At 40.2% G+C, this 121,162-nt stretch overlaps 3 protein-coding genes across 3 annotated transcripts; 1 reads left to right on the top strand and 2 right to left on the bottom strand.

Moving 5' to 3' along the window:
• Positions 1-18,750: 18,750 nt before the first annotated feature.
• On the bottom strand, positions 18,751-23,998 carry LOC129047170 (VID27-like protein). The gene is made up of 4 exons (XM_054518641.1): positions 23,448-23,998; positions 23,191-23,230; positions 21,860-21,942; positions 18,751-20,901 (listed from the first exon to the last, which is right to left on the bottom strand). The coding sequence occupies exons 1-4, from the start codon at positions 23,766-23,768 to the stop codon at positions 20,680-20,682; spliced, it is 666 nt and encodes a 221-aa protein (XP_054374616.1). The 5' UTR covers positions 23,769-23,998; the 3' UTR covers positions 18,751-20,679.
• A 9,030-nt stretch (positions 23,999-33,028) lies between these two features.
• On the bottom strand, positions 33,029-72,868 carry RPGR (retinitis pigmentosa GTPase regulator). Its single transcript, XM_054518642.1, has 16 exons — positions 72,818-72,868; positions 70,402-70,527; positions 63,455-63,547; positions 60,810-60,872; positions 59,155-59,313; positions 57,537-57,686; positions 52,047-52,205; positions 44,630-44,785; positions 43,993-44,117; positions 42,688-42,867; positions 41,631-41,796; positions 40,165-40,271; positions 38,365-38,430; positions 37,720-37,767; positions 35,579-37,373; positions 33,029-35,536 (listed from the first exon to the last, which is right to left on the bottom strand). The coding sequence occupies exons 1-16, from the start codon at positions 72,855-72,857 to the stop codon at positions 34,770-34,772; spliced, it is 4,200 nt and encodes a 1,399-aa protein (XP_054374617.1). The 5' UTR covers positions 72,858-72,868; the 3' UTR covers positions 33,029-34,769.
• A 3,250-nt stretch (positions 72,869-76,118) lies between these two features.
• OTC (ornithine transcarbamylase) lies at positions 76,119-107,180 on the top strand. The gene is given in 12 exon segments (XM_036385733.1): positions 76,119-76,203; positions 76,342-76,351; positions 77,110-77,165; positions 80,065-80,207; positions 80,793-80,874; positions 89,024-89,111; positions 94,793-94,946; positions 102,301-102,423; positions 103,100-103,153; positions 103,258-103,407; positions 104,224-104,361; positions 106,938-107,180. Coding segments are annotated over 12 exon segments (1,143 nt in total). The 3' UTR covers positions 106,998-107,180.
• The last annotated feature ends 13,982 nt before the right edge of the window (positions 107,181-121,162 follow it).

Below are 121,162 nucleotides of genomic sequence, written 5' to 3'. Positions count from 1 at the left end.
AGCCTTGGAGGAGCCCTGAGCTGAGAGAGAATGGCATGCAGCAGAAGGAGTCAGTGAAGAGCTGCAGCCATGAGAATATGCCAAAGAGGTATGGACTTTAGAAATCTAATAACAACAATATGGGACTCTAGAAATAATAGAAGAACAACAGGAGCATCCAAAGGAGGCTACAAAGATGGAGAAGGGCCTTGAGGGGAAGCTGTGTGAGGAGCAGCTGAGGTCCCTTGGTCTGGTCAGCCTGGAGGAGACTGAGGAGAGACCTCACTGCAGTCACAGCTCCCTTGTGAGGGGAGCAGGAGGGGCAGGCACTGATCTCTGCTCTGTGGGGACAGTGAAGTTGTGTCAGGGGAGGTTTAGGTTGGATGTTAGGAAAAGGTTCTTCCCCAGAGGGTGGCTGGGCATGGAACAGGCTCCCTATGGCAGTGGTCACAGCACCAGCCTGGCAGAGCTCAAGAAGTGTTTGGACAATGCTGTCAGGTGTGATTCTTTGGGCTGCCCTATGCAGAGCCAGAAGTTGAACTCTGATGATCCTAGTGGTCCTTTCCAATTCAGGATATTCTATGATTCTTTATCTATATATATATCTATATATATCTGTGTATACACACACAGAGATGTACCCATAGCGCCAAAGACAGTGCTCAGGAACTGCAAATGCCCCAAACTAGAAAGTAAATAAATAAAAGGAAGTCAAAATAATATTCAATTTCCTCTGCCATTTAAGGCAAAAGGAGACCAGGCAACACCAATATAATAACTTAAACTTAATGACTCAAAACACTGAGGCCATGTTTCCAGAATTACACCCTGCTTCTTCAGGAGAGGGAAAAGGGCCATGGAAAATCCACTGCCACTACCAGAAACAGGAGAGGGGACTGAAGCACCTAAAAAGGAACCCTAAAAGAAACTTGTTTGGAAAGAAAAGGAACATGGACATGGCCAACTTGGTTTTATGTACAAAAGGTTTTAAATACAAAAAATACAAAAGATATGGCCAGCACCGTGGTCCTCAGCAAGAAGGATGATGATGCCCTGTTTCCTTCAGCTCCTCAAACTGCAGTGGCAGGTGCAGCCCCGGCCTCCTGACATCAGGACAAAGTGTGCTTGGAAGCTGCAGGGCTCAGCAGGGAAATGTGAAGTTGTGCTGTGTTTGGTGCAGCTCTGATACCCAAGGATGGCCACGCTCTGGGGCCCTTTCATTAAGGGCAGGCTGATATGTAGGGATTGATGAACAACATCTGGCAGGAATGACCAGCTGCAGCAAGCAAAGCTGGCAGACAGCTTCAAATTACCAAGGTCAGGGTTCACTTAACATAATTAGTGTATTATCCCTTAATAGTCAGTTCTATGAATTTTAGTTTCCACAAAATCAGTTTAGTAGTGAAAAAATTCTCAAGTTTCATAAACATCTTTAAGATGACAACTAAAGATTGTCAGAAAAAAAAACCCAAGAACAAAACAAGAGAAACTTGGAGCAGAACAGATATTTTTAAACAACAGATGTACAGACTTGCTGGTATTCTTGTTACACCAGTTTCTTCTGAGTGTCAAAATATTACATTAGTCAAAGACACTGAAAACATACACCAAAGATCAGGTGTTTGCCTCAGAATGGCAGGACTGAGACGCTGTATTTCTCACTGTTTCCTCTCACAGAAGCATCAAAGTCAGAGAAACTGACTTGTGATGTTTCAGGGCTTGCCATCAAAAGCAGACTGACAATCTGCAAATCTGCCATGTAGACCAGAGATGGATGTAAAAAGGGAGCATGTGAAACACACTGGGGGAAAAATAATCCACAAAAAAGGTACAAAGCGAGAAATAGTTCTCACGGAAAAATGAAACCACTGCCTAAATTGTTACTGAGAGTTAATACACTGTAAATAATGTGGAATTTTACCCAAACATGTGAGATGTATCACTGCCCATAATGCTCACAGCAGCTCCAGCCCTGACAGGGGCTTGGCCTTGGGATGCCCCTGTCCCTGTACCCAGAGCTGATCCCTGACCCAGCTCTGCTCATGCCTCTGAGCTGCTGGGGGAGATCCCTGTCCCACTACCAGCCCTTCCAGAACCAGGACAGACCTTACCCTGAAGTCTTCCATGTAGAAAAGAGAAATTTGAATCCTCCCCTTTTTTAAAAAAAGTAATTGAAAAATATCAGTTTTGCAGTTTCCTATGTATCTCAACAAGGTACAATTTCATAGAAAAATAACCTCTTCAGCTGAGGAACATAGGTTTTGTAAAAAGCCATAATGATTTGGACCACCCAGACACAAACATGAAATCAAGTGCTCACGTTCCTGGATAGGATGCTTTCACCTTCCCTTTGCAAATCTGAACCTATGTCATTAAAAATGCTCAAAGATTTGACATGGATTTCCACTGCTGACAGACTGAATAACCAAAGGATACACAGAGTTACCTATGTAAAAATGTGCTTCTGAATTGATTCCTTTCCATGATTTAAAGTTTCACCTCTTACAAAATTTTACTGTAACACACAAAAAAATGTGCACAGTCAGTCCTGCACAGTCAGTTTCACAGTGTGGTGTCTTGGGTACAAAAGACAATCAGCATCACTCCCTGGCTGCTATTATCACAGACCTGTACTGGCCTCATTACATTGAGGAAAATGGGATGTTGTGTTTGGCAGGGGGTCCTGGCAGAAGGCAAAGGGTCAGACAAGCTGCACACAGCAGCTCCCCAAGCACTTGCCTCTGGCCACTCTGCCCCTGTGCAGTCACAGGCTCTCATTTGTAAGGATTTAACAGCAACCTGAGACAAATTCAACATTTGACACTAAGAAAACAGACAAAGGGCAACCTCTAGCAACACCTGACAGTAACCCAGCTCACTGTGGGAACAGGAAACATTTTCTGGGAAAAAGCAGATATAGTACAGCTTGTTTCAACCATGCCTCAACAGCCCTGTGCCTTGGCAAGGAGCTGTCAGCAGGAGCAGTCCATCAGCCAGCTGCTGATGGGAGCTTGCTCCAGATGTCAGAGTTTTTCAGGAGCCTGTTACAGGGCTGGAATGCTCTCATTGCAGGTGGCTGACAAGTAAAAGCCCAGAAGCTGCAGCGCCGTCTGAACTTGTGAGTTGCTGTGCACTGTGGTGCCTGCCAAGCCCTCCCCTCCCCTGCTCTAACACACACAAAGTGCCTCACTGCAATGGCAGGGATTCCTCACAGCTCTCTGCACACTGGAAATGAGAGGTGACTAGGAATTGAATAGCATGGTTTTAAAAGTAATGTTTATAACCCAAAGATGAGTTCTGCATCAGCTCTGAAAAGGGCTTGGGAGGAGGGTGAGGAGTTTGTTGAATGGAACAGGTGCCCAGGGCTTGCAGGTTGAACTTTATTTAAATCACTCATCTTTGCAGCCATCAGGTCTTACTTCTGTCTTCCCTTTGTGCAGGTCTGTTGCCATTTGTCAGCCCCACTTACCATGGTGCCTTCATACAAGAAAGGCTGAGAACATTTTGGAGAGCATGGCTTCCTGGGACCTGGAACCCTGAACACCATCTACACCACAAAATCCATTAATAATACTTCATTTTATTCTCATATGTCACATACTACAAGTTTGATCTTTTTCCATGCCCTGTCCTGCCTTCTCCTGGTCTTTGTGCAGTAAGAGAAGCTTTGTTAATGGCAGAAGAGTAAACAGAGACCAGGATTGTACTTTAGAGACAACATTCACCCATTGCAAATAAATGTAAGCCATACTCCTTGTGATGGGCTTACAAATAGGGAAATGTTTTCTAACTCAGATGGAGGACTTACTTTCAATTCCTTGTGGAACGGGACTGACCCGTTTTGGCAAACGAATTTACTCTTCCAATAGGGAAATGAGCTATAAATCAATATTATCTTTCTGCAGAGTTAAAAGTTGCTTTTTATTACACACAAAATATTTATGGCTTTTAATGCATATTATTGCTACAATGTCTGAGTGATTTTATAAGTATGGCACATATTAATGATTTGCCTACAATATGGCAGACAAAAATATTGCAAAAGAATGGGTTTGGATAAGAATAAACCAAAAGTACTTAAAGGGCTGCAGTGCATGTCTCATGCTGTTCCTGCTATCTAAGAGGTCTGAAATGCCTTGGAGACATCTAAAGGTACAGTTTAATATTCTTGGTTTTGACATGCAGTTGGAGAGAGGTACAGAATCCCCAATCAGAAACACTTATACTAAAAACAGAGCCAAAACACAATTCAGGTGTTCCAATTTCCAAAAAGATGACAGGCTGTCAGACAGTCAAACACTGCAAGCTTCCAGAGTGCTGGTGAAGCAGAGGCATCAATAACACTGCTGGCATTCCTACAAATGCTGCCTTCCCTTATTAAAGAAACACTCAGGATTTGATGTATTTGACTGGAAATTTCCCTAAACTCTAAGTCAAAGTAAGTTTCCAGTTATGGTTATCTCCTGTTCCTCCCAGACATGTATTTCCTACCTCATTATAATAAATGTCAAGTACCAACAAGAAACCCAAAATATTGTTCCAGACACCCACCAAAATGGATGCACACCCAGAAGCTTTAACTGAAGCAGTAAGGAGAGCAATGGAAAGACAGCCAGAAGAGCACACAGGAATGCCCAGAGCCACAACCAGGTCCAGGTCACCCCATTTCAGCTCCAAAGAGACACAAAAGCCACCTGTAGCATTTCCATAACTAAATACACACACATGGTATTACTTGACATGGTGCAATGGCAATAACTGCAGCTGAATGAATGTTTTCAGTCAAAGCTCTCTGCTCAAACCGTATTACAAAGAGGATGCAGACACAGGCCAACCAACTGTTTTAATGTGACTAAAAAGAAATGAGTGCTGCAAAGCTGAAGCAAACTACCAGTCAGATGCCTTCACAGGAAACAAGTCACCTGTTCAGGTGACTTCAGCAAGTCATCTGGTTTTTTTCTTACTACAGTAATAGGAAAGGTACCTGCTTTCAGCACAGGGCACTCACATCCACTCCTTTCCCAGACAAGTATGGGAAAGACCTTTATATTTTTTGTTGGGATGGTTTTCTTATTAACACATTTCACTACAACATCCAACTCAGGTGCAATGTTTCTGGTATCTGTCCCTGGGCAGTTCAGAACAGGGAATGCAAGCCAATGATTTTAATCTTCAGGAATAGCTGTACAGAGGCATGTTAATTTTGGGCTCTTTCACTAACAAATCACACAGTGTAACTAGAAAGCCACAATGGATGGACTCAAGACAGGCAGACTCCTACTGAGTCGTTATATTTGAGTTGACAACTGCAAAGAAAACTTCAACAGGCACAGGCTCACAATTTAACTGAGGCAGGAGCTGGGAGCAGCATCTTCCCCCATCTGGCCAGTCAGCATCAGGAAGTCTGACAAAAAACCTCTGAAGAACACCAGGATGGACCACAGACCCTGGCAGGTTAAAACTCTCTTGACACAGCCTAAAAGGAGACAGACTTTGCTGACTGAATCATGTTGCCAGCCCAAGCTGGTTAAGTGCAGGCTTTGGGTAAAGCAGGCAGCACAAGGTGGCATGGCTGCCAAAGCCTGAATGCAGCACTGTTTCCAAACTGCAGTGCTATTCTTAGTGCATGTGTGTGCAACACATCTAAATCCAGCACCCTAAATAACAATGGCGTTTCCTCAAAAGAACAGGAAGAGGGCGAGAAGTAGGGAAGAAAAAAATCAGATGTCTTCAATCACGCTGCTCAAATTATAAGGACATGTGTCTATTCAGAGTTGTGACAAATTTTAAATTTTGGACAACAGGAAAGAGTTTCCTTCCGTATCAACACCACGGTGATTTCAGAAACTTCAAAACAAGATTAACTTATAAAACTTCTAAATCATCCAATCTTCACATGTGCAGTACTCTCACACATGCATTTTTTTATCTACTGCAAGATCTGAAGCAAGTGATAGCACTAACATAAAATTTAATGTTTTATATCTTACTGCAAAGCTGCTGAAGTTTCTTCTGTGTCTCCCTGAAGGACACAGCAGCACATCACAAATCAAAGACTATACAAATCAAAGATGTATACACCCATATAGAGATATTTACTCACCAGTTTCAAACAAATGAATGCAATCAAGAATCTTTATGACACACATCCTGCATGTTTCAGTTGTGGGTCCTCTTTTCTTTCCTCAAAAACAGCTCATAATGACCTGCTAGTGTCCCACAAGAACAACCCCAGATACACAAAATCTCAAGCATTCTTTGTTTTTCAGGGTCTATGCATCAGGCAGCAAAACTTGGGTCTTTTAGAGCAGCCCACCTGAACCCCACAGATATCATCTGTCCTTAGCTGAAGACATATTTTCACTGAGCAAGCAAAAAAGCATGAAGTTATACAAACTATTTGCTCAAATGGCAAAAACCTTTGCCAAAAATGTCCAGCCACCCCCAGCTTGAGCTGCACAGGCTGCCAGAAGTTCAGCACTCTGCCATGGCTGGAGGTGTTTCCCTCTCCCAGCCTGTAATTTGCCCTGCACGCTGCCAGGAGGGGATGGCAGCTCTTCCCAAATACTGAGCCAATGCTCAACAGCCAAAAGGAGGCAGTGAGATATGCAGAAGGCTGGAAGAGACAGCACCATCCAGAGCAGCAAGATGGGACCCACCCTCAGTGCTTATTTCACATTCAGAGAGCACAAGAGGGCACAGGAGAACATCCAAGAAAAATTCATGTGAATCATGTCCTGATTTTGCTCACTAGCAGGCTCCCCTTCCCCCAGAGGCTGTGATCCCTTGGAAACCACCCTGTTACCTCACAGCCAGGGATGCTCAGCCAGGGGAAGGCAGGACACATACTGATGGCTATCTCAAGTGCAAGCTTTTACACTGTAGATGTTTGGCAAACCTTTGTCATGACAGACTTACTGCTGCAGTGGACCAAAATAAGGGTACAGCAATTTACAGACATGAAAAAAATTGTCATTGATGCTTCTATGGCACCTCCTGTACCACCTCCAGTGCTTGCCCAGACTTGGCTACCCAGGACATTAAATGCAGTTAATTTGTCTGTGCTTTCTGGCAAGGTGTATTTCACTTTGAGAGAAAGGCCAGTTCACCAACTCATTGAAACATCCTTCATTTCACTCTCTGTTTATGTGATCTCACCCTGGAGATTTCAGTTGCACTGAAGCCCCCAGGTGCTCCTGAAGAGTGAGCAGGCTGAGCAGAGAGGAGGCAATGACCTGATTATTTAAAAACCACTCAGGAAGAAATGTACTGCTTTGGTAATGCTTATTAAAGTGCAAGGAGTTTTCAGTAGGGAATTACTACAGTTCATGAAAACGCTCCACTTCACACAGGAATATATGAAAGCAGCGTCAGGAGATGAGTTAACATTATTGATTGATATTAACACGACATATCTTATTCATATGCATCTATCCAGACATCACAGGATCATAGAATGGCTTGGATTGGAAGGGATCTTAAAGCTGATCAAGCTGCCTGCTGTGGACCAGGACACCTTTCCTTAGACTCTTCATTCCCATGCTGGGTTTTGTGCTGTGTTTGGCCAGCACACAACACAGGTCATGAGCAGCACCCGCAGCTCCACACTGGGTCTGGTACATACAAATTGTCACCCAGAACTGGCAAGGCAGCCAGCAAACTGTGTTTAGAAGAAAACCACAACAAAAGAACTCGCAACTGACACAACAGGCCCCACCCTTGGCAGAGCACCAGCTGCTCAGGGCCCTGGAGATTGCTTCTGGACCATTCTGCAGCTTGGTCTGATGGAGTAGGAATCAAATCATTGTGATTCCAGGTTTTTTTTAAGCCTGCCATTTGACTTTAAGCAATCTTAAATACTCTCTTCCTTCAGTTTTGTCCTCCTATCCTTTGTCTATTTATTGTATAAACACTACTGGGTGAGAACTGCCTCTCTCTGAAGGGCTGAGGCACTCAGCAGTCTCACTCACAGATGAACTCTTGACCTAGCGCACAGCTTTGAGAACTACCATTTCCACAACCTGACTTCCATCTACTCATATTTAATCCAGAATATACATCGGTTATAAGCATATCGTGCTTATGTATATATTGGGTTTTTTTAATTCAATCTCATACAGCTTTTGAAAATAGTTCCATAATATTACATGGTTCTCAAGTGATTTTAGTGACACCTCTCTCAAGGCTCATGGCCCCTTCACACCAGTACCCTGTTCCAATGCACAGATCCCATTCATTCTATCATAGACAAGCTTTTCTTTTCATCTACCAGTAGTGTAAGACACAACTACCACAGCCTTACATCACACAGTGCCACTTGATTTCACCTTCACACCCCCCAAATACTGAACAAGTGATCCTCATATATATGTACATATGGACAGCTGTACCCTCCCCAACACCACAGAAAGTCACTGAAGAGCTCCAAGGGCACATTTCCCTCTTCAGCCCTTAGGGAAAAGGTTTTACACTTGTTTTAACTTCCAAAAGCTGCATCTCTAAACGGTTTTTGAAGAGAAAACAGACTTTCCTCTGAGTAGTGCCACTAGAGAGATTTTGTCAGTGCCTTATTAGCTTTGAATGTACCAACATAAGAATCCACAGCATCCTTTCAAAACTTGAAAATACAGTTAAAACAGCTGCTGCTTCAAAGGCTTTTAAGTATTTTAAGAATTTTAATTATTTGGATATTTTTCAGTTTTCTTTCTTATGCTGAGCAGATAATTAGTTCAATTACAATTTTCCAGGTGGAATACTGGCTTGATTTCTACTTGCCTGCCATCAAAAAATTGATAGCAGAATTCTTAGGGCATGAAAATCACACCTATTTAGTGTGGTGTTTAACATAGTCTTTGGAATTGTGGAACACAACTTTCCTACACCAGAAACTTCAGTGTTACCAAATTATGAGTTCAAGAGCTGATTACACTATTTCTGATATTTAAAGAACAATCTGCTATTGAATTACAAGCATTTTGCATGAATCCAAACAGGCTGCTTGGCTTTGCCTACAAAGTGTCAACATCTTGGTAAGGGTTCAATAAGCTTGTGTCTGTAAAATCAAGAGGGCCCCACACACACACGTGCTGAGGAGATTTTTTTAAGTCCATTTTAGTTTACATAATGGCATTCTGTACCTAGTGTGCATGGTTATATACCAACACAGTACCATTAGAGAAAAACCTATTAACAGTTTCACTAGATTTCATACTGGGAATAAAGATCTGAAAGAATACCACATTTCTCTACTAAAAATAAACAGAAGAAAAGTAACATGAAACATTCACTTAATATTAGGGTTTACAATTACAGTTGCTGAGATTTAAGCTCTTTGGAGCCTTTGACACTAAGCATAAGGAGGAAATTGGACTTTCAAATGAGTGAAAGACGAAACAAGCAGGCTTTTGTGCAGCCAACTTGAAGATTACATGCAAAACTTAAGACATTTGAGAATAGAGAGGTTACATTTGTCCTTTAGGAAAACAGAGGATAGGATATTAGCATCCTCTGTAAACTACTTGAAGACTGACATTCACATGAACCGCAAACTAAAGCATTCACTCATCTTCCTAAGAAAATAAAGAGAATTTGGCAGTACAATAATCCTCAGAGAAATGCCAGGACAGGAACTTCTGTGGTCTTTGTTGATTTAGCAACTGATGTGTCCAATACTTTAGTGTTTGGTAAAGAAAGAGCATAAACGTGTGTTCCAACATCTTTCATCTTGGAAAGAAGCCACTTGCAACCTGCCAACAAAAATAAGGAACGCTAAACCTCAACTCACAAATACCACCACTATGCCCCTTTACACCCCTCCATGGACAGAACTACATATTAGGCAGGGATAGCTCCAGGAAAGAATAAATGGGTATCACCAGCACCTTTCTCGCGTGTTCACTGCAACCCTCCCTTCCACGCCAGTAACACACCTCAGTTTGAATCCATACCCACTTACATGAAAGGCTCTGTTCTGACCACAAATTCTCACGGACTACACCTGTTAAACCACAACCAGGGCATGCCAGTGTACACTGCTTTGCTTGCTGTTTCTGCCAAATCAGAAGTGTTTAACCAGACAAGACACACCTGCTTTAGAACAGGCAGAAACCACATACCCCTTTCCTTTTGCATGGAAATGGAACCTAGATTTGAGCTCATTTCAAATTTTTCTACAGGAAATGCAAACAATTAGAAGTGAAATAGCATCAGCATGCATTTTTTAATTTACTAGCTGCCTAAGAAACCAGGCAGACTCACCCATTCATTTTTCATATTAAAAACTGATACTACCTTGCTGCATGCAGTCTCACTCGGGCACCAAAAACTGCTGAGGCAGGGCTGGCCCATCGCACTTTGACTTTACACTTAGGGACAGCACAGAGCCTCTCTTGTTCAGCAGCTTTGAGCGGGTGTCACCTCCTCTCTCCGAGCGCCAGATGTGAGAAGGAGCCGGGGGCTGCCGCCAGCCCGCCCCGGCAGTGCTCAAACCCGGCACGGCTGGAAGCTTTCCTGGCACCCATTCCAGTTAAAACCCGGCTCTCCACACCCAGGACGCGGCTCCATCCGCGCCTGACGGGACTGGACCGGACACAGAGTGAGATACAAAGCGCTGCGGGCCGGCAGCGAGCGAGCAGGACGGGGCCCCGGCCCCTCAGGCTGCCGCGGACACCGCGGCGCTCCCGCCCCCCCGGCCCGGCCCCGCTCCCGGCCCCGCCGCCCCTTCCTCCCCTTCCTCACCCTCGTACTCCAGGCTGGCCCGGGCGCCCAGGGCGAGCAGCGCGGCGAGGCGCAGCCAGCAGCTCCCCATGCTCCTCACGGCGCCTCTGCCCGGCCCGCGGCTGCGGCAGGACGAGGAGGAGGAGGAGGAGGAGGAGGAGAAGGGGGCGTGTGACGGGGACATTCTCCGAGCGGCTCCCGGGCGCCGCCGGAGTCTCCTCCTCCCGCTGCCCGGCCCCGTCTCGCCTCCCGGGAGGGTTTGGGTCCGCCGGGACTCGGGTGTCCCTGTGCCCCCGAGGGGCTCCTGCTGCCCGATGCCCTCCGACGTGGCCCCCGGGACTCTCCCGGTGGTGCCCTGGCGCGGAGAGGGGTCACAGAATCACAGGATCAGAATGGTTTGTGCTGGAAGGGACCGTAAAGATCACCTCGTTCCAGCCCCGCCGCCTCCTCGGGGCTCACTGCGGCAGGTTCACGGCCTGCCCGTGCGGGGTTCTCGGCTGGGTGCACCATCCAGGCTGAGCGGAGCAGAGGGGCAGAATCCCCTCCCTGCACCTGCTGCCCACGCTGCTGTTCGGGCAGCCCTGGAGTGGGGTCCCTGCTCGGTGCCGTGAGCCCCGAGCTCAACCAGGACACCCACAGCTGGCCGGGACAGTGTGTCTGTCAGCGATGTCCTCCCATCTGGCCTTCCAAGTCAGGGAGCGAAGCAGGGAGGCTCCCAGTGAACAAGGGCAGGATGAGGAGGATGAGCCCCTCCTGCTCCCTCCGGTAACATTTCTGGCATGGTAGGACCTCTCTGGGGAGGTGTCATGCTGCCGGCCCCCATCCCATCCCATCCCATCCCATCCCATCCCATCCCATCCCATCCCATCCCATCCCATCCCATCCCATCCCATCCCATCCCATCCCGTCCCGTCCCGTCCCATCCCATCCCATGCCATCCCATCCCACGTGGCAGTGCCCTTCCCACGCAGGCCTGGGGTTTTGCAGGCAGCAGTGCAAGGAAACAAACTTCAAGATTAACTGCTCTGGTTGCTCAGCAGTTTGCAGATGGCCAGCTTTAAATGTTAAAAAAAAAAAAAATCCCTAAGTCATGAGAGTAAGAAAAGAAAGTTTGGAGTCATCGCATTTCTCATTAGGTTTTTGAGCTGCCAGGGTGATGTGGAGTTACATTTTCAGGCTTTGTTCCATAACCACAAAGACTAGAGGCTTTTCTTACTGCCTTTCACATGAAAGCAAATTCCCCAGACACTCCAAGCCCACAGAGGTAGAGGCTTCAGGCAGAGCATCATATGTTCCAACACTTTTGATTTGACATCAACCCTGCGGCTTGACTACAGCAGATTCTTTCTTTCTGCACTTCCTACCATGAGCATTTAATGTATAATCTAAACTGGAAAAGGTGTGGGAAAAGTCCACAAGGTGTGGGAAAGCAGCTTCAGCCAGAGTTTATGGGCTGGGGTGGTACAGGTGAGTGAGCCCAGGGAGTTCTGAGGGTCCCTTCCACATTTTGTGTTGTTTCCTGAACAAATAGGGAAATACCATCTAGTCAGGAAGGGAATACCTCTTTAAAAATAAGGGACAGAACTGCAGAGGAAGGAGAGTCATCTCAAGGGGAAATGTTAGTCTGGAAACAGAAGAAGGTGACAATTCTGCCACACTGTGAGGCTGGCTATACCAAAGTGGCCTAAGAAAAATGTCATCTTGCTGGTAATTAAAATAAAAATCTTTGTGGGTGCTGTGTTTGGGAGCTTTCGCCAAAGCATTTTCTTTTCATCGGACTTTTCCTTTGGATCAGGAGTGCCCCTGGACACCTCCCCACTTGGGTCCCCTAATTTGCTGTGTGAGACTGAGGTGTGCACAGGAGTGAGTGCACATCCTGCACCCCAGGGCCAAGCTAGAGCTCCTCTGGGGTGAAATTCCTGGTGGGGTTGGGTGGGCACTGGGGCCTCAGCACAAACTGTTCTCCAAGTTCTCTACCCAGTACAGGTGGAGTCTGAGTATGCTCGGGCTCAATAATCTGTTTTGAACTTGTTTGCCAAAAAAAAGAAAAAGAAAGATGTATCAAAAGCAATGCCAGTTTCATCAGAGCAACTGCAATTTAGCAGCCTAAGGAATTCTTAGATTTCCACATGTGAAGAGATTAAATACTGACGTTGCTCTGTTTGAAAAAGAACATCAGGAAAAGGAGTGCTTTAATCAGTTTATCTGTGCTGCAAGGCTTTGCTAAGAGTTCAGCGTTCTGATATAATGGAATAACAAAGGTACCTGAAGCAAATCTTAATGGGTCAGGTATCTCTTGCTTTCCCTTTGTGTATTGTCCTTGTAGCTGCCCATTTCCAAAACACTGGCCTTCATTTAGGTGTTTCTGTGAGCACAAGGTCTGTACTGTTATGAGAGCATTGTTCAAGAAGCCACTGCCAGCAGAAGTGTGAATGCAGCTGCAGCTTCTCCATCAGCTGTCCCAACTTCACCCTGCCCAGAGGTCACAGCCTCTCTCCTGGGCAGCCTTTTTGAGCCTTTTCAGGGTGCAGAAATGTGGTGATTGTGGTGACAAACCCTCCTTGCTGGGTTGTCTCCTCAGTGTGAGAGACAAAGGTCTCAGTAGTAGATGCCATCAGTGACTGCAGCTGTGGTGTCTGAATTAGGACAGGCAAGAATCCTGTTTGATTCCCTGGAATCAGTGGGACCTCAGACTGCTCTCCTGTTGCTCCTGATTGTGCATGTGCAATTCCATCAGCTCAAACAACATGACCACTGGTGTTTGCAGAATTTTTTCTTTGTCTTGCCTGTCCTGTGAACAGGGTTCTTGCAGTGGGCGCTGTGAGTGGGCGTGCCTGCAATGCTGCTTTTCCTCTGACATCCAGCTCCTGGAGTGTCCCAGCTGCCCTGAGAAAGGCAAGAGATTTCAGAGCTGCAGTCTGCAACTTACAGCTCAAATTTAGACACAAGTGTGAGCATAAGTAGCAGTGGGAATGCATCCTTCATGGCCTGTTCGAAATGAGCCTTGGAAAAATGCCAGTGCCAAGGTGTGCCTTCATCTGGATTCTGGAGTTTCTCTGAGCAATGTAACACTCATTCTTCATGTTTGATAGAATGACACCAGTGTGAAATCACCCAAAAGACTGGGGCTTGAAAGGCAAATTCAAGGCAACTTTAAAAAAATGTTGAATTCCTAATAAATGAGATTTTTGTAGTTCTCTTAAGGGACCTTTAAATAGGAGGAAGAGTGTGGAATTATGAATGAATTAAACAAATGTCACATATATTGAATTTGAAGGCACAGTCCGTTTTTTTTCTCCCAGTTCAGCTTTTAATTTTTATAGAAAAAACTTCTAACTATTTAAGCTTGTGGTGAGTTGGAGTTCCTGGCACTCCTGGTATTACACAAGAATTAACCAGTCTGCTTTTCATGGAAAATTCAGGTTTTGACTGTTCAGAGGTGAAAGAAAATTTTCAAGACTGAAATCAAGCAACACTAGAGGACTGAAATGTGTAAAAATGTCTTGGTTGAATAGAAAAATAAATCCCAAAGCAAAGTTAAATGCTCTTGGAGACTTAAAAAATTATTCTTGTTATGTCAAAGAGTTGATATAACAACATAATTTTTCTTTTCTGCTTTTTTTAACAGCAGTTCAGAAGCATAATTTTATTACTCTGTGCCAGAATAGCTGTAACAACTGCAGTTACAGTGATAATAAAAATACAACTTTTGATGGAGAGGAGAAATTAATTAAAATCAAATTTTAATAATGTTTAACAAGCTAATGTTTTTTCTCCAAATAGTAAAAGAATTATAAGGAAATAAAAAAAATACCCAAACAACCCACATGTGGGTAATGAAGCTTTTGTCGAGTAAGGTCTAATTAATCATAAGAGGATGACAAATCGGGCCCCAATCCAAACCACACAGTTTTAGTCCAGTGAATTGCCTGACCGAATGCAAATGCTCTGATACTTAGAATTACTCTTGTAAATATCTTCAGAAATAGACAGTCTTAAAGTATAATAATAATAATAATGCATTTCTTCTATACAATTCCTGGAATTCTTGGAGCTTATGATTACTTTGTCATCATGTTTAGTGGCAGTGACACTTAAAAATACTCATTTGTAACTCAGCATTTGCTGTTACTAGACCCTCCTTCCAGCTGCTGGTCACTGCCAGCTCCTCTGGCCAAATTTTGCCCTCTGGATGTCAGCCTGCTGCACATGGGCTGTGCTCAGACACTCATCCCTTTGGGATCCCACTCAGAGACATTCTGTGGGGTGCACTCCAATGTTGGAAATGTGGGAATTGGAAAAACAGAAACTTCCACAGACAGTGAAGAGTTTGATGTGTAGCCTTAGAAGAAGCTTGGATTGATGTAAAAATTCAATATACGGACATTAAGTAGAAAAATCTTAAACTTATGTTTCTATAGTTGTAAGAATATACCTTAAGTAAGTAAGAAACTGTATTGGGTAAGATGGTGAAGGGTCTATAGTATAGTAATGTCACTGTATAAAATAAGAATTTAAAAGTTATAATAGAAGCATATGTATATATATAGTAGAGGAAATGTATTTGAATATCTGTATAGAGGCTTTGCCCCAGAGGTCCCGGTTGCCCTTGATGGGCTGCAGCTGTGACCAATGAAGATAACTGGGATAAAAGGGGGTGGGTTAGCCAGTCAGGGAGAGCCTTGAGGAGCCCTGACCTGAGAGAGAATGGCATGCAGCAGAAGGAGTCAGTGAAGAGCTGCAGCCATGAGAATCCACCAAAGAGGTATGGACTTTAGAAGTCTGAGAATATCATTGAATAACAACATATATGTGTGTGATAATAACCTATTGGGTAAAAATATCCACAGTGCAGTGGAAGTGAATAAAGGTGATAGGTTAGAAAAGCAAAATCAACCTTGTAGTGACTGTCCATTGGGTTAGAAAGTTCTATATTGTCTTGTAACAAAGAACTTGTGACTACTCTTGAGCTATGGCTGGATACTTGCTCCTTTAAAATCTCACTGAGATTGATGTTTATCTGAGCAATAAATGGTTCTTAGCCTGAAAATTGTCCCACCCCTTCATTACTAGCAGTGATAGTGATACAGAAACTCTGACAGAATCTGGGAGAGGGAGGCTGAAATGGAAGCAAAGATTGGGGTTGACCTGTGGAGACAGCAGGCAGGAAGAACAGACCTTCCATAGGTGCTGCTGTGGTGAAGGCAAGAGGGAAAAAGGCAAAAATATTCAGAGGAAGACATGGGCAGAAAGAGGCAGGTGGGTGAGTGTCACGTAGGGTGCTCTCTGAGGAATGATTGACAAAATTGCTCACACACTGTGCTGCTGCTGTCAGCTCGTGACAGGAACCCCAGTGCTAGCCAAGAAAGACCACTGCTAGCCCAGGATCATCCCTTCATGCAGAGTTTGTCCTTCACTCAGTGCAGCTTTCAAAAGGCATCTCCCCTGCCCATGGGCATCCCCGCCAAAGGCACTTGGCTCACTTTGCATTTTAAGTGACATATTCATGTTTGTTAATAGGAAGCTGCTTTTCCTGAAGTGACAAACAGGAAAGAAACACTAGAGGCCAGCCTAGGAGAAGACAGCATTGCTAAATGTCAGGAAAATGTACACCAATGGAAATTCTTGTTCTGGGAGCTTAAATAACAGAGATGATGATCACATAGTTATTGTGTGAAATCATAAACTTAATATATATCCTAATAACTTTCTTTCCTAGGTCACAGCTAAACCTCAATGGCATGCTTTTTGTCAAAAATATAAAAGAAGATTCCCTGACTGTAAAAATAGCATATTTTAGGGAAGTGAAATGTGCTTCAGGGCAGCAGTCTCTGGCAGTGTGTCCCATCCCTGAGCACTTTCCTGCTCCCTACACCAGTGATCTGAAGAAATCTCCTTGGCTCTTCCCAGTTAAAGGTGGCCTCCTAAAAATGGCACAAAGGAGATGATAAGAGTATCTGTCCCTCATTTTTTCCACTGCCAAAACCCTTGTTGTGGAAAATTTTAATATGAAGGTCTGGGTCAGGCACACAGAAAGCACATAGATGGAGTACACATGTAGCAAGTCTTGGAGAACACCAGTTCCCTTTTTTCCATTCCATCTGGCAGGGTTGGTGTGTCTCAGGCAGCCAGAAAATCAGAAAATTTTGGGGGGAATACAATATTTCATTCCCAGTTAGACACTGACTGATGCATCAGTATGTGGTAAATCAGCATGGTAAATGCTAAATCATGGTCTCATGTATACTAGATATACTGAAGAACAAAATCTCTATATTTTTTTTTCTGGATGCTGTTAACATGTCTTAAAATTCTAACTTAATATCTCTTCAGTTTTTGATGAGTGTGATTGGAAACAGCTGTGTCTAAACTGTTTCAACATTAAATGAGAATGGTTTCAAGAATAAAAACTTCTTTGTGTACAAATCAAAGAACTACAGTTTAGCCAGATTTAGATTTTGCAAGGCTTTTGCTAAGTCATTACAATCTGGCCTGGAAAAAGAAAGTGGTAATTACATAGCATGAATAAAATGTAATTCCAGAACAGTCTTGAAGGGCAGATAGGTGTGAACTTTAGAGCTCATCACTATGAGATACTGAGCAAAGCAGGCTTACTACCAAAGCATTAATATCTCCAATTTTTGCCACTGATGGTGGTCTCGTTACACTTAATCAAAACATTATTTAGGTCCTTAAAGGAATTTAGACATAACAGAGTGTGCAAATATTGTAAACTCCCCTAAGTAGTGAGTGGTATAAATAATATAGCTCCTAAAAGCACTGTGAGGGAATTTAGAGATAGTATATTTATATTTATGGTTATGTTTATATTTCTATTTTAAAGAGCTAAAGTAGCTTGAGTACTTGAGTATGTTTTAAGTGAACCCATACCTATTCTCTGCATAATCATCAAGATTAACTTCTGTATTCTTGATTATCAGGACATACAGTGGTTTATCATCATGGTAAGAATTCAGTTTACTTCAACTACCCTAATGTCAAAACATGACATAAATATTCCTCAAGGACAAAGACTGGATGTATTTTGCATATTGTACAAGTAAGATGTGGAATAAAAAGGAAGAAGCTGCACAAAATTAATTATGATTATTAACTTTGGGCATATAAAATAGTGTCTAAATAAGCTTTCTTTCATATTCTCTCCTTTTTTAATTTCAATTACCACAAACTTGCATAGGAACAGCAGCTGCATAAATGAATCTTATGCTTCTGGAAATCAGTAAACTTGCATATGCAAATATATGGATTGAATGGAAGTTTCAGGAGGTCAGGCACACGTTTGATCATCCATGTGCACACACACACATGCACAGATATATCTGTGTACCTGTCTCTGTCTATAAATATACACATATATGTCTCAGTGCACATACATGTATATCTGTGTATGCAAGGTGCTCTAATTCCACTTCAATTTAAATAAAACATGTATACCTAGACTTAGATTTATCAGAAGTTGACCACTGTCCATCTATCTATACTTAGAAATAAATGAGTAATTGTATTTTTTTATCTTTATAGTTTTACAAAGACACACAGTTTAAAACTTCAAAGTGCACTGTATAAATACACCGAGGTAGCAGAGTACTTTAATGCCAAAAGCAATATGCCAGAAAACATAAAGTTTTCTGAGAATTTGGAAACAGAAAATTTGATACAAAATGAGTATCTTTAACTTCTTTCAGGGGCCATGAGAAGGAGAATTTCTGGCTCCAGAGGCTGGTTACACCTTTGAAAAGCACAAACTCCACCTAGTGATAGGTTTAGTGGTGAAATTTTAGAAACTCAACAATTCTAAAGCTCAATCTCAGTTATTTGGCAGGACTATAAAAATGAGAAATAAGGACTTAAGTTGACACAATCTTTGGGAAGGTAAGAAAAAACCAGAGAAAGATGTACTAGAAATTTTTATAGAATTTTTTGCTCTCATCTCTTTATGAAAACATTTCAGTAATAAAAAATCTTCACATTTTTATCATGAATATTGTGAACATGTTAAAAACCCCTATAAGTTAATACACGTGCACATGTAAATTGTTTTATTTGTTTAATCTTTTTTATTAAAAATGAAGACATGTAGAAAAGACATTGGAATGGGTTAATATGTTCCTGCTTCTTGTTGAGCAAAGTATGTGGACAAGATAAATGTACCAGTCCCTGAAACTGCTCAGACATGCAGCATTTTAAAGTCCATTACATAAACTTCTGTAGTGTTAGATTTGAGGGTAATTCCCATTTTAAAGTAATATTTCTCACTAAATTAGTTCACCTTTAAAAAAGAAATTGTTCTTACAGTAACAATTTCTATGACTGATCTCCCCTTAAAAAAATAATTAAAGTTTCTTTAAGTTAATGAGGGCACCATTTACTTTATTTCTCCTTTTCCACTTTACTCTTCTCAACAGTATCCAAGTAGAACAGAAACCACATGTGCATTCAGAAAAATAAGAAAATATGTAAATATAATGGAGGAAAAAACCCTCATGTAAGGTTCACTGCAGAACCCAGGAGTAGCCCAAAGAAAAATAAAAGACACAAAAGGATCCTAATTAACTCTGGCAAAGGATGAGCCGAGCATCCAGGTTTTTAGTATGATGATTGTGGTAGCACAGAGGAAGCCCTGTGAATGAATCTGGGCACCTGCCATTCTTAAAAGGACAAAGCATGCAGGTGAACCAACTCCTAGGATTAAATTAATTCTGGACACTTCTGACCTACTGTATAAAATTTAAGCAGCTCTGAAACTGGGGAAAGTGAAGGAAGAACTGGAAAGCAACCAGCCCAGTTGTCCCACCTGTTCACCAGTTCACTGTGTGGCCAGGGATCACTGGGGGGTCACTGACCACCCAGTTCTTGATTTCAGGGAAATTTGTCATGTGTATGTTTATTGTGGGAAAATCAATGACTGTGTATGAAAAATACAGTATCTAAACAGGAACTTTTTTCTGTACTCAGCCTGCACAATATTTTGGAGGAGATATCCCCTTGAGCATCAGGCTGAATAAAAAATTCCTGCTTCTTAATGCTACAGTGGTGTTAAGCAGTTTTTATTTGTACTGATTTTTGGCTCCTCCTGTTTCCATCTGAAGAAAAGCCAGTCTGCCTGAGAAAAAAATGAGTATTTACCCCATAAGGATCAGTCTGTCATACTGATGCCACAGTACCTCTGGTTGCATTATTTTCCTGTGAGAAAAGCTTCACTGGAGACTCATTAAGGTGTGGATATTTAGAGAATACAGGATTAGAATCCAAGTGAAACAAGAGTGAGGGTGTCCAGTTTCCACTGGGCCTGATTCAGTAGGAGAGAGGCCCATCAGCTTATGCCAATTTCAGCAGGAGCAAAGATTTTTCAGCACCTCTCAGAAATAAAAGCTTTCTCCCTGTCCCAGCTTGGCAGGATACTTCCATCCTGACACTGTTTCCACTGGGACTACTGCCATGAGTGAAATTAGGCACATACTCAAATAACTTCTTCCATAGTGGCCCACAAGTTAACTTGAAAGTTTTAGTGCTATTTTTGCTATGTCAAAACAGAAACATGTATATTTCTAAGTACCTTAAATATTCTTAACTTGGTTGTTAAACCAAGTAATATATAGAATATTATAATTTTGCAAGAGTGTCATGCTGAAAGTGGTACTCTGTAGACTGAAACAGAAGAAAATTATTTAGCAAAAACCATAAAATGCCTGTATTCAACTTTTCACATTAAAAAACTCCCATATTTTGCTTTAGAACATCAACAGGTAAGGCCACAGAACTCCAGCAAGGTGCTCATAAGCATATCATTTTGAACTATAAAAATTGCCAATAAATACCAAGAAAATCATCTGCCTATTTAAAATTACAGCAATCCAATCAATCAAAAAAAGCAGCCATCAACATCTCGAGTCATAACTGTTTTCAAGTAAAAATTGCACTGTGTGCTTTAAGACTGTCACATTCTCTTATATTACAACAGTTTTACAGCAATATGCATGTATTAACTTTCATCCTTCTGTCCTGGTTAGTCACAGTTTCACTGGAATTCTCCAGTGTATGGTTCTGATTTTCATCCTTATTGCTTTCACCAGTTAAATCTTCCTTTTCCTTTTCTTCACTCTGCAATGGCTTTTCAGAGCTGTCTTCCTTTCTGCTACATACATTCTTCTGGCTCATCAGTGGCTTTCGCTTAAACAGGGAAAACTGGAGTGAAAAAAACAGGTAAATGATATGACTGAAACAGTTAGCAGTGAAATTCAAGATTAAAAAAGCACAAATCCCTTTGTATATACCACAGTTAAATGAGGTTGGCAGATTTCTCCTTGGTAAAATTTTTTTTTTCCAAAACAAAATCACTAAAAAATATTGAGAAACATTTGCAATATTTAAAATGTGTTAAAATAGCACATGGGAATCAGAAAAGTTAAAGTGATTGCATTTTGTCAAATTACACATTGTACAGTTTGTACAAAATGCTCTAAGTGGTGCATTTATTTGAGTTTCTTTCAAATAAGAGCCTGAGGCAAGGACTAAACATGAAGCCCCAGAACAGAAAGTGCTTACTATGCCTGCTGATAAACATACTGCCATAAATGACAGTGCTTGAGCTCAGTGAGACCACCCTGGTGTCAAAGTTAGCTACTGCTTAGGGCCTTTGGTCAACAGGAAACTCAGCAGCCTCTGCAGGAGCCTCTGGATCCTACAACCTGTAAGAAATTCTATATCAGGTACTCCTCACCATGCTCATGCACCTATATAGAGAGACATATTTGATGACAAAATTAGGATGTTGCAAATAGATGCAGGGTAGTGAGCTCAGCTGCTGATTTCAGAGACAAATAGGAGGGGAAATCTTTTTAGATAACATCCCATAGGAATCAAGTCCTAAGTTTTCACCTCACCAATTCATGATGTGATGAACAATCTCTCTCTCAGGGACATGCCATCCATTAAGAGGTCATAATGGGCTTTAACTCATTTCTATTATTTGAACAATTTAAAGTTATTCTATCAAAAAATAAAATCAAGTCTTAAACAGAAGGAACAGGTTGCTCAGCAATTTAATTATCTTTGCAGATCATATAAGTTGAGGTATTTGCTTTGGTAACTGCCTACTGGCTTGGTCACTGGCAAAGCTAGAAAGAAACATCAGGCCACAAACCTTTTTTCTCCCCACTCCAGTTTTTTGGTCATCAGTGTTCTCTGAAGAACTGTTCACAGCATGATTGTCAGTGTTTTCCTTCTCTACAGTAATATAAATGTTTATATTAAATTTCTTCTGATTCATGGAAATCAGAAAAATATCACAGAAAAGCAGAAAAAATTACTCTTCAGATTATTTTTGAAGTAGAGGTCACTAAATAAAACTGAAAAAACAATCAGAATATTCAGTAAAACTTGATGCCCAATCTGAAAAGACTATTTTTATTTTTTAATCTCTCCATATAATGTCCTGATATTACTCTCCAGATGCTCTATTTTTAAGAACAGAACACTTATGGCAGTGACAATATAGAAAATATTTTTACTTGACACTCACAGTTCCCTCTTGCTGACAGGAGACAATGTCTTGCACACTTATTTGCAAGTATATTCTAATTTGGCGAAGCTGATTTTAGGACAGGAGTTACAGTTCAGCATGAATTTTATTCCATAGAAACAATTCTGGGAAAGGAAAACTTTCCATCTCAGTTGATGTTCCTGTGTTTAAATTTTCCTATATTCCCTGTATGAAGCATATACATTTCAAACTTAATACCAAAACTTCCAGATCACTGAATAATGGAAAAATATTTAGCATCCCTTCTGTACAAGCTATTTCCATTCTAATACTGAAAATAAATGGCATAGCTTCTTCATTATAAAGGCTGTGGTCTGTTTTATACCACACTTGTTATTTTCTTTCAAGAGAACCATTCTAGATTATTCCAAATTTCTAAAATAAAAAAGTCCTATACATATAGGGTACCCAATTTCATGTTCCCCAGCTTTTATAAAGGAGTATTCAGTTCCCATAAACTGTCATCAAAACTGCAAGGAGCTTCTAGACTTACATCTTCACATCCTGAACAGGGTTCAGCAATTATCACATCTCACCTAAAATAATCTCTCTGTGAATAGAATGAGGAAATGTCAGCTGAAAAAGATGGGGAAGAATTCTGAGCAGCTTCTTGATTGAATTGAGGCACAGGGCACCTAAAGAAGTTGCCTGAGAGACAATAAAATTACCATGACTTTGGCACTGCACAGGATTCAGTCCTGCTAAGAGAAAGTCCTTGTGGACTTCCTGCAACATATGACTGGGAAAAGTATTTATTTCTTTCAAATAATTAACAGTTAATAATGGGGGTTTGCCCCTCAAATTTCATTACCTCTCAAGAACTGCTTTGCCAACTCTGAACAAGAACTGTGTTGTCCAGTATTTTTATAATATTGTTTAGAAAACTTTTATCTGTCTTTAGAATGTACAATTCTTGGGAATTGTATTCTTACCCTGCTGAACGATGGTCTCTTTCTGAGTAGTCTCCTCTGTCTATAGACCAAAAAAAAAAAAACCAAACAACTCTTTCAAAATTGTTAAAAAAAAAAAGTTTAACTATTAACACCTATATGTGTTTCTTCCTCTACCAAAACCACCCCAAACAACAACTTTGCATTTAAAGCATAGGTACACATGTATCAAACTTAAGTTAGTTACAGAACCAAGTTCTTTCAGAGACCAGTAACTTAATAGGAGTAAATGCCTTTACCTCCCCAGTTTCCACAGTGCTACTACTACTGCTTGTCTCTCCCTCCGGTGATTTACGATCCTTTTCTTTTTCATTTTTTTCCACTTTTTCCTCTTTTTTCTCTGTTCCTTCTTTTTTTTCACCATCTTCTGTTTCTTCTTTTCCTTCTACTTCTTCTTCTACTTCTTCTACTTCTTCTATTTCTTCTATTTCTTCTTCTTCCTCATCATCATCTATTTCTTCATCTCCATACAAGTTTTGTTCCTTGGACAAAATTGTCAAAACATAATTTTGAAACTCACTGTGTACAATGATCATGATCCTTATCCCACACAAGTTCATCACATATCAGAATTTGACTAAGAACAAGAAAACTCAAAAGGGAATGTTCTAAGGAGATAGAATAAGAACAGACACAGGAGACCTCAGTCAAAGTTTGCTAATTTTAATCTGTTTTTAAAAAACTGACCTCCAGGGAACATTAGGAGTGCAGCTGACTTTTGTTTTGCCAACATGTGCCTCCTTAAAAGAAAAAGCAATGAAAATAACTTCTTTTTTGGAAAGAAAATATTTCTTTTAAATGTTTTAAATGAGCATAATTGACACAAGCAGTAGTAATTCCAATACCGAAAAAAAATTCCTAACTTATTTCTCAAGAAAATTAATGAAGAAATTCAATACAGACATTATCATTTGAATTTAAGTTCTTTTTAGCCCAAGATAAAATTTCAATATAGTAAAAATAAAATGGCCAAGGGCATTGTAAAATAAATATTTAAGAGCACGAATGCTATTTCTATAAAATGTGTAGAAAAATGAATCAATTATATCCTTACTCCCTTCAATCAGATTGTCATTATTATGCCAGTATGTACTTATAACAGCATAACATGCAATATTTAAATAAGAAGCATTCTCCTTCCCATTGCAGAAATATAAGGGCCTAAACCAAGGGTTTCCAAGATAATCTCAAGTGAAGGCACATCACTGCCCAGAGGAGAACATTTGTGTTCCACTGCAGCCAAGGTCACCTTGGGAAATATCTGTACACCCTTTTGGAAATGTGGCAAAGAGTCTTACATTGAACCCCTTCCTACAGCTGGTTCCAAATGTTGTCTCCTATCAGTTGTTAATGTTTTCCATATTCTCTCTTACTTCTTTGGATTTTTGCCTGTTGTCTCCCCAGCTGCTCTCATGCTCATTAGAAGGTAACTTGCTGGTGAGGAGGAAATCACCAGTGAAGTTTGAACACAGAGACCTTTGGTGGAACTCCTTGGCTAAGCCCAACTCACATATCCCACGAATCTGAGACATCCTTGCAGGGGACTTATGGAGACCTGCATCATTCTGGAGCCCAGCTCACAGCCTACAGCACCTAAAATCACACTAGAGCCATGCTCTTCATCCAAAATAAAAAACGTAGAGGAGAGAAACACTCCTTTTACTCCAAGGAAGCCCCCTGTTTAACTGAACAGCTTCCCAGAGTGACTCCATTTCCATTTACTGCAGCTTTTCACAGGTGTCTCTGGCTGTCACCTCATCTGGTACTCCTAAAATAGCACATTTTACATAACTCTGATAGCACAGTTCTGTTACTGTTATTTCTGCTTGCCCATTTACAGGCATGTTTTGGAGATTTTACCAATGGTAGGGAATGATCTGAGAATGTCATACTACAGATATACTTTTACCTTAAAGGATGAATCATCTGACCATTCAAACTTATACCTGAAGAGTTTAATAATCTAATAACCTAGGCTACTAAATAAAGTACATATGTATATGTGTGTATATATATATATATATATAATTTACATATATATACCTATAATCTCTTCATTATTCTCTTTCATCATGCTTTAGGGGGTTTATTTTTTTTATTTCACTCTAAATTCCTTTTTCATAGAAAGGTAACGCTGAAAGAATACCTTCAATACCTCTAAAGTTGAGACAGAGAGAAGCTGTCTAGGCCAAGGTCATGCACAGAAAGTCAAAAGTAGTAGAGAGCATACAATTGAAATATTTCAAACTGGTTTCATTTAGGCTTGAGGTTCCAGTTTCTTCAAGGACAAAACCGTGGTTGTTACTATGAAACAGCCTTAAACATTTTGTACCTATAGTATAATAAATCAGTACAGCAGAACAGCAATCTAGAAAATATAACCTTGCACATTTAACACAATACGCATATTTTTGTAGAGCTGTCTTTGCTGATTTATTTTCATGCATTTATTCTGTTTTTTCTGTAAATCCAGACCTTCATAACTAGACATTCTTAAACATAAATTTGCTGTTTCCAAGCTTTTGGGGACAAATGACTTTACTTGCACTGGTTTTGGCAAAAGTATTGCTTTAGTGGGTATAACTCAGGGTGTGTAACTGTCTTCTGCTAAAATGGTGGCTGGCTTTTCTTTGGGCAGGTTAATACAGAATAAAGACATTTCTTTTCAAAATGCTCTACAAAAATGTGGTCCTATGTCCACAGGAGAGAGGGGAAAAACTTCACTCTGTCTGTACTGTTGTCCCAGCTGGTGCCATGCTCTGGCTAAAAGTCTCACTGAAGACTGAGACACATCTCACGGTAGACCTTGCTCAAACAACAGCTGCCAGCTTGGTTTCTCTCTATTTCTGTAATTGCTTCATTGTGGACCCCTCCTGCTTAGTTTATGGAAACAGCTCTGGCAGATGGGCTGCTCATAATTAGCATTTCAGAAGGGAAGGCTTATGGTATCTTTCCACATCTCCTCAAGAAGTCAAAATAATGTTTGCCATGATCATTTTATATTTTTAGAGAAGAAAATCTCAAAATCTCCCACTGATGGGACAAATTTAGTTGCAGATCTTTTGAAAATCTGGTGAAAACTCAGTGATGAAGAGAAAGCTGTAATTACTGTGTGTACCATTTGAAGTGGAGAGTTCTAGGAAGCTCTGGTTTACAGAGATGTTTCTGTTTCCAGTTGCCTTGGAAACTGTTAAAAGTCCACAGAGAAGGTTATTCAAGAGAGTTGAGAATGAGGTAGGTAGGTACATGTCGTTGCTGTGTGGTGTTCTGCCAAGCAGCAATAAACCAGCAATTGCTTAGCAGAGTTTTTAATCATTTAAGGAACAGATTTCTCCATTACCTGCCCAGCTCATTAGCTTGACATGCCCAAAAGCATTCTCATGGCCCTTTCACATGTCTACAGGATAAATGAATGATATAAATACCAAACAGGATTTTCCCTATGAAGCAGAAGACTCTGAGTAGATGGGTATTAGGTCCAAGGAGGTTGGGCAATGGTCATAATACTTCATATGGGCCTGAACTTTCTGGAGCACTAGTAAAGACAAATACAAAACACATTCTACAGACTATCTTCTTGCTTTGATGCAGGATTGAAGAGGAATAGGTAGAGGAATCATACCATATGCTAGCTGTCATTCTGCTCTCCAAAAATCTAGTGCACATCCACATCACTCGAGAACTCTCCATGCTGGTAAAATGCACTGGGTTAACATTTTACTAAAACAGCACTTAAAGTAACACCACCAACCCTGATCTTAAGTACAGATGAGTGAAAAATACCCCAAAACCAAAAAGCTCAGTTTACATTTTGTGGGTTAGAGGTATATGGATGGGTAGCCATGTAACATTTTCCTGATACTGATCAGGGTGTCAAGGCATCTGATGTGAAGTGACTGGAAATACTGCCTGACAGAACTGCTGGAAAAGCTAAGATTCATACTGTGTTGTTTCTTACTAAGCAGCTCCAGAGACAGCTTAACACCTTAAAGTCCACACAGTGTTAGCCACTTGTCATCAGATATTTGAACTGGCTTTCATTTTGTAGCTATTAATATAGAGGAGTTATTAGCTCAGCTACTCTAAGCCTTAGAGAAATATCCCTTACTTTAATGATTATTAAATAAAGCTGTCAAAAGACTGACAAAGTTCAAAGACATGAGTACTCCAATGAGAGATTTAGCAGATTATCCTTCCACTTACAAGCAATAAGGAGCCAAGCTAAGCTTTCATTATATATTGTCACAGAGACAAACAGAAAAGCTCAGCTAAACACACTTAGAAGAATTTCCTGCAAAAAGCTGAGCCTGCCACCATAACTTGTCTAAAGCTAACACCTAGGTTTCTACTAGGTTACATTGGTTTCCCAATTACACAATTTTATGTTAAGAGCACTTAACATGGATTACCTGATACTTATAACACTCCCTTAATGCTGCTGTTGTGTGAGTGTCCTGGAAAATGAAGGCAATGCTGCACTTGTAATTTCAGGCACACTGTGCAGTGAAACCACTGGAAACCAGTTTTCTGTCAGATGGGAGTTTCCACTGTTAAATGTCAAAAACTGAACTATAAAGATAGTTATGCTTTAAATATGATGGAAGAAAACATACTGAAGTAGCAGTTGTCCTGTAGTGATACACTGATTACCCTGGACATGTGGTGACTAACACAAGAGTGCCCTCCAACAGGATGGCATCACCCTGGGATAAAATATGTTGGTAGAGACTGACTGAACAGATTCATTTTCCATTAAGTTTTTTCAGCCCACACTTTGCTACCCACCATATTTTGTTTGCTAAAAGCTGAACACAACAATCTACAGGTCTCCACAGACCTGTGCACTTCTGTCACAGGCTGGCAGTGCACATACTTTGCATTAAGAGGATTAATCTGATTACATTCATTAACCAAGGCTTTAGGTGTCATCCTGAGACTGCACACTGGCATTGATTACACAGAGTAGCCAGTAATTTTTGAGGGCACTGTCTTAAGGATTATTTCAGTTGGCTTTGGTGTTATTATTCTGTGGTTTGCCACGTTGCTGCTGTAGGTGTACCTGGAGAAAGATGTATCTCTGCATTCTTCTGTGAATAAAAATAACTACTTACCAATGTAAAAAATTCTAATTTAAAACTACATTCTGAAGAAGTACTTGTACTTTCAGTTTTGCACTAGACATTTAAATAGTTATCTAAAGTTTTATCTTCCCAGCAACTCAAAAGATATTTTTTGTTTATTCTCCAAGATAAATCAACATCTAAAATAGCTCAGATGTACTACAACTTTCATATACAAAACAGTTACCTTCTCATAAAAGTTTTCTTTCTTTGGACAACAAACAGAAAATATAAATTTCCAAGCAAAAAGGGGGAAAAAAAAACTGCTACAGAACTATAAAGAATTTTAAAGGTGTTTTGTGAAAACCATAAAACAAGTTAGAGACCCTTTACATCAAGTATAATATCTTATGAAGTATTTTATACAGTAACATAAATACCCTCTAATATTCAGTCACTCAGAAACAGCATACCAAAATAACTCCTGGGTACTTGAACAAAACAGGAGAAATATAATGAGCAACTCCAGAATATGTTGGTGTTTTCTGAAAAACTTACTGTGTCTCTGGAAGATATTATGCTGTATAAAATGAATTCTTAATGCTAACAGACACAGAGAAAAAAATTGGGAATAGTGGCCCACTCTTGGATGCAGATTGTGCATATTTTCCAAATCCTTATAGAAAAAATTGTAGCGTCTGGAGTTTGTCATGCAGCTCCCACATATTTGCAAGTGATTGAGGACAGTCACTCCTTCTGCTTTTATTGTGCACATAGCTAAGATACTGCATGTCTCTCCCAAATCCTCTACTTCTCATTAAAATCCTGCTGTAATCATGCTGGTTTTTCTTCTGTGCTTTGATAAAAAATACTGGTAAAGGCAAATTTTTGCCAAAGCACCAAAGAGGGCAGGAAGGTTTTTAGAGATTCTCTGACTTGGTACATTCCTTAAGGAGCTGGTCCATGAGTCACTGCTAAAATCTCCCCAGACTGCAAGACTGGGTCTCAGGGAATAGCCTCCACTTCAAAATTCTCTGTTGTAAAAGTGGTAATTTTTACACAACCATCACTAATCTTTAAGCCCATTCTCATTTCATAGATTTTTCAGGACACACCCAGTAATGCAAGTGCCACCAGCTTCCCCATGGAATTGTTCTCCACATCCTGCCAGCACTTGTGGAAGTTCTCCCTCAGCCACTGCAAGGCTGGCTTTAAAGCACAGCTTGACTTCTTTCTGTACCCTTGATACAGGACAGTTCAGGTTTGCTTTGTCCTTTTTCTCCACACAGATGATAATGAAGTGCCTTGTAAAAGAGGTTAAATTTTGCAGCAGTTCTGCTGCTGTGTTTCTAATTATGAAAGTAGTTTTGTGCCTTGGATAGATGCTGGATTGAATGAAAGTGAAGTATTTTATACGTCCTGTAAGAAAGCCAGGCTCTGCCAGAGTGGCTCACAAGCTCCTTTTAGGCTGGTATTTATTGCTCACTTTCCAGTCAAACAGCACAGGCTCTTGTACTAACAATAGCACACAGGGGGGGTTGAACATTACTCTTCAATATTACTGTGATCTAGATCCTTACAAAAGAGGTGCAGATAAAGGCTTTGTTTAATATAAAATTCTTCTTAGAGCAACCTTTGTTTCTCTCTCTCACACTCTCCATATGACAGCACAAATACTTTATATTTCACACAAACCACAAATGAGACTGTGTGAAAGGTGGGTCAACCATGACAAATTATAAAGCTCTAAATCCACACCATTGAACCCGGGATACTCCAGCAGACAGCCCTGCAACCCACCACAGACCAAGAGTCATTTCTGACTCTTCAATGCTGGAGCAATAACAAAACCAGAATGGTAAATATTTTTACACCAGACATCTCAGGGCCCTGGTAAGAATTATTTTCATAACTAAGCATGGGGGTTTGAGACAACAGTATTAATATTTGTTTAAATTAATATAACATAGGTTGACAAGCAAAAAAGCAATGAGCACTATCATAAATCCTTAAAAAAAGAGAGCGATCAAGTGTACTCGCTTCTTCTTTTGGCAATAAAAAAGTAAAACTTCTGTTGCTGTCTGCAATGCAATTTTCTGATTCCCAAGCTGTCTCTCCAAAATCCTTTCAATATCCTTTCAATCCTCTTCTGTCTCCATTAAAGCATAAATAAGTGTATAAGAATGTTACAGCTCAGTGAGTGACTTTGGATCCCAAACATGCTCAGAACTTTACCGAGCACAATACCATGGGTTTGCCATTTCTGCAAGCCAAGAATTTCCTCAGTTGCTCATAGAATGCCACAGTACTAAATACTGTCACTTCCACAATTAGATGAAAAATTGCCCTTTCACATTTACTTTGCCCTTTTTAGGCCTTTTTACAGATCCCTAATGTTATATGACAGATAGGATCTAAAAGGTAGTGTCATCCCAGGAGAAAACAAGCTAAAATTTATATTAAAAGATATGAAATGGTAAGAAAAAACTAGGAGGGGAAAAAAAGGTAAAAGCAATGAAAATAAAAACTAGATGTCCTTTCAGCATAATTCTGAAAAGCCCTGTTCTAAAGACTATCCATGTGGTCATCCAGATAAGAAACTGGAACAAAAAATAATGAGTGAAACCTAGACATTTTTTGCAGCTTGGAGAAGGACATTTTTGTTACTCAGCATCAATTATGCAAAGAGATCTACTATCTGAATAAATGGTTTGATATGTTCAGCTATAATGGAAAAACTTATCTGCTGAAATTTTGCAGGCACAAGAGAAGAGCTGTGCTACAGAATATCCCAAGGTCACCCAGAACACCCTCACCTCTAAGCAGAGCTGTGAGGCAGCAGCAGACCTGCACCCCACCCTCTGAAAGTGCCAGAGGTGTTTGTATCGCATACCCACTGTAAAGGGCAGCATCTGTCATTCTGGGAATCTCTGTGAGACTGTGCACGGGATTAAAATTTCTGAGATGAGCTGCAGGGGATGCCTAGAAATTTGCATGTGCTTATTAACACTTTGAGGATGTCCAGTGTTGCTGCTCTTGAATTAAACATGTAGGAGGTTGATGGCTGGTTAGCTGTAATTACTAAATCAATAAACCACTTATTCCTGACCTAAACCACAGAACTGAACACTTTTTCTATGTGATAATCATTAGGGAATAAATAATGAAGAGGGAATAAGTGCTCTTTTTTCTAGTACAAGAATACAAAGCCATCAAATGATGCAAATAAAAAAGAGGAGTTACTTCTCCAAACAATGAGTAAAGAAATCTAATTTTTCAAAACATACTAAACAGATTAAAAAATGATTGAAAGAAATTCATGTGAAGAAAATAGATGTTAAATGTAATACATGTACCTGCTGAACTACAAATTATTGAAAATGCTGAATATATTCTTTATACTGAATGATTACAGGGGAAATGTAACACTACACCTTTGTGCTACTCTAATATTCTAATTTATTTTTTTCCCAGGCACTCACCAGCAGCCACTGGTAGAAAAGAGATGGAGAGATCTTTGGCCTGGGCAATTGTCTGTTGTTTTCTCTCTCTAATGCAGGATTTCTTTTCTCTATTAAAAACTAAGGACTTTTTCTGCCATGTTTCTTCAGTACTGCATATGAATCTCTTTGTATGCCATAATAAATACCAAGGATATACTGAATTTTCACAAAACCACAAGTAGCAAACTTCATAAACCAGAATGAGTCAAACTAAATAAAGTTCCACTCATTATGCTAATGGAGTTCCAAAGTCCTCTGAAGGCCCAGAAATGCTGGCAGAGAGAACAATTTATGTAATGAGCCTGTGGAAAACCCTTAGAAGTGCTGGAGTAAAGCTCTGCTTTTCCCCCACCACAGGAATGATCCACAAAACTATATAAAATCAGTTCTCAAATCAATGAATTTTAATCTAGACAAAACAAAGAAGAGGAGATGACCATAAGCTGGCTTCCTTCACTTTCTTGGAAAGCTTTCTGCTATCAGCATATGTTAAGAGAGAAACAACAAATAGTCCTCATTTTCCTAAGAATTTACATTAAATGCTGCAACCAAACAGTAAATGAAGGGCCATTCCTATGTGGAATTGGAAATCACTTGCTTTAAATTGTTCTCCTTTTTTTCTCTTTCTCTCTCTAGGAAATGTTTTTCACTAGAAAAAACAGTGTTGTTTTTCACAGCCCAGTTTTCTTCCAACGATGAATTCTGGAACCACAAAGAAGTAGATGTCATATCCAGAAAACACAGTTTTAGACCCATAAAAATACTTTTCAATACTACTAAACTTTCTAAATTTAATCACAGCAACATCCTAATGTTTGCTAAGAAAGATAAAATAACACATCACAGCTCCACTTAGTTTCAAGGGCAAGTGTTTTCAGAGGAGTTCAGTGATAGCACAGCACACTGGCTAAATAGCCAATGACTCATTGTTAGAGAGAGCTTGGGAAGGGCATTTAACTCATTAAATATTCTCTAACAGAGTATGAGGATACTTACCCTGCTCCAAAGACACATGCTGATGTCAAGACAATATGTTCCAGAGAAATCCAAAGTTTGAAACAAATGTCACAGGGACAAAATACAGCCACTGGGGTAACTTTTTGCTGTAGTTAGGCACAGCACGTGACTGAAGGGATCTTACCTTCAAATGCAGCCCATGGAAGGGGTGAGCAAGGCAGGAAGGTGGGACCTAGACTAGGATTTACTAGGAAACTACTGATCTACTACAGGCTTTGTAGAAAATAAATTCTGGAGACATCGTGTCAAAGATTGTTTAATGCCAGCATCTCACAAAACAATAACAAAATGTTTCATAATATCAATGTAAGTATTGATTCCATTCATGCTTTTATTGAATGACATTTACTCCTTTTGATTCCTTTCTTCTTCTCTCCTCATTTTCAAGTAGGGCTTAAACAACTGTTTTTCTAGAGAATGTCAGTACTGAGATCTGTCAGTAAAAATTTCCCAGACCCCCCATTGGCATAATATTCAAGTAACAATTCTGCATGATGAGTCCCTATCTCTTCATTTGCCAGTTCAGTCTCTAATAGTTGAAAGATTGATGCATTATCTTACAAAAATAATTTGCAAGATTTGTTTGTGTATTTTAAGGAAATTCTAAAAGTATTAACTTTGTCTTAAAAAAAAATCAGACTTTCCTACTACTTTCATTACTATTCCATCTGGCTTGTTGGTTTGCCTCTTTTTGGAGATTACAGATAGGGTTTTTAAAAACCATAAATATTCTCCAATGAGGAGAAGTTTTGGCTCTGATCCTGGAAACATATATGTGTTTCACACAGCAACAACATATATTCCCCCTCCTGGAATACCTCAGAGTTAGAGGACTAATGTGATATAGTCATTTGTAGGCAGATATAGAATCTTTTGTGCATTGCACAGTAAAAACAAATAAAAAATGTTTTAGAAGTGTGTATTTCAAATTCTTAGTTCTATCCAGTCACCAAGTGTGATATTAAAAAAATTATCCCCGAACTCTAAAGTAATCTAGGCCAGATTCTGAGATCTGTGTGTGTCTTTTTGCACAGAATTATGTGCTGACAACAAAATAAGTAGTCAGCCTTAAGGCCCTTGGAAAGTCCTAGGCCCTCACTTACCCAGGCCTGCGTTTCCATTTACCTCCCACGTAAATTTGGCAATTTGTCCTTTCTTTAATTTAGGTACTTGAACATTTTACCAATGTATGAACAGAATAAAAGTGGGGGGAATAAATTATGGAGTGATCTGGAAGAGGTTTTACAGAGAGTTCTGTGAGCCAGAGAGAAGTTTGATAAGAGGATCCATGTTTACCCCTGAAAGAATTTTCTACCAAGGCCGTTGACATAGAAACCAAGAAAGAAAGAAGGATAAATAAGAGAAACCTACAACTGCCTATTCCAATGAGAACTTTGTCTCTCATGTCCAATCAGTAAAGTGTAAACTTATGAGTTTTGTAAGAATATATAAAAAGCATGCATGCTAGAATAAAAACAGGTTTGAAACCTTCTGAAAATGGAGTATATTGCTTTGTATTGTCACTCAATTACAACAGAGTGATACCAAAATTTTAAAATATGTACCTTTGCTAATTTACTGAAACTCCTTCATGTAAGGCACATTATCAGTAAATGGCCCTGCTACTAAAATTGGTGTATTGCTGATTCAAAGGCAAAGATTACACTGTTACAATGCATAATTGATTTGTCAGCATGACATTACACTTTGATCAAGAGGAAACACAGTTTACCTCCTCAGCAATTAATGTTTTATATATCATACATGTTAAACATAATTATGAAAATGATTGTATCAATAAAGTATGATTTCTCTCATAAAAGTATTCTAAATCTAAACATTTTCTTCAGTCTTTTTCAAGAAATTGGCACTTAAATTATATGCATAATAGTATGCTATGATTCCACAAAAAGTTTTTTTCAAGTCATAAAAATCAATCTTTTTCCTGAATAGGCTTAAAATTCATCTGCAGTAGTCTATGCTACTTTAGTGTTAAATAATGAGGTAGCACATTGTTCCAAAATTGTTCTGGATTATGTAAACCATTTGCTACACGACGTTTGGATTTCACGTTTTGTTTAGAGCTGTTTGGTAAAGCAGCACTTTCTGTCTTTTCTGGCTTCCTGTGTTTGCTTTTCTTTTCTGGAAGTTTACTACTATAATTTCTCCTTTTATCTTTTACTTTTTCCTCTTCTTCTTCCTCCTCATCCTCATCCTCTCCCGCATCCTCTTCTTCCTCCTGTCCTAAATCGCCTTCCTCCTCATCTTCTTCCTCTGCTTCCTCTTCCCCTTCTCCCTCCTCTCCCTCTTCCCCTTCTTCTTCCTCCTCACCCTCTTCCTCTTTTTCTTCTTCCCCCTCTTCTTCTTCCTCCTCACCCTCTTCCCCCTCTTCCTCTTCTTCTTCTTCCTCTTCACCCTCTTCCTCTTTTTCCTCTTCCTCCTCACCCTCTTCCTCTTTTTCCTCTTCTTCCTCACCCTCTTCCTTTTTTTCCTCTTCCTCCTCACCCTCTTCCTCTTCTTCCTCTTCCTCCTCACCCTCTTCCTCTTTTTCCTCTTCCTCCTCACCCTCTTCCTCTTTTTCCTCTTCCTCCTCACCCTCTTCCTCTTTTTCCTCTTCTTCCTCTTCCCCTTCTCCTTCTTCTCCTTCTTCCTGTCCTGCCTCTTCCTCCTCCTCTATCTCTTCTTCTTCCTCGCTGGTTTCCTCATCTCCCCCTTCTTCCACTCCTACTTCTTCCTCCTCATCTTCCTCTTCTTCTTCCACTCCCTCTTTTCCCTCATCTTCTCCAACACTCTCTTCTTCCTCTCCTACTTCCTCATTTTCTTCCACTCCTTCTCCCTCTTTATCTTCCCCTTTCTCTTCATTTTCCCCCTCCTCTTCTTCCTTTTCATCTTCTTCCCCCTTGTCCCCTTCTGCTTCTGCCTCTGTTCCTTCCTCTTTCTCACCTCCTCTTTCCTCTTCCACTTCATCCTCCCCGTCTTTTCCTTCTTCCATTCCATCCTCACCCACTTCCTTAGTTTTTGTATTTGCATCTTCCTCAACCTGTTCTTCTTCAGATACCTCTCCTTCCCTCCCTGCCAATGATTCTCCCAACTCCTCCTCTTCACCCTCTTTGTCTTTTTCATTTTCCCTTTCTTTTTCTTCTTCATCTTCCTTTTCATCTTCCCCTTCCTCTTCTGCCTCTACCTCTTTTTCTTCCCCTTCCTCTGCATCTTCCCCTCCTTCCTCACTCTCATCTCTTCCCTCACTTTTAACCTGCTCTTTGTCTTTTTCAGTGCCTTTCTCTTTCTCATACTTCTCCTCCATATCCTCCTTTTCTTCCTCACTCACCATTTCTTCTTCCTCCATCAACCTGCCTTGCTCATCTCTTTGCTCTTTGCCATCTTGCTGGCTGACCTCCTCAGTCTCCTCTGCACCCTCATTCCCACTGTCTCTTTCAGCCTGTGATTCTTCTTGTTCATTTCCTTCCTCATTATCTTTTCCCTCTTCATCTTTTTCTACTGAAACTTCATCTCTGTCGTTTTTGGCCTCACTCTCTTCTTCCTCCTCTAGTTTACCTTCACTGTCAATTGTTTCATCCAGTTTTTCTTTTTCACTTTCACCCTTTTCACTGCTTTCATTCTCCTGCTCCTGATCAGATTCCTCCTCATTCTTAATTTCTAATAGCCTGTCTTCATCAGGTTTAGCATCAGAGCTTGTTTCTTCCTCATTCAGGCTTTTTAAATCTGTCTGTTCTACACGTTCCTTCTCAGTGTTTGTAGCTTGCATCTCCTCAATCTCACTGTCTTTTTCTAAGTCCAGATGTGTCACTGTCCTCCTTGCTCTCTGCACAACTCTGTGTTCATAGAAGGGCTCTTCCTTAAGTATATATTTTTGGAGATCATTAGTACTTTCCTCAGTTGATGATGATGATGATGAAGTTACAGATACTTGTTTCAAAAACTGATGCTTTTTTTTAAGCTCCTTCTGTTCTGCACTACTTTCTTCTCCTGTGACATTTATTCTTTCACACTTGTCAGATTTTTCAACACCATCCTTTAGTCTGTTTTGACTATCTGTTGTTTTTTGACTCCCTTGCTTTTTAAAAGGACTGTATTCTTGTACAATTAATGAATCAGCCTGGGGCTGATCCCTGGGAGCAGAAGGAAGTACGTCTATTTTAAGGGACTGCTTAGATTTAACAGCTTTTGGCTTTTTATTGGAAGAATTTATTTTTTCAGTCAGAATTTGATTTTCAGTGGGAAGATTACATCTTGCATCTTCTCTGAAAAATTCAGGATTTTCCACACACTCTTTTTCCCTTTTCACTAATATGCTTTTGTCCTCAGTAATTTCTTGAGCACCACTTTTCAAAGTACTATCACTTTGTACATGTTCAGATTTACCTTTCTTTATACTTTTTCTGGCTACAGGCTTCCCTACAAAGGCACTACTCTTTTCTAAATCTTGTCCAGTTGACTCTGAAAGTGAAGACTGTTTTTGCAAAGAGCCAGACTCTAATTTTGAGCCCTCCTTTGTAAAATCAGAATCCTTGTTTTTCAGCCCACCCTTACCATCTCTTTTCAGTTTCACATTTTTATTGTTCTTCTATTCCACATGAGAAGCAGAAAATTAAAAAGAAAGAAAAAAAGCATTAAAGACAAATGGCAGCGAAAGAAAAAAGGTTACAAAAGCATCTGAACAAGAAAAGAAACAATTTGTGAGAGGGGATTAAAAGACAGCTTAAAGGTAGAGTATTTCACACGAAATGAATTTACAAGTGCACATGTTAGGAGAATGTAACATCCTGGTAATGATCAGTGTAGTGTGCACCTTTCTCACTACCCAAGGAAATGCAGCAGGAATTGTGCAGCCAGTGCCACATCCCATAAACCAGAGCAGGGGCAATGCATGAGGCTGTGCAAGCAGAAGGAAATTTTTACAGCTCTCTTACACCTCCCTCCTTTGGAAACCTTCTGATGCACTCACTGTTATGCTCTTTCTAAGAAGTCTGAAAATCTGTTGTCTTTCTGCTTTAAATTTTACACTAATTTAACAAATTATGAATTTAAAAATTTAAAATAAAATGTTAATGAAATATAACTAAGTGCTGAAAAGCTGGGATCACTTTAGGAGTGAAATAGAAAGTACTACAAAGTACTTTAATTTCATAATTAAGACCAGTGTTATTGCTCCTCTAAATATTCTTCATGGTGAATATCTGTAAATAAAATCTTTATTTACACTGTGTCCCGAAATATTTTCTTAGCAACAAACCAGTAGAAATTTATGTTGTCACATGAAGTGACAGGGTGCATATAATAGCCTCTTGCTTCTTTAATTGGTGAAATATTACACACCCATCTCAAACTGCACTGGATACATGGAGTTCTAGGTGCCTGCCCAAATTCTCTCTGCCTTCATGCAGCTTCTTAGAATTTTAGGTCATGGATATTCAGAAAATTAGCAAGAGGAGGTCTATAAAATTAACCTGACTTTTTAAAAACTCAAAGCAAAATAATGAAGTACAAGGACAATACAAGAATTGCACATTTTTAAACATCAGTATCAATATAAAATATGTAATTATTTACAGTACCTTCTGTTTTTGGAGTGGTGATAATTTTAAGGACCAGTCACCAGGATTCAACTTCATTGCATGTGTCTGCAAAAAAATAAGATCTCTATTAAAAAAATAAATATATTTAATACAGAAAGCAGCATCAAAGCCCAGTTTTACTAAATGGAGCCAGTTTATGAACATTTTTATATTATTGTACAGTCAGGGTGAGACAAACCTATATGATCATTCAGCTCACCTATTTCACTTCCACTCCATCATTTTCTGCTTATAAAGAATGTGGAGAACAAATATCAACACCTAAACTGTCTGTAGAGACTGAACACTACCCTGACCTTTCTCAGAGCCACAGGCATGTTTGAGATCCACCTTCCAGTCCCTGTGAGGTTACAAATAGCACCTCACTCCATTATCATCACCAGCTTAACTCAACATCCAGTTTGGCACCACAGCCTTGAAAGAACATCTTCAAAGAAACGTTGCACAGCAGAATCTTTTCTTGGAATCTAATGCTTTTATCTCTTCCACATAAAGCAAGAAACCAAAAGGCAACATAAAATACTACTAAATGGGAATATATAATGCAATTTTGCTCATCCCTTGCCATATGTTCCAAATGACAATACGATAATATTGTCAGCCGTTGATTATTAACGGCTCATGGTTTAAATATATTCTTTTTCAACACTGTGAGGATGGAGAGTTCTGGTTTCAGACTACCAATAATTTGTATAATCAATATAACATTAAAGGTTTTTCCTTCTCTTGTCACATGTGTCAATAAGATGTATGTTCCCACAGTCTAGAAAAATTGAAAAAAAACCCCCTATGCTGTAACAGATTGTTTTCATTCAGATCCAAGAAGAGCCACCATTTATCTTGTATTTTGACAAGTTTGCCTGATAGGCTTTTTTTCAAATTTATGTTTAAATTTTTTTTAAATGTTTTTAGATTGATTCAGGACAGGTATAAAACTGAAAAGGAGAAGGAAGTCCAGCACATAAAGTGTGCAATATGTAAATAATGCTTCAGTAAATTAATGGTGGCCATGCTGTGCATTGGATCTGATCACATTTTTTTTCACATTTTTTCACATTTCTTGTAAATCAAAATGAAATTTTATAATTTTAAATAAATGACATGCACAAACAGACTGTTAAATTACTAAGTACTTTTAAATGCAAACAAATAATAATTCCTGTAGATGTTCAATGCCTCCAGCATAACTGTGGCTGCATTAAGGCCAGGACATGTCCCTTCTGCTGAGAGAACAAAATGTTTTGGAAAGTTGTACAAGTGATAAGGTGAACATGTTTTTTAAATAAAAGAAATATGTAGGAACAAGCTGGGAGATCACCAAATAATAAAAATGTCTGAGTTTTGGCCTTCCCTTTAATATGATCCACCTGTATTAAAACACTTCTTCTCAAACAGGAAAAGATGCTCTTCTGCTTCATTTCCTGCATTTCTCTGTTGGAAATCATCAAGAAAAGCAAGGTCAGAGATAGAGATCACCATGTGGCCTCCAGCATCCTTTTCCTTTCCTTACTGATTTCCAGAGCTAAAGCATGTGGAGGCACTGCACTACTTGGACTGCTTCATATCACAACACTACTTTGAAAATTAAAATATATTTTAGCATTGGGTAATGATGATACAAAATGCATGCTCATCTAACAGTGTGTCAGTATGATGTGTGTCACATATGATGTTCTGGTAGTCAGGAATTCTGCATTAGAACCTGAAACACAATTCAGCTTCTTTGTCTCCCCCTGCAAAAAATTACTGAATTATAGATCCATTTCTGGAATATATTACCATATTTAGGATGTCAGTTGTATCCCCAAGGTTTCTGTCAATATTTTCATTATCTGAATCTTGTTCTGAAGAGACTTCACTAGGTTTATCTTTTTGATGATTATTTTCTACAAGGTAAAATAAGGGCAAATAAACAAATGTCATAGGAACAAGCACTGCATAGCAAACAGCCACTCTTATAAAGTAGAGATTATTCCTATTTCACTAACATAGAACTGAAGTCCTCAGATTCTTCATTCCCTCAGCCCAAGACACAGCAAAACCACTTCCATCTCCTTTCATCATTAAAGATGGAGCTCAGCAAACTGGTCTCAGGGCACTGTAGATCTCTGACCATTTCTGCAGGCTTTCAAAGCCTAAATATTATCTTGGACAAAGATTCTTTTGGATAATCTTTTTAATAATAGTGTAACAATTAGACCAAAGTAGCTGCAATTGTGTTACCTCCCTTGCACATTATCTGTATAATGGATGGAGGGACAGTGAGTTTCATGCAGCATTATAAAAATGTCTCTACATCATGAAGCTCATCAGGTCTATGACCATTTTGTACAGCACAAAACCTCAGGTTTTAGGTCTAAGAAGGAAATTCCAATTTCACTGCATTGCTTTGGACAGCTAATGGACATGCTGGCAGATTTAAAAATAACCATCTTCATTCTATTCTATTCTATTCTATTCTATTCTATTCTATTCTATTCTATTCTATTCTATTCTATTCTATTCTATTCTTCATTTCAAATTAGATCTGGCTGTCCAGTAAATCTGAACTAGCAATTACACAGAAGCTCTGCATCCTGCACTCTTCAGCATTGTTCTTTCTAGGAAATCACAGAGGCCCAGGATTCCAGACAAGTCCTGAACTGCTCTAGAGAATCTGTGCCAAAGTCCAGTGCTGTATTATGGTTATCCAGACTTTTCCATCAGCTAGAATATAGTAAATCCTTATTATCTTAGATAAAAAAAGAGTGAAGAGTACTTCTGCATTTCCAAGTGAAGAAGAAAGATCCTGTAAGAATTAGTAGACCTCTTTTCTTATGTTTTCTTATCCAAGTTCCTTGTAGGCTTACCTATGTCCTTAACATTGTTCCTAACTTTTTTTTTCCTGTAATTCCTTCTTTTCTTTTGTGTGTGTGAAAACAAAACAAGTAGTTAATGTTCTTACAGTATTTTTGTGAATCTTATTTCTAAAGGCTTAAGGAACCACAGGTACAATCAACAAATTGTTTTTCTTTCACTCAAGCCTCCTCTTAATCTTTAAACTTGTTTTGCAAACATGAACAGTGTGAGGCAATTTTCATCTGCACTTCTCTGCTTTCATGCCTGTATGCTGCCAGCCTGCCCTGAGGTAAGACTGAACCTGAACCTTCTTTCAGGTTCAAACTCCATATTTGTTTATGAATTATGAGTCAAACCATTCTTATCATTCTTATCAGAAAACAGCTGCAAGATATGGGACACTTCACCTTTCTCGTGGTCTCCATCCCTCCCAGATTCAGCTTTAGGATGACTTCCTGCAGAAAACCAGAATGGGCTGGTGTTGCTTGCCACAGGCAAGGAAGATTTTAAGAAGCTTTCCCCCATGGCAGGCAGAGTTTGTGCCATTCGAGCAAACTGCTCTGGTGACCTTTCCTTTAGGAGATTGAAAAATAATAAATTGAGAAAAAGGGTAGAAGAACAAAATGTAAGCAATCTCTCATACTTATCAGTATTATTTGCTGTTAGCTTGAGATACAAGTTGCAACTTAATAAACAGAAACAAATATATTTTAAAATTTCAATTATTTATACTCCTAGAAAGTGGGCAGGTAGATAGGGAGATTTTTAAGATCATCTCTATGGAATGATTTCAAGCAATCCTAAAATATAAACAAAGGAGACAAAGAACTTTTTCTTTTTATCCAAAATGAAAATCTAATCTCTCAAATAACATCAAGGTATTTAATCCACAACATCAATTCATTTTTATAGAATAAATTCGGGTTTTGGTAGAGTTAGTTCTCAGACAGGTAAGTGAAATGATCCAATTCATTGTGAGGTTTAAGGAAATCACATGGAATGTGTAGTGGAGATAAAGATCAGAAAGTACTATTTTAAGTAGCTACATCTAATATTCTCCTTTGATATTTTATAAACTATGGAATTGTTTAATATATTCAAGGGTTTAGAGGGCACAGCAAAAGAGTCAGGTTCTTGCTTTTTTTTTAAAAAATATTTCTAAGATAGTTTAAAAAAAATGCAAAGGAACAGTTTCTACATTTTAGAACAAAAAAATTACAAAGCCAGTTTGAATGTCTTTCACAGAAATAATTAAGCAAAATCTGACCAATCCCTGCTTTTTTTTTTCTCCTGCATCAATTTTTGGAACCAGGGTAAATGTCTGTTTTTCATATTATACATTAAAATGAAACTCTTCGTTTAAGAAGAAATATTTAACTGCTTGATATATGCTGTGATTTTAGCTTTAGAAGTGCTTTTGATTCCTGGAAGAAGTATTGCAACTCTAAATCCCTCTGAGCTTACCCTCTCTCGACGCCGCATCCGTGCTGCTGATAACTGTAAAGTGTTTGCCAGTACAAAGTCCCCTCTGCTTTGAGAGGCAGCAGCAGTCACACGAGGCTCATATAAATCTTCCAAGGGTATTTCAGATCCTTTAGGTCTTGGAGCAGCAAAAACCAGCATGTGACAACCCCCACAAGCAACCTACAGCTCAAAAAAAGGTCTGATAACTTCATTTGCAAGTATCAAGGATGCACTTTTCTTAGAATCAGCTCTAGGGACTTAGATGATAAGGAAGAAATGTAGTAGAAGTAAGACCTAGCAAATGGCTTCAAATTACAACAAGATAAAAGTACTTAATTACATTTATTAATGACTAGTGATCTATGTTCACTTCTTCTTAGTTAAATACAATGTATTTGTACTGAACAGAGCAAAAGACAGGACTATCAAATTATTTATATAAAAGATAGCAAAGATATTTCCACTGATTTTCAAGAGACCTTAGCTATTTATGTTGATACAAGTCACTTGAGAGCAATACTGATAGTTTCAAACCTAAATGTTTTATCACAAAATCAGCAAAATGTAAAATAAATTCAACATCCTCCAGTAGAGACAATATTATTACATAAAGATCAGAGGTTTCACTTTTTAAAAAGTTTAAAACACTCACTGCTTCCAATAAAACTTCCTTAATCTCTAATTCCAGTAAACAAACAGAAGTGATCAAGATACTTCTGTTGCAAATTTTGTTCAATCTTGAGTCATGTTAACATTTTTTATGCTGAAAATTCTCTGACACTTCTTCCACACCTCAAGAAGCAGATGAAAAAACTTCACTTACACAAGTCTCAAAAGAAAAGACTATTCTTGCTTTCTTGTCCAGTTTGGATTAAAAAAACCTCAAATTTTCTTGAGGTTTAAAAATATCCCACTGTACAAAAATTGTTAAAATTGAAATGATTACTCTCTGGTGTTTACAGAAAAGATATAAATTTCCCCATACTTCCAACCATCCAGGAGTAATAAATAATTCAGTTTATAAGCTAGCTCAGTTCTGAAGACCAAAACACCATAGCACAAGAGTACTGAATAAAATCCCAAAGAGCAAACTGTATGTGTAGCCCAAGTCAAAGACATTCTAAACTAAATTAACACTGTGCTAAGCATAGATAGTTTCCTCTTCCCTTCAGTTTCTGTTGTCTACTATTTAAATGTTACAGAAAGAAATAATTCTATAATGATATTATTTCAGCTCTCATTAATAATGTGTTTCATAAAAAGATAAATATTATGGTGTCTGAGAGGAATGAACAAAGGTTTTACCAAAAGGACTGTGAACTTCAAGAAATTGTAACACAGAGTGGGATCAAACAGATTTGTAAAACTCTCTTCTCCAAAGCCTAATTTGCCATGTCGTCCATCTCCAAAAGTAAACATCAGGCCATTCTCTGCATAATGGAATAAAAAGGATGTTAAAACAAAGATTCAATAGAAAACTAGGAAAGAACCATTACAAAGTAGCAGGCTATGAAAGTAAGAAATATTTCCCTTCCAAAAGCAAAATGTGAACAATTATTTTTAGCTCTTCAACAGATGAATATTATTTAAAAAATATGCATGTTTTCAGAAAAAGTACTGTCTGAGATGTTGGTCTAACAATTTGTAAAAAAAACCACTGCAAAAAATAATAAAATTTAAACTATACAGAAAAACAATGGCTTCTAAACAAGAATATTTGTTAGCAAGGCATAATTAGGAGGTTATAATTCCCTAAGAGATACAGAGTTATCATGGCATGGCTGTGGGTCAGAAATTCCTGTTGAATTCATCTTTCTCACTGGCTCATTTCACCCTTAGAACCAGTACTGGATATGTCTGCTACTGCTCATTGTATAAGGAAAGCTTTTACAGCATAATAGAGAGTTGCTAGAAGTGGTTCCAGAATTTTGCACTCCCATACCTGCTATCACAGCAGTGTGATTTTCCCCACATGCAATGTTACAAATTTTATGCCTCTTCAAGCGTTTCACAGGCTTTGGTACTGAACTTTCAAACACAAAAGTTCCATGTCCCAGCTGCCCATATTGTCCAAGTCCAAAAGTGTAAACATCTGTCTCTGAAATGATACAAATATGCAACATACATGCAACATACATAAATATGCAACATACATTAACAACAAATATGCTGATACATACGTTATTTATAAATATATTTATTCTATAATATATATTATATATATTATTTACGATATTATATATATTATCTATTATTATATTATTTATAAATAATTATATTTATTATATTACTTATACATTTATTTATTAATATAATCACCTACATTCTATTCTCCAAATGGAAGGCCAGTGACATAAACATCATTAAAAAATATTTAATCAATTAAAAATGTGCCAATGAATCAATTTCATTTATCAATTATTAATATACAACAAAAACCCCAGGAACTGAAGCACTGAAGTATACACAGAGAAGAATTTTAAATGGTTCAATGGGTGATGTATTTTCTAACATAAATGCAAAATAATCCACTGATCATATGTACACAAAGCAAAGTTAAAAAAATATATGAGAATTTACATACTTCAATCAATTCAAAACTACAATGTTTATACATTTATATACATTTTCACAATAGCCTCATCTTAATTACTCATTAGCACAATGAACATTGTATGGCCCTAAATATAATAGACAAGACCTCATAATTTGTATGTAAGAAGAGACTGGAACAGTAACAGAATAGGTTTGAGTATTCTGTTCAGCTACCAAATCAGCCCTGCAATAAATACAGAGAACACTATAATTGTGTTATCTTGTGACAGAATAATCATCTTTCCACATTTATATTTTGTCTGTTTAATGGACTGTGTGTGCCAGGAAAAAGCATGAGAGCTTCTCCAAAGCAATAAAGATTCCTGGTGTGTCCATCCCTGGCACTCCATCACTACAGGGGAAGATTGTGAAGCTTGGAAATCTTGATGAGGTCATGCTTGAACAGAGAAGTTCTTTGGGAAAAAAGGAGAAGTTTCCCTAGAATTTTGTTTCCTGCCCTTTTTCTTTTGCATGTAGGCAACAAAGGAAAAGTGAGAGAAATTCTACTCAAAGCACTTGAAAATTTATTATGAACAAATGAAAAAGATTATGAATTGACAAAAAATATTTCATGTTAAGTTAAAAGAACTTTCCAAGGAACTGTGATGAAATAGTAACATTACATATGGAAACGTTCTTTTCTATGGAAAGTCTTTTCCTTTCTGTTCCTTATAAATTGTTCCATAATAAGATGTCATGAATTCACACCATAAACAAAAAAGTGCAATGGTCTCACAGTTTTTATAAATTGTAGAAGAAAAGTATTGAGCAAACCTGGTTTTTTACTAAATGTAATGGTAAGGCTCCCTCTGCTGGAAATTTTAGTGCAAGAAAGTAAAACCTTTTTGGGAGCTTTATAAAGTAAAAGAAGTAGCAAGAATTTTCCTGTAATATTTATATCCTGTAATATCCTGTATATAGACTGTAAAATATCCTGTAATATAGACTTCCTGCATAAGAATCAAGAAACTACACTTGAAAGCTCCTGAAAGACAGGAGCTTTCTCTAAGCAAACAAAAATCTCATCTTTATTTTAGTAAACTGCTTTGTCAGGATGGCTGACTCAAAAAATTCTGTTTAGAAGTACTGCATTTCTTTAAACAATTATTTGGAAACTGGCAGATATTTTAATTCCATGGCTTTATCTGATTAACATAATTACTTTGAATGAACTACAAGTTTTCTTTCTTTAATCCTAGCATGAAACGCGCAAAGTCTTCTGCATTTGTGTTGAAAGGGAGATGTTCTCAAATGTTAACTTTAAAAGGGCAGGGAATTTTTTCTTTCCTGTGTTTCTACTGAAAATGAGGAAAAAGGCCAATCCCAAGCCTGGTTAGAGTGCCTTTATATGATGAAGAATTTCTTCTGTTGCCCTTATAGACCAGTGGCACCTAAATGCTGCTCCTCCTAAATTTGCTTCTTAGTGAATTATCAGGGTAGAGGAAGAAAAAAACCTTGCACCTTTCTTAAATGGTTCACCACTGTGGTGCAGAAGTGAGGTCACACCTCACTAATAACCCCCTTCAGTAGAAATGAGGTATTTCCTCCCATCTGTCCATAAATGCATGGAAAGAGGAGAGTATGGAAAAGCAAGCTCACACACTTCTTGATAAAATGACAGGGGTAAATTCATCATTCTGTACACAGCAGCAGCCCATGAGGGGGCCCTTGAAGGATAAAGAGAAATGGTTTCAGAGGTTGCACAGAAGACAATGGCTTTGCTGTTCCAAAAGACCTCCAGAACTTGAGTGCTGGAGCTGCTTCTTTACTTCCTAGTTCCCTTTTTGGAAAAAAGGGGATATTTCCCTGTAGCAATGTTATCTTCCATCTTTGCAGGCATCTTTTGCAATCTCTGTGATCATTTGCACTATCAATAAAACAGTCCTAGGCAAAAAGCTATATAGCTTTCATATTAGTTTTTACAACGTGACATTTGCTGACAGAACTGTATGAGCTCAAAGAATGTTTTTCAGAATCATGCATTCCTTGCTATGTATCTAAGGCCACAGATGAAGCTAAAAAGTCCACAGAACTAAAAAGGAAGCAGACAGGTAAGCTTACATCATAGCAACATAGAATGGTTTGGGTTGGAAGAGACCTTAAGGATCATTTGGTTCCAACCTCATGCAATGGGCAGGGATACTTTCAACTAGACCAGGTCACTCCCATCCAGCCTGGCCTTGAACACAGCCAAGGATGGAACATCCACAACTTCTCTGGGCAACCTGTGCCAGGGCCTCAACACTCTCACAGTAAAGAATTTCTTCCTAATAACCAGCCTAAACCTACTCTCTGTCAGTTTGAAGCCATTCCTCCTTGTCCTGTCACTCCAAGCTCTTGTAATAATCCCTCTCCATTATTTCTTGTAGGCTCTGTTCAAGTACTGGAAGACTGGAAGCCATTAGATCAGCCCAGAACCTTCTCTTTTCCAGGCAGAACAACCCCAATTCTCTCAGCCTTTCCTCACAGGGGAGGTGCTGCATCCCTCTAATCATCCTGATGGCCTGTCCACATAAATTCATTCCCCTTGAACATTATTACCATTATTATTATTATTACTACTATAACTATTATGCCAATGAACTATTCACTCTCACAATAGTTTTATTTTTAAACAGCTTATGCTGAAAAATATTACTGTAAAAAACAACCACCACCACAATGTTCAGTATTCAGAATAAGTAACTGGATTTGGGGATTTCAGTATAAATAGTATACAGACTTAAGAATGGTTTGAAAAATCTAATAATCCTATATGGTCTGAATTGTGAGTTCTGACAGGAAAAGGTAGAATTTTTACATCCTTTTTGTCCTCTTTCAAAAGGGTGCCTTGGCTTTCTTTTCTTTTTAAAAGACCTTGAAACAGAAGATGAAAAATCCAACATTTTACATACTAATGCACTAATGTTCTTATGTCAAACATTCTATTCTCAAAGGTCTGCTTCACTTTTTCCTTTGAAGAGCTATCTTTGCTTTCCCTCCTTTCAGAGAATGAAAGGAAGTAATATATCCTTCTATAGAAAAAATTATTCCCAGAGGATCTGTCCTCATCTGAAAGAAACTGCAAGATATTAAGGCCACTCCAAATAATCCATTTCTTCTTTTCCAATTTCTAGATTCAGATTCATTATTTTTCTACCTTTTAAAAGACCCTACTGAAAAAAACACACAAATTGGGATTGCTGCTCTCCCATACTTAATTTGAAAGTGATGACACCAACAGCTTTCATTTGCAGCAGGAAGTACCTGCAAGCATTGGGGGAATTTGATGCAATTTTTTCAGTCTCTGAGAGAATTAATCTAAGATGAGGACAGGATCTGCTCAGACTGGCTGACTGACTGCCATGAAATGAAAAACTCTGTGCTCTCAAGATTTTGAACTATAGAATTTTAAATGCAATTCTTTTATTGTCTAGAACAATTGCAAATATTAAAGGCAGAAGTAACAACAGAGCTTGTAAAGATGATGGTTTCCAATTCCACACTCAACACTTCTAAAACCAATCTTTTAAAAATTGGACTTTTTCTTAAATTAGTGCTCTCAACAATTTAATTCTTGTTCTCTTGGGAAAAATAATTGAGTTTCTCATTTTAGAATTTCAGAGGAAAAAACCCAAAGAATTATTTTAATATATACTTTCTACCTTTTACTCTGATGCTTACAGAGATTCCAAGCAGTACATTGATTTAATAACCCAGATAACAGTGGTTCTCACCACAAAAAGCTGCCAATAGAATAGACAACAGTCATAAAAAAGAAATCATATGAAGTGCTTTGGAATAGACTAATTACACATGAGAGTCAGGAAGAAACTTGCCTTATACTCTGTAAGATAACTGAATTATGCTTTCTTCTAATTTGATAAACTCTAAGTAGAAATGATGTCAAGAAATGAGCCAAGATGAGGAACAGTTTTTCCATATGACATTTTCTCTTGTGCTTTTGCTATGTCAAATGAGATAGATGAAGCAAGGGAATATTCAATAGTCACACACTCAATTCTCATTTCCTGAGACTGAAATGTCACATCCTTAAAAACTGGAAAGACCCTGAAAGGATGAAAACCACACCAGAATATATTGTGTTACTAAAGGCAAGCAGCACCCATTTTCATGGAGGATGACACCTGAAATTCAGAATTCCTTCAAAATTGTATTATTTTCTTAATTTATGAAAATGAGCTTAAAAGAGGTGTAAATGTTTCTGCCCCTCTTTAAAAATATCTCATCAGAATTCTCAGTTTCTGGTCACACCACCTCAAGATGTAATTTAGGACCAAATTTAAGTGAAGTTTCTGGTGCAAAGCCATTAATGTATGTATGTCACAGTCCCTTAAAACTTTTAGTATCTGTATCTACCTCTTTTCAACTTTTTGCTCAAATTTTGCTTTGAGTCAGAAAATGTTCTCTGTGTTAACACTTCTGACTAAGTATCTTGCATTTGAGACAGTATTGCCACTATTCTCTACTGTTTCACTCAAAGTGTCTTAGTCAGAAGTTCACATTTGTCACCCATTTAATAACAGCTAAATCACACTAAAAAAAAAATCTGATTTTTACTCTTATCTCAACTATTAATCTTCAGGAAATGTATTTTGTTGGAGGATATAGTTTTTGTCTTTTTGTGAATCAACTAGGTCCTCTGGCACTCAACACTTTGATCATCAACTGCCAGCTCAGCCAGCATTGAATTTCTTACTTACTTCTACTAAAGAATTTATTTCCATAAGCAAGCAAATCTTACATATATGTATACTTATTACAGTATTTTTTCACTGCATTTTTCTATGGCATTTTTATCTCCCTCTTTGTTCTAGCTCTTGTCCAGATTTCACTATAATGATGATGGCATCCAGGTCTGTATCTTTCTTCTAAATCTCTGTAACAGTCATTGGTTATAATGATCATTTTTATCACATGAAACACCATTAAGACAAAATATCTACTGGTTGAATTCAGATTTATGGTTAAAAAAATAATCAATGATGATAATCAAATTCTTTCTACAAAACTTCACTTTATAACTCATAAAATAATGCTATGATTTATGCATTTGTTGGTCCCAAATTTATGGCAGTTTTTTCACTAATAATGATAATCTGATTTCATATAAATAAATTTATTTTGTGACATAGAATACTGTCAGGGTAAGACTGTATCTTGGTGGAAGAAGGGAGACAAAGGCATTGAAATGTAGACAAATGTTTATATTCCTTCCTGGATTAGCTACTGCTATTTCCTCTTTATAGTTTTCCCAAAGGAATTTTAACCTAGCCAGAATCTTGCAGCTTGACTCACCACACATAATCTTTCCCAGCATTTCACTTCTACCTTTACTCCTTCCCATGGCTTGCAGCACAACACCACTCACAATCTCCCTCAGTTGGATTTTCAGTTTATAAAGTTTGGCTACATAACCTTGAATGCACACTACAAGATTGTCAAGAGACAACCACAGAGAATACAGATTAGAACACAGATTTAAGGACTGATATCTATCCATCCAATATATACATAGCTTGGTTATATATCTATATATATCTTGGTTTACAGGTTTTTTATTTTGGCAGAAGAAAAATCACAGGCTATTCAGTTTTACACATATTATATTCATTACAAGCTAAAGCTGCTATTTTTTGAACTATCTTCAGGCAAAGTCAAACTTACCTTTCCTGCTTCTACACCACTCTAGGTCAGGATAGGATTTGTGGAAAGAAATGGCTGGCACTGCTTTGCATGTATGCCTTGGAAAAGCTCAGTCACCACTGGCAGACAACCATTTAACAGTTCAGTAACACAAAGCATTTTCCAAGTACTACATATGTGGCCCTGTGAATTAATATGTAACATTTGTATTTGCTGATTTTCATAACCTGCACAATATGTCAAATGTCTGTGCTGATTTCATATTTATGCTAAAGATTCTGCTCAAAGGCACAAGCAAATTCTGTATCACAATAAGAGATATTTAATCCATTCAGGCATGCAGTAGATAGTGAAGCTACTTGAAAAGTGACTTCCTACATACCTTCCTAAATATTCAAGACCATTTAAATTTACTACAGAATGGAAGCTTTCCTCTAGAACTTCTCTCTCACTGCAATAACAATTTCAAGCTCCTTAGAGGAAGAAAAACATCAATCATCTCTGTTGTACCAGGTGGTGCTGGCTTATTACAATTCCAGTAAGAAAGGCACTCAGCCTATGTAAAGTTCTCTTAAAATGCTATTTATTGGAGCTAAGACTATAAAGAAAAAGAAGACAGGATCAATAACCTTCTGTCCCTTCAGAGGCTGGGAGTCCTGAGCTGTGTGGAATTGAAAAGGACCCCAGCATGCTCTGCAGATCCCATCCATGGAAGGTTACCTCAGTTTGAGCTCTTACAGGATTTTCTTATACCCAAAACCACTGTACACATCATTTATACTGATAAATTCAGCATTTTATACTGAATAAAAAGGACATTCAATAGGAACTTGCTGCTGAAGTTTCAGATGAAGCAAGGACAGGCAAGTGGTGTCAACCAGGAGCTGTCTGGAAGCTCCTCTGTTAAAATCACCTGGCCAAGTTCATCCTGTAGCCAAGGGACATGGCAGTGCAGCACAGGCCTGCCTTAGCTGGGTGGTACATGGATTTCTACCTGCTTGGTGTACAATGGCCTTCCAGTTAGGATCAGCATCCAGCACTTCAGTGGGATGTAAATTCTTTAGAGTGAATGGAGTTTAAATTACAGGGCTGTAAGAAAAGCCAGTTAAATTGCATACCTGTCAGCACCACAGTGTGTTCTCCACCACAAGCAACCTTATTAACCTTTTCCATAATTCCCAGTACAGGCTGTGGGACTCTATTGTTCTTCAGCTGTTCAGGGAATAATCCCAGTTTCCCATTCACAGCTTCTCCAAAAGTATAGAGCTCACCATCTCCTGTGAAAATACAGAACAGAGTATGGTTTCTAGCACACACTGAGGAGCAAGAATGGGTTGTCAAGACTGCTGCAGACACAAATTATAAAGAGAGAAAAGTGTATGAACATTACAGGATAGCTGAACATATTTGTATAATGCCCAAACAGCTGTGAAAAGCACAGAATTCACAGAATCACTGGGTTGGAAGAGACTTTCAAGATCATTGAGCTCAGTCCAACCCTAACACCTCAACTAAACCATGGCACCCAGTGCCACATCCAGTCTTTTTTAAACACGTCCAGGGATGGTGACTCCACCACCTCCCCAGGCAAACCATTCCAGAACTTTATCAGTCTTTCAGTAAAAAACCTTTTCCTGATATCCAACCTATATTTCCCTTGGCACAGCTTAAGACTGTGCCCTCTGGTTCTGTCAGTGTTACCTGGAGAAAGAGACCAGCCCCACCTGAGCACAGGCACCTTTCAGGGAGTTTAGGGAGTGGTAAGGTCACCCCTGAGTCTCCTTTTCTCCAGGCTGAGCACCCCCAGCTCCCTCAGTCATTCCTCACAGGGTTTGTGTTCCAAGCCCCTCACCCTCACTCTGCTTTGACGGGACACAAAGGTGCTAGATTTAAGTCCCCTGCAAATTCCAAATCACAATATTTAGCCTTCAATGAATGTAGCCATAGGAAAAACAAAACCATGTACATCCTGCTTCTGAGAGGTGGTAATTCCCTCTGTAATCAGTATTTAAGTCAAATGAAGAATTGCTTATAAGAATCTGAACTGAAACAGAAAATAATTTTGTGTGGAATTTTGATGGAAAATCAACCTGCTCAAGCACGTGGCACAGGATTGTGTCCAGACATTTCTGGAATATCTCCTGTGAGGGGGACTCCACACCCTCTCTGGGTGTCTGTCCCAGTGCCTGGTCACTGCATAGTGGAGAATTTCTTCCTCATGTTCAGGTGGAACTTTCTGGCCATCATTTCCTGCCCATTCCTCCTGTCCCATTGCCGGGCACCACGGAGCACAGCCTGCTCCATCCCCTGACCCTCCCTGACAGACAGGGATGAGATTCCCCCGCAGCCTCATCTTCTCAAGGCTCTCTTACATTCTTCTACCTATTTTCTAATATTTTTTTTGCAGTCATTTCAATCTTTTTCTGCTTCTTAAGAACCAGCAAATTACCTCAGCTGCAAAAAAGTACATTAGTAAAGTAAATTTTACACCTAAGGACCGTGTTTAGGCTTCTCTGTTCAGTTTGATTTCCTGTCTTAATTTTGATTTTATTCTTATACCTATGTGCAGAAATACTTTGCTCTTATTTGCACCAGCATCAATTTTCTGTTCTTAGACAGTAGCTCAATTAAAAAGATAAAAATCAACTGCAATGTGAGGTTTTCTGTAACCAAAACATTCTGCTGACAAAAAAGAGATTTTAAGCATCCTAAGTGGAAAGAAAAAAAAAAGCTACAAAAAGAACCCTGTATTTTTTGGAAGGTAAATATTTTTTCAATACTCTTAGATCAGCCATATATTTCTAAAAACAAGTTTAAAAAACCCCAAAATCACTTGGGAGATAACTACTTATGCAGTTCTCTTTGAAGAGACCAGCAGTTCTTTTTAAACACTATTGCACTGAAAAAATTAATCCAATCATTATCTAATTAAGAGGATTAGAGATTCAAATGGCCAAGCCTCCCAAACTCATCAAGTTTATTACATTTTTTCCACTTAATAATCCAGCTAACAAAGATAAAACCATTTACCAAAGCAATTTTTGAATACATTACATATCCCTTTTAGGCAAATAATGGTCTAAAAACTATGAAAAATAGCAATCAAGCATGAACAGAACCCAGTCAAACCCAGATAAATTTTGAGTGCATCTGCATGCTGAGGACATGATGTACTGTGTGGAGTACACCTGAATTTTAAGGACACTCTGTTCACAACAAAACCTGGTTATTTAATTTGTTCCTCTCATATCAGTCACACTCTCACATGTTGAACTTTCCCTAATGTGATTTTCTGTATCAGTAAATTTAAAGTCACGGGAGCACATCAAGAAAATGGACAAGTGATTGGAAAATGTCCCTCAAAGGAAAATGTGCATTTGAGTGCATAGATAAGAGATCTGGCTGGTGGCAAATGAGGGACAAAAATGAATGGACAAAAGAAATGGATAACGCTAACATTTCTTGAATAAATGAAGAAGAAAATAAATATTTATCAAGACCAAATTGGTTAAAACTGTCTCAAACACTGAAATTCAGAGCTTGGAAGTGTTTGTGGGATGAATGATTCTTAAACCAGTCCTTAAAAATAATGACAAAATATATTAAAAAAAGGATTCAAGGAACCTGCAAAACTCTTTATGAAAAGACATCTTCTCAGTAAGAATCTATCTTGACCTTGATTACAGTTACAATTCAGGCAGGGGAAACACTAGGAGGGGTCTAATATATTCAATTCCTTTCTATCTCCACACATCTAATTCTGCTGTAGAAGCCAAGCAGTGGTGAGATACATCAGCTTTTCCTGCTCTCCATCTCCTGCAGTGGACAAATGAGCTGTACATGCTTGCCAAGATTAATGCTTCCTGAAAAATTGTCCCCTCCTGAGTGTGTGATCAAAGGAAAGTCAAGGAAAGATCTGTGTAAGTGCTCAAAATTGTTGCTACACTCTCCCAGCAGTTTATTTCTCTGTTGATTTGCTTGAGGCATAACCCTGATACTGGGACACAATGTCCAAAGTCTGCAAAAAGAAAGGAAAGAAAACACACTGAAAAATCCTGAAGAGAGCTGGAAGCTACAGATTAAGAACTTCTTTTCAGTGGAACGCTTTGACAAATGCGAAGGAGAGGGAAGGGGAGCAATCAATCATCTTTCAAATATGAACTGATTAATCAGACTAGTTCCCAATTTGCATATAGAATTGAGTTAGCCATTGCCTGTGCATATAGGCACAGGCCTATATGCCTAATCTAAATTTCAGAAGTGGGTTTTTTATTTAAAATATTCAGGATTTATTCTGTTCTTCTATTCTGCAACCACTTTGGCATCAGTGGAGTCCACGTGTACATGGCAGAATACAGGTGACACAAGTTCAGCAGTTAAATTGTCTGCAAAGAAGGCCTTCTAGAAAGCAGAAGGAAGAAGGGTGACATCACTTTTTGGAACTATAAGAGGCATTGCTCTTGTCTTTATAGCAGTTAACCACCTTAAAGTTAAAAGTCTACTAAAAAGAATCTAAAATCCAGCAATGTCAAAAAAAATAAGAACTTCATTTTAAAAGGAAAAAAAAAGCTGAAGTCCATACTTCACCACTCTTTTATTCAATACTCTCGTATTAATGACCATCCTGCCCTGGAGAGGGCACTCTGTGTCCACACTATGTTTTCTAGTGTCCTCATGAGTCACCTTTTAGTTTTAACCCAGATATGCCTGTGTTCCCAACAGGTTTTTCAGCCAGCACACACCTTATGTCAAACACAAACATATTAAGAAAGGGAGCCATATGGTGCCATGCTCATCAGTTCAGTCTGACAGCATCTACCAAGTTTGAAATTCTGCAAGCATGTTACACTATTAAAGAGAGTGTATTATTTCATGCTTAAAAATCAAAATGTGGTAATTCTGTAGTATTCTAATAACTGGTAAGTAACACATCCTGTGACTATGGTATACTCAGAAAAAATGCATAAAGCTAATTTTTAAACACTGTGTAGCTATACACTGACAGTAATGCAACAGAAAATCGATTCTGCAAAAGTACTTGGATGCCCAGTGTTAAATTTTTATAGCAGCTGAAGTATCAGTCAAATAAAACTGATGGCAAGGGGCCCAAAGAAAGTAATAAAAAAATTTATGCTTTCACCACAAAGAATGCCATGCATGTGTCAGTAGCTTTAGTGACATAGACTGAATTCATGCAGGACTTGCAGATATTAAGGCTAAAAATTAAGATTTTCCATCTCATACTCAGACCTGTTTAAGTAGTAATAGGTTCACAAACTCCTCATTTTCACAGGTGATAACCAGTTCATTCTTCCTATCAATATTTTAAGAAGCTCCATTTTTCTTAGCCAGGTACAAGCCTAAGCCTTTTTTTCTTATCCCCTTCCATCAAAAGTTTCCACTTCCTTAGGGCACTTGACACACACTGTTCTCTCTTTACTCTCAGATGCTTGTCCTCAACCCTTCTACTAATAAGAACTTTTGTGACATCCTGCTGCACAGCTGGACCTTCAGCTCTTGGCTCAAAGGCAGAGATGCACACATTACTATTACATCCTTGAAGAAAGTATCTTTTTTCTCCCATTTATTCTGAGTCCAGGAAGCTGTACTTTTCCTAACAGATGCTGAGGTCCTGATCAGTCCCAGACACTTAATTCATTTACTGTAATAAAGCATTTGTAATAAAAAGTTGCACACTACCAGCCTAATTAATATTTGTGCACCGTAGCAAGCTCTCATTCTGTTAACAGCATGTTCTCAGAGAGCAATAAAGATATTTTATGAGGAAAAGTAACATTTATCAAGTAATCTGGGAAAGGTATCTGATGGAATAGCTCCTGGGTACCTATTAAAAGCTTTACAATCAAAACTATCGATCCTTTGAAATCTTTAATTACTCTAAGGGGACCAAACAGTAAAGTTTAATAATGTAAATCTATATGGCTGAGAGGAATTCATAGCTGCTCATACATAATGCCATCAATACTGGCTGATAATTCATCCATACTGGCATTATTAAAAGGTGAGTGGAATCTTCACTTTGGAAACCAATGGAGAGTTGGGAAGAGAGAGTTGGAAAGCAATAGGGAGGTGGTTTGGTTTGGAGAGCAGACATCAGCTCACTGCAGCATTGCTTCTCCTCATATCACACACTGCCAGTTTAAATTATTTCAAAACTTAAATTTAAGACTGAAAAACAAAATTGGAAAACAATCTTTTACTTCTAACAAGATTAATTTTTTCTCATAACATAGCATCTCAGTTCAATATTGATATTTCTAGAGAAGATAAAGTTTATTATTTGATCATCAAAACAAAAAACCCTCAAAAAAAGTTGAATTTTTGAAATCATAGTTTTAATCCACAATATATGCAATAACCTTTACAAAAACAAACTGTAATAAGATATTTCATTCTTTCTCATATACTTCCACACAACAATGTGCAAATGCAGAAAATGAACTGCAAGTTTTTTCTCTGTGATGCAAAACTACATGGGAGGCTTTCTGTCCCACGGCAGTTTTTAACAATTATAGGGTATCAAGTTTCAAACAACTATTTGAAAAGCACTGTCTTGTCTCCACTAACCTCTATTCCCATTCTCTTACCTGTAATCAAGGCAGAATGATAATATCCACAGGACACAAAGGAAACAGGTTTTCCAATATCCACTTTGCAGGGGACACTGACAGAGGCTTCACTGGCCAGGCCAATCTGCCCTTCTGAATTATCACCCCACACAAAGAGCTGCCCATCCTCTGAAATGAAGACACAGATAGTTAATAGATTTAAAACAAAAATTAATAAAAAGTTAATCTATTTATTGAAGAGTACTTCAGAAACTCTCCATATGATACAAGTGAATGTCATGATTTCAAGGATATAAATGATAATTTAGCTCAATGCAAAAAGGAATTGGAAATAAGAGGGTATTTCCTAAGCTTTTCAAAAGTGACTCAGAACACTTACACATAACCAACATTAGGCCATAAAGACCAACAGAAAAAATACTATGTAAAAAAAGTCCTTCAGAAAGAGGAAGAGACTGAGTGAGACAATTCAGTTGCCAGAGATCAGTATGTAAATATTACAGTGAATTTAAGGCATCTTCTCATTTCTAGGTGTAAGTCACCCCTTTCTCATTCTTCCAAACTTATTCTCTGCTCTGACTTTGGTAGGCATCCCAATTATTCATGCTTTATCTTTCAGTTCTCCTTACAGGTGGTTATATTGACCAGCTTCATTTTGCTCTCCTTAAACAACAACAGTAGATGTTCCAGGTTTATTAAGACCAGCTTCTATTGAAACAAACACCACTGGCAATAGTAAAAGAAAAAAAAAAAACCAAAAAAAAGGCAGTGAACAACATGAAAAGTCTGTAGATTCTTCTAGAAGAGATAAAATCTTATAAAGTCTTCTCTATGTGTATTTCTTATTGGCGGTAAATAAGTTGTGAATAAAAAAGTACCACCTACAGCACTACTGAGGTAGTGTTAGGAGTTAAAATAATTCAAAATTGTCCCAAAAATCTAAAAAACTCAGGAGAATATCAGCAATTGGCATAAAAACCCCCCAAACCAAACAAGCAGGCTAGCATCTCTCCAAGTTCTGAAATTACAGCCTCAATAACTTACCCTAAACAGGTACCGAAAAAACTGCTTTACAGCGAGACATGAAAAATTGCATTATAGGGTAGTAAAGGAGCACCCATCCAGTGACTGGAAGTATTATAACTGTGTGGATTTCAGCCTGTTGTGATGTATAATTGGTATAATTCTGCCACCTGAGAAACAGGTGAGAGGCTCAGCCTCTCCCAGAATTAGTAAGGAATGACACAGCAGTGCAGCCTGAGCCAATGGATTGCAATAGCTGCAGTAACAGGTGGCATTAAAGATACTTATTTTCCATAGGATTCATGTTTTGTAGCTGCTTTCCCTGGAAATAAACTGAAGATTTTTTCCATTTTGATGGTATTCATACCATTCCTCCTCTGTAAGGATTTCTACTAAACTTTCACAAAATCTCTGAGAAGTTATTGAGACACACACCCCTTACCAGACTGTTAAAATAGGAAATTGACTATCAAAAAATGACTGTGGCTACCAAGGAAAGAAGACAGTGAGGATAGAAAATGCACCCACACATGCAGACAGAATGCTGGATTAAATGTCTTCCTGGAACCAGGCTGGACACACATAAATAGATTTTATTAGCATTTGTTCTCACCAGTTACTGCTGCTGAGGTGTATGACCCAGCTGATAGTTGCTTGATCTTGTGTTGGTTGGTGAAAAAGCTAATTAAATGGAATGTGGTCCTTTCCTCTGTGTCACCTAATCCCAACTGGCCTTCACTGTTACCTCCAGCAGCATAGACATTTCCTTTTTCTGCATACAGAAAAGCACAGGCAATACAGAGAAAGAAGAAACCAGAACAAGTGATTTAATTTTCAACTGGAAAAAACATCACAAAAACATCAGGGTCTATTGCCCTGAAACACCCTCCAGCTGAAATTAGCAGTTTCTGTTGCAGCTAGCAATGTTTTCCTGCACACACTTGGAGCAGAAGTTCCTAAAGACCTTGCTGCATTTCCCACTATTCTGGAGACTGATGTAAAAATAAATGTGATTGGAAGTTCTGCAAGAGCTCTGAGAAAATGACTACCAGTAGCCCTGGCAACCAGAAGCAGCTCCTTCCACAAACAATGTATATTTTCAGATTAAGTGGGAGGAAAAGGGTGTATGATGTCACATTACCATGTAAATTAGAGAAATTAATAACTTGATAGTTTTGAGTACTGTGAATGAAATATATTTCTACTTAGTTTTTTATTAGAAATATTTTACTTATTTTAATATTTAAGTAACTTCCAATTTAATTAATCAGGTGCTTTTTCTAGAATCTTGAATTTAACACTGATGACAGATATCTTCAACTTTAGAGAACTTTAAGATTTATACTTTTAATTTTAGTATGTTTCACACCTAAAGTGCTCATCTATGAAGAAACAGATACATCCTATTAATAACAGAAACCCAGACATAAATGTGATAAATAAACTGACATATAATGGCCAGAAATTATCTAGCCAGTGTGTACACCAAAGGTGAGTAATATTTACCCTTTGCAAACTTGCATACTCAATTGTTATTAATATGTTCTATTTTATTCTAACAATCTTATTTACAGTGTTCAGGGTCCCCATGTATATAAACCTCCAAATAATCAAACAATCCCCTTTACAACATTACTGAAAGCTAAAGGATTGCAACCACAGAGATGGCTATTCCATTACATAAATTATAGAAGCATGACAAGAACCTTCATAAATTCTCTGTATACTGTGTCTCTACAAATTTATTTTTAAGTTCACATTTATAGTTTATTTATTTATAGTTTAATAAAGCAACTTGTCATTGAAATAGCAGACTATGTTGTGTAACCAAAAATGCAGGAAAATTTGAAGACTTGAAAACTTTCAGTTCTATATTTATTCAAATATATAACTTCACACTAATAAAGATTATTTATCAAAGGTAAATTTGAGTACAGATGTATATAAAAATAACAATATATCTTTACAGGGCTTAAAGGAAATATTCATATTTGTTAACCACACCTCAAATGCCAGCAAGAAATTTTTCCATATATCTATTATTAGGAAACTACTATCTAACATTAGTTTATAAATGCATTTGCTCAGAATAAATTTAAAAATTCTAAAAAATTCTGAATTCTAAGAACTGGATGTCAAACCCCTGAGTTTTAGAAGCCCTCTTAATTTTTTTTCCTTCTTCAACACTTCTGGGGTTCCTAATATAGATTTGCATGAAAGCAAAGGAAGAAATGCATCTTGATTATGTATGAAATAGAGGTTACATACCTGTGTAAACTAAAGTGTGGTTTCTTCCACAAACAGCAAATTTTGGTTTTTCTGGTTTTAAAGCTAAGAATTAAAACCAAAGAGGAGGGGATGTTATAAACAAGCTGATAGTTGGTTCAACAACAACATGTTCTATGCTCTAGAGGGAGCTCTGATTTCTTCTTTTCACATTTTTATGAACAGAATTATTACAAAATTCGTTGCCCACTTGAATCTAGCACATGACTTATCAAATCAGTATTCCTCCAAGATAAAAAAATAGGTCAGACCTTAAAAACTTAAAACATTCAAATTAACTTGATGATGGTTACTTCACCCCAGTTCCACAGTCCCTGGAATTTGCCATTTATATGGCAAATATATCATATATATATTCTTTGCCAAAGAATATATTAAGTTGTAGAATAAAATTAATGATTTAAGCTGTCTTCAGTTTTCATTAACAGTGCTATTGTTACTTCTCCCTTAGACTTTTCCCACTATTGTAAATCTTTGAAACCATCCTGTTCCTTTGTCTCACCATCCCTACCTCCCTTTGTTGTGCTCCCATCCCTTTTGAGCTGTGCTCTGATCACTCCCTGATCACTGATCTCAACTGCCAAGGGCAGCCCTACCTGGACTAGTGCCTGTATTTTTTGCATGTGTCATCCTGTCTCCATTTCAGCTGAGTTAGCAGCAATGAGAGTGCCATGGCATGCACTTCTCTGCAGTCTGGTCACTTTGAAAGACTGGGAATGAATGTGAGGGGAGTCAGGAGTTATTTTGGTGGGAAAGAGAGAAAAATACAGAGGCTCCTCTTCTCCTGTGAGAAGTGTACTCCCTTTCAGAAATAGAGAGGAAAAATATCTCCCAGAATTTTCCATCCTTGCTCCAGTTACTGTTCATTGTCAACAAATTATCTTCTCTCAGTCATGTCCATGTCCCCTACACAATGCTCTAAACCAGGATTATTTTTACATAATAAATCTTTAATTGCTTTTCCACTGCACTAGTCCATAACAAAGCCAACAACAATCATCCCTTTCACAAACCCTTTTTCAACCCTTCCAGATCAGCTTTCATCAGCTCTTTAACACTCAGATTAAGGTGCCTTCTGCCAAGTCACCAAACAAATCTATCAACTTAAGCATGAACTGCCCCTGGTCTGTCACACAGACACAAACTTAATTTGTCCTAATTCAGGTTCTTGCTTGCTCTATCCAACACCTACCACTACCATCAGGGTGGAACCATAACATTTCCAATGGTGGTTTCTTCCTACAATCTTTATGTCCCAACACTCTTCAGAGATGGTCTTAATCAGCTCTCCAGAAGCCTGTGCTCCCTAAACTGCCTCCCACTTAGGCTAACCAATTTTATGTTATGAAACAAGCTATATTTACAATATTGCTGGTGATTTTTCATAACCAATGTCATTAATCTCTAACCAAGCCCCAGAATTATTTTTTTTTTTTTCAGAAACATGCAGACATAAGCATTTGGCTCCAAGCAGAAAATTAAAAGTGTCCTTGCAACCCCATTCCCAAAGCCAAGTGATGACCAAAGGCTAGTGAGAAAAGCTCCAGGACTTCCTCCTGCTCTCTACTGCCAAGAGAAAAAAAGACACCCCCCTTGTGACTTTTTTCAATGGATGCCAGGTCTGGTTTGAATTGCTGTCATCTTCTCTTCATCTTTTATTCTCTATTGCAATTCAACAGCAAACCCAAAACTTGAAACCAAATTTATTTAAGCCAAGGTAGGAATCAATCTCTCACATGGCTGACAGAAGATGTGTACCTGATAGTAGCTGCATTCTCAATCTGAAGAGAGATGGAGGCAGGAGCAAATAAAGGACAGTAGAATAAACTAAATCAGGAAGAACAGAGTTTGAACAAGCAGGATAATTTGTTTTTAACAATAAGCTAACAGATCGATCCGCTGGCAGAAAGAGTGAAGATAAACATTTAATAGTGAAAAGAAATGTGTTAATGGGATAGATCTGCCTTGACATAAGTAAAGGGATAAGGAAAAGTATTGACTCAGCTTTGTTTGACAAGATAAAAACAGCTAGGAAAGATCAAAAAGATCACAGTGCAATGAAAACATATTTTCAAACACGTGAAAGGATACAGGAATTTATTTTACTGCCTCATAAAAATGTATTAACATTTATGTCCCCTAGGGCATTTCTCATACTTGTTAAAAATGTAACAGTACTTGTGAAAAGTTTCTGATAGATTTTTTTCATTTACAAAGTTGCTAAGAAAATAGTGACACAGAGGTTACACAATGCTGTTAGAACTATGGTTTCAAACACATAGACCATGCAGAGACCAAGCATCTGATTATTGTCTGCAGTAAAAAATGAAGATGTGGTTTGAGAGAATAGGTAAGCACTACATAAAGTCAGAGCCCCCAAAAATTACAGGATTCTATGTATCTGAAGTAATCCTCAGATGCAAAAGGACTCAGAATCTGAAGTGATGGAAAACCAATAAGGGATCCTTTAAAGCTACCTTCCTGATCTTGTGCACTAATGTGCACATGTGATGAAGAATAATCAAGAATCAGTTATTTTGGAATTGCATCCTATGAAGTACCTTTTCACAAGGGTCTCCTTTCAAAAAGACAAAAAAAAAAAGAATAAAAAGAAAAATCCCACAAACCTTTAACACAGGTTGGTTTGCTGACAGTGCTCTTTGATCCTAGTCCTAACTGGCCCCAGTCGTTACTGCCGAACATGTAGAGTTTACCTTTCCCTGAAAAAAAATCACAGACAGAATCCATACAAGGGTTTGAACACCTCATTCCAGCCAAGATGGTCATTCACTCACAATGAACTTGTTACTTCCTTTCTAATGTAAGGTTTAAGTTTAGGCAATTCAGTACATAAGTGTAAACAATAATTAATATCCTTGTGATTTTACAGTTCAAAATAGTAATTGGATTGTTTAAGTAAGAAATCCCCAGCCAGAAGAAGAAACATCCTTATCTTTAATTACAGCACAGATGAAGCGCTCTTCAGAAAACAAGATGTACTTTTGGGCAGACCCTGCAGTCCAGAAACCCCAGTATCTATAAGCCCCTTTATAAAATAAAAGCACATCTAACTGAGCACCGACATCTTTTACTTCAGAGACATGAATGAATAATGCAGCTATTTGATAAATACAAGTACAGATTTGTAATATTTGGCTTCTTTGATTGTTTAGGGTGGGATATTTCTTTTACTGCTAAATGTCTTAAAATGATTTACAAACATGCATTTCTATCAAATGTAGTTTCTGATAAATTTTCACAAACTGCATTAATTTGTTATTTTGCATATAAAGACAGAATGTGTAAAGCCACCACGCAGTCAGAGAGTTTTGTAAACCTAAATGCAGACATTAGGTTACAAATGTTCAACAGGGACAATGCTAGAATCACCTTTCAGAAATTCCTATGGTGTGTCATTGGACTTGCATGTTTGACCATTGCAAACAATGAACTCTTATAATTCTGAAAAACCAGTGCTTTATCTGAGGATGGTATATATGAACAGATGAGAATTTTATCATCCAGGATGAAAATTAGCCAAAACTGACTACTGACAATATCTTAAAATGAACTAATTTAATTTCATTTTTTAAATTATCACACCTTGTCAAGCTGTAAAGTTTCCACTGGAAAAAAAAACCCTTGTTCCAACAGAAATCTTTGCAAAACAATAGAAACTGATTTATCAAAAAAAAAAAAAAAACCACAACAAAACAACATCCTCTCCCCAAACTCCCACCCTTTTACAACAAATAAAAGGACATTTTTTACTTCTGAAGGTCTGCAGAGCTTTGTGCATTAGATTCCATGTTAACATTGTCATCCTAGACAGAAATTCGGTCAAAGAGCTCATCACCCTCATCATCTACAATTACCACAACCACAATCCATAATTGCAATTCCATATAATAATGTCAAAATAATATGGTTGTTCCCAGTGAAGGTTCTGATTGTGATTTACAGAGACTTTGAAATACGATATTGCAATGCTTTAAACATTACCAAAAATCCTATTCTAATAAAAATATCCATTCATTTTCTTAAATATAACCACATAGTTAAAAAGAAAAAAACCCCACACCAGTGCTTAACTGTAACTAGTATCTAAAATCCTGATTATTAGATTTTACAATTCTTGGCATGTGGGACTATGTGTCAATATTATGTCTTTCCAAGAAAGCTGGAAGGGAAGAAAGACAGAGGTCAAATTCATGCTCACGGTGTTCTACTAACAGCATTTATATCTCCATCCTAATTTTGATAATACAATCATGTCAAACACATGCAGAGCTGTCCCTGACAGCAAACACACCTTAAAGGGTTTTTATCAGCAAATGACATCTATCCTATATTGGTATGGCTTCCTTGTATCCTTGCTTTACACTTTCCAACTGCTTTCCTAAGACAGCAGTACTTTTGTGGGAGTATGATGCCAAGCTGCCCTAATTCAATTTAAGCACATTCTCTTTTATCCATGCAAAATTCAAACAAGGTCATGCTTTTCATCCTATAATCTGCTGGGTTTTATATCAGTCTTTAAATTCTCAGGCATTGCTTTGTAAGTCAAGGAGCTTAATAGATGAGAGGAATTTTTCCACATTCTTTTACAACTGAGTGACAGCCTTTTGTAATTTCAGGTTTCCTAGGAGTATAACAGAAAATAAGAAATCTGAGAAGCAGTTAATTTAGAAAGAGAATGAGAATTAATATGCACTACAGAGGAACCTAAACAAATGCCTGTAATGAAGCAACGTTTCTCAGTCTGTACAGCAAATCTAGTTTCACAAGAGACATGATTCAATCTAAGCTGGCCAAGAAATCCAATATAATTTTGCATGCAAAAGGCATAATTTTCATAAATGCATACTGAGATATCCCAGCCATCACACAGATGCGCTGAATCCAACAGCAGACAAATAGGCAAGGATCAAATTTCAAAATTTCATAAATTCAGATTACTCTTGGTTTTTTCACTTCCACTTTGGTGCCATCATCCAGAGTGTGGCCACCTGCCAGGTGGAATGGCTGGTACAAGACAGAGTAGGACTATGACTCTGGGCAGGAGGGAAACAACAGGATACAATGAAAAGGCCTACTCTGTTTTGGTGATGAAAACAAACTTCCAACAGCAGTCTCCACCTTTATCCTGATGCAAAACTGAAGTATTTCTCCCATGCATGTGTTCCCTGGCAGGTACACCAGCAGATGTTGCACCAACAGCAATTCAGGGTGACCAGGGAAGCCACAAGACACTTGCATGTGTAGCAACAGAGATTTTGTGGGACACTTCAGTAAGAGATTGTCTCCCCCCTCATTTCTCATGAACAGCTGCTATCACAATTGTGATTCCTGGCAGCCCCATCAGTCATGTGCACTTCTGGTTCATGAAGTGCTTTTAAAGACAATCATTGGGCTGCTAGGAAATATCACCTGAAATCCCAAATGCTTTGTCATAGCAGGCAGCCAAGTACTCTAATCACCTATGTTTAAAGGTATGTTTTACATATTCCCCCCCTTCTTTTTAAATTATATGGGAGTGGGAGAGAAATAAGATGGGGAGGCAATGTACAGGCCTTGAATATTTACTGCAAGATCCTTCTGAGAAACTGTATCTGAATAAAACATAAAAGGTAGTATTTTGTACAGGGTAGCAAATGCCAAGTCACCACAATTATTTTTTAAATTATTTTTATTTGAGCTATTTAGTGAATAAACTATGTTAACAGTTGATTTAAAACTCATATAGAAGTCAAATAAATCCCAGGAAAATAAGACTGACATCAGTTTTGTTAGACATGATATTTCCAGAAACTTTACTGAGCAACAATCACAGTCATGCTTAGGACATTTGGCATCACACAAGCAAAACCAGCACAGAACATTGCTTGCTCATACACATCAACACAAATGTGTACTGATCTTTCTCATGCTTCCCTTGCAGTTGATGCAAAAGATATTGTGCCATGTTCTGATGACCTACTGGTAAGCAGAAAGAATAGAAGAAAACTGGTGACAAAACACCTGGAGGGTTTCCAAGATCTCTGTTGAATGCTTAATGCCTTACAAAACCTGAAATTATGTATACTATCTTGTGGTTCCATATGCACCTTTCACTCCCACTTTTACAACTGATACTTCTTTCTTTCTTTCTGCCTTCTTTGGTTGGGGACTTCAATTCTCTCCAGGGCACTGAGTTCAGAAAAGGCATCTTCATTCATCAGCACTTTCCCCCTTGTGAACAGGATCAGTCTCTGATCAAATGTGGTTAAGCTGCCTAGGATACTCTAATCAAGGCAAATAAACAATAAGACAGCTGTTAAGTTTGAGGGTTTTGTAGGAAACAAAATTTAATACACAGGCATTGGAAGAAGATTCTTAAAATATGCATATTCCTACTTCACACCAGCTCCCATGAGGATGAATTAATTGCTTTCCAAAGCCTGCAGTTATAGAAGATGCAGGGAATGGACTATCAGCATGCTTGGTCCAAAAAATACAGAAATGAGGCAAGAACCATTATGAAACATGTTACAAGTGATGGTGGAATATATATTGCTCATGACTGCATCAAAGAACTAAAGAAGACCACTGTATAAAAAAATTCCTGCTTGGACATTTTAATCAAGCTTATGCCAAAGATATGCAAAAGAATAAAGAAACATAAATTTCAATCCTAAACTTCCTTCCTGAAGAAGAAAACAGTTCAACTAGCTCAGCAAGCCAACTCAAAGTCATCAAGTAACTATCACTGGTGCCTTCAATTCCAACATGCAGCTACAGCATGTAAATAAAATTTTGGACTCTTAACTCCTGACCTAGAAATGCAAAGGATGGAGTCTTTTATATTTATTTTACACCTGTCTTTATAAAAGTCATATGGGAATATTGATGTTGAATATTGATTAGATGAAAGTATTTGAAAGGTTCTGAATATTTTGTTTGAATGCTAAATATCAGTTCTTGTACATTTTCTTCATTCAGTCAAGATTTGATGCTAGTTATATCCTGCCCAAGTCCAGCATTAAGGAATGATTTGTATCAGTTTGGGTGATTGTTTCATTTAGGATTGTTGAGCCATGTTAACTGTAAAATTGGTACATTTCTCAATTTTAATCTACCTCATATTCCTACTGTCCCCTACAAATCTACCTCCCACTCCCTCTTTCAAGGTGTGGGGAAAAAAAAGGAGGGGGGAAATTTTGTGACCTGCAACTAAAGACTGAAGGTAAAATGAAGCATGCATTAACACACACCTGCTTGGGATACTTTTCCTTCCTTGGTGATGTTTGCCTTTTATCTCTTCCAGGTCAGGTTCAGCTGAAGAAGCTCCTCGTTTCCCACAAGGTCTGCACTCTTCTCAGTAAACTCATTATCAGCAGGAGCTTCTGGACCATTTATTCCAGGTGTTACTGCAGCTCAGGGTCATCCCCAAGGGCTGTATCACCCAATTCCATCTAACTGCAGAAATGTGAGGTGCACATGGGCATGCACTGGTGTGAAGAACAAATGAGGGAGAAGAGCTTTTTCCTTCCTTCTTCATTTTTTTTTGTATGACTCTTGCAGTTTCTCTACCTTTGCTTGTTGTTGATCCACACTTTACTCTCACTTTTGACTTTACTTTACAATGACCCAGAAAACCTTTTGCTACCAAAAATGTCTTTTTCTCATGCTTCTACAGTTCCTTGAGGGCAAAAGCTTTGAGGAAATTAAGATCTGATCATCTAGAAGCCTCCCTGGTGAGTACCTGCCCACTACAACAGCTAGGGCAAGCTACAGAGACACTTTTGAAACAAACTGCATATACTAAAGTAATGGAGAGAAGGAGAAATTATACAGAAATGGTGCTGCATGAAAATCTCTGCAAGATGACTTCTTCAAAAGCTTTATCTAAGTGGTCTCTATTACAGTGATGTGGGAACTAGGGGATTGTTGCTGACTGGGTTTAACAGTGCTGGCCCAGGCATTTAAATTTAGTGGTTTAAATTTAAATTTACTGGTTTAAACATAGAACTATACCTGTGTTATTTCAAACTGGGTGTGGACATATAAAAGTATATGTAAAAAGGAAATGCAAAAGGAAAATGCCACAGTGCCCCAGGTTACATCCAGATTAACTCAATGCAACAGTTTAATAGTATTGCTTCAATCCAAGCAGAAGTGCCAAGCTTTGCTCAAAATAAACTATTAATGTATAATTCATCTGCCATGAATTTAGGCTTGAAAAATTCATCATGTAATTTCACCTCAGGGTGTTCTGCAGCCCATGAAATCTATAGTCTTTTTTATCTTGCCTGGAATAGTTCTTTCTAAAAATTCAGCATCTTCAATGCTGCTTGTGAACATTGCAAGAAACCCTCAGGAAATTATCTAATACACAACAACCAATTGGATATTGATGAGCAATAACTACATTCCAATTTAAAAAGTCCTGAAAATACACATATATTTTTTTAACAACAAAGTCTTATCTGTCAGCAGTTGATTGTCAAAACAACCATCACACATGCTCATCCACAGAAGAATAGTTCCTTCCATGCAAAATAAAATGAACAAATTCTTTAATGAGAATTGTTTCCATCATTTCAAAGAAAACAAAAAAACCATTAATGATGCTCCCTCTATTACACCGGAGTTCCTTTGAATGCTTTTTCCATTTATTTCTGATTTTTGTAGGATTTTCTGAAATCCTTTATTGAGTTGCTCTTTCAAAGGCTGTTTTCATCTGACAGTTAATAGTAATTTCAAGCTTAATTTGAGAGATACAATTATTGTTTCAAGGAGATTTCTAGTGAACTTGTGGTATTAAGCAGTTACTGTTACTACCATGATACAATACATGTAACATAGTAAACGTTGTCAGATTCACCAGAAACATTCAGCCTGAACTAAGTTATGCTTAGTTTAAATCCAGTCATACACTCAGTTCTTACCAACTTCCTCCAAACAGTTCTTGGACATGTCCTGTGAAAACCCTGAGTGACCTCACACTAGCTCCAAAGGCATCCAACAGTTCCCACAAAGCAGTCCTCTCTCCTCTCCCCAGCCTCAATTAATGTATTACCTCTGGATGCAAGTAAGGTTCCTAACTTTCAAAGGTGTCTAAATATATCCCTTTATCATATAGGTCAGCTTCACTACAAGAAAGACATTGAGGGGCTGCAATGTGTCCACAGAAGGGTCTGGAGCACAAATCCTGTCAGGGAAGCTGTGGGAGAAAAGAGGGCTCAGAGAAGACCTTATCACCCTACAACTGCCTGAAAGGATGCTGTAGCCAGGTGGGGTTTGGCCTCTTCTCCCAGGTAACAAGCAAGGGGAGGAGAGGAAATGGCCTCAAGTGTGCCAGGGAAGGTTTAGACCAGAGATTGGGAAAAATTTCTCCATGGACCAGGATGCCCAGGGAAGTGGCTGAGTCACCATCCCTGGAGGTGTTTAAAAGATGAATAAATGTGGCACGTGGGGACATGGTTTGGTGGTGAACTTGGCAGTGCTGGGTTAATGGTTGGACTTGATAATCTTAAAGGTCTCTTCCAACCTAAACAATTCTGATTCTATATCCTCCATTTCCAATACTGACCTGTAATAATAGCTGTATGTTCATCTCCACATGATATAAGTACAGGCTTGTCATTTTTGAACCAGAACTTGCTAGGAATATCTTCTGCAAATTTGCTTTTCCCAAATGTGAAAACAGCACCTGACTCTGAAACAAAAAAAGATGTCAGTTTTGGTGAAAGCAAAGTTTGCCTCACATATTTTGAAGTAGATATGTTTTATCAATTCAGTGGCACATTTTATTTTCTTATCTTTCTCTTCTTTCTTTTCTCAGCCTTCAAAACATGGGTTGGCAAAACTCTTATTTCACCCAAACAGGAGGAAGAACTTTCCTGTGTGAGTGGCAGAGCACTGGAACAGGCTGCCCAGAGAAGCTGTGGAGTCTCCATCTCTGGAGATATTCAAAACCTGCCTGGAGGTGATCCTGTGCAACCTCCTCTGGGTGACCCTGCTTTACCAAGGGCGTTGGACCAGATGGTCTCCAGAGATTTCTTCCAAGCTCAACCATTCTGTGATTCAGTGATAAGACCATGATCTAAAAAATCCAAACAAAACCACCCCAAAATAAAGTCCAAGCAGCTCTTCAGGCTTTGTAGTCTGCCTGGTTTCTCAATTCTTCACGCTTTCAAACGTGTTAGCAACATAGTTGCCAAAACACAGAATGTTAACTATTTAGCTGAATAGCAGAAGGTTAACTAATAGCTGAACTATTGTTCAGCTTTTGGTTATGCATGTGGTTTGACAGAAAGTACCAATTCTACAGAAAAATACATGAACTTACAAGTTAAATAATTTGTCAAAATCCTTGCAGACAATGCCAGCTCAGATATAAAAGCTCAATTAGACTTCCTATTTTAAAATGTCAAAGCCTGTGCTATAAAACATAGATGTTTTTAAAAACAAAGCCAAGAATAAACCAAACCTTTTCCTTGTAAACTTTGTTAGCATGTGACACATGTTAGAAAATACACACAATAACAGTAGACTGTTTCTGAAAATTACATTGAGACAACTTAGTGCATTAACTTTCAATGAAAACAATCTCATCAACAATATGCACCCTAGCTCCAAAACCTAAAAGTTCTTTCTTAAACTGCATATTTGATTTGCATTTAAAATAATTATTAATGCAAACGCTTCCCCTATTTCCAAAGATGTTATTTCATGTATCAGATGGGGCAGACATGTATAAATTGCACTTATTACCTCACTAGATGTGGTTTTCACTTTCACTTGCTCAGCAAGCTTTGTGCAGATAAACTCAAGCTTTTTTAAAGAAAGAGTTGATTTTTTTCATTATTTTACCTAGACACACCTACAACTACAGACAAGCTAAACAGCATCTGAAAAGTCTGAAGTTTTCATCTCCAGCTGGACAGCCATGCACTTCTGAACTTTCTTAGCAATCTCTCCAGCAGGTAGAGAGCTCTCTGGTTCGGTTCCTTTCCCTTCAGAAGGGTTAACATGAAAACATTTTATGTTCTTTATTCAATGTATACAAAAAGCTGATACATTTTCCAATGCCTTTTGTATCTCATTCATTTGACTAAGCCACAACATTTCACAACTGGACACAACTACTGTGCCCTGTTCTGGGCTCCTCAGTACAAGTGAGACACGGAGCTCACAAAGTGGGTCTGGGAGGGGCAACGAGGATGTTTGGGGGACTGGAGCATCTCTCTAATGAGGAAAGGCTGAGGCATTTGGGCCTGTTCAGCCTCGAGAAGAGATGGCTTACAGGGAACCTCGCTAATGTGTATTAATATCTGAACCCAAGGGCTACCAAGAAGATGCAGCCAGGCTCTGCTCGGTGGTGCTGACAATAGGGCAAGAGGCAATGGGCAGAAACTGATGCTCGGGAAGTTCCACCTGAACAAGAGGGAGAAATTATTTCCTGGGCAGTGACTGTGCGTGGTGCGGATTCTCCCTCAAGGGACATACCCCAGACACGTCTGGACACAATCCTGTGCCATGTGCTGTGGGATGAGCCTGCTTGAGCAGGGAGCTGGGACCTGACAACCCGCGGCGGTCCCTTCCAGCCTGGCCCATTCTGTGCTTCAGCGCTGCCACCAGTTTGGAAACGGAACCCACCAACTCGGTAAATTAAATCCCACAGGACGTACACGAGGCGTTTGTTATCCCAGCAACGAGCCAACGTTTGAACATTACCCTGGGCCAAACCGCGACACAAACCAACCATCAATGCTCCGAATTACCCGCGCCCCACGAGTGCCCGGCGCTGCCCCCCGGCCCCGCCGCTGACGGGGCTGCCCCGTCCGAGCTCCGGCGGCGGCGGACGCGTTTCTGCCCAGACACCGCGAGGCACCGGCCCGGCGCGGGGCCCGGAGCCGGGGGAGCCCTGCGGGGTGAGGCGGGCAGGGGCCGGCACAGGCAGGCGCACTGTTCCCCCGGCTGTCTCCAGGAGCGGCCGCACTCACCGGGCACGGGCAGCTCGGTCCCCGCGGCGGGCGCGGCCATGGCGGCCGGGAGGAAGCCCCGCCGGGCCGGGGGCGCCGGGCCGGGGGCAGCGCCGCCTGGCGGTCGGCGGGGGGCGGCACCGGGCCCGGCCGGGCCCTGAGGGCGGGCGGGGGGAAAGGCCTGGAACAGGGCTGTGGGTACGGCATCGCCACAGAATGGGCTGTGCTGGGAACAGGGAAAGGCCTGGCACAGGGCTGGGCTTTGCTGGGAACAGGGAAAGGCCTGGCACAGGGCTGTGGGTATGGCATCAGCGCAGGATGGGCTGTGCTGGGCCCGGCACAGGGCTGTGGGTACGGCATCAGCGCAGGATGGGCTGTGCCGGGCCCGGCACAGGGCTGTGGGCACAGCATTGCAGGATGGGCTGTGCTGGGCCTGGCACAGGGCTGTGGGTATGGCATCAGCGCAGGATGGGCTGTGCTGGGCCTGGCACAGGGCTGTGGGCACGGCATCACCATGGGATGGACTGTGCTGGGCCTGGCACAGGGCTGTTGGTATGGCATCGCCACAGAATGGGCTGTGCCGGGCCCGGCACAGGGCTGTGGGCACAGCATTGCAGGATGGGCTGTGCTGGGCCTGGCACAGGGCTGTGGGCACGGCATCACAGAATGGGCTGTGCTGGAAACAACCTCTGGGATCACTGGGTACAACCTACAGCCAGCGCCACCTTGGCACTCAGTGTCTTTCCAGTCTTTCCTCAAACACCTGCAGGGACGGTGGCTCCAGCACCTCCCTGGGCAGCCAGCACCTGGCCCAGCACAGCACCCTGAGCTCCTGGGGAAAGCATCTCTATGAAATCGACCCCCACAGGGCCGAGGCAGTGCCCCTGGACCTCTTGTTGGCCAGAATGATACCTGTATCAATATCAACGATCTCCTTTTCTCTCTTCCCACTTTTTTAAAAAAAATATTCTTTTATTTCTCTTGCTACTATAAGATAAAGAGCTAACTTATACCAATTAACATGCCACATGTATAATTTACTAATAAAACTTTGTAAGTTGTTTGGACCCTCTGGCATTTGCTGTTCCTTTTCAGCTGCAGGCATCTGTAAATCTTGGCTGCTCCCTTCCTCTTAGGTGACACTCATTCACAGGAGCTTGCTATGAAATTGGTCCATGTAGGAATTGGGATCAGGCAGCCTCTGTACAGGGGTGTGGTGGATTGGCCTTCACCGGACACCAGGTGCCCACCAAGACACTTCATCTCTACCCCTTCTCAGCTGGACAGAGGAGAGAAGACAGGAAGCATAGGCTGAGAGAAGGCAGTTTTCTAAAGCAAAATGAAAGGTTGCATGCACAAAAGCAAAGTAAAAGAACAAAGAATTTTTTCTCTTCTTTCCATCAGCAAGTGATGTCCAGACAATTACCAGGAAGCAGGACTTAAGCACTTCATCTTTGCTCCAGAAAGCATATATTGTAAAATAATGAATGTTCCCCCTTCTGCCTCCCTTCCTTAGCTTTTATATCTGAGCTGGCATTACATGATATAAAATATCCCTTTGGTTAATTTGGGTCAGCTGTCCTAACTGTGTCCCCTCCCAGGAACTTGTCCACCCCCAACCTACAGATGGGGGTTGGGAAGTTGGAGGGACAGTGTTGGTGCTGTGGCAGTGCTGCTCAGCAGTACCCAAAACTCTTGGGGTGGCATCAGCACCTTTCTAGCTGCCAGTGCAGAGCCCAGCACTGGGAGGGCTGCTGTGGGAAAATGAGCCCAGTTCAGCCAGACCCAGTAGAAGGTGTGGTCTGGCAAAGGCATCAGCACTGTGCCCTCCCTGGGAGGCTGCAGGATGGGACTGGGGGCCTTGGCACCTCGACCACATTTGCTTTGTCTGCTGTCTTTTCCCCTGGGCATCACTAATGACACAAGCTCAGTCCCAGGAGCTGGGCTTGAAGGTCATGGGAGTCATTTGCCAGAGAATGACCAAGAGGGAAACTGTGACCTGACATTCTTCTCTTTCTTCTCTTTCTTCCCTTTTTTCCCTTTCTTCTCTTTCATTCCCTCACTACTCATTTCTCTAGGATTTTACTTCTGTTTGACATTTCCCCTGGCAAATGCTGCATTTCCCAAGCATCTCAGGGTTGGTTCAGCATGAGCAAATCCCACCAGGAGCTATCACCCAGCATGATGTTTTCACAGCTGTCTGTCTTTTCAGGAGTCAAACTTTTCTTCTGTATGTTTTAATTATAAGTTCCTTGCATTGTAATTTCAAGGTATCACCCTCTCTGACAGATATGCCATCAGCTTGATTTACCCTAGTGAGTCTCTCCTTACAGGGAGGAGGAAATGAGAAAGTAATGGTCATATTTCAAAACCACCTACAGTGCAGGTGGCATAAAATCTTATCTGACAATTATATTTGAAGGTAGAAACTTAAACTAAATCACTTTAGTATTTAGCAATTGACCTACTTCAGATTATACAGCAAGCAGTTTAGCCTAAGGAGGTAGGCAGGCTGCAATATTTCACTTTCTGGGCCCCACACTGTTGAACACTGCCACAGCACTATTGAAAACTTGGTCCAAAACAAACAAAAAAAAAACACAAACAAAAACACACACACACCAGAGCAAACAAACAAACAAAAACACCAAAGGGAAAACCCAAACAAACAACAACAAAAAAAACCACCCAAAAAACAGAAAAAAACCCAAGCAGAAAACTAAACAACAACAACAAAAAACAAACCAGGAAAATGTAGATTTCTTTAATTCAGACTACTTCATTATTTTCAGGGCCCCAAAATCATGAATAAGTCTTTATGCCCTGCCCAGTTCCTTAGCCAAGGACCCAGAACCCTCATTTGGGCTCAGCTCAGGGCCAGCAGTCCCTGCCTGGGCTGTGCTAAAGCCCCCATGGCCACAGTCCCATCCCTAGGGGGGCACCCTGCTCATGCTGATCCTGCAAGTCTTCTTTTGCCTTTTTCTATCAGCACATACTCCTGTACAAATATTTAACACAAAATAGCTGTGAAATAGTATTGACACAGGTGTGATATGACATGATGAGCCCACACAGAAGAACACAAACTGCAAGGGGTGCAATGGGCCCTGGGAGAAATCTCTGTATCTGTAGGGTTTGACCAAAGAAAAGGTTCAGGGTCAGCCCCAGCCTGGCCCAGCCCTGGCTGAGACAGCCAAAACAAGGACCTTGAATCTTGGTTTTCCCTCATTTGCACAGCAGCACTGTTCACTCTCTGCTTCCTACACCTTCCTTTCTCATAATTTTATTTCTGGGTTAAGAGAAGCCTTAATGCAAACAGAAGATGCTGTTTAACAGGAGGAATTTCATCAGTATTGCAAAACTAGCAGGGACCAGCAAGCAGCTGCTTCGACAGTTTTGGTGAGCTTATCTTTAATTTTATCTGGTGTGTGATGTTTGGTCAGAAACCTGGAGTCAAAAGCAGCAGAATCCTGTGAAGGAGTGAGTGTTTTAGAGAAAGGCTCTGGGGGGCTTTTCCCTGCAATTTTAGTGTCCTTTTACCTCACCAGGCAGCAAGTTCTGTGACTTCAGGAGACTGGAGTATCTGTTTTTAGTGTTTGTGAAGTACCATTAATTTGTTCTTTGGGATTTGCAAAGTCAGGAAGGAGTGTTTATTCTTGAGGTCAGTGTGTGCTGCAGGTACTGTAACCAGTAAATAACTATCTGAATAAAGGTAATCTATCTGCATTTAGACACATATTGTAGCCAGTTTGGGTGGGGAATTCTCTCCTTGAAGCTGCAAGGTGAATCTCTGCCTCATTATTTTGTGTCTCTCTATACCCTAGGGGCATGCAGCAAAAGCATGATGTGATGGGGGATTCAAAGTCAAGCAGGCAGACCTGCGTCTGTGACCTGGCTTTGGGTTCTTTCTGCACACACATAGCTGTGTCTGTCCCCCCAGTTTCAGGAAAGTTCCTGGATGACAGCATTTCACTAAGCTGCTTCTCAGGTTTGTCACATCTCCAAAATCAGGTTAAAGTTTTAGAGCTGAAAGTCAATTCCATGTTTTCTCATGGTTTTAGGTCAGCTTCAATAAGAATAGAATTAACACTTGTTATGTAACAAGTGATTAGTTCTAGAAAACAATATGCAGAAATTTCACATTCACAGGAATCCTAATACGCAGTAAGTAATTTTTGTTTATAATTTTTACATTGCATCATATGAAAACCAAATGTTTTCCAAATTCTATGATTTATTTGCAACAATTTTAGAGTGGTCCCAAAGGCTGGGTGTTAATTTTTTTATGAATTTTGGATTTTTACTGCAGCCAGTTGGGAAATTTCTGCAGCTCATAGAGGTGATGGAAAAGCAAGTTTGGAAAACAACTATTGTAAAGCTGGTTTTCCAAGGAAGTAATCAGATTTGTTAACTTCCACACACATCATTGTTATTTTTGGTGGGTTTTTTAACATTATAGCATAACATTGGCATAAGCTATGACCACTGTCTGTGGGTATTCCCAGCTAATATCACTGTGTTTGATGCTGCAGGATAACCTAATGTCTGTCAGTCTGTGCTAAGAGTCCAAAGTTATACTGTCCTTGCTCAGAAAGGAAGAAGCCAAAACTGCTTGACCTTGCAATTCTGCCCGTTACATTTTAACTTCGCTATGTTGTCTCATGATCCTTCTCTGGAATTAATTTTTTCCACTTCTGCCCCTCTTTCACATATGGATAACAGGGAAGGGAGCAAATTTCTTGGAGGTCATAGCAATAAAACAGAATCTTCAAGAGGTCAGGAGCAGATCTGTAGTCCAACTTTCTGCTTGCAGCCTGTCAAACACCATATGAGAGCAGCTATGCCTTTGCTTAGGCACCTCTTGAAAATACTTAAGGATGGTAATTCCAAATCCTCTCCAGCAACCAATTTAAGTGCTTCACTATCTGCCAGTGGAGAAAATAGTGATGAATATTTCTCAGTCCATTTCTCAATCATGCCAGATGGTGAAGCAAGAGCAGTGAACAGAAGTTGTTGTTTGGCAAATTGAGATTAGATAATCTCTAAGTCCCTGGAAGGAATTGCAGGCTGAAATGAGAAAAACAAGGAGCAGCCCCAAAGCTGTTCTGGAAACAAGGAGGCAAAGGAGAGTAGGAAGCAGCAAGAAATTGCATAGATTTTAAAGCAGGAGAAGTTTGTTTTTTTCCCCGCAAACAAATTAAAAAAGCAAATCCCTTAAAAAAGCAAATTTAAAGTAATTAAAGAAGTCCCAGTTATAAAACTATTTTCCTTTAGAATATGCACAATGAAAATTAAAGCAAATCCCGTGATTATAAACTGTTGGTATTTAAACTCTTGATATTTAAGAGTGGATTTTAGTAGCTTATCTTGGTGGGCTGTTTTTCCTGGTGTGGTAGAAGCTACCTGATCCATGAATGCCCCTACACTTGCTTCCATTTTCTTCCTCCTTCTGCTTTGAGCTGTGAGTGTGATTGAAAATGTCCAGGAGACAAACATTTCCCATCTGCTCTGGGAGCCCACACAGATTTAGGACCTTGTTGCCTGCACCTGCACAACTACAACTCCCTTGGGAGGCACAGCAGAAACAGCACCCAGGGAACCACAGTAATTCCCCTCTGTGGTCCTTGGCACACACTGCAGTGGTCTGGAATTCCAGTTTCCAGCAAGGAAAAGATGTTCCTGACCTCTAAGGCAAAGATCTGAAAGGGCTGAAATCCACGTGGAACAAGATTTTACAATGACATTTCACTGCCAGTCTTCATAACTTAACCCGGGGCTGTTTTAGCACATGGACTGGGAAAAATGATGTGGTGAGACTCTTTGGCTGAGGTACCATGGGTAAAGTCAGACACTAGGAAAGAAACAGAGCAGAGAAAGGCAGAAGAGAAAGGAGGACACAAAGAGCACTAAGCTGAGAAGGTGTCACTCTGAAAACCAAAGCAGAACCTACTGAAAAGGAATGGGACAGAAATAAAGAATTTGGAAAGCTCTGAAATGGCTTAAACCCAAATGGAGAAAGAGCCCTGAGGGACAGCCCTCATCCCTGGCCTGCAGCTGCACATGGAGTCCCTGCCCACGAGTCCCTGGCTGTGTCCAGCTGGCCAATGCTTTGTGCCATGCTTAGCCCACCCTCCAAAGCCAGGGCTCTGCACTGTGGGGCTCAGGCTGTTGTGTGGGATTGTGTCCAAAGCCTCATGGGGGGTATATCTGGGCATATTTTCCTAGCTGTGGACTTCAGGGCTTGGCAATTAGCAGGCACTGCATCTGAGCCTAGTCTCAATGGTGAGCTAAAGGGAAATATAAAACAAAAATACAATTGGAAATAGAAAAATATTAGCTGCACTCGGTCCACTTCTTTGCTCTGCTTTGGTCTCCATTTCGTTAGATCAGGCTAAAAATGTTGACTTTAAATAAAATAGATGTTTAGCTCATACCCTTCAAGACCTTAGCAAGAGCAGAGTGTGGGCCATGCAGTGCTAAGGAGGCTGTAAGTACAGAGCCAGAGAAAGGGCTGAACTGCCACACTTCCCTGTTAGCCTTTGGCCTGTGAAACATGGGCTTGGACATCTTTAAGATGCCTCATTTAATCTAGAGGAAATTTGATCATGTAACTTCTGTGGGTGATTATCAACATCCAATTTCATGTGATTCTGAAGTCCTAAATCTGGATGGAGGCCAGAATACACTGAATAAACACCACATGTCCAGAATGTCTCTTCTGTGGTACAGTAAGGCTGTTTTGTTGGACATTTTTTTACCTTTTTCCCTGGTGTAATGAAGAGATTTCATACACATTTATAGAAATGCCACCTTTTGTGAGAGTGGGATTGGAATGTGACAAGTGTCTACTCATGCACAAAGCAAAAAGGAGGGGGAAACAGCACCAAGATCCATTTCTGTTGTTCTGTTCCCAGAAAGGGCAGCTTTGGGGTCTACACATAAGTCATTTTTCCAGGTTCTAAATGGCTTTATTTGACAGACAGCATGCAGTTGCCATATGCATCTCAGAAGAGAGAAGAAATTACATCTAAAGTATATTTTATAACACAATTTGAAACATTGTTACAGTGGCCATCGATGTAGTGCATAGTGGCATGTGGTGCCTGTCTGACAGGAATTATTTAAACTAATTAACAAAGTCTATCGGATGATCCAGCTGGGTCATGTGAGGGGAGTGGGAGAGATTTCAGGTGCTTGCTCACTGGCATTAGCACATATATAATTTAGCATTGAAGGGCAAAAAAATACACATTTTTTGCTCTTTTGACACAGGTATGGGACACCAGCTCAAATGAATGTTGATCTGAAAGGTCGGGACCTCCTTACTCTACGGAACTACACAGCTGATGAACTGAAGTATTTGCTGTGGATGGCATCAGATTTGAAACAAAGGATAAAGCATAAAGGAGAGGTAAAATGATTTAACTGTCATTTAGGTCCCTCAGATGTTGAAATAAATACTGTTCTGAGGGGTGTTGTGAAAAAGCCTTTCAGCTGTCATGTCCTAATCAAAATCTCCTGAGCTGTTCAATACTGTAAATCATGTGCTGCAAATCAAAAAACCTTCCTGCAAAGTATCCAGAGATATTCTTTAAACACTTCAGAGGACTTTGTGAGTAGAAAGGTTAAACAGGTTTGTGCAGCTAGCTCCCTGTTGTCAGCTAACCCCATCCATCCACACATGGTGTACATGCAGCACTCAACGTAGGAAACAAAGACACTTCCCTGCATGGGATTAAATTAGTATCTGAGTTCTCCTAAATGCTGGCTCAAATTGAGTGTCAAAATGCAGTTGCTTTTGGGCCTAGAATTACTTCTTTGCCTTTAACCATTCCACTGCTAGTAAATTTATTGAAGGGAAGGAGAACAGAACCACAGATAAGAACCCCACTTTTGCAACTTTTCTAATGGTGAATTAAAATAGGCAAGAAGTATTTCATAGTTTAAAGATTATAATGATTATAAAATTGAAATAACTTCATTTTTCATGTTTCAGTATTTGCCTTTGATGCAAGGCAAATCTTTGGCCATGATTTTTGAGAAGAGAAGCACAAGAACAAGATTGTCTGCAGAAACAGGTAGGTCTGAGCAATGGCACAGTGAGACTTTATATGAAACTGTATACATTGAGTATGTACTGAAAAACACTGCAAAATTTTGCATTTAGCAATTTCTACTCAGGAGAAACCTAAACTTTGAAAGCAAAAATAAGAAAAGAATGGTGGCTGTTTGTGTTTCACCTTACATATTAATTTCACAAGCACATGGCTTTGGTCGCTGAAATTTTGTCAAAATCTTCCAAACATGGTAGACCAGAAATAAAGTAACAGGCAGATATAAGCATTTCTAGTGTAAGCTCCCAGCTGTACTGGCAAGATTTACATTTCCTAACATCTACTTCAGTAAGCATCACAAATTTAATTTTTTGCAAGCTCTAATAAATATTTTTCTAATGTAATATGCATTACCATTGTTACATTTCAAAATATGTGCTTAGGCTGGGAATACAGTAATGCCTTGATATAAATTCAGGGGAAAAATTAACATGATTACCTACAGGGGAAGATAACTTGATGGAGACTCAAGGATATTAGCCTAATCATATCAGGCACTGGAACATTTTTCTTTTGGGTTACAGTCCTGAAACACTGAAACATGTACCTGTGGTATCTTTATTTACATGATAGTTGTTCTGAATTCAATGACACTGCTGAAATAAATCATTCATTAATCAATCATTCATAGCAGGAAATAACTCTGAACTGGTGATGCAGCAAGGAAGAACTTGCTCTTCTCTCATTTACGTTGACCCAGCATCCCTCACTTCTCCCTAGTGAAGGAACAGGAAACCTGTTGAGTATTCACATTTCTTTACAAGTTGTAAGAGTGAAGGTAAAAATAATCGAAGGAAGAAGCAGATACATTAATTCCAAGCATTTCTGAATTTGCCTTTGTGTTGTCTGGCACAGCCATTTGCCTGCTGATCCTGCTCTTTAAGCAGACATGTTGTTGCTTTCTGTTTTCTCCTGATAATGAGGACTTATTAATGTGCCTTCCCTCCCTGTGAAGACCACCCACCTTTTAATTCCTGAGTTTTTAGTCCAGCTTCTTGTTTCCTGCCATCCTGGTGTATGGCCAGGTAATGAATTCTCTGGATCTGTTTATCCTTCATTCTTCTGTATTCTGAGGGAAACACTGCTTAGTCCTTGGCTTTTGAAGGCTTATGGAAGGGGGAAGCTCAGGAAAGTTCAAATGAATTAACTTAAGGATAGGAGTTAATGCACATAAATTCCTCCAAGGGAGAATTAAGCTCCAGTGAAATTTATTTCTGAGTGAGAGCTTCCACAAGAGAGTTTCATGCAGTTTAGCTTCTGTGCATTAACTTCACACCTTCAGTTAATTGGTCTTAAGTCTGTTAAGCCTTAGACTTTGTTTCAAAGGCAGACTCGAGTTTTTTCTTTCCACAAAAACTCTATACATTTCAGCTGCTTTTTTAAAATAAATGATTCCCTCCTTGGAATTTCTAACTCAAAACAAATGTGGAGCCACATGTGTTCCTTTTAGCTAAACAAGATAATTTAATACCAATTTTCTAATGTCTAGTGAAAGTGGACAATTGCAGTGGATTGAAGTATTTATTTATAAAGTTCCTGAGTCATCTCAAATAGCTCTTCCCAAGAGTTGCCCCTTCAATAACTTGAGAGAGGTCACTAGTAGGGCATGGTCCTGGGGATGAGATTAATCTAAACAAACCTCTCAGGAACAGCTAAATCAATGCATTTCATTACAGAGCAGAGACTTGGAAAGCACTGATTACAAAATCTTCCCTGTGCAGTGTCTAGGAGTTTGTTGGGACATGCTAACACTATGAAGTGTTTTCAGAATTCCTACTGTCCCTATGCCTATAAAGAATGACATTATTGAAAAAGAAATAAACAGAATGGTTGAAGTTGGGAGTAATCTCTGAAGGTCATCTGGTCTCATCCCCTGCTCAAGGAGGGTCTTCTAGAGCCAGTTGTCCAGGACCATGTCCAGAAGCCTTTTGAGCATCTCCAAGGATGAAGGTGCCGCAATCTTCTGTGGCAACCTATGCCACTGCTCAATCAGCTTTTCAGTAAATAGAATTTGATATTCAGAGGAATCTTCCCAGTTTGTGCCCATTGCACTATTGAAAAACACCTGGCTCTGTCTTCTTTGCCTCCTCCTTCAGGTGTTTATATACATTAGCAATATTCCCCCTGAACCTTCTGTTCTCTAGGCTGTGCTGTCCCAGCTCTCTCAGCTTTTCTTCTTGTCTCAGTTTGGAAAGACAGGAGTCTGCAAAGAAGGCAGGAGCCTCCCCTGAAATGGAGAATATAAACCCTCCCCACTCCTCCGAATTGCTATAAATTTTAAATTAAGGGGCTCTCAGGCAAAAAATATGGGAGCAGGAAATAACAGTTCTTTAATAGGGAAGAAAATAAAAGGATAAAATAAAACAATGCAGTACACTAGAACAACACTGACAGAGTCAGAACCCAACCTGGGCCCCTGTTGGTCAGGGTGCTGGTAGCAGTCCTCCTGGAGTGTCAAGGGTTGTTCTGTTCTGCTGGAGCAGGGATCCTATAGAAAAGGGTGTAGTCCTCCTCCAAAGATCCAATGGAAGAAGAGGCAGCTGCTGTTCTTCTGGGAAATCCAGTGGAGAACCCATGCAGTTATTCCAGAACCTCTGGATTATATCTGGGTAGCAATGCTTGACTCCTCCCTCTGGGCGGAGCATCTCACAATGGGATGTTATAGTTCTTATCAGTCATGCAGTGACATTCAATGGCTGTTATCAGCAGATGTCCCCTCCCGGGGGAGGTGTGAATGGGATCACTCAGAGAGAGAGATAAGGAAAACTGCCCACTTGACAAAAGACAACTGCCATACAGATGGTAACTGAAAACATCTTGCATTGCAATCTGGAACACTTCTCATATGAAATATGCTTCAGTCCCTCAGCCATCTTTGTGACCCTTTGTTAGCATGGACATCCCAACTGTATCCCATATGTCCATGTTTCTCATACTGAGGACCCCCAAATCCAGACTCTTGAGGTCACCAGTGCTGTATAAAGAGCAAAGATCACCTCCCTACACCTCCTGGCAGTATTTGTCTGGTGCAGTCCAGGACACCATTCACCACCCTTGCTGGAAAGGTCCACACACTGCTGGATCATGTTCAATTTGCCGTCCACCAGGACCCCCAAGTCATTTTCTGCCAAGCTGCTCCTCAGATGGGAGGCCCCCATCACGTCCTGGTGCAGGAGCTGTTCTTCCTCAGGTGTAGGACTTTGCATCTCTCCTTGCTGAACTTCATGAGCTCCTGTCAGACCATTTTTCCAGCCTGTCAAGATCCCTCTGGCCAGCAGCATGACCCTATGATGTATCAGCCACTCCTCCCAGTTTTGTGTCAACAGCAGAATTGCTGAAACCACACTTGGTCATCGAGACCTTTAACACAAGTGTTGAACAGGACTGGACACAAATGGACCCTGAGGGTACTGCTGTTCACTGGCTCCCAACTGGACTTTGTGCTGGTGGCCACCACTCTCAGGCCTGGCCATCTGGACAGCTCTGAACCCATCCCATGCCCTGCTCATCCAGCCAGGCATCCCCAGCTTGGCTAGGACAATCTCATGGGAGACACTGTCAATGGACACAATGAAGTCCAGGCAGACAAAACCCACTGCCCTCCCCTCATCTACCAGGCCAGTCATAGAATCACAGAATTTGATCAAGCTGCTCAAGCGTGACTTCCTCTTGGTGAAGTCATGCTGACTATTCCTGACAAATTTCTTGTCTTTAATCTGCCTAGAAATGGTTTCCAGGATTAGCTGCTTCATCACTTTCCCAGAGACTGAGGTGAGGCAGCTTAGCCTGTATTCTCTGGGTTCACCTTGCCCTTTAACTTAGAGGTGACCTTTTTGCATCTTTCTTTGCTTCTTTCTCCCAGTTGTCCAGATAATTGAAGATTATCAAAACATTAATTTATGATGCACTGTAATAGATCAGTTGATATTTAAGGTTTTCCAGCCTCCTGTTTCTCTGAACTGTTTTATTCTAATGACATTGCAACTGTGCTGAATAATATACTTCTCCTTGGGGTATAATTCCTTGCCTCTTTAATCTTGTCCTAATGTATATTTCTGAAACCCATATAATTTTACCATTTCTAAGATTAGTAGTGATGTTGTAAGTTTAATGCAGAACTAGAAGTAACTTCCATAGAGTAGTGGCAAAGTAAATCCAGTTCTGTAAGCCTAGGAGATTTATTTCTATCACTGGCTATTTTATTGGAAAATGTGACATATCTGCTATTACACTGGAAAATGTCAGCTCTTCAGAGTCAGAATCCCATACCCATTCTGCATAAAATTTTGTGTACTTTTTGAAAACAGAACAATTCACATGGTCATATATTACTTGTAAAATAAACATCCTCAGGCATGGCACAAGTTGAATGCCCTGTTTTTGTTATAGCTTTGGTGTAAAATAATCTGATTGTCACTGTTGCTCTTAAAATATACAGCTGCAGTTATGTTTTAGTGAATAAGTCATAAATAAATCCAAGCATTCCACAGACACTGAATGCAGACAATATTTCACAGGGCAGAAATGGAGAGGAAGCAGTGCAGGTAGGAAAGCTCAGCCTACCTTCTCTTGTTGTGCACTGGAATATAAAAGATCTTAACAGCTTTAGGGGGGTTCAGTGCCACTGGCTTTAGTGGAATTACTCCCAATTCACTCCTCCTACACATGGCCATGTCTGAAGACTGCTACACAGAGTCACAGAAATAATTGCATTGTAGCATATGAACTAAAGCTGGTGGGGATGGTATTACATGGCACAGGGTCTGTTTTCTGTTGAAGTGGCTAAGTATTATTTAGCTTGGCCTCATTACAGAGGGCCCAAATGCACTCTTAGTTTACTCTTCACTTAAAAGAGTAGCTTAAAAATAACTTTTTAAAACTGCTTATCAGTTTTTAGCTTCTGCTTTAAGAATGTTCTGCAATTTCTGCCTAGGAGAGTTCTTTGTTATCAGTCTAAGTGGAAAAATACTTTCTATTTTGTAAGTCCAGGCAGGCAATGAGGAAATTAATAAATGCAAATCCATATGTCTTGAAATTCTGAAGAAGATCCTTCCTTTGAGTCTGAGAAGATGACTGTGTGTGTCTCCTGGTGACAGCCCCAGACCTGTGTAGCCAACCTGTGAACTACAGGATTCATTTTGTCCCTCTTGCCCCATGCAGCAGGGATAGCCTGGGATGAAGAATTCACTCATGTCCTGTCTGAAAGAGTCTGTATAAGTGGGGTCAATAATGTGCCACAGCCTGAGGCATGAAACTGTGTGTTTTGATAGCTAACAGTAGAGAGAAGTGTGGACATGAGGTAATAATCTATTCTGGATTTGCAGTATGAACATGTAGTAGTTTATTGAAGATATCACAATTCATATAAATATTTAGCATGTGGCCTTGGATATGACCAGGTTGTGACAACAAAGGATTAGATCTCCCAGTTTAACACAGCACTCCAATGTTTATTTGTTGAATTGGTGCCTGCATACCTTCAAAAGTCATCATTTCTTTTTCACTTTCTACTGGCAGTCTGGATGAAAGAATCTGAAAAGATTCTGTCTCTGCAACCATATACAAAGTTAGAGCGCAGAGCTCCTGTATTTCCAGATGGAAAGTTTTGTATGGAAATATGTTCCCAGGCCCTGCACAGATGGCCAGTTCATGAGCAGAAAGCCCAACACATCAGGGCTCTGCTTTGTACACAGACTCCAGGTGGCAACTCTGACTGGGCTGCCTGACGTCTGGCAATTCTGAATGAATGTTCAGATTCCAGTTTTTTTTCCTGGGCATCATTTCTAGAAAACAGAACATGTCCATTGGAGCATGCATGGACTGCAAATCATCTACCAAAGTGTATGCATTTAGGATCCTAAAATGCAGAGCTGCTGTATTGTGCAGAACTTGCAGGAATAAATAACTGGCATAATTGTATATGACTCCAAAAAAATCCACAAGAATTTGGGAAGGAAAAGTTACTGCCAATGACAGTTCATCCTTGAGGTCCTCACTTAAAATTTTGCACTGAGTATACAGGCTGTAATGTGTAGTTTGCATACACTGTCCTTTAAATACAGTGTTTGTGTCTGAGCTGCAGAGGGGAGGTGAAAAAAGTAATAGTAGAATAAATGGTGCTTCATTCTTAAAAGTTTGCTCTGACTTGCAATATTGTTGAGATTTGGAGAAATCCTTAATGAAAACAACAAGCAATTTAAGAGGGCCCATTCAATAAAATGAGTGTACACTGGTTAGGGGAGCAGAAATTTGCCCTTCAGGTGGGACCTGGAGCATCATTACTTTTAATCTGACATTTAAGGAAATTGAGGCAGTCCAAAGACAATGATTTGCTGGTATTGTTTTTTTTCTATTGTATTTTAAACTCCAGAGGCTGGCTGAACTGATGCAAAGCAGAAGACCTCCCCTTGTTCCTGCTGCTGGCAGGAGATGGGAGTTTATGAGGGTTGCTCTGTGTAAGGAGCCCAGCTGTGGGGCCCAGACCTGCTGCCTGTACCTGTGAAAGGTTTCAGTGTTCAGTCCTGGATTAATCCCCTTTTAAAGATTAGCTTTGGGACAAAGTTTTTAATCCATGGCAGACCTGTACAACCTCAGTGCTGAAACTGCAGTGCTGAATCTGTCAGCAGTGCCATCTAATGGATACAGCCAGCTTGAGCAGCTTTTGACCTTTTCTTCTAGTTTTTTCTTCCTTTTCCACTCTTTTTCTCTCTCTTTTAAATTTTTTTCCTAACAGCACGAAATTCATCAGCATCTCCACGACATCACAGTTTGGTAAACAAAGTGGGGGGTCTCTACTCTTCTGTGCTGTATGCATCCTTTCTCTTCCTGTAAATATAAGTATAAAAATGAGCTTTTTTCTAGATTTTTGTCAAAATAAAAGACTCGTGCCCCCACAGTGTTGTCTCAACAAGGCTGGTTTGTCCATGCTAATATTCTCTGGAAATTTCCTCCATCAGAAATGCCAGTGACAGGGCAGGACCTGCCTGCAGAAAATCTCTGTACAGGAAGGGAGTTCTTCTTATCACACAGAAATGCCTTACAGGGCTACATACAGCCCAGTTCAAATCCTACACTTTGTACATCCCCAGCTGTGGGATCCTGCTCCCCATGCTAGGATTATGCTAAAACATCTGTGACAGTTCATAAAACAGCCCCATCAGGCCCCATCCTCACAATGTGTGGCCATGAGGGACTTTACACTCAGATTCAGTGGAAAGAGGCTTCAGATTTAAACCAGGCAAAGACAAAGAGACTCAGATGTTGGTGAAAAGAAGATATTTTCTTCCCTGTGTCCAATGGTTGCTTGTGATAACTTTCTGCTGGTGGTGCAATTAAAATAAAGCAGTATAGAACCTGAGAGTTGCCCTTAATATGTAATTTGTCTTCATCCAAAACACTGTTCAGACACCTCTGAAGTTCCCAAAGTGTTTTCTACACTTAAATGATGCTCAAATCTTTCCATAGTTTCCTGCTCAGGAGTGGATTTTACTCTTCATACCTAATCCATCCAGTTCTTTGGACCTCTGTGCAAATTCCTAATTATTGCAAGGTAGAGGGATGCTGGCAGGGCTTGAGACCTTTCCTCTTCTCTCTCTCACATTATCATTTTTAGGGCACTTGGTCATTTGAGATCAAATTCAGGTTTGTTACAGTGTGTGAGGAGGGTTTTCTGTCTGACCTTACATGAAAGACGACGTTGATCCTTGCAAGGATGTTGAAGTGCACCAGGTGACTCAGATTGTCCTGCTAGGATGCAAAGTCCCATGAAGCAGAAAAGCAGCATGATGAATGGATTACCTGGCTCTTAACAGGGGGCAACAGTGATGATGCTTGTGGCAATGTGTAGCCCTGGAGCTTGAATCATTGTTCCTGTGATCACAGATAGGAACTCATGGCCAAGGATTTCAGCAACAAATATATTTGTGTGGGTTTATTCCAAAGCACATTTATTTGACATTTTGTGTGTCAAATGCTACTCATTTTAACATTTTGATTCTCTACTTCTATTTTTGTAAATGTATTTTATACCAAGAAGATTTTGAATCTTGGCTGTAAATATGAAGTGCTGGTGTTTAGTTTCTCTTTTTTTTTTTAATTTTTTTTCTCACTGTAGGATTTGCTCTCCTTGGAGGACATGCTTCCTTCCTTACAACACAAGATATACATCTGGGCACTAATGAGAGTCTCACAGATACAACAAGGTTGGTAAAATGTCACTTGATTGATCACTGCATTTTGTTGTTTATTGGGCTGACACCTGTCTTACAGAATTTTGGAAGCTGATATTTTCTTTCTGGGAAATGTCAGAAACTAGTCCAAATTTCTTAAATATTTACAGATCAGCTCAGAGCATCTGTAGCTCAGTAAACCTTTATTCCATCCTCTCAAGCTATCCTACACTTCCCACACTGTGGTGTTTGTGAGGTCCCCAGGATGAGGTGAAGAGATGAGAATCTGACTCCATGTTCTCAGAAGGCTGATATATATTACATTACATTACATTACATTACATTACATTATATTATATTATATTATATTAAAACTATGCTAAGAATAGAAAGGATACAGACAGAAGGCCTAAGAATGATAATGAAAAACTCGTCACTGACTCCTCAGAGTCTGACACAGCTGATGGTGATTGGTCATTAAGTAAAAACAATTACATGAAACCAATCAACCATGCACCTGTTGGTAAACAATGTCCAGACCACATTCCAAAGCAGCCACACAGGAGAAGTGAATCAGATAATTATTATTTACATTTTTCTCTGAGGCTTCTCAGCTTCCCAGGAAAAGAAATCCTGGCAAAGGGATTTTTCAGAAAATATCACAATGACACCACACTGAGAATTATTTTGGCATACAGGGTGTTAATTGGAGCTACATTTACAAATGGAACAATTTTATGGACCTCAGTAATCATGTAATTCCACTGATGACAGCACATATATTCTAACAAGACTCAAACCTTCTGGTTCTGCTGCCCTTGGAGCAAAATCAAAAAACAAAAACACAATTTATGTTAGTTAGGCCAGCTGCTGGTGGGCCTTAGCCTGCTGAAGTAGCATCCCTGCAGTGACAGGGTGGCACTGAGGGCCTTTCTGATCCACCATTTCAGCAGCATAAAACTGGACCAACAGTTTGTAGCCACTTTCAGATTTCCTGCACCCTCCTTCCCAGCTGTACCCACTGCCAGGACTGCTGATGAAGCTGGGCTGTGGCTCCCTTTCCTCACTGGCATCCCTGGGAGATGTCAGTCATGCCCAGTCTCACATGCAGGGGTGGGGAGCAGCCTGTCTCCATGGCTGTGGCAGGGAGGAGCTGAGCTCAGAGGTCTTCTACAGCCTCTGATGTTGCAGAAAGCTGGCAGAACATGAGGTCATGTGTTGCAGGTGCTCCTGCTGTTTTCCATGGTGCTCCAGCTATTAAAGCTTCATGCAGCCTTAGCATTATCCTGCTTTCTAGGCAGCCCTTTTGCAGTCTGAGGTCGATTCAGTCAGGCCCAGCTGTTGGAAGGTTAGCAGTGTCTGAGTGGTCCTTTTTGTTCTGGTGAAAGAGATGCAGTGTCAAGGTCATCAGGCTCAATTCAAAATGTGCAAATCAGGCAGATGAGTTCCATTGCCTTTGCTGAATACCACAGTTCTCTTGCTGAATACCACTGTTTGAGAACTGTGTTGCTGTTCTCTGTGATGAAATCCAACAAAAATTTAAAAAAAGATCAAACATTTGAACATTTTAAATTTTCCTTCCTTGTTTTTTTACTACTGAAATGGAAGACATATGGTGTTGATAGTAGAAAGTAAAAATCTCAGTCCCTTGAGGCCTGGAAGTACTTTACTCTCACTCTCTGCTAGATACATAAATCTGCTAGAATCAAAGTGAGCTGCAACAACAGAATCATAGAATATTTTGGGTTGGAAGAGATGCTAAATATCATCTTGTTCCAACCCCCCTGTCATGGACAAGGACACTTTTCACTAGACCAGGTTATTCAGAGTCCCATCCATCCTGGCCTTGAACACTGCCAGGGATGGGGCATCCACAGCTTCTCTGGGCAACCTGTGCCAGGCCCTCACCATCCTCACAGTCAAGAATTTTTTCCTAATATCATCTAAACCTACTCTCTGCCAGTTTGAAGCCCCTAAATAGTCCCTCTCCATCTTTTTTGTGGGCTCTGTTCAGGTATTGGAAGGCTGCAGTTAGGTCATTCTGGAGCCTTCTCTTTTCCAGGCTGAATAATGCCAGTTCTCTCAGCCTTTCCTTGTAGGCAAGGTGCTCCCTCTCTGATCACCTTGCAGCCCTCATCTGCACTACTGCAAAGCTGGCTGTAAACCCCAGCAGCCAAACCTTCAGGAAGGGCAAGGATGAAGTCAGGGCCCTTCCAAAGCATTTTTCTGTGATAAACTCTGCAAGCATTGTCCCACAAGCTATGCAGGACTGTCACCTGCAGCCTCTCTGCCAGTCAGATTCCACCCTACAGCAAATCTGACACAAAACCAGATATGCTTAATATAGGCTAGTTTTCATTTCTTCTTCTTCCCAAATGTGCAGTAAAGGGATATTAAATATTTTGTTTACAGTGTCCTGAATAGCCTTTTTTTGCACAAGCAAAAAAGGAAAAAGGCAGACAATAAACTAGAAGAAACAAGGCAATAAATAGAAACAAATAAACCTTCCAGCCATTCTGAAGGCATCCCCATTCTGTGGATAGAGTTCCTACAATATCCACTTCCCAAGCAAACCTTCAGCCCCCTTTTCTCTGTCACTGCTTGCTCTTCCAGGACAAGTCCCTGTTTATGACTCTTACCTGGGGATTTTGCTCCTCTGCTCAGTCACAGCTCTCACCTGCTACAGGGGACAGGGGCTTTTCCCAAATCCTTACAGTCCCAGTGCCCTGCTCCACTCCTGCTGTCATTAGCAGAAATACTACTGACTCCATAATCAAGGCTGAGTAGTTTACCCAAAAGAACCACTGGAGTGTTAATTCCTTGGTGCTTCTTGTGAATGAAAGATGACATCCCAACCTCATTCAGATAATGTAGGAACAGAAAAAGAATGCCTGTAGTAGACCCAGAGGGTATTTCAAATATTTACAGGCATGTGTCTGGGGCTCTGAAGGCTTTGAAGTACTTGAGATTGAGACTTAAAGCAAAAGGGGCACAGATCCATAAAAGTCACAGGTTTTATTAGAACTGCTGCAGGTAAGGGTTGAAAGCATTGCTGCTGTGAACATATTTTTAGTGACTTATTACCTGCTCATAAATCAGTTTCTCCATGCTTCACAAGACATTTACATTTATGCTGACATTGTGGCAAAAAGCTAACGCCCATTAAGGAGCTCTGAGCCTTTCAGTGCTGTTTAACATCTGATCTATCACCTGACATGAAATATAAGTACTGTGTCTGGATTCCCCACTGCAGAGCAGTTCCACTGGGCATCACTAAAGCTCAGTGGCCATCAGGTTCAGTGGCAGCCCTGAAGAGCTCATAGGGTGATTTAACCACTGGAATTATTAGGGCATTAATCTCTGCATTTATGGGGAACAGGTTTATTTTGCTGAGAACACATCCATTGTCTGTCCCTGTGAGACTATGAGTGAAAGTCAAGTAGTTTTGTGAGAAGTTTAAAGCTTTTGAATGGATATAAACTGTCAAAACAAAAGCAAAACTACCTTGCATAGCAGTATTCTATACAAAACATATGCAAATGTCCCATTTTCAAATTCAAAAGTCTGCCATACCAAAAAGGCACACTCTGTGTTTCATTTTGGTTCCTCAGAGGATACAGTTGAGGAAAAAAATTCAGAGAAATAAAAATTACTTTGAAAAGAGAGATATGCAACATTTCAATGTATTCAGTGTTCCAATATAACATATTTCCAGGCACTGGGATTTTGAAGTTGATAGTGTCATGGTTTTGAAAAGGAATGAAAAGAGAGAAAGACCTAGTTGTTGATAAATAACAACATTAAATGTAGTCACCTGATGAACTTGTGCTTACAGCCCTCAGCTTCCAAAACTTCACCTTTGATAAGACTCCTATATATTCAGGACTTTTTTTTTCCTATGCAATTCCAGCCTTACACAGTTTCCTTTAAACTGATTAAATTACTGGAGACTTAATCATTCCCCTGTAATCATAGACCTCCAGGTGAGGGTTATTTGTGGTTTTTTCCCCCAAGTTCAGTTTTATTTTGGTTTCACGAAGAATAAAGCCAGTTTACAGCTGATTTTCCTACTGTAAAACATGACATCTAGAAATGCTGGCAGAAGGGCTGTCTGATGTCCTGCTTGGAGGTGTCTAATAAATCTGATATTTACTTGCAACAGACTAAAGATGAAAATCCAGCAGTTTTCACTAGTTGGTGATTATGACTGAATTTTCCCTAATGGCATATCCTATGAAGGAACCATCTTTAATTTCTTGATCAGCTGTGTCAAATAGAAATCAGCTGAGCTGACATCCTAAAAGAAAAAAAAAAAAAGCTACAAGGAAAATGAGCAATTTCCCAATGGGATTGCCCCTTTCCCTTGACTGGTGGGGACTGGCTGTGTCTTGTTTAGGGAGTCCACCTGTGAGAGGGCTAACAAAAGGAACCATGCATCACAGCCCTCACAACCAGCTCAGAACAAAACAGGTTTCCCCCGAGAAAGGAACTGGTGAGCTAAGAAGAAATAATGGCACCAACAGTAACTGTTGCAGTACTTTGTAATCAGTAAATACCTTGTTCAGTTCCTCCTTTTCATTTGTAGCTTCTATTGACAGTCTTTTCTTCAGAGAGAGCTCTACAGGCAATCTTGTAAGGTTTTATAAGAGCTTTGCTTGTGTGAGGAATGTCTGGTGCCAGTAGAAAATACTTATAACTGACTTCATCAGGAGACCTTGCTGATGATGGTATCAACAGCCTCATTTCCACAAGAGGAGATGCAAGAATTTGTCATGGCTAATCAGGAAGTCAGATACTGCAAGGATTTTTTCCACATTTTTCTAATTCAGTCCTCCCTTGTTTTGTTTTAAGGTCCTATTTCAGATAACATGAAAACACACAAAATGCTACTTCAAAGTCAGGCTTCAGGGCCTGATTAAAACACAGAAATGCAGAGAAATTAAGAGCTCTAATCCATATTTAATTTATCTAAAAAATTCAGAGTATACTATGCTAATCCCTGTGTCTTTCACACTTCAGCAAATGAAGTTAATGCCAGAGTGGTACAGGGACTTCTACAACCCCTTCCCTTGTCTGAGTTTGAAATTTGGGCATTACTTGAATGCTGATACCCTGTGAGTCAATACACAGGTGTGTAGGTAGGAGAAAGCAGACCAACAATCCCAGCCTCTTCTATTTCTGTGTTTATTAAGATCAGTAAACAATTGTGGTAATCTAAGACAGATCTGTATTGCTGACCCTCACAAAGTCAGGCTACCATACATACATACCATACCATACAGAGTCTATAATATCAGTCAATGCTGCATTTGTTCTTTGCTAAAAGATTGAAAAAAGTCATATACCTTATCTCTTCTGAGGTTATAAAATTCTTTAACTGTTACAGTATCACACAATCTCTTATCTTAGTTCAGAGAGCTTAACATGTATCAATGTTCCATCTACAATGAAATGCTAAAGAGAAAAGCATATAAAATAGAGCAGCAGTTTTCATTTGCTTACTCTACTAGTGTTAGGAAGTGAAACTTCTTATTTATTAGCAGCTTGTTAAATGACTATATTTGAGTCTGTTCTGCAGGCATGATAAATTATTCAGATAGCTGAAAAATATTGATTCATTACCATTTCTCATTAATATTTATGTGTTGCATGGTGAAGAGTGCAATAGGGGTTTATTTATTATGTTTGACTTGAGTATTTTCTGCCATCTCTAGGGTGCTGTCCAGCATGACAAATGCAATCTTGGCTCGAGTTTATAACCATAATGATCTGGACCTAATGGCAAAAGAAGCCACAATCCCAATAATCAATGGATTGTCTGATTTATACCATCCTCTTCAGATTTTAGCTGATTACCTAACTCTTCAGGTAAAAATATAAACAATTTTTTTTTTCTAATTCTTACTAAGTATTTGGGGAAATCATCATCAAATCCATTTATCCCTAGGTTTTTCCAAGTAGCAATTACATGGCACTTGTTTTTTAAAGAGATCTTCATCCAGCAATATAATTAAGGACCTGTTTAATTTAAAACAATTACATAGTCCTATCAGCTGTAGTGGGACTGAAGTTAAGCATAAAATTAAGTATTTTATTGGAATTAGTCTGCAATTCAAAGAATGTACAGAAGGCTGTACATACTAAGACAAAGATGAGAATCTGGCTCGGGCAAAGCCAGCAGATTTTTTCCATTGGCTTAAAAACACTCAGTAGTTTGCTCTTGATTCCTCCCTAATCTGTGGACATCTTAAAAGGAATCACTATTTATGTATTAGGAACTGGTTGAACAAATTTGTTTTGAAAAGCCAGTTAATGTTACTGGTACCAACTCTTAGTGTTCAGGAACTTTAACCAGTTTAAACTTTTCTCACATCAAAGAACAGTTATAAGAGATTGTATTTTTTATTTTTCATCTAATTTAACAGTGTATCTGACAACTGGATAATATTTTACACTCAGAATACCAGATGTTTATCTGTGAACAGAAGGACTATGTGGTTTTACAATCGGTTGAGGATCTGGCCTATAAAAAAGATGATTATACTGCAGGGCTGGTTGACAACTATGATGAACTCCTCTGACCTTGTTTACTTTCTGAATGAATAAAAACCACACTGCTTGAAAATGGTAGGGCAGAATAATTTTCTGATTTATTCAGCTACGTTTCTCAGTTGTTGGGGACTTTGCTATGGGACATTCAGTGTGTGGAAAAGATCTAGTGAGAGTAATAATTAATTATTCATGCTTTAGACCTTAAATACTGGAAGACTCATGTTTGGTGAAAATCACTTCTTTAAGTAATTTTTTTGTAAATTTTTTATATTCATGGTGAAGAGACCAGCAAAAATTGGTGAACTTGAGATAAAATGCTTACAGACCTCAGGATAAGGGATATTTGTGAGATCACATTGAACCAGCCTCAGTGTTCAAATTGCATAAGAGACAGTAGGCTGTAATGAGAATGTCATCATTTTGTTGTAAACACTCTGTGCAAACAAAAGTCAGGAGAATCTTCTGGTTGTGTTTTGTGGGGTGTTCTGTTTTGGAAACACCTTATTAATTAGCATTTTATCACTTATGAGTAACACTTCAGAACAATCTGTGACTCCCAGCCCACACAGCCATGGGTACCTCTGCCCCTGAACGTGCTTTTGTCTCAGCCACTGACTGACTCCAGCACCCAGGCTCACAGTGCTGTTGCCCTCTACTCCACCTCCAGCGAATGAAGAGAGTCCAATGAGCATCCCAGCCACCTTCTGGAGATTCATCTCTTTCTGCACTGATCTTAGGGGGAAGCCTGTGGAGAGCTTCATGCCCTGTTGATCACCCTCTGCTCCTCCATTGCATCCTTGCATAGGGCAGCTGTGGCAGAAGCTCCAGGTGAGTATGAGCCCAGGCTGCCCTCTTCCCTGGCTTGAATTCCAGGGGCAGCACCAACAGCTGTGGATGTCCTTGCTGCACCGAACACCAGGGAGGATGTCTTTGGTGGTGAAGAAATAGGTCCATAGCAGTTGGTGCTCAAACAAAAGACATGGAGACATGTCATGACAAAATGAGCACTTACAGAGATCACAAGGAATGGCTCAGCTTTTATACAGACATGGAAGTTTTTTAAAATTTGCAGCACTTTCACACTCAGCCCAATAAGAGAGCTCCATTTCCTCCATCTGCCCATCTGTCCTTGACTCTTTCCAGCATGTTCCTTAGCCCAAAATTTGTCAGGAGAACTTTATAGGGCTGCTGGGTGGCCACCCCACTGTGCCAAGGGCGTGTTGGTTGCTGGTTGCTGACTCACTTTCCATTCCTGCTTTCTTATCCAGGAGAGAGGGGCAGGCAGGGGAGAGCTCTCAGCAGCTCCCTGTGGGTGATGGCACTGCCTGAACTCTCTCTTTCTGTCCCTCTGTCCCTTTTTTTTCCTCTTTGCACTGCACAGTGAGTTGGAGAAGACTGGAGTGGCATGTAATGAAACACTGTTTTAATCATATAATGAACCTTAACAGGCCACAGAAGTGAGATTAACTCTTGAAGAGGTGTGAGTCACAGGGTCTGGCTGCTACTTACCCCAATCAAGTTTCTCATGGGATTTTCAGCAAGATGTCATCCAAGTACTGCCTTCAAGAAGATTAATACTAGGAGGATGTGGAATGGTACCACTGATTCTTTAAATGAGTTGAAAGACCATAAATAACATTTAGACTGTTTCTGTGCAATGCAAGGGCAATTTATTTGATTTATACATATATGCAAACTACAGTTGTGGCACAGACTGCTAGCCTAATATTTAAATGTAACTACAGATTTTGTGCAGCTTATTTCTCCTTTAAAAATGTCTCTTCCTTACCCCCATAAATATTTTCCTGCCTGGATCTGTTCCTCCCTGCTGTCAGTACATACCCAAAATGTAGGTTTTTTATTTTCTTTTTTTTTTCTTCTCTGTTTTCCAGTGCAGCTCTATATGAACCATGGCCCTCTTAATTCTTAGCACATTTTTCTTCTTCCATTTTCTATATCCTAATAATTTTGTTGTGTGCCTTCTTGAACCCTCCTCCAGAATTTTCTCTTTGGTCTGAAACTACATAATTGCATGGTTTGTTGTGAAAAAATGTTTTCTTGCTTGTAGCTTCTATTCCCTTTTCACAGGTTCATTTTAGTATCGTTATTTTAGTATCGTCCATTGCATCCCCCAAACAATGCAGCTGGTTTATTTTCAGGGCTGTCAATTCTCATTCTGTATTCAGGGCAAATTCTCATCCTGGAAATGCTCTTTTCAGATCATGCAGTGTGTTCCTGTTATAGATATTGGGGTGAGATTCCTCAGGTTCAGCATCCTCCTGCCCAGTGCCTGCTTCCTGAGCAACCTGGATCCCCTCATGTGTTTGAAGTCTAAGCTGGCTCTGTCCTTTAATATTGTGCTCAGGGTTAATGCCCTCTATTAAGCCAAGAAAAATGTTTTTCTTAACCTATATATACACTATCTTCCTTCTTAAAGGTTGTTTTGAATTGAGTGTGCCTTAGTTGTAACCCACTTAAAATGATTGCAAACACGTAAAGAACCCGTTTTTGAGAGTTTGGGGATTTGTCCTTTAAAGACTCTGAGTTTGTGAGCACACACTGAGCCCCTTAACTGCCCTGCTTGTTCTGAAACAGCCACGAGCTCAGTTCACCCAGTGCCTCTCAGTGTCCTGGGCAGGAGCTGTGGCTCAGCTTCTGCTCTGCTCAGCGTGGCTGGAGGGCAGCATCACACAATCTGTATTCCAGAGACAGCCCGGGTATTGACATTGATTCAATTGATATTAATGTCACTGGCCAAATCAGCTCACTTGTAGCTGGCCAGGCTGGTAATTAGAGTGGATCCATATGCCACTAGCTTTTTATGTCACTGGTCTGGGGGGAATTTTCTTTTTCAGAAAGCAACGGTCGGCATAAGAAATACATTGGTGATTTCTTTTTAAACAGCATAACAAGTAATGCTGCCCAGCTAGAAATGGGCTGCAATATAGTCTCAAATTCTACTTGCTGTGTGATCCCAAGACCTCAAATTATTACAATTTTCAAATTCATCACCATCATCATCCTTACTTTTCTAACAATTAGAAATCCCAAATAAGACCTGTCCTGATCCTCTAAAATATACTGCATCAGTAACCATGATAAAAACCAGAGTAGGAATAAGAAAGATAACTGGCCCAGCATGTGGCTTAAGCCCAGTTTGAGAACCAAAAGATTCAAGTTTGCCCAGTTTCTCATTTACTGGATTGCACTGTCTCCCGAAGGGCTAAAACTTTGATTAGTCCCTGGCATTCCATTTTAAAATTTGACAGATTATTGATTCATTATTCAAAAGCTTGTTTTAATTGAGGGCTCTTATGACAGTTGTGGTCAAACATTTCAGAATTAATCTATAATGGTGTCAGGGTTTCAGTCTCGCTGGAAGCAAGTCCAGGCAGAGGCAGACACAAATGTCCCCAATTAGTTAACCCAGTCTTCTCCACACATACAGCAGGGTCAAATCACTCAGCAGACCTATTTTTACCCTGAGTTGCCTACACTGATACACTGCAGCCATGGATAAGAACAGAATGAAACATTGTAAAAGCAACATGAGGGTGAGAATATTGAATGTAAAATTGGTATTACTTATTTAGCTGGGATTTTTCATGAAAATAACACAGGCAAGTTTTATGGCACTACAGCAGCAATAACTACTTTGTCAAAGAGGCCTCATAAGGGAGAAGGGCTCTAGAATTTCTAAATGTGGGTGTTTTTTTGTGTGGCTTTACTAGGAGTCATGTTCCAAATGTAGAATGAAACTGCAGAGCACCCATGCAGGAGTAAAGCCTACATCAATATGACATAATTTGCAAAAACTGGGGAGGGATGCAAAGGGGAAACTTCTTCAGAGGTTCTGGTGATCAGCAGGTATTGATTGTAAAGGCTCTCATTTAATTTAGAGTGTTACTATCGTGGCAAAACACTTTTGGCAGGATTTCACCTGTGTGATTGTGTAAGCACATACTATAAGAGGGAGAGGGTGGGAGGGGAAGTGTGTCTTATTTACTGTAGCTTTTGTATTATCTCCAAGCTTTCTGGTTCTGACCAACAGAGTCACCTCATCTTTGCTGGAAGCTGAGGGGGTGTGTTTGCTTATAAGCAGTACAGTCACAGTCACAGGGATCTGGCTTTAGATGAAGAGGTTTGAATTACAGCAGCAGTGCACCAGTGGCAGCATAAAGCCTAGCACAGGGTACAAAACAGGCTTCACTGGCACACACAGAGCTTGATTCTGCCTTGCTATGACTCCTTCCATTAGCAAAACATCTTCATTAAAATCGGTTCAGCTGTGTCCACTCTACACAGTAGTCACTGCAGATGTGGTTTGCAATTTGCACTGTGTATCAGGGATCATTATACAGACACGTCCAGCACTCCATATTTTATCTGTAACAGCGAGCAGCTTGGGAAAACAGAGGAAAGCACTTAGTATGCACTGGGCTTCTTTTAATGCAGAGTAGCAGCTGGCAGTAAGGTGAAGTTGTTTAACATAGCAGTGTATTTGTGACTCTAGTCAATGCTTTGAGTATTAAGGCTGAGATGTCTATTTTTAAACAGTGAGATGAAAAGAACTCAGGACTGTCTCACTTACTTCTGGCTGTGGGTTCTGGTCTCAGCTATCACTAAGCTCTAAATGGAAACAACACCTTAAATAAATGCTTCAGTTTGGCCTTCTCCTAGCAGCACCATTGCTAGGAGATGTGGAAGGACTTTGAAAGATCCTTGGAGACCTGCAGAATGGTTATGCTGAAATAACTTCCATGCCCACACAGTCCTGATTTGTTCTCCTGTAAATGTCCTTGCATCCAACCTCTGCCAGTGAGCCTGCTGTTAACAAACTTTGACTGAAAAGCTGATATTTTTGCAATACCATAGTTTTAGCCATTAAACCTGAACAGTCTAGGACTCGATCCAGTTTAGGTATTTACAGCACTTTAATGTCATTCAATTTTCAAGTACTACAATTTTTGACTCAAAATTGTGGTCACTGAAAGAAATACCAATAACTTTGTTCCAGAACAACTTCACAAACTATTTGTTTAGGAGAAGCTGCTGCCAGGAGAGGAGAGGGTGGTCCCAGCCCTATTCCTGTTCTGTCTTTTGGCATCTTTTCTGCAACTGCCTGCAAGGTTGCCACTTAGTACAATGTGGATGCTTATCCTCTCTGACAAGCATTGAATTATGTCACACAAAGTGTTGAAACACTGTCTGGCTTCCAGCTACTACAATGCAATTGTAGCATGGCCCAGATTTGAACTAGGAATAAAAGGCTCTCCAGAAATTGTCAAGAGGTAGAGTTTTACAGGGCAGGCTTATAGGAGAATTTGGTTATGTCTTTGTAAAAATTTTGGTATCAGCTTAAATGCCTATAAACATGCATATTTAAAACAAGGCTCATTAAGGAGCCTCAAATTGTCCTGTTCTGGAAGTATGGAACCCCTGTTACTCTTGTTCCTCCTTAGGCCTTATCTGCTTGAGGTGGAGGGACAGAGTAACTGCACATGGCCAGGCTGTAAGTGCCATCAGGCAAAGCCACAGTTAACTCTGTAAAGCTGTTTCAAGTTTGGGTAATCCACATTTTTTAAAAAAATCCCTGCACTCTTTGGCTGAACAATGGAGAACAAATGCTGCAGGGCATAAGTGGTACAGCTACTTTCAGAGTGCTGCTCTTTGCTGTCCTGTGAAGCTGAGGGTGAAGATGCACCCCCAGGACCTGGCCATTGCCATGGCCACAGGGAACAGCGTGCCGAGGCAACCAAGACAGAGCAAAGCCCATTTGGGATATTTCTACAATCTGGGGGAAAGCTGGAAGGAGTTCCATTCCAGGCATTAGGACTGTCTCTAAATTAATAATTTCTAACATTCACTGATGTTTATGAGGCCCAAAGAACAGCTGTACATCAGTGATGCTCAAATCACTTTGTGTCTGCTGCTGAATCTCTCAGCCTAAGCCACACGACGTGGCACATGTGTCCTTCTCACATGTGCCAATGTGTCCTCACATGTGCCAATGTGTTCTCACATGTGTCAATGTGTCCTTCTCACACGTGCCAATGTGTCCCGTGACAGTGTTCACAGGGGTCCGAGGAAGAGGGAAGAGACGAGGATCTGACTCCATGTTTCAGAAGGCTGATTTATTATTTTATGATATATATTACATTAAAACTATACTAAAAGAATAGAAGAAAGGATTTCATCAGAAGGCTAGCTAAGAGTAGAAAAAGAAGGAATGATAACAAAAGCTTGTGTCTGGGACAGAGAGTCTGAGCTAGCTGACTGTGATTGGCCATTAATTAGAAACAATTAATTGAGACTAATCACACTTGTTGCATTCCACAGCAGCAGATAACCATTGTTGACATTTTGTTTCTGAGGCTTCTCAGCTTATCAGGAGGAAAAAATCCTAAGGAAAGGATTTTTCATAAAATGTGTCTGTGACAGTGTCCTTCTCCAGGGGAAGCAGCAGCACTTGGCCCTTCCTGTATGACACAGGGGGCGCTTTTCTTCCATGACCATCCTGTAGGAGCAGCAATTCCAGGTGTGCTCCATGCAGGCAGCATTTGGAGGCAGCCAGCTGCCTTTGCACAGACCCTTCTGATCATTCCCTCCTGTCCATCAGCCTGCCAGCTCCTCTGGAATGTAACCCCAGGGCTTGTGATTGCTTTGGCAGGAGCACTATGGAGGGCTGAAGGGGCTCAGCATGGCCTGGATCGGGGACGGCAACAACGTCCTGCACTCCTTCATGATGAGTGCCGCAAAGCTGGGAATGCACCTGAGGATTGCCACTCCCAGGGTAAGAAAAAGCAAACCCGTGGAGAAAGGAAGGCAAACTGCACCCAGGCTTGTCTCAAACACTCAGACATTGCTCAAGGGCCCAGCTGGGAGTGCCTGCATCTATCTTGAGTGCCTGTTTTCAGAACCAAGGTACAAAATCCAGTTATTTGGATGCGGAGCAGGAGTGATTCCACTGAGTCCAACATCAGAAATGGGAATACATGACAGGAGTATAAATCACGGAGGATCACAATTCCATCTGATAAAGCCTCTTAAAGCCATCCAATGCACTCTCCCTGTCTAAAAAAAAAATAAATTAAGCCTGTTCCAGATAGGTGGAAGTGTTGCATCTCATTTCATGTAAATTGGTGGTGCAGCATTTTAGAATGTTGCATCATGATACAATATAAAATATTTTTTAAATCAGTTTAGAACAAAAAAAAAAAAGTTGTATATGCATTTAATTCTGTAATTGTCAAAATACATTTTTCTTATGTTTTTAGAACAATTTTCACCACTTTATCTCCAAAATAAACTTTCAACAAAATCAACATAGTTTCCTCAAGTTTTACAGTTCTGAAAGGTATTCTTCTTCTATGGCCAATGGTTCAAAAAGTATTTTTCTAACCATTCTTATTAATTAGTGAAGATCTAACACATGTCCATGATGTCTTACCCATCATCTCTTTTGTCAGGGCTTTGAACCAGACCTCAGGATAACTAAAATAACTGAACAGAACTCCAAAGAGGTAGGAGCCTAAGAAACAGCCTAGTAGAATAGTTTGAATAGAGTTTATTTTCATTATAAATGAAGTTCCTTGTCTTAGAGATCTTCCTTATTTTATTCCATTAGTATGGTACCAAGTTACTTCTCACAACAGACCCTTTGGAAGCTGCAGACAGTGCCAATGTCTTAGTCACAGACACATGGATAAGCATGGGACAAGAAGAGGAGAAGAAAGAAAGACTAAAGGCCTTTCAAGGCTATCAGATTACAATGCAGGTAAAAACTGAGATTTTGGGTTTTATTTATGTTTTTACACTTTCCACATCACTATAGGACACAAAACAACATGACACACACACACACCACTGTTCTCAAGGTGAAAAGGGGGAAGTTTATTTTCTGACTCCAACATTTATAGATTTTTAAAAGTGACAGTGGATTGGAGGGTGAAAGTGCCACCCCTCGATCACACTGGACAAACCAACAGTCTATCAAATTTCTCTTCTTCCATAAAGGAATGAAAAACAATAAGTTATTTACAGAAAGTGTGTGAGAAAGTTCATTACAAGAATGTAAACATCAGAAGGTTTAGAATATCTTAAAAAATCAGAGCAATACTTTGCATTTATAAGAATCAATATCAACCAAGCATGAGTTTGGAGGGTTTTTGAGTAGGGCCATGGAAAAGCCTCATACAAACCTCCCTCCAGCTGAGAAAACTCACAGAGATAACAAAGTTTGAGTTATGTCATACACTCCACATGGCTTGGCCTCTTTCAGAGCTTCCCAATGGGATCCAGCTCCATAACATGTGCAGCAGAGGGGGTTTCACTCCACTTCTAAACTCAGAGAAATTGGAGTGACTTTTTGACTTTTGTGAAGTCAGCATTGAACTCTTACAGACTTGCATGGAGATATTCCCATCTTATTCACAGATGAGGAATTCTTTTGAAGTCTATGGAATTCTTCTGAGTTCATCATCCAAGTAACCAGAGTGGGAGTTAATATAAAATTTGTTAACTTTTTTACTAGCTAAGGATTTTACTAATGTCCTCACATATGTCTGTATTTTATATGTTTTTTAATCTACAGACTGCAAAAGCTGCTGCTTCCAACTGGACTTTTTTACACTGTTTACCTAGAAAGCCTGAAGAAGTTGATGATGAAGTATTTTATTCTCCTCAGTCACTGGTTTTCCAGGAGGCTGAAAACAGAAAATGGACAATTATGGTAAGAAAAAAAAGAAAAGAAGATAACATTATTTGGAGGTTAGGGTCAATTCTGTTCTGCCTTACATAACAGGTTTGGATTCAACCTGGTTCCACAATGAATAGTGAACGTTAAAACATATGTTTCAAATTTACCCCAGAGCACATCACAATTTTAACTATAGGCAACATTAGTAGCACAAATACTTCTGGGCACAAATGTGATCTATTTTGGTGGTATTCTGCTGTTGCTTGACCCAGGTTTTATCACTAAGTGAAATCTACAATATAAACTGTCACTTTTTTTGGTAATTAAATCACTGGATTTCCTCTAATGATTAACTCAACTTCTCAATTAAAACATGTTAAATGCTGAGGTCCCAGGGTCTGGTTTAGAAACTGCAGTTTCCCAAACACTTAAAGGCAGTTATTTTCTCTCAGGAAAAGCTGCTGCTGACACCAATGGGAACTTTCCCTGAGAAAATGCTTGAAGAGCAAAGATTTGAAAGATCCTGAAAGGTTATGGTGTGGGTGACACTGTGTGATCATGGGAACCATGAGGGACACTTGGCATTTAACATAAACCATAACTCCCCTCTCAGCATTCCTAGAATTTCAGAAAATTACTGCCAGATCTCAGTACCCTATTATTTATTTTTGGCCTTAGATCTACCAAGCTGACAAAGGCTAGAGAAAACTTTCAGAGGTGAAACGAAAAACAGAGAGGGCATTGTCAGAGTTCTGAGATGAAGCCTAGATGTGCTCCAAATGAATAAATAAGGGGTTTAGTGTTGTGTTTGCTAAAACCTCAGATATTGGACACAGTCAAAATTACTAACAAATTTGTGTTAAATTCATAGTTTTGTCCTTAAACTTCAACAAAATGCTTGGATTTTTTGTTGTAATTTTGCAATGTTTCTATTTGCCCTAAACATTATTTTTTAAAAAAGAAAAGAAGCCTTTTATTTTGTGTTCCAGATGCACATTTTGGGGGGGGAGGAGGGAGTTGAAAGGAAAATGTCACCTTTGTATTTTATCAACCTATAAAAATAATGAATGTATGGGTCTTGTTTATATAGTATTCTCTACTACTTGTAGCACAGAGAGCAAACTGAAGAACAGATTATTTGCTCAGCTGGAGATGCAAGCAGGGCTGAGTGCAGCCAGGAATGGGCAGCACTGAGGGGCTGCTCAGCTGTAATTCAGGCACCTCTGTGTGCCTGGCTGGCTCTGGCTATCAGCTTCTCTGAGTCTGGATTGAAGGCATTTGAGACAATTGTCCATGTTTGGACTCAGGTGTTTATTATTTCTTATCAGTAAAACAGTCTCACAACCGTGAGTTTGGCACCTTTTCATTAGAAGGCACAAAATGGCAACAATCTCTTGTTACAAGGGCTTCTAAGACTAAACTATCCAATGAAGAACTGACACCTGGATTATTTTCCCTTTTCACCCAATAACTGATCCCAAAGAGCTGCAATGGGGACTTTTCTGCCCAATTACAAAATGCCACCCAAACCCATGAAGAAGAAGGAAGAAGAAGGTAAAGAAGAATAATTTGCCTCCACCCTAAAACCTCCATCTTGCTTCCATCCACAACATACTAAAAATCCCAAAACCTAAATTTCTCACCAAGTGATGCACCTACACTGCTCTCTATAATCTATTTCACACTTTTGTGGATTCCAGTCTATTCTGGAGTTTAGGAAACTTTCTCCATGAATGAGGGTCAAAGCCAGTGCTCCCCTGGGAGCACTCCAGAGCAGACAGAAATATTCCCAATGCCCTGGGTTTCCACACCTGGCAGTGATGAGGGGAAAGGAAGGACAGCAGGACCACAGCCCCTGGAGAACCCTCACAAACCCAGTGCTGGGCCAGAATAACAATGTGCAGTCAGACCTTGCTGTGAAATCACAGCACCAGGTAAAGAACCAGGTAAAGCCTTGCCAAGGCCAGGCAAGTGTGGGATTTGTTGTGAGCACAGGCATGGGAGGGGCAGCAGAGCTGCTGCAACACCACATTTCATCTGCCTGACTAAATCACTGCCATTTCACAGCTGTGCCTAAGGCTGGGCAAGCAGGGCAGCAGGGCTGCATGGCACACTCTAACCTCAGTGAGGAATTTCCATGTTTCACTACAGAAAGTACAGCTAAACTGGGGTAAATTTCAGAGTCCATGTTCTGGTGTGGCTCTCACTGATGCTAATGGAAAGTGCTGGAATCCACAAGCCAGCCCTTGTGATGTCTGGGTACCTACAGCATCTCCTAGAAGTAGCTGAGAATACATCACAACATGCCAAAAAGGCCTCAGCATTTGATCTAAATGCTTGTGTGAATTGCTCCTAAGCTGTCCATTAATATATTTTGTCCACACTGAGAAAATCTATCAGCTACAATACAGAACATCCTAACTGATTTTCAGCTCTTGCCTGATTCATCATAAGAAATTCTAGCAAATAAATCTAAGTGTACCATTTTTGTCAGGATAATAACTTTCAACACAAGGCTTCAGAGCTGGAAAATATTTCCCCCTTATTTATTTTTATGGAGTATCTGTTTCCAATGTGATTGGATTTTTTTTCTTCTCTTCCTCCTCTAGGCTGTCATGGTTTCCCTGCTGACAGATTACTCACCACAGCTACAAAAACCCACATTTTGATGCTTGGATTCCTGCCAGGAGAAAAATATTCCTCATCAGCAGAATATTCTGGTCTGCAAACACATAGATCTTCTTCAGAAAGGACCAGGGCAATGAGTGATTTTTTTTTTTTAAATAAAACCATATATTTAGCTGTATAATATTGCATTACAGTTCTGAAAATGTTCAAGACAATAAACACCATTGCAGAAGCTGCTTTTCATCTGGGTACTCCAAGCTGGCCCTCCTATTGGGGATCAGTATCATGGAAAACATTCCAAGGTTGCACCTTAATGGTTGGGTCTACCAGCAGCATAGGCATGGTACAGTCTAAGTGTAGGTGTGGGGGGCTTGCACTCTGTGATATTGATGCCTAAAGATTTTTAGCTTTTTCATATATTTGTAGTTTTGTAGATTTTTAATATGTAGTTGTATAGTTTCTAGTGCTTTTCCTGTCCCTCTCTCACATTTTAGGACAATAAGCTAACCCTTTCTAACACATTCTTGAAATTCTGTTTAGTCTGTTTCTCAAGAAGGGAATTTCTAACAAGGACATCTTGTTTTTCACCAGAATTTGAGAGACATAACAACATATAGGACAAAAAAATACCCCTGGACAAGCTCCAGAGGGGCAGACCCAAGGGTGGGTTACTGGGGCAACTGATCTCTGATTGATGTACCTGCTGGATGTACTAATAAATTAACTTTATAAAAATTGTAGAAATCCTGTATCACATGTGTTCAGAGCCATTTTTGTGCACCTGAAAGCTTTCATTAAAGAATTGCTTTTTATCTTACCACTCTTAATGTTGTTTGGAAAGTTTTGTCTTTTGATTCCAGGCAGCAATATGACAGACATAAAATTAAAATGCTGATCTTGGGAAGAGTGTGTGGAGCAGCAGTGCTGCAGTTTGCCTTGGCTGTCTGCATTTCCTGGGCACCCTGGCTCCTGTTTCTGTTCTGCAACCAACCTCCAAATCCCACTCCTGTGTGACACCAAAAATATAGAGAACTTGTGAGCATTATCCTCCTCCATGACATTCCTGTGGGCTGCTGCAGGGGATACTGCTGTGGAATTGGAATAGAGCTGTTTCCACGGAGCTGGATGCAGCAAAGAGAGACAGCCAGAAGGAACTGGTTCATTCTGTGCCCATCTCCCCTAGAGCTTCATTCCCCAAACAGAATTTTGGCTAAAGAATTAATTATTCTAATTTTTTTTTTCTAAAGCAAACTTGAGGGGCACCACATGATGAAACTGATGCAGCTTCTTTGCAGAAATTGCTGCATTTTGCCTTGCACTGTAACACAGCATACATTTCAGCTACTCCTTCTCAGCAGCAAACAAATTCATGACATTTATAGCTTTTGTGATATCTGGGTATGTACATGTAATATTTCAGGTAAAGCTTTGAGTTGACTATTAACAAACATCTTCTCTGTTATTGCTAAATAGTTTCACTTTTTTTTTTTCTCCTTACCTAATAGTGACAATGTCTGTGATATTTAAAAAAAAGTCTGCAAATGGGTTTGCATTTTCTGACCAGCTGCAAAACATTATTCAGTTCCTTTCCAAATTGGAGTTCACTGCAGAGCCACACATCACTGAAATGAAAATAAAGATACTTTTTTCCCTATCTATTTACAATTGATTTCTTGGTTTTCAGGCATTTGTGTGCCTTGTTAAGATTAACATTTTCCTTTACAACATTACAAGGGTTTCAATAATTCAATGAACATTTACACTTCAGCAGAGATATAGCTGCATCAATGATGTAGGAATAGGGTATGTGCTAGAAATCAATGTTTTACTTCCCAGTTCAACATGTAGAGGAAAATGCATGGAATACAGTATATTTCTGTATATGGTTGCAGTAAGTCCTGTTTTTTGAATTACGTTCCAGTTCAGCAAGGTATGTAGAAGTATGATTGGTCCTCTTGGACCTGGTGAGCTGTTCATGTGCTCAAATTTGAAGATGTCCTCATTGACCTGATTTTAGTGCTGTCTGAGAGTAAGACAGCTCACTTTGCTAGTCCTTTCATAAAAGCCACATTAATATCAGTTTTATGGTGTTGCTCAATGTACTGTTAGTGAAGTCACACACATTTATAACACCAAAGCTGCACAGTTAAATGTTTCAGGGTGAACAGTTTAACAATCCTGCTCCTCTTTTGATTCTCAGTGCTCTGATTAGAGCCAGCATGCATCTTGGTTATTGCTGACTCTTTTTGTACTCAGGAATCTGAGCAGGATGCCAGGCAGCTGAATCCCCTTGACATTTTTATAACACATGCACAGAGCTGCTGGCACAGTGTGTGAGTTAGAGGGTCCAACATTTCCAGGAGGGTGATTTCACTTCGTTCTATTCTTCTGTGAACACAGAAGGATGGCGGCTCCTGCTCTGTCTTGCACAAACTGCTCACACCATGAGCTGTTCTGCTGCTTTACAGAAATACTGGGTGGACTTCACACATCTGAGCTCTGGATCCCGCTGTATGGAATCACTGAACCTCCTACACCCTCCTCCATGTGCAATACCCAGCCTGTGTGCTGGGAGCCAAAACCACCCCAGCAGGCAGATTTATGGAACATGTGTAGACTGCTGGCACAGTGCTCACAGAGCAGATCTGACACTTCCTAGAGGCATTGGATTGGTACCAAATAGACTTTCTGCCCCACAGACCCTGAAATGTGGTGCCCTGAAGGGTTTCTGTTGTGCCTGTAGGGACTTTCACTGCCTTGACATACAGCAGAAAAGCACTGCAAGGATTAATCCACTTGGGCAGGTTAAGCATCCTGGGATTGCTGAGTGGTAGCTGTGGTAGTGTGCAAGACAGCATTATGATGCCACCCAGACTCCTCATTAATTCATTACTTGAATTTACTAGTGATGACTGCAAATGTGGTGAATAAGGAAAACAGCAATAATGTAGGGAGATTTTCTACAGGGGAAAACAGTTTATCAGCATTCAAAGGGCTTAAACCAAATGCATAACAGGTAGCACAACTAATAGCTTACAGTGTTTTTCATTTTTCATTACATTTATTATGCTTTAATCAGTAGGAGTGCTGTTTTCATTGCTGAGTGTACTTGAAGGACAGGGTATTGTTTTCTCTGTGTTTTTACAGAGATGCTCCTGCCTGGCTCCTGATAGCCCAGACCTTCCTTCCACAAAAGTCCTGCTCTTCTGTGTGACCCAGAGAACAGCCCTGGGTCAGTTCAGGTCTCTATCGAGTCATACCCACATCTGACTCATTCAGTAATCCCCTGGCCCAGTATCTCACCCCACACATCTGCATGGCTGTGCTCTGGTGACCCTGCCCTGGTGGGGGCAGCTGCCAGCCTAATCCATCTCCTGCTCAGAGGCACAAGGGGTGGACTGACCCATCCCTGTCCTGCTCCTCTTCCCTGCAGGGCTGGTTGTGTGCTCCTGCTTGTGCAGTCACATCCAGACCTCACACACAGGCAGCACTGAGGTTGTGCTGTGTCCCAAGAGGGAATATTCATGCTAACTTTGATGCTTAAAGTCCAGATGCAGATCCCAAGTTAGTACTAAATCTGGCTCTGATCCCAGCTGAGGCCATGGGGACCACAGGGGCCCAGAGGTACTTTAATGTCATTTTAGACAGCTGGGAGTCTTGAGACATCTGCACAGATCCAGCAGATGGGACACAGGACCCATGGGGCACTGAGGGCAGAGACTGGTGGCCAGCAAGGACATCCTACAGCACCTAAGATGGCCCCAAATCCAGTGCTTTGGCAACCTCACTTTATTCATGACCTGTAGAGGATTACTCCTATTCTATGCCTAGAAAGAAAAGTACAGGATTGCTTTTTAGCAGTTGCCAGACTCTGTAAATACTTGTTCTGCAGCACACTAACAGCAGTGGGGGGATTTTTTGATTATCTGTGATCTTCCAAAAGTGAGCTAACATTAACTAGAGATTTGGTAGACAAAGAGGGGCAGAAGTTTTCTTTATCATTTTCTCAAGGAGGAAGAACAGCATTTTTTCCTGTGTACTACACAGTAACCACAGCAGGTAAGAGGCCTGCGAAAAGAATTTGCAAATGATTAGTGTAACTTAGGGAGGACTGAGTGGGGAGCCTGGACAACCAGGAGAGAACAAAGTAAAAATTCTCAAACATAATTAAATATTTTATTTGAGCCAGCTTACATCAGGAATGACAACACGTACAGCAGATTTACTCATTGTCTGGTAGCAGAAGCAGCCGCCTGTGAAAGCCTGAGCTGCTGAAAGGGAAATACAGGAATAACTAAATAGCAAGGAAGCACCAAGGCTTGGTTGCCTGAAGTCCTCTAGAACTCCTGAATTAATGTTTGCGTCTCGTAAGACAGGGCTGTAAGTAATCCATAATTATCTTGCTCCATTTAAAATGTTGTGAGAGAAGGAACAAGAGCTGTACAAAGGTCTGAGCAGTGCACTGAACTGATCATTCAGTCTGGGGAAAGATTTCATGGCTGAGCTGAGATATACTGAGCTTAGTTTTGTTTTCCAGGAACGTACAATACTGGTGGAAAGTCTGAAAAACAGATTTCACAAAAAGGCAAAGGTTTCTTCTTTCTTCTGTATCACTCATTTCTCAGCTAATCACTTGGTTAATTGAGAAAATAAATGGTGCTTTTTTGATTATTTTGCCATGGCTATTTAGTCAGCTGCCTTTCAAATGCAGAGCCCAGAATTTTTGGGTCTTGCCCAAGGTTATGTGTACAGAGACACTTCATAAGCCACAATCAACATTTAATTCAGCCCAGCATTTGTTCTCGTGACTAATGGGATACAGCTATTTGCAAGGTTATTTGATTCTTACACAATCTTGTTACCAGCTTTTTGAAGAAATCCCAAACCTTTGTGGCCTCTGTAAAGGCTGATGATCTTTTCCATGTGTATGTGTGTAAAGGATTTTTCTCTAGGGGCAGGAAATCTGAGGTGGCTCCATTCAGACAACAGATCCTTCACAACCACAGTCAAAGCATTGCCTGCCCTTGCCAAATCCCTTGGAAAGTTCCTTGTGGTCTGCATTATGGGCTAGAGGATTAATGAATGCTCTTGCTCTTTAATGGGCCTATTTTCAGGGGATTGGCACTCATGCAAAGTAGGCTCCAACACAAGCATAATATATCTAGAGAGAGGGACAAGAACCAAGATCCTCAGTCTTTGCTGATCAAAGTTTACTTAGTTGAGCCAAAACTCAATTCCAAGTGTAAGGATCAGCAGTGATAGCTGGAGAAGTGTACTGAAGAGTTGGCAGGGCAAATGCAGGTCATGTCTAGTGACTTAAGAGCAAGATAATATTAATTGAAGGGACAAAGAGAAACTACCCACACAGGTTATAGAATCATGGAGTCACAGAACGGTTTGGGTTGGAAGGGACCTTAAAGATCCTCTTGTTCCAACCACCCTTCCTCAGGCAGGGCCACCTTCCATGTGGCCAGGCTGTTCAAGGCCTGATCCAACCTGGCCTTGAACTCTCCCAGGGATGGGGCACCCACAAGTTCCCTGCAAAACCTTTTCCAGTGCTCCACCACACCTGAAGTCATGAGACTTCACAGCTCCCTCTCCATCTCACAGTCAGCAAGTTCAGTGCGCCTGACTGACTTCTGTCTGTCCAGCAGCCTCACCTGATGTGGCCACCCACTATCTGTAGGGGAGGTGAATGTTCTCCCAGGTCCCACTCCTGGCCAGTTTGGACTCCTGGAGGAGGAGGAGCACTCCATGGCTCCCTGGCTGCTCAGGGTGTGTGGGCTCGGTGTGTCCCAGCCCTGAGAGGTGGGAAGCCCCCCATGCCCCACGTTTGGCCCGTGGGATCCACAGCCCCTCTGCAGCCCCAGTGTGGGACATCTGTTTCAGAAGGTAAAGATGAGACTCAGCACAGTAATGCCAACTCAGTGGTGTTAAAACACCTGTTTTGGGAGTAAACAAACCAAATTCTGTCTGTGGCCCAAAATGGAGGCCAACTTTCCCATCCTGTTTCCAGTTCTGTGCCCAGGCGAACTTGGCCTGGGTGTTGCTGGGCCAAAGGTTTGTGTTTGACACACTGCCAGCCACTGCTGCCCGGGTTCTGTGCCACACACAGTGCTCGTGGCTGGCTGTTCTTGTCTGGGTAACAAAGACAGCCTTAAGCCCTGAAATAAGAAACACTGCAGTGCATATACAGAACTGAGTCCCAGAACAGGCAGCTGCACAGAATCCTTGGCTTAGGATATAAATGAGGGTGTCAGAGTGCCTTCCTGACATGTCCCTGCTGGCAGGGCAGCCTGCTGTGCTCCCTGGTGGTGTAAGGATGGGATCTGAAGGCTCTGGTCTCCTGGGAGGCTCTCCTGTTTTTCTGGGGTGTGCTCTCCCCATGGATGAGAGACCATGGGGAAAACCCACAGCAGAGCCCTTGGGTTTTCTGCAAAGCGTTGTCCCACCCATGGGTGATCACATCCCATGACCTCCTGCCCTGTTGGGCTGCTCCAGGAGCCCATGCCCTGTGCCATGGGGCTGAACTGCCACCCCAGGGCAGCCTCAGCGGGGCAGGTTTGTCCCTGTCCTGCAAACCCCAAGAATGAAGCCCCACAGAGGGTGCACTGCTCTTGTCCTGAGGCAGACTGAAATGTTTGTAATTGATATCACTTGGAATACATCTGCTTACTTTGGGAATTGAACTAATTGAAAAGAAATGTCTGCCAGCAGCACAGGATCCCTGCATGATTCACCAGCAGGGTTATGAGACCCACTGCTCAGCTCAGATTCCTGACTTCAGCCCCAGAGCAGTTTGGGGGCATTCCTGAGGACAGGCTGCTGGAGGGGCAATGGCACAAGCACCTCTCCAGGGAATTTCCCTTTTGGCAGAGCAGCCCCGTGGGCTCCTCTGGGGCACTGCCAGTGTGACAGGACACAGCCACCTCTGAAGGGAGCAGAGGCAAAACCCAGAACACTTCAAACTCAGACTGACTTCAAGCACTAAAATGTCTTAATCCCAATCCAACAATTACAGAAAACACCTCATGTGGTGATCTATACATATGCCTTATAGGCATGTAATCCTATAATGGAGAGCTATTGATAATATGGCCTACAGAGAAAGAAGAGAGAGCTTTCAGATCCCCCTGTCTTAATCCTCTGTGCTGTGACACAGCTGGGTCTTTCTTAAGTCCATTTGTAACCCTGAATTTCCTGTGTTTTGTGTAATTTCAATGCCCCATGTTTTTCTTTAAATTTCTCACACACTCTTGCAATGGGAGGAACTTTTAAGAGTGTAGCCAAATAATTTGAATTTGAGAAGCACTGCAGTGGAGATAGGGGAAGATGTGTATAATTTGTCTCCTACCAGCTTTATGAATGTCTCTCTCTCAGGAAAGGTAACAATTCCATGCAGAAATAATTCCATTAGACATGAAATATCAGAGCTGTGAATCACTGGGCATTACAGAGCATCTTCCCAGCAGGAGAGAATCCAAAAACTGCACCAGAGAGAGAAGTTTAATTCCTATTGTAATACTAGGGAAGATAGTGCAATCAAAAACAGCTATAGGAAGTTGCAGTACAGCAGAACTATCTATTTTACTAGTTGTCTTCCTGGGAAAAGGAAACCAGGGGATTATGGTTATTCTCCCAGCAATACTGTTGATTTGCTCAGGGTAGTAACTAGAATTCACAAGACTGCAATTAAGGACTCAGGAAAGCATGTTAAATAAATTCCTCTGAAAGAATATTGTAGTGACTATGCACAAATTGCTTCTAGGTGTCCATATAGCAGAAATAACTGGATCTGCCAAGGAAAAGCTCTTCTGATGTTCTGAGAGAGCAGTACATCCAGCCTGTATTAGAGGTTTCTAAAGGCTTAGAGTACATCCAGCCTGTATTAGAGGTTTCAAGAATGGATCCTGAATTGTGGGGGCACTCAGTTATTGCCACCTGGAGGGGTTCAGCTCTGACTATAGGAAAAAGGCAGCAGTTCCTTGTTCCTGTCCCTGCAGCTCAACAGAACTCCACTCTTGCACTGTGGATGGCTATGGGAGCATCCCTCCCACAGAGGTGGCCCTCTGGGACCATCCTAATTAGGCAGGAAAGTTGTTTCACCTGCAATTTTTGGACTTGCCCCATTCTGCCAAGGGACAAAGCTGTTTCCCAGGGCTCACTGCTGATGCTCAGAGCCACAGTGCATTTTCCCACTCTTCCCATTGCTGAGGTGGACAGAAGAAGGATCACAAGCATGTTTATTCTGAACACTGTATATTGCAAGTAACAATAATCAGGGTCCTGCTGACTTGCCAGGTTAATTTATAGACATGGGACCTAACCTTTGGGGGAAATAAATTCACAGAAATTGCATGGACCTTAAGCACTCAGTAACTCTGAAAGCAAGCTCATACTGCCTGTCTCAAGATTACTGCTGCCTGTGAGAAACAGGTGTCAAAGGCTATTACACAAAAAAATAAAGGAGGTCCTTGTAGGTTGTTAGCTAGGCAGCTAAAAAGGTAATCTGCAGAGTGTTTGCCTTACATGGCATAACTGGATTAGCCTCTACATGCTGAATGTCTGGACTGTCTCCAAGAGAGGTAGCCAGTGCCTTTCCTTGCAGCAGCCCTCTTTTCCAACCAATTATTGGAGAGCCATTGCTCACAGGTTGCCTGGTTGTCTGATAGCAGGATGAAGATGGAGAACTTGAATTACAGGGGCTGCTTGAAGAAGCAAACACAGGACATATTTAAGCAAATGTTTAAGCAGGAGGACAGTCTTTGCAGCAAAACTTCTGCAAAAACTGGGGGCAGTTTTTTCCAGCTGCAGTTGTGACAGTATCAAAACACTTTTCCATGTCAGTTTTTCACAGTAGAGCTCAGGTTTTTTCAGGAAATTTTACTTGTCTTTGAGTTTTTTTCCAGCAGGCTACTGAAGAGAATATGTGTCCTTTAACCGTTAAACCCAGATGTTTACCTGGTAAGGGGACAGAGACTCAAGTGCCTACCAGCTTTGGGGATCCTCCTATCCCAAACCTCTGAGTCCATGGCTGCCTGAAAACCTGGGCTCATGGTCTGAACACCCTGGAGCCACCTCCAGTGTTTGCCACTGAGGTGCTTGGCAGGTGACTGTCCTGTAGCCAGGATCTTCATTCTGTTTTTCAGAGACTTTCAGCACAGTCAGAAAGATCCAGTTCATCTGCCCATTCCCTTCTGTCAGTCCTAGAACCCCCAATGCATCTCCCAGCTTACCAGGACCCAGGAACATAAGACAGTGAGGAACAAAGGCCTGAAATGAGAAATTTTTTTACAAAAAACCACCCCCACTCTTGAATAATGAATGCAATGTGATGCTCCATTTATGTCATATATTGTCTATAACCACAAAAATAAAAGTAAAGCAATCCTACATTTGTCTGAGAGGAAAAATTCTGGAACAGGATGAGAGCTGCCAGAGATGTCTGGATCTGTAGACAAATGCATGCACAGCAAAGGGGTAGATGTCCAGTGTGGCAGGAGACCTTGCTGAAATAATTTATGGTGCATTTCCTGCCTCTGCCTTGAACTGTCAGGAGGCCTTCAATGTGTCCTTCATAATTTCCCATCCTTTTCCTTCTTAAACTTCAGTCTCTGCATCCCAATTGGCATTGTGATCTCATGTGAAATACAAGGGTAATACCCTTCTGGGCTCTGAATGCCATTTTGCATTAAACTGGGTGCTGGCCATCAGCAAGTGAGATGAGCCACTCCAAACATTGATTTAAACATTCCTGTGCACTAATCCACACAAAGTCATCAGCAGAGTGATTTATCATGTGTGTGCATAAGTGTAGGGAAAAAAAAAAAGGACACTTCTTGCTGAAGTGATCTATGTCCTGGCTAGAAATGTGTTAAGTTGGTAAAGGCTGAGCAAAAATATATAGGAGGGGGATGATTCACTGATTCTCACCTGCCCTCTACCAAATAAATCACAATGGCTGGCTGTGCCTCCCTTGAGATTCTTTTTTTTTTCTGCTCTTCCCCCAGCCACAATGAAAGGGGCTTTTCTTCCGCTTGAACTGACCTTTGGCAAACATTTCCCTTCCAATTAATATCTGAAATGTCCTTGTGGACTGCTGCTTCTGGAGACAGCAGGGAGGTGGCTCTGAAGCCACTCACAGAAGAGTCAGGGCAGAGAATAATTGCCTGAATTCATAAGGTTAATTCCAGTCTAGACGAAGGCAGAGAGAAGTTAACTGGAGGTCTTCTTTGGAGAACAGTATGTTTGTTTTTCTGGACTCTCTGGTCTCCCTGTGCTGGCTGCTATCTATATACTGTGATTATTTCTCTTATGGACTGCTGAGCAATTACTGTGTCTGAGCACTGGGCTCACTGTCCTTGTGTCATTATCAGTTTTATAGCCCAGTGGGAGCCTCCCAGGAATGAGGCTTTGACTGGGGCTTGACCTGGCTCACTGGATGAAATGGAAAGACAGCAGGCTGGGCGTGGGTGTTTGGCAGTGGGGAAGTTGCTGCCTGACTAAAAAAAAGAAATTTTATTAAAAACATTCATCAAAATCTTGATGCATGCAAGTTTACAGGTAAAGCCTAGAATGACTTAATATACAGTCTCATTAAAAAGGACCAGGATAACTAGAAGAGGTAAAAGAAAAACATCAGATTAATGACTGCAGGAAATTCACGGGTTGCACTGAACATTTTCTCATCCAGACCAAGTTCTCAGGATTTTGCAAATTCTTGCTATTGTAGGCAAATTACTGGCTAGAGACTGACTATGTGATGTGCTGTGAAACACTTGGGCTGTCATGGTACAGTTATCTGGGTTTCATGGCACTGCCATGTCAAGCCAGTGGTGTTAACAGTGGTGTCACTGTCAGGATGGATGAAGGACATGATGCAAGGTTGGTCAGTGAAAAGAGGTAAGATCCTTCAAGACAAAGCTTTTGCCACACAACTAAAGTTCTGTCATGTGCTCTTGGGCCAGGGTAAGTGAAATTGGATGAACAGTGGTCCACTGCTTGTGCAGCTGTTGGTGGGTGGCACATACACTGCTGTTGATCCCTTCATTCCCAGCTACTCCATATCTTTAGATCATCAGCCTCCTTACAGGCTTTGGTGACATCAGTTTTATCCCCTTGCTGAGACCTTTCTTCCCTGGCTTTGGCAGTCCTGTCCCTCCTAAGACCTCTTTTTACTTCTCTGTTTGTTCCCTTAATGCTTCTCATCAGTGGCTTCCTCTGTTCTTCTCCTTGTTTCCTTTGAAACAAGAACCTCACAGTACATTGCTCATCCTCTCGCATTCCAGCCACATACTCTGATGAGCTTGTAAGAGCCACTCATTAACGTGGAAGTAATGTTTCTGGGCTGAAACATCAACATCCTCTGCATCTTCCTTCCCTTCCCTTCGTCATCACCATTCTTCTTGACCTCAGAAGCCTCTCATTGACCATTCTCCCTGTCTTTCAGGTCCACTGTAAGATGAATTACCACAGCCTGAGTTACTTGCTGTGCCCCACATGGTATTTGTAATAGTCCATTGTGAGGGGAATATATGAATCCTTCCACTCCTGGCTTTCCTAGTATGAAACCCATTAAATCTAATGCATGTGCATTGATAAAGCAATTTCCTTCCCTGCTCTATCCCTTTCTGCTTCTGTCTTCCTTATAAATATATCAAGCACAAACATTCTCTTTTCCTGTTCCAGACTTCTGTCCATTTATTTACTTTGATGCCCTGTTGATTTCCATCCTCTGCAATGCCAGAAATCCTAGCCCCATTTGCCTGGATATCCAGTTTCCCACTGAGTGCACACATGCTTTTCCTCCTCCTGGAAGGGGGGCCCTTCTCACAGAGGTCTTTAAAATCTGCATTTTGCAGGCATTTTCATTGTGCTGCCCACACAGCAGTGCCAATTAAGCATGATGGTACAGGCACCAAGGAGATGAAAAGCCTATTCTGTGTGGTGTTTTGCCCCCACATTGACATGTGTGTGGCTGAGCTATTCATAGGCATTACGTGATCTCTCTAAATGGGACCCGAGTATGTGAGGAGGAGGCAGTGTGAAAGTGAAGGGCTGGCCTGTGACTGGGGTTTTGATGCCAGCTCTGTCACTGCTTTGGCATGCTCTGACAAGTCACCTGCTCATGCCTCTGTTTCCCCACCTTTGAAACAAGGATAATTTTGCTTACCCTGTTTTCCATGCTTTGAGACCAAATGATAAAATATGCTCTGCAGTAACCATGCACTGTTGTTTTTCCTGTCCCATTCCTCCTCATTATGTGTCAGTCCAACTGGTTTCATCTGTGGCTAAATTAGTCTGTGGGCATCTGAAGGAGCCCTACATTTTTCATTTTTCACAGCATGATGGCAGAGGCGTTGCAGTGCTCTCTAACTTACAGGTACTGATGCAGCAGAAGTAAAAATTATAATAAAAGCACCTCTCCTGGAGCTGTGAACAGTGCTACAAAAGGGAATGCTGAGTGTCTGCACTCAATAATGGGGTTCTGAAGTGACTTCTTGTGACATTTTATAGTCGGACGTTGCCTGACAAAGATCCCATCTGGGATGTAAATTGCATGTGCTGCTGCCATATGCCTGGGGAAGCAGGATCTGTTTGTTCTGTTAGGAGAGAGGAGCCTGCTGAATTCAAACCAGAAGTCAGGTACACATCGTGTTCATCCCAGCTTGTGTTAGAGCTGTAGCAGCTTTTTATTCTTCTTCTTTTGAGTGCTGCACAGAGCTCAGTTTGGTGAGGCTGAGCTTCTGTCACAGGGAATTTGTTTATTATTTGTGAAGGGATGTATCACATCCTGGTTGTAAACTGCATTTTCACTCCTAGGGAAAAAAAACCCAAATGAGCTCCCCTATTTAAGATAGGAAGCCAGATTCAGGCATAAGCCTGATTCCATGAATTTCCTGATTTCATGAATGTTCCAATCACTTAAATGAGGCCTGAATTTGGCTTGGGATGCACATTAAGACACTGGATTGCTATCTGAAAGCTAAGAAGTTTCTCTTTAATCTTTTCAAGATTCTTATATTCCAGTAAAGATAGATAGAATGGGTAAGGACTCTTGTCTGAATTTTCTCTACCCTCTATTTCTCTGTTCTGACACCTTATAATGTTTTAGGGTTTCTTATTTAAGACCTGTAACAGTTTTATGACTATGCATGAATACAAGAAACAGTAACTTGGGAGACACAGAAACTGCCAGACTGAACACCTCCATTAGATGCTGATCTTACCTGTCCCTTGCTGTAATTCTAAAAACAAGGCAGTTTTTGATTAAGAAATTATGTTTTGAAAGGAACAGCCCAATGGTTGAGGCCCTTAACACTATCTGTGATTTCCTAATAGCACATTTCTCACTTGCTTTTTTTTTAAAATTTGGCTCTGACATTCAAGAATCTTGAAGCAGCACAATGTGGCATTCACATTCTCTGAAAAAATTCCTTCACCCAGGATTTTTCTCCTGGGAAGCTGAGAAGCCTCAGAGAAAAGGAAAACAATTCTTATCTCATTTGCTTCTCCTGTGTTGTGCTCACATGTGGAATGTGTTTGGAGATTGTTTACCCACAGGTGATTGTTTCATTGGATTCTGCTGTGAGTTGTTTTCACTCTTTGGCCAATCAGGGCCAAGCTGTGTTGAGACTCTGGAAAGAGTCACAAGTTTTCATTATTATCCTTTCAGCACTCAGTAAGTATCCTTTCTGCATTCTTTAGTATTGTATTCTATAGTATTATAAAGTAATAAATGAGCCTTCTAAGAACGTGGAGCCAGATTCATCATTCCTGCCTTCGTCGGACATTTCCCTGCAAATGCAATAGCACAATCCTGAGAGAACATTTTCTCTTAGAAAAAAAAAAAAATTCAGGCTGTTAGATTTTTTTTTAACAAGATCCATGTACAAGATCACAAGAAAATGGTTTTGCTTCCAAAACACCTGTTGTACAGGTGTAACCTGAGGTGAGGGGTTTTGCAGCCGCTCAGCAGCTGCATCAGACAAGACGCTGCAGGGCAGGTGCTGCAGCTTCTCACCTGACTCCAGACCCTGCACTGCTGATAGCTGGGCATGGGTGAGCCCTGTTGGCTCCCTGTGTAGGCTGGGGGTAGAAACAGGCATTTCTGAGAGCTGCATTTGTCCTTGTGTGAGCATCCAAAGCAGCCCAAGAGGTAAATATCTTAGGTCCAGCTACTGCTTTCTCCTGGCTGTAAGCAGGG

Source organism: Molothrus ater, chromosome 2 (genome assembly GCF_012460135.2).
Source record: "Molothrus ater isolate BHLD 08-10-18 breed brown headed cowbird chromosome 2, BPBGC_Mater_1.1, whole genome shotgun sequence".
Taxonomy (NCBI): Eukaryota; Metazoa; Chordata; class Aves; order Passeriformes; family Icteridae; genus Molothrus; species Molothrus ater.
Note: the sequence above shows the minus strand (reverse complement) of the source record. Positions and strands in the feature narration are given on the sequence as shown.

Coding starts and splice junctions, on each gene's coding strand:
- RPGR (XM_054518642.1), bottom strand. CDS start 72,857: ATGGCCGCGCCCGCCGCGGGGACCGAGCTGCCCGTGCCCG. Junction 70,528..72,817: donor GACCGAGCTGCCCGTGCCCG/GTGAGTGCGGCC, acceptor TTTTTGTTTCAG/AGTCAGGTGCTGTTTTCACA. Junction 59,314..60,809: donor CCACACTTTAGTTTACACAG/GTATGTAACCTC, acceptor TTCTGTATGCAG/AAAAAGGAAATGTCTATGCT.
- LOC129047170 (XM_054518641.1), bottom strand. CDS start 23,768: ATGAACTTGTGTGGGATAAGGATCATGATCATTGTACACAGTGAGTTT. Junction 23,231..23,447: donor GCACTGTGGAAACTGGGGAG/GTAAAGGCATTT, acceptor TTTGGTCTATAG/ACAGAGGAGACTACTCAGAA. Junction 21,943..23,190: donor AGAGACCATCGTTCAGCAGG/GTAAGAATACAA, acceptor ATATTACTGTAG/AGAAGGAAAACACTGACAAT.